Below are 144179 nucleotides of genomic sequence, written 5' to 3'. Positions count from 1 at the left end.
TGAAGCCATTAAAAATGATGATGTCAATCCATATTTATCGACAAGGAGAGATGTTCAAATATATTGCCAAGTGAGAAAAATAAAAAATAGTCTAATATAACCTTCTGTGTGTGTGTGTGTGTGTGTGTGTGTGTGTGTGTGTGTGTGTCGAGAGAGAGCAAAAGCTAGGATATTTGCCATATTACTGGCTGCTAACGTCATGAATTATTTGTTTGTTTTCTGATATTCCAATCTTTCTAAAATGAAAATCAATACTCTCTAAAAAATAAATGTGTTTTAAAGAAATGAGATGGATTTGAGCACTCGTGCTGCTGAGCCACATTCTGAGGGATGTTGTCACGGGAGACGGCCCTGGGGGGAGCCTTCCCAGGCACACAGGGTGTTCAGCCAAGGCCAATAGCGCAGAATGGGCCAAGAACAAAATGGTCTCTGCTCTTGTTGCTTAGCTCACCTTCTCTCTGCTTTGAAGCCTGGAACACACCCGCCCAAATCGCCTTTACCACCTCCCCATCCACCAGTTCTTCTTTCAGCTTCCATTTGGGGTTTTTCCACTCCTTTTGACCACTTCACCCTAACTAGTAACTGAATCAGTGCCTCCATCCTCCTTTCAAAGCTGAGCCCCACAGTCCCCATCTCTGCCTGAGCCCCATGCAGACAGAGGCAACTGGTTTACCTGCACTTCCAGTGCCCAGCCCTGTGCCTAACCTACCTGCTTCTTGGACCCAATTCAATCATGAAGTTTATAGAACGGAAAGGGATTTGGCAATCAATAACAATCGACCTCCTCGTTTCACACGTAATGGAATGAAAGGCTCAGAAAACTGAAGACTTGTTAGTGGGCAAATCATATGAGAGGCCAAAACTGACTCCAGGACAGTGATTCTCCTACCATATCACACTGACTTTGGGTAAAAGCAACAGGTCCCAAGGCCCGGGCCACAGGGTCCCTCCACAGGCCAGGTGGACACTGCGTGGTTCAGAGTCTTCAGGGAATCTGGTCCCATCACAGGTTTCTCCAACAATCTTCATTCTTCTCTCAGGCGCTTTCAAGGGGAACAAGCTTCCAGATGAGCTGCCTCCTTGGAGCCCCGCCCTGCCCTTCACCAGTCCTCCTTCCCTGGCCCACCTTATTCAGTCCCTGCCCGATGTCCTCATGCCTCTGACCACATGTCTCAGCACCCTTCCACTACCCTCCATCTCGACCTCAAACCCAAGTCAACTCCAGGGCCCAGCTTCCTATGTTCTATGGACCCTCACACATGGATTATGCCCCCAGTGTCCCTTCAGGCCTCCATGTCCCTTTTCCAAACCATGTTTAACCTGAATTCCCTCACCCAGGCCTGGTGAGCCTCAGCCTTCCTGGGGCTTCTGCATTAGCACAAACGCCAGTGCTCCAGACCCCCTTGCTAAGGGCTATTCTTGCCACAGGTGGAGAACCCCCTCTCACCTTCTGCCCTTCCCTCATTGTGGAAAGGTAAGCTGGCCGCCCCTGATCTCCCCCAGAGGAGGGCCTGCCTCACTTCCCCACAGAGCCCTAGTAGGAGCAAGGGCTCACTTTCATCCACCAAGAGATGAGCACTTTGTTCCCCCGAGAGCTCCCCAGGATGCTTAGGGGGCGACAGGCACTGTTACACGTACTCCCACTCAGACTGACCCCTGCTGCTACCTGTGGGAGAGAAAAGTGGCTGGGGTAGAACTCAAGAGCAGGACCCACAGCCAAAGGTGAGTAGATGAACAAGGACTTTGCTTTTTCCCTCTGTGCTTTCGCAGACACCAAGTTCCTGGGGGCCCTGGTGAGGTGGTAAGGGGGAGGCCCAGCTGGCAAGGCTGAGAGCCCTCTCCTCAGCTCAGGCAGAGGAGCTCCACTTAGCTCATTACACTTTTTGAAGATCTTCACATTATTTTTGAAAAATGGACACCACTGTTAAAATCAACGTTTAAAAATAACTGAACTAGGGTACTGGAGGAGAACTGAGTCTCCAGACTAAGGTAAGGATTCCACCATCATGATTGGAACATGCATTTATTCATTCATTCAACAAACACCCTGAGACACCACTATCACCTGACCCAAAGCAGAGGCAGAAACACCTGACACCTCTATAAGACGGGTGCTGAGGATTGGGAACCTGACTTGGACTCTGCTCCAGTTATCTAATGAGCCACCCCAAATACAGGGCTGAAACCAACAGCAAGCGTGTATTTGCTCAAGAGTGTGCAACGTGAGCAGGGGTCAGTGGGACAGCTGGTCTCCGCTTGCTCATGTGTCTGGCAGCTGATGCTGGCTGCTGTCTGGGATGTCAGCTGGAGCTGTCAGCTGAAACACCTAAACATGGCTGCCCAAGTGCCCGTTCCCTTCCCTGCAGTGTGGTGGCTGGGTTCATGGTGCAGGTTCCAAGAAGGAGGAAGCAGTGGCTGCCAGTCTCTTAAGGCCCAGAGCTGGATGCTGGCTCATTGCTGCTTCCCCTAAGGTCGTCACAGATTGCAAAGTCAAGGAGAGGAGATGTAGCCTCCACCTCTTGGTGTGGGGGTCATTAAAGAGGACCTGTCTTAAAAGCACCATAGCCTGCTGGATGCAAAAAAATGAAATCATCTATAGGGGAGAAAACAGTGAGGTAAACTTGGCTAACCTTCAGCCCCCTTCCAGAAAATTCAATGGTTCAAAGTGTGGGTTATGGTAATGCTGTCTCTGGACCCTTGCACTGCCCTAGGAAGTAACTTGCAACTTGTTTACACCCTCTGTTTACAGTAGCTCATCATGGATTGATGACTACTCTGCCTAGTTCCCAGAAAGCAGTCTTTATTTCTTCATCCTTTCCTGAACTGCTTTGATTTCTAAGCCCCCTCACCAAGTCAGTCAGCACCCCTGGGAGATGCCTGTGCTTTTCAATGTTCCCTGGAAGCTGCCACCCTTGCACCCCAAGCTCTTGTCACTGATGAACACCAGGCACCCCTGAACATCATCTCCTTTGCTATGTCTACTCCATCAGCAGATCTGGGCTGGGGTCTGCAGCAGTCTCTCGGTTTTTGACACACACTAAGCTTATAGGGGCCGAAAGCTTTCTCCCCTGTGACCCTCGTTCATAACAAATTCGATTCTGCTGTTATCAAGAGCATAACCTACGTTCAGGCAGCTGATAGTTAAGGACCAAAAAGTGGATCCAAAAAGAAAAGTCACAATGCACATTACAATTTTTCTCTCTCAGAGGCCCGTCAGCTAAGGGCTCCTGTTGCCAGAGGTCTGGAAGCAGCACAGAGGGTGAAATATCACCTGCACTAAGTTTCAAATATGCAACAAGACTATGAAATAATCTTGAGATATGCCAATATCCAATTTCCTTTCTCCTCCTAAACCAGTCATCCTGCTCCCTCCCAAGAAAGAGAGGGGCACATCCAAGAACAGACCTGGCTCCTGAACTGACAGGTGGTAGCACGGGGCTAGATTTATTGAGAAATATCTAATTAAGCTCCTGAGTAAACTAGTCACCAAGGTGTTTAATTGGCAGCATGTGACTATTAGGAGCTAATTAAGTTGTTCCCTCGTACTTTAATTAATGTTTGTCATTTGGCCACTGTATGGCTGGTGCAAGGGTAAAGGAAACAGAAGGGACCTGCTGGTCAGGCTCTAGACGAGTGACTAGCTGTTCTCAGCACCGGGGTGAGCTGAGCAGATGGGGCAGTGTGGGGGCTGGGCTGCTCAGTCCTCCATCCAAGCCCCAGAAGTTGCTTTGAGTACCTCAGTGAAAATTTGTTAAGGTTCTACTCTATACCAACCAGGGAGATCAAGAGGGTAGTAAAGAGAATCTGATTTAGACTAGATTCAAATCCCATCTCTGCCTCTTACTGGCCTTTCTGAAGTCATATTTATTTATTTATTTGGCACTGGGGATTGAACTCAGGGGTGCTTTACCACTGAGCTACATCCCCAGCCCTTTTTACGCTTTATTTTGAGAAAGGGTCTTGCTAAGTTGCTGAAGCTGGCCTGGGAATTTGTTATCCTCCTGCCTCAGTCTTCTGAGTGTCTGGGATTACAGGCATGTGCCACGGTGCCCAGTCTGAAATCACTTTTATTTTATTTTATTTCACTTTTTTTTCTGTAGAATGAAAACAGGTAACACTTCCTGCAGCTCTTATTTTAAAATAGAAATCAGATATGGGGGCTCCAGATGCTGAGGCAGGAGAATCGCTAGTTCAAAGCTAGCCTCAGCAATGGTGAGGCACTAAGCAACTCAGTGAGACCCTGTCTCTAAATAAAATACAAAATAGAGCTGGGGATGTGGCTCAGTGGTTGAGTGCCCCTGAGTTCAATCCCCAGTGCCCACCCACCCCATCCCATCCCCCATAAAAAAGAAAAAAAGAAAGAAATCAGATATTCTGATTCTGTATTCAAGATCCTTCAATGACTTACTATCTCAGGAAAAAAAGTAGAAATCCTCAGAGGAATAAAAAAGTACTCAAAATCTCTCTCCAGCTCTCCTTCCCTTTGCCTCTCCACCTTCTCCTGCTACTTCCTTTTCTCTCTCCTCACTCCAACCATACTGCTCCTCTTATTCCTTGGACATACCAAGCTCTCTCCAGCCTCAGGGCCTTTTACACTGGCTGTTTTCCCTGCACTTTTAATGTTTTGCTCCCCAGCTATACATATGGCTCGCACCCTCAATCTTTGCTCAAGTCATCTTCTCACAGAGGCCTCTTCCGACCTCCTAACTTCAAATGCCAGCACTTTCCCTCTCAAAAGAGATAGCAAATACACTCCTATCACTGCTTTTTCTCCTTAGCATTTATTCATACCTAAATTCAATATACTTCAACACAGCGGGTTTATTCATTGTTTTAGAATGTCTATCCCACCCCTCTATAGAAAGTAAACTCAATGATGGCAGCAAATGCTCTGTTAGTATCCAACAGCGCCTGGTCCACAGTAGGCACTTGGTAGATGTGTGTTGAATAAACAAACGGGTGTGAGATGAGACAAAAGGTGCAAAGGACCGAGTATTAGAAATCCTGGGGTGTCACAGGAACCAGACACGTACTGGAAAGACGCTCAGCAAGGCAAACTTCTGCAGAAGACTGCGCTACCCAACAAAGTCTGGCAAGCAAGTGCACGTGGGCGGCAGGGAGCCTGCGTTTATCCCTAAGGCGTGGCTACCCCTTGCTCTGATAGGAGGAGCGCGGGGTTACAGTCTACGCGATTGACTATTTTTAAAATTGGGGGCGGGCAAAGGGAAGGGCTAACCAAGTAGGGAATGGCTACATTTTAACCATATGGTTTTGTAACTTAACATGGTTCCACCTAATCACATGCTGTGAAATTCAAGTTTTAGGTTGCAGTAAGCAGGTTTTTGTCACATATTGGAAACTCAGACTTCAGGTTTGACTTTGACCGACAAGAGAACATTAACTTTCGATACCTCAGAGCCTGGTGCACACTGGGACCCGTTAATACTCATTTCCTTCTACCTCCCTTCCTCTTCTCAAGCTCTGCGATAACAACGGATCTCTCAACCTTGAAGGACTTGGACTCCACCGTGGACACACCTCACACCGTCACTTGCAGTACTAACAGCCTTCTGCTCCCAGGAAGCAGGAGCAGAGGGATGACAGACAAGAGCCTCCTTGTGGTGAGACTGAGTTGTTGCAATTAGCAACTAAGGATTTATTGCACACCTATTTTATTTTATTTTTTTAGGATGTTAAATATCTATTTTATTCATTTTTCAACACAGAATAAATCATTAACAACTGTGGTCCATGTACAGTACAATTGATCACTAAAATTTATCTCTACTTTTTAAAATTGCTTTTATTTTTTAAATACATGACAGCAGAATGCATCACAAGTTTTATTACATATAGAACACAATTTTTCATATCTCTGTATATAAAAAATGTTGACACCAATTCATGTCTTCATACATGTACTTTGAATAATGATGTCCATCACATTCCTCCATCATTGCTAACCCCCTGCCCCCTCCCTTCCCCTCCCACCCCTCTGCCCTACCTAGAGTTCTCTAATCCTCCCATGCTCCCTCTCCCTACCCGACAATGAGTCAGTCATCTTATATCAGAGAAAACATTCGCCATTTGTTTTTTTGGCCCAATTGATAGGGTTTGGAAGTTGTATACCCTGCAAAGGTCACCCTGCTGGAAGCTTCGTGTCCAGTGTAGTGGTACTGAGATGGCAGAACCTTTAAGAGGTAAGGCCCCCTGGGAGGCGATCAGGTCATAGGGGCTCCACCCTCATAAATTAATACTGGTCTCATGGAGTGGGCTGGATCTCACAAGAATGATAGTTCTCATGAGAGTGGGTTGGTATAGAGTGAGGCCACTACATAGTTAGCCCCTTCTATACACTGTTCACTTTTTCTTCTCTATATTGTGATGCCACCAAGAAATCTTTGCCAGAATGCTGGTGTCATGTTGTTAGGACCCTCCAGTCACCAGAACCATGAGCCAAATAAACCTCTTTACTTTATAAGTTACCCAGTCTCAAGTATTTTGTTACAGCAATATAAAACAGACTAAGATGCTTGATGTATTACAAATACTATGTCATGTGCTGTGGGAATCCAGACAAGAATGACACATACTGCCAGCCAATAAGGAACTTAGAATTAAGGGCCAGGAGACTTTTCTGTAAAGGTCTAGATAGTACTTTGGCTTTACCAATCACCCCGTCTCTGTCTCAACCATGCACCTTTACTATTACAGCGCTCAAGCAGCCATAAAGAGTATGCAAATGAATGTCTGTGGCTATATGCCACCAAAAGTTTATCTGTGAATTCTGAAATTAGAATTTCATATAATTTTTATATGTCATGAAACAGTCCTCTTTTGATTTTTCTCAATCATTTAAAAATGTGAAAACTGTTCTTAACCCCCAGGCCATAAAATCACAGGCAATGGGCAAATCTAACTTGTGCACCATAGTTAACTAACTCCTGGAATAGAAAAGGGGGGAGAAAAGAATAAAACTCTGCAGCTTGTAACTAAGGCTTAAGTCATGGTTCTACAAACTCAATCTCATCAATGTTCATGGAGGAGGGTGGTTAGTGAAGGAGGAGGATGGCAGGGAAGAGATCAAAGCCAAATGCTGAGACCTGGCAGGAAACAGGCAGGCTGAGTGGAGGAGGGGAGCCCCCTCCCCCAATATGGACAATGCTGCAATCACTGTAGCAATAGAAATAACAATAACTAGGACCTACTGAGTGCATGTGATGTGACAGGCTCAGCTCTGGCATTTGAATAGCATCCTCTAGTTTAATCCCCATAGCAACTCCACTGGGATGTAGTTTCACCACTCTTTTAAAATAAGACCTGTAATGGACATTATTATCCAAAGTACACGTATGAAGACATGAATTGGTGTGAACATACTTTATATACCAATAGAGATATGAAAAAATGGTGCCCTATATGTGTAATAAGTCTCGTAATGCATTCCACTGTCATGTATTTAAAAATAAAATCAATTAAAAAATAAAATAAGACCAGGGTGCGAAGGGTTACTGAATTGCCTGATATGAGCCTAGTCAGCAGCTGAGTCAGGACCAGTCTAGGTTTTCTGCCTCTGGAGCCCACCCGCCTCCTACTCTTCCTCCTCCAGGAGCCCCTTTGATCTAGATCCCCTCCCATTTCCTGTGATCAGATGCTGCATGTCCCTGGTGTGCCTGCATTCATGTAAATAACCATTTTCTAAATACACTCAATGAAAAATCAATTACATAGCAAAGTGGCTGAGGTTTGGATAAACAACCTAATTGTTCCCTCTGGGGCTGCTGGCTGAGCAATCCCAGTTGAGAGAAGAAAGAGTTAGTGTTTATGAAGAGCCCCGCCTCAGGCTCTGATGGCGCTTCCTCCTTGACCCTTATAGGTCTCAGTCCCTGCAGCCAAGCCCCCCACAGGACCACGGGGAAGCTGCCATTCTTACACCACCTGTGACTAAGTGAAAACAGCAGACCTCTCAGCCAGGCAACCTGGAGACTTTGCCCCCCAGGGGTATGTCCCCAGTGCCCTGCTGTGAACACTACTGCTTTGCTCTGATGGAGTTGCCCATAATTCCTCTGGAAAGGCCACCCCGCCTGCACCTCATACTTAAATTTTTCCAATTTCTCTTTTGAAGCAGGACATTGTCTCTAGTTAATAAGCAAAGAGGCCATTCCAATAAACCTTGTCAATCATTAACACTTCATGTGAATTTGTTTTGGGAACTTTTCAACAAGACAATTAAAATTGAACAAATGACTAGAGAAGATGTAGGTGCCGGGTTTAGGGCGCAGTCGGGGAAGGCTGAAGAACAGCGAAGTGGCCTTCAGCAAGAGAGGCCCTGAAAAGAAGCTGTGGTATTCCAAAGGCCTGAGTGTGCAAGGGCCTTATCCTCCTCCACTCTCCACCTCACTCCTTATCTGGGATCTTTTGTAGCGAGCCCAGTATGGTGGGTGGCAGGTGATGCTTGAAGAAATAAGATACAATCTCAAACCTGAGGCTCATGAATAATTACAACAGCACACATATCCTGTGGGAACATGTGAGCATTGGCCAGCTCAGGAACACAGTGTTCCACAGTCTGACAAGCTAACCATGGAAGTCATGGATTCCAGAAAGAGCCCTAAGCAGGGAGTCAAGAGACAAAGGTTCTCATCCTTATTCTGCTGTACATTTGCCGTATTTCCTTGCGTGGGTGTCTTCCCCTCTCTGGGCCTCCATTTACTCATCCATTCACTTCTTTATTCATTCAACTCTGTACCAACCCTGTGCTAAGCTTCGGTAAGGTATATAGTGAAAGCAAATACCATTCATGTTCTTATGGGTTTGCAGTCTAATGGGGGAAATGGGCATAAAAGAAATGGGTTCACAGATGATGGCCCTATGTGATGATAAAGTTGATGTAGGCCAAGAGCGTTCAACTCTAAATTTAGATCGGATCAACAGGGAAGTTTTCAAAGAAAGAGAAGAGTATTGAGGCCTTATCCCTCCCCCCCAAATTATGATTCAGGCATAAGATATTTTTATAATTTCCCCCAAGTGATTCTAATGTGTGACCAGGGTTAGAGCCACTAAACGTTAATACTCCATTAGTCTTTTATGTCCTATGAATAATCTAAGACATATGTTTAATTGTATGTGTATTTCTATGTATTTGTGTGTAGGAGAAAGATAAATACACAAGGAGATACAGAGAGACCCACTGAGGCCATTAATGCGGGGATAAACCACTGGAGACTAATAGAAAATTAATATCCAGCCACATTTCCCAAGCTTGTCCCTGAAGAATGTGCAACTCAATGTTTGCACAGAGTCTATTTTCAGACTCAACCTTCTTTTTTTTTTTTCCTTCTTCTTTGTTTATAAAGCTGATGTAATTCAGGGCAGCAAGGTGCTCAGATCTAGGTCTGCATTTCCCAGCCTCCACAGCTAGATGTGACAGGCAAGGAGGTGTCATGAGATGGGGCTCCTAAGAAATCTCCTTCGGGACTACGGACCTAGGGGAAGTGCACTTCATTCTTAGGCCCTTCATTCCTTTCTCCAGCTCCATGCCTGCTCCAAGTGTGTGTCATGAGCACATCATTATTCATCCAGAATCACAGAGAGACTCAAGGAGAGAGGTGATGATCTAAAGAGCAGAGAGGTAAAAAGAACCCAAGTCCCAAGTCATATCACCTGGACTACCTACTTCCATGTTTTCTTTCACCTGAAAAAAAAAAAATTATTTATAACCTCTTATTGTTTAAGTAACACATTGGAGGATATTTGACACGCATTCCTTTTGTTTTTTAAGAGACCCTATTAAAATAAATTGGGAACTACCACAAGCATGGTGTGGCTCTCCACCTTACCCGATAAGGTTCCTGCTACAAAGTTTCCTATATTAAAGGTTCATAACAAGGAGACTTGTGGTTTGGATATGAGGCATCCCCAAAAGCTCATGTGTAAAACAATGCGGGAATGTTCAGATGTGAGATGAGTAGGTTATGAGAGCTGTAACCTAATTGGTGGATTAATCCATTTGATGGAGTAATGATTTGAATGGATCAATGGAAGGTAACTGTAGGAAAGGAGGTCACTGGGGGCATACCCTTGAGTACCACATGATCCTTGGCTCCTGGCCTTCAAGCTCTCTGCTTCCTGACCTAAACTGAGCAGCTGTCCTCTGCCACATCTTTCTGCCATGATGTTCGGCCTTACTTCAGGCTCAGAGCAATCGAGTCAGCAGACTGTGCACTGAATCTCTGAAACCAAAACAGAATAAACTTTTTCTCCTTTAAGTTGTTCTTTTCAAGTCTTTTGGTCACAAAGAGCTCACTAAAACAAAACCTGTTCCTTTTGTCCAACTTGAAACTTCCAAGACCTGGATTCCCTGTACTCCTGTATCTTTTCATATTCCATGAAACTCATATGCTTCAATGCATGATCTGAGCATCTTTGACATAAATGTATCAACATGCACTTACTGAAACTCCAGAATACCCAACACCTGAGCAGTTCAGCCCAAAACATCGATCAAACGTTCTGCATCAAATGTGATATAACTCGAATGTGATATAACAACCAGTTAAATGTTGTCTTTTCCATTCAGTTGCTGGTACCTTGAAGGGATAAATTCACAGGTGCCCTGCTCAGAATCAACCCAAATCCAAAATGATACAGGTTGTTTCTCTTTGCCTGTCTTCTGTGCTGACCGGGTTCCATGCAGCATACTGACCTGGCTCCATGCCGAGTGCTGACCCATGTGTTCTCACTCTGACTCACCTGAAAGTCTTCCAGGGATGTGAACGAACATCAAGTCTGCCTAAGACCTGGCTCACAGAATGAAGGTCTGTTGGGAACCCATCCCTCCAGCAGATACAGGAAAGTAGAAACCACACAGCCCAGCCTCTAGTCAGGTGTGGCATTTGGGTTTGGCCACCTCAGGAAGCCCAAGGAGGTTTTTCTCACTCAAAATTCTGTTAACAGCTGCGTGTCCTTTCACACCATAAAAAAGCTTAAACTGAAAAAAAAAAAAAAATCCTATGAAAGGAACACTAAGAAATTCATGGAAAGTATAAATAACTGATAGCCTTTCCTGCTGAGAGCTGATTTTGCCCAAGCTGTTATTCTTCATCTTTTTACTTTTAACCCATCTGTGTCTTTATATATAAAGTGGAATTTTTGTTGACAATAAAATTTGATCTTGAATTTTTTTTTTTTGGAAGATTAACAGGCTTTATTGAACACAGTGCAACCCTATAAACGACACTGAACCAAAGGCATTGAAGTTCTTAAAAGAACTCTGGTCACTCCACACCCCTGAGTTTTAATGACCTAGTTTCCTCCTCTTCCTTCTTCGTTTACTCATCGTCTTATACATTTTTTTTAAAATGATCTTTGACATCCTCTGTCTTTTAATTAGTATTTTTAGATCATTCATCTTTTTTTTTTCTTTGTGGTGCTGGGTATTGAACCCAGAACCTCATATGTGCTAGGCAAGTGCTCTGCCACTGAGCTACTCTCCAGCTGCTAGACCTGACATCTTTAACGGGAATATTGATGTGACTGGGTTCATGTCTATCACATTTTAACTGCTTCCTACTTACCGTCTGTGTTCTCTGTCTCATTGTTGTTTTTTATTTGTTTGCTTGCTTGCTTGCTTTATTTTGCTTTCCCTTCTTCTTCTGCCTTCTCTGGTTTTAAATCACTTCACAGGTAGTGCAGGTACCTCCTCAAGGAGTAGTCTCAGCCTCCCCTCCCATGTCTTATAACACTGCCGTCACTCATTTCACTCATCCATATACTATAATCACCCAATAAGCTAAGGTTGGATATGTGGTATCGCCTGAAATCTCGTGTCTGAGATCATGCAAAAATGTTCAGAGGTGAAGTGATCAGATGATGAGAGGTGTAACCTCATCAGCACATTAATCCACTGATACGGATCAACTGGGTGGAATGTAGGCAGGGAGAGTGTGGCTAGAGGAAGTAGGTCCCTGGTGAGTGGCACTCTCTCTGCTTCCTGGTTACCATGTCCTGAGCAGCTTTCCTCCTCGGGGCCCTACTGCCATGATGTTTTGCCTCATTTCAGCACCACAGCTATGGAGTTGGCCAATCATGATCCAAAATAAACTTCTCCTCCTTTAAGCTGTTCTTGTCATGTCTTTTGGTCACAGTGTTGAAAAGCTGATGAGAACAAAATATATTTCTACTATTGTTACTTGGAACACTTTTCTGTTAGAGCAGCTAAGGATAAAAAGAATATAAGTTCTTGTTTTGCTTCCACTTACTCCTTCTCTGGTGCTCATCCTTTAATCTTTAACCTCTATCGTTTTCTTCCTCTCTGAACAACTCTTTTGAACATTTTTTGAAGGGGCAGTGTGCTGGCAGTGCATTCTCTCAGTTTTTGTTTTTCTGAGAAAGTCTTAATTCACTGGATGCAGAATTTAGGTTGGTGGTTCTTCTTTCAACACTTTAAAGATCTCACTCCTCTCTCTTCTTACCGCATGGTTTTGACAGGAAGTCCCCGTAATGCCTGTCTTTGTTCCTCTATAAGTAAGGTATTTTCTCTCCTCTGTCATCTTTCACACTTTTTTCTTTGTCTTTAGTTTTCTGAAATTTGAATACAGTATGCCTCCATGTCAATTTGAAGGTATTTATTATCCTGCTTGGTGTTCTCTGAGCTTTCTAGATCTGTAGCGTGGTGTCTATCGCTAATGTTAGAAAATTCTCGGCCCATTATGGCTTCAGATATTTCTTCTGTCCCTTTCTCTCTTCTCTTTCTAGTCATTACACATTACAAAAGGTTACACCTTTTGTCTCACCAGACATCCATCTCAAATTGTCGTCCTCTCACCCGCAGTCCAACGTCGTCACTTGGGAGGATGTTAACAATGATAATTATCAGGGCCCCCTCCAACCCAGACCTATTTGTTCTAGGGGTGGGACCCAACAATATGTGTTTAATGAAGCCCTCTTGGATTCTTGAGCATGAAAAGCTTGAGAACCACTGTGCTAAAGGGAGAAAACATACACTAGGACATCTGAACAGGGTGGTGCAGAAGAAAGGGACATTAAGTGCGCCTTCCAATTTGGACCTTGATTTCTGCCTGCATATCAGAGGAACTTCCTACTCAGGTCTTTCATGCCTTAAGTGTAGGTCTCAAGGAAGACCTGGGATTAACTCCAAATGAATTGCCAGTCTCCTTGCCTCTTTTCACTTTGCTCCCAGCTAGTGGTCCCCAGATCAGGCTGCATATCACCCATAAAGCTCAAGTGACTCCAGACCCACTGAAGCAGAATCTCCATGAAACCGTATTTTAACACAATTCCCCGTGTGTTCTAACAGCCAGACTCTGGCCGGGCAATATGGAACCATGGATAGAGCCCTAAAACTGGGTCTGTTGGTTGTTCTTCATGGAAGTTCAACACTTCCCTCAATTCCAAGCCAACCTGGTTGTCTTCCCCATATTTAAATAGCCTCTGCCCCACGGTCTCTCCTCCCTTCCTTCCTCCTTCCTTCAGGAGAGTCTGTGGTCTTTCATAGCCTCCTGAGAGCTGGGCCCCATGCAACACTCTTGTTTAATGCCGTCAAACCCAGTATCTACATTGGCTAAATGTCTACACTTCCTCCCAGCATGTAATTATTTCTGTTACTTTCACCCCAACCAGCCAAAAATGGACAGCCCATGAAAACATGGCCTCTCATAAGTCTCAACTGGTTACCCTAGCACCTCAGATCTCTGAAGGACCCAATCCTGTCCTAGACCTCGGTCCTCAGCTAGGGACCTTACTGTGGTCTCCAGGCTTTTACTATCTATTCAATATAAGACCACTCTCTGGCTCTGTGTCCCAGCCCAAGGCCTGGTACATGTAAGGGCCATCCTTCTCCCTCCCCCCGAGTGTTCCAAACATCAGCCTTTCAGATTCCCATCGGTTGGACACTTACCACTCTCATGGTGCCAGTGGGTTCTAGAATCTTGCTGATAGTTCTGTGCCCCTTGGACATGGCCTGGGCTCACTCATCCATTTATTTCCGTATAATAGTATGAGAGAAAAAACTCACTCTCTGGAGCCTGGCCTGTCCCTGTAGATTCCCTGGAGATGGACTCATTTCAGATCCCAAGACTTCTCCAGCTAGGGCTGGACATGGGGTAAGGCAAGTGAGGTACCTAGGAGGTGTGCCCCCTCAGAGTCAGGCAAGCTCTGGGTCAGCACCAAGAGTGAGTGTCTTCTTAAATTCTGCACCCTGGACTCTTCCACTCACCTCGCCCTAATCCCAACTGCCTCTTGCCCCAGGTTGCCATGAATATGCCAGGTCCTTATGCAAGACTAAGAGAAGGACATTACCAATTCAGAGTCAGTCACTCTGCCAATATGTATTGTGTATCCCTGGATCACAAACAGATACAGATGCATGCAGATTGAGCCCCTGCACATAAAGAACTCACAACATGGTAGGGAAGGGAAACCTATAAACAAGAAAAGATGAACCAAAGCTGATAGGTAAGTGTTGTCACCAAGGTGAACATGGAAAGCAGAAAGACTTGCTATGAAGAGAAACAGTAAGGGAGGGATCAGGAAGAAGGTAGATGTACCTGACCTAGGGAAATACGTCTACACCTAGAGAAAGAGAGGAGGTTTAGAGTAGGTGGAAAGCAGCATGAGTCAAGTTGCCGTGTGTTTTGAGACTAGCAGGTGGTCAGGCATCAGAACTAGAGACTTGGAAAGATGATGGAGATGAGGTTGGAGAGGAAGACGACTGGATCTGAGAGCTGGGAGTGCCCTGTTTAGGAGTGCCAGGCTTTGGTCTATGGTCCAGGGGGCATCGTGGAAGATTTTTGAGGCAGGGGAGAAAGGTAATTAGACTCAGTATTGCAAGTAAAGAATCAAAAGTTGGGGGCAGTGAACAAGATTGGCAATGGGGAAAGCAGTCGGGAGACTGTTGTAAGAACAGCTGGCAAGCAGTGTGTGGGTTTTCTACGTCAGATGCATGATTTGACAAGGTGACGTCAGGTGGCGAGGCTGATGTACTATGGGCTGGGAATGTGGGCAACAGCAGGGAACCAGTGTGACAGGTACCCCATTATCCCCTACACATCTGCCAAAGCAATAGCCTCTGCAGAAAGAGAACCTAAAGCCACTGGCCCAGACCTTCTATGGGTCAGCAGCCTCTAGTGTCACCTGTTGAAATTGACAAACAAGACAGGTTCCAAGGGCTTGGTCTGCATCTGGGGTACCCTCAAGCTGCTGCTGCTTTAACAAGGTTGTATTAGGCAGAAAAGCTCCTCTCTCCAGTCCAGGAAGCAAAGCCCTCATCTCTTCTATAGGTTTACGATTAAATGGCCTTCTACCAAAACCCCCGAAGAAGAATGCCCAAATAATATCCAAACACACTTCCTGCCCCATCCTTCTGTGGTTTGAGGATTTCATGAGTAGGAGATGCAAGTGCTGGTGAGTTTAGTTCTTGCAAAATTCCTTGCTGAAATAATTCCTGGGAATCTGAAATAAATGGTCCATGCATCTCCACCCACACTGAGAAACCCAGGCCTAAGCCACTGGCTTCCCTCCCCTGGACCACTGCTAGAGTTTCCTGTCTTCTTGCTTTAGGTTTGCCCTCTCTTTTCATTCCATTTTCCACAAAAAAAAACCAGAGTAAAATTTCTAAAGCACATCAATCAGATCAGGTCACATCCCTGTTTAAAAATCCTTCCCGAGGCCTTCAGGATACAGACTCTGTTAAAGGGCTCCCTGGGACCTTGCGTGAGGCAGCCCATGACCTCTCCAGTCTCAGCTCTCACCAACCCCAGTTCAGCAATTAAATATCCCTTCCAGTTCCCTAAACCCATCCTACTCTCGCCTGCCCCTGAGCTCTACGGAGACCATTCTCATCATCCAGAGCCGCGGTTGGCCGATAGAATGTGAGCCACATACACAATCTTCAGTTTTCTAGGAGCCACCAAGGAAAAAAAAGAAAAAAGCAACAGGTGAGCTTGTCATTAATGATACAACTTATAACTCAGTCTGTCCTAAAGGTTATCATTTAACATGTAATCCACATAAAAATCATTAAGGAGATAATTGGCACTCCTTCATGCTGTCTTGAAAACCTAGAGTGTATTGTACTCCTACAGTATTTCTCACTGAGGGCCTCGCCATGTTTTCATAGCGAGCCCTGTGACTAGAGGCTTCCATATCAGGCAGTGCAGGCCTGGAGCATTGTCTCTTCTGCATCCCACACACCTGTCATTATTCAGGTCCCCAAAGCAAAGGGCTCTGCCTCTCATGCTGTCTGTCAGTCTAGGTGCCTGTCCTCTGTGCTACCAGAGATTCCATACCTTGCAGGCTGCTATAACAAATCACCACAGGCTGGATGACTTCCAAACAAGAAATCTCTTTCTCACAGTTCTGGAGACTGGAAGTCCAAGCATGATTGGGTTCTGGTGAAGGCCCTCTTCCAGCTGCAGACTGCCAACTTCTCATCCTGTCCTCACATGGTGGAAGGGGCTAGGGTGTCCCACAGGCCTCTTTGATAAGGGCACTCATCTCATTCAGGGTGGCTCCACCATTGTGACCATGACCAGTCACCCTCAAAGGCCTCACTTCCTAATACACCACTGCCTTGAGGATGAGAGTCTCAACATATGAATGTTGGAAGAGGGGTTTGAGTAGGCCGGGGAAAGGTGTGTGCAAACCTTCTGCTCTAGCACTTCCTGCCAGCTCCTCTTGTAACTCCTGGGGTGAACCTCAAAAGCCTGTCTTCTTACCTGAAAGACTGTCAGCTCCTCGTAAAGCAAGGATTGAGTTCGTCTTGTTCGCTATTGAGCTCCAAAACTGAGCCCAGCAGTCAACACATATCTTTCCAACTGTGTCTGCTCAAAGAAGAAACTGGTCTCCTACTATGTCCTCACCCATCACTGGAGATGCTATGATGGCCTTTCAGGTTTCCCTTCTGCTTCCTCCACCCTTCCTCTACCATACATGTGTGTGTACACTCACACTCACCACACACTCATACATCTTCCCACTTGCAAATACTCACACCCAAACACACGTGCGCTCACACACTCCCGTTACATACACATGCCACACACTTGCAAACAGCCTCAACTTACACATTGAAATACACACACTCACATCCATACACACACACACACACACACACACAATTAGAGTCACACACACTGCAGAGATGAGTGGGAGACCCAGAAAAATATTTGTTCCAGGTCACACAGCATAACTGGGGCAGGCTAGGAACTCTATCTCAAGGTGACATTTGAGGAGCCATTTTGCCTCCTGTGGGACAAGCAGGGGGCCACAAGTGTGTCTGAGCACATTGATCATGATTTCCTTTTACTGCCACACAGTGACTGATGCAGACCTGAACATCAATTAAAGACACTCCTGGGTTTCCGTGCCATCAGGACAGGCTCGGTGGCTGGGCTTCCTCCGAGGGAAGCACCCCCAGTCCCCAGGGCAGGCAGGGCTGTGCTGACACTACAGCACTGGGCAGCCCGGGACTCCTGTGGATTTGCCAGGTCCTTATGATCCTAGGAAAGAAGGAGGCTGAACAACTCAGCAAAAAACTAGACCACTTGACACTTGCAGAGGAAAATAAGACTTTGGACCCCAGTAAGGGGAGCTCTAGATGATGTCTGGAGCAATGACCTTAAAACTGAGCCAACAATTTGCAAGGCGGTGGTGCTTGGTAGTGCTTGGTGAGTGAATGTGTGTGTGTGTGTGTGTGTTTACATGTTCATATGTGTGTGTGCACGTGTGAGTGTGTGTGTAGATGGCAGACAGAGTGAGGACCTTCTGACGCATAAGCAGATGTGGCTGATTTGATGCTCCGCAGGCACTCAGATCCCACTGTTACCTAATTTCCTGTTGCTTCCCTGGTTTCTCCTGCATCCTTTTTATCCGTCTTTCTCCAACTTTACAAAAGAAAGATGTTTCCCTCTCCGGTCTCCAGCTTTACTAAGTTTGAGCTCCAGAGTGTGAGATTCTTTTGGGCACCAACAAAAAGGACAATTATGAATATTATTTTGGAGTGGGTCTCCTAAACCATGAATTAAGACACAATAAGCCCACCTTTGAACTTCTAGTCCCTCCTGTTGTATACATTCTTTGGTAAAAGAGAGAGCCACAACTTTAGTAATGGGCCCTGGTTGAAGTGCTCTTTAATCATCTTTAATCAGATGTATCATAGCTTATGGGCAACGGGAGGGTGGGCGATTCAGGGGTCAGAACTCTTCTCTGCCTCTTCATCTTGTCAAAGAACACATTGCTTTTGACAGTTTGAGGAGAGCAAAGACGAGATGATATTGCTAGGAATCTTAATGAAGGCTAAAACTGACTTTTTGCTCCAACAAATTAAACACAAGCAATCTTTTCAACTACTATCAATATAAACCCAGGATGACAGAAAGGAAGACAGAGAAGGGAGGGAGAGAGGGAGGGAGGAGAGAAGGAAGGTCTTCTAGCAACAACCAGCATCTGTTTGTTTTAGAACCTTGATTGTTTTAAGCACAGGGACTTTCAGGGCCAACAAAAGTTTACAAGTTGTATGAAATAAAACCCAGAGATAAAACATTTTATGTGATTTCTTTTTAATGCAGTGTGCATTATTCAATAGGTAGTTAATTTCTATCTTATCAATAATATAATGAGGTATGTATTCCAATTACAATCAGTTCTGAGACTATTTATAATCTTATAAAATGTTTAAAACATGTCTCTCTCACACCTCCTATTAATCAAAAAATAAAATTAAATGCCAGCTTCTGGACCAATCCATTTCTAGTGATATATACCTTTCTCTTTCAATAAATTAGTTGGAGAGTTTATCTCAGTCTAATCAAATTAAAAGAGTGATTTCAGTGTTTTTACACAGATTATTTATTTAATGATTCCCCAAAGCCTAAATGTAGTACATACATGCATACACATTTACTAAAAAGACCCACACCTTTTATCACCTTTTAGCTTCATAAATAACTTGCAATTTTAGCTGCACATAACACTCATTTCTGACAAACCAAGTAATAAGAAATAGCATATAGATTTATTCTTATTTTCATAATTTGCTATAAAAATAGATTAATTCTATCATATCCTTTACGGTTTTTGGTCTTGACTCTTTTCAATAATCCTTTTTACAAGATTAGAAGTAATCCTTCTTCAATGGTTTTTATAGTATTCCTCAAAACATATATTGTGAAGTTTATTTGAATTAAAAATTAAAGTCAGAATTTTTCTTACCCAAAAGTCTGATTTGCAGACTGTCTTGACAAGGAAGACTAGCTTTGCTAAATAGATTATGCACAAGGCATTTGCCATAAATTGAATGAGCTAAATCTGAGCTGGAAGGTTTTAACAAAAAGATACTTAAACCATGTAATAAAATAAATGTACTTTATATTTTCAAGTTGCATTGGGAAAAGTGTATTGAAATGCATAATATTCTAATTTTCCAACACTTTCTTAATAAATTGAATGAGACAAGTTGCTGCTAAGTGGAAAAAAATAACAGATGTAATTAATAATCATGGAATAAATTTTGGAAAAGGCTTTTTGGATATTCCCAGAAATTGAAAAAGCAAAATGGTTCTAATTATGGGTGGCAAATCCCTGAGGAAATCTTTTTTTTCTTTGAACAAAATTGAAAAAGAAAGTAAGTTTCAATGATGGGTCACTGTGAGATTTAGGGCATTTGAACTCAGAGTTCAAATAATTAATGAAGTTACCATAATAAAATCCTTTCTGTTCCCATCAACTTACGCATGTAAGATTTGTCAGTGTGCACAGCTATAAAAACAAAATAAATTTTCAATAATGAAGAGAATTGATTCTATATCCTTTCTCATTCTAGCAATAAGTAATATTTATTATCTAATTGAATTCACACTAATCTCATTAAGAGATATAGTCCCTATAAATTTTTACTACTTATTTAATTTATCACTGACAAAATTTATACTATTCTGGTCATATGTATACTGATAACAATTATAATGATCACTCATTCAATAAGTATTTTTTTTTCTTTTTTATACCCAGGATTGAACTCAGGAATGCTTAACCACTGAGCTGCATCCCAGACCTTTTTAATTTTTTTATTTGTTCTAATTAGTTATACATGACAATAAATGTGTTTCTATAGATCATACATAAATAGAGTATACTTCTTAATATTTTTTTTTTTTTAATTTTGAGACAGGGTCTTGCTAAATTGCTTAGGGCCTCACTAAGTTGCTGAAGCTGGCCTTGAACTTGATGATCCTCCTGCCTCACCCTCCTGAGTTGTTGGGATTCCCACCATGTGCCATTGTGCCTGGATACTCAAGAAGTAATTTTAACATTTGGAACTTTAAGGAAATATATTATTAAAAATTCTGATTATTCCCTAACAAGAGGAATGAACCTAACTTTCCTGAACTACACATCCAACAGTGGTTAAAATGATAAATTTTATGCTGTTTTTTTTTTTTGCAACAATAAAAAAATTAACTTTGGAAAAAAATTTAATTATAAACATAATGTCATTTCAGAGATGCATATTGGTTGATCAGTAAAAGACAATCCACACTAAAAACATACTGCATAAGAATAAAATTCTGTGGGAGATAGACTAGAAAGATGGTTTAAGAAGGCTAGAGAATGAAATGAACTTTGCCAATGTGAAAGAAAAGCTGTGTTTGCAAGGTTTTTAAGCGAATGATGATGGATATCAAATCACTATGGTAGTTTAGATTCCACCCAATACATTTAATAACGAATAATGGTTTCATTTTAAAGAGTCAATATTTATAATACCCTGAAATTATATCCTTTGGAATGACTTCAACTGATGGAGAAAATCGTAGATGTTAACCTGCGGGCGTTTGAGGAGCTGCCTGCATTTGGAGGACACTTTCAGAGACTCGTGAGCAAAACAGAAGGGCACTACTTGTGAGCCTGGGGATGAGGCCACACCTGTGCTTCCAGCAGGGTCAAGATTTTCTCTCCTTATTCTTCCCACCTTGCTCCTTCTGAGCCTTTCTTTCTCCTGGAGAGAAGCAGTGATCTTGTGGAGGATCCCAAAGCAATGTGACCTACTATCCACACTAGGTATCTGGTCTTCCAAGGGAAACACAGCTGGGCCAGGTTTTCTGTTGGTTTTGGTTTTGGCTTTTTCATGCAAGGGATTGAACCCATGGGCACTTAACCACTGAGCCACATCCCCAGCCTTTTTATTTTTTGAGACAGGGTCTCACTAGGTTGCTTACAGCCTCACTAAGTTGCTGAAGCTGGCTTTGAACCTAGGATCCTGCTGCCTTAGCCTCTGGAGCCATTTGGATTACTGGTGTGGGCCACTGTGCCCTGCTGGGCCAGGTTTTTACTATACGGACTGGTTGATTGATGTAGGAAGTAGAGGAGGTGTAAGTAAACCTTTACTAATCAAACATCTGCGCTGTGTGGGATGTTTTATATACATACCATACAGGATGTTTTATGTATACATAATCTCATTTATTAATAAGAACAATCAATTTTGTTATGATGATATTGAGCATTTACTATGTACCAGATGCACTGGGGTGGGAAATTTACATGAATGATCTTAATCAAGTCTTACAGTAATCCTATGAGATAGGAATTATTATCATCCTCATTTTGCACAGGAAAAAAAAAAAAAACACATTATGCTCAAATAAATTTCCCAAGGTTAAACAACTAGAAAGTGACAAAGTCTGATTAAGACAGCATAGACCACACTTTTGACCTCCGGTTGTCATGCCCATTTAAAAAAGGAGGCTCTGAGAGTTTTAACAGGTTGCCAAGACCATGACTGCAGCAACTCAGGTCAGTTGGATTCATTCATTCTCTATTTTGTCCCAGAAAGGAATTAAGGCGCTTGCCTGACAACTCCCAGTATTCATATTTATCTAGAGCTGTCCATGGACATTATGCCTCTTGCTTCTCTGCTAATTTTATAAAGTGGGCAGAATGGATTTTATTCTATTAGTATCTCTCTGCCCTACTCTTTTTTTCATTTCTGCAAATGAGGAAACTAAAATCCCCAGAAAATTTCCTGAAACTTGGCAAGCCCCCTCCGTGTTCTCGAAGCTCTGGATCAGAGCAGTCTGACAGCTGTTGAAACCAGGCCAAGACAGCTGATGTGACACCAGGGCCCTGGGCTCCCCAGCTGGTGCAGCTGAGCAGAGTAGAAGTCCTAAGACACAATTCAGATATCACCAAAGTGTGGATTTCTAACTAATACACCCATCATGCAGGAGCCTGTATTTCCACTCTCATTCATGGTCTTGAGCAGGAGCCATGGAGCCCTGGCCCAGGGTTGGGTGGGAGAGGGATATGGCAGCAGAAGTGTGGGAGTGTGGGTCCCCCCCTCACTGCTGCTCCCCAAGCCGGGTGCTTGTTTGGATGCTTTGCAGGGTCTTCACTGGACCTTGCACAAGGGCCCGTTTTTATTAATTATGTCCCAGACGATGGGGAGGGAGAGCCATTTAAACTTAATGAGATGCATGCAAAAAGCAAACAGTGACTTGATTCAGAAGAACAAGAGCCGTGTGCTAACACTGACAGAAGAGGGCGTGCGACAGGCCACAAGTCTGCACCCTGCAGGAGATAGGTGTCCCCCTCCCTGAGCAGCTCCTCTGCAGATTGCCTGCTGGATCTTCCAAAATTCTCCCACCTACCCTATTCTACTCCACCTCAGAATGGTGCATCCCAAGGAGCAATACATGAACTCATACCAGTGCTTTTTGTTTTTGTTGGGATTAGAGGGACAGAAATAGCTTTTGTTTTCTTCTTCCCAGTTGGCTAAACATGACATCCGACCCACGGGCTTGGAAAACAACTTGACTAGCTGTGTGAGAGATTAGACAGGACAACAGCCTGGGGTATTCTCTCATGGAAGAAGGAAAGCCCAGGCTGTCTTTTCTTCTGAAATTTGTGGCAATCATCAGGAAAGAGCAGCTGTCAAACTCGCCTCCTGCCCCACTGGGACAGCAAGACGCAGCAGTCTTTACTTAATTGGTTTATTAATCTTATAATGCAATACCGGCTTCTGTTTCCTTGTGCCTCACTAGCTAACCAGTGCTGGACTTTGTAAATATGTTTAATTAAGCTCCAAAAGTCACAAGTCTTCTCTCCTCTTGGTTACACTCCCACCAGGCCAGACACCAGCTGGAACTGAAATAAACAAGTGGCTCGGCCTCCCTGTCCGTCTGCTCCCACCTGGGGTGAAGATGCCAGGGAGGACATTCTGAGGCAAGAAATGCCCTCCACCGCATCGGTGAGTGGCTGCTCTCCATAGCAGGAGGGCCGCTGTTCTGCAGAGAGACATTAATTAAGCGTTCTAGGGGGACAGAAAAGGACAGCACTCTAACTTTTGCATATGAAGTTCTTTCAGCCACCCGCACGTATCTGGGAAGGAGATCTGTCCACCCAAGGAGCAAAGCTTCTCTAGTATTCTCCAGATCTGCAGAAGAAAATACTTCCATGCTGGGGAGGTGGTAAAGGAAGCATGAAGCCAGGAAGAGAAGGTTAAAATGTAGAAACATGGGAAGAAATGCCCTTGGGCATGTTCTACAATTGAGATTTAATAGCTACATGCAGAGATGTGTGACTGTGAGTCTGAGGCAAGGACTAGTGTCTAGCACAGTGCAGGCTACATAGGAGACAAATAAGTTTGGAAACAGAGAAGGAAGGAGGGAGGGAGGGAGAGAGGAATGGTGATGAGTGAGAAGTAGTGTGGGTATATGGGCAGATAGATGATTTGTTGGGGATTTGGACCAAGGACTCCACTCACAGACCCTGTGGCTCCAGAAAACCAAGACATGGTGTTCTTTCCAAGGAAGTGTCTCTTCAGCGGGGCGGGGTGTATGGAAGTGGCCAGCACCCCAACAGAGCAGCTTTCTGCCCAGGAGGTAGGAGCTGCCTGGGAAAATAAAAAGTCTGAAACAATCACTATGAAATAAAAACAAAGCCAGAAATTGGATTTATAAAGTGGAGCATCTGATGGGTCTTCCAGTCCTGATGGGAACTGGAACTGAACAGCTGAAAAAAGGCCTCGATTCTTTATTTAAGGGGGAGTCCATCAAAGGCAGGGATAAGGTTTCAATGGGAGGAGTCTTGTTTCCGTGCTTGCTTCTTGGTGTGGCAGGGGTCTTGCAGTAAAGAGTTGATTGGCATTTGACAAGCTACACCCATCTCCAAGTGGCTGTATGGCTTCATCAGGTCACTCCTGTCTCTGGCATTATTCTAGAACATGAGCAGAGGGCTAGGCAGGGCACCACAGAAATCAGGCATTCTAGAACCAGTGAATTCCTCCTGGGAGTTCCAGACACCAAGCTTCCCTGCCTAATGGCTCCCACATGGCTTAGTTTACCCATGGCTCATAGATGGCGCCCAGCATGTGGTTGGAGCTGGTTTAGGTGAAGTCTACACTGCATGCCACCAAAATAATGCCAGCAATTATCATTTGTTTTGAAGATAAGATGCTGAACAACTCATGGCTTGGGTTGTAGAGGTTTTCTTATTTATTCATCTATTTGTTTTTACTGAATTGTGTCCACAGGGCACCCAGAATAAACCAAACTGCAAACATTAAATCTACCATCTGGACATTTCTAAACATCTGGATGTTTGGCAATGCTTTGACCCCAATTGGTTGTCTTATAGCCATGGAGTTATAGCCCAGAGCAAATGAAGGGCAGAAGAGGAAGCCTGTGGACAGGGGCATTTATAGTGATGGTACCTCCCAGAACATCCGCAAATGTCCACAGTTCAGTCTACCCTTTTGTCAGGCTATGTCCCAATTTTAAATTTGGAAAATGTGGTCATGCTAGATACAGGGGTAAAGAAAGAATAGGAGGAAGAAGGAGAGGAAGGAAGGGGGCCAAGAGATGAGGCACCTGGGAGGGGTGCATCTCTGAGCTGGGGAAAAGAGGCACCTAGAACAGGGCATGACCAGGGGCCATGGCACCTGAGGGGGTGCTTCTTCTCAGCTACCACTTCAGACCAGTTTAGCCTATTCTCACCCCAAACCCAAGATCCAGATGGAAATAGCTAGAGCACCAGGCTCCCCCAGAGATTATCTTTCACCAATTTTTTAGTGATGCTTGCTGTTGCTTTTCCAGTGGCGTGAGACAGAGAAGGAAGAGTCATCATCTCCCCATTCCATTCGACAGAGAGGACAATCAAGGCTCAGGAGGGAATACAAAGCTAACTGGCGATGAGTCGAAAGGCAGAGGTCAAGCTAAGCTCCTTGCTTCCAGGGTGGCATAGCCTGAATGGGTTATGGTTCCCTACTGCCCACAAACAGATCAAAGAAGAGCAGGCCAGGGGGCGAGATGCTTGGAAGCTGGGAAAAGATTGGCACCACTTAAACATGACCCGGAATGTACCACACTCCCCGCCATACACACACATACACACAGAGACATACACACACCTACACACATGATTGCCTTATGTCCTTAAGAGCCGTTTGATTTAAAACCCCTAAAGAGAAACACTTCCTCTCTGCAGAATCCCCCTCCCTGCCCACCTGCCTTGTGTCTCCTCTCAGCCTTTCCGGGCTTGCTGGAGTGTGGTTTTGTTTTCTGTACTGCGTGATTGATTATAGAAGAGCAAATTAGCTCCCACTGCTTTTAAGATGCATTTTCTTTCTTAAAGAGAAGATGATGTGAGCATTACTTCTCTCTGCCCCCTGCTGCCTTGGCTGTTGGCCTTCAGTTACTGAAGTTGGAGAAGGGCCCTCCTGGAAGGGAGGAGGAGCAACTGGCTCTTCCCAAGGAGCTGAGAGCAGCCCATACCTGTGTGGCCACAGCCTGGACCCACTCGGCTTCCCCAGCCTTTCCTTTCTATCCCAAGGGAATCTCTCTGGTTACTCTGGGCTATTTTCAGCCTACTCTGTACCAACACATATGAATCCAAATGCCTAAGCACAGAGTAGACTCTGTTGAATGAACGAAGAAATAAATGATGAGTGAATTATAAACTCTGAGATCTCAACTTAATGAAATAAATGTGCTCTGGGCTCCAAAGCATTTCTCTCTCTCTCTCTTTCTCTCTCCCGCTCTTATGGGTTTGCTGCAAAAGAGTACCCTGTACCAGCAGCATCAGCAGTCAGCTGGGAACAAAGCCCGAAGGTGACCTATAAACAGATGAAACTTCCAGAAGCACTGTTCTGTGGGCCTGAGTGCAGCTGAGATGGTAGACGAGATGACCGCTTGAGACCCCCAAGTGCCTTGTGTCTCTCAAAGTGATATCAGATTGAAATGGTTCTGAAAAGGCTCAGCTCAGCGTCAGTACAGACCTCTAGTCCTGGCTTAGGGAGGAGAAGATGGAATTTCCACTCTTTTCTTTCTGCTCTCACCCATCCTGCTCTTCAGCTCCTCTGGAGATCCCAGCTGACAGATCCGGTGCACAGCGTGGCTTTGCTCTAACTAATTACCAACAGTTGGCTGAAGCTACATTCGTTATTCAAAAAGGCTCATTAATCTCCTAATGCCAATGTAGTCGCGGCTGCTAATGGTGTTCTCACCTCCCCACACCCCTTTCCGGGCAGAGCATCCTGGCTCCTTCTGGCAGCACAGAGGTAGGAAATGGCCTCCTTCTCAGAGAGCTGAGCTGGAGCCTGGGGACACAGAGCCAGAGTTCTGAGCTCTGCCCCTGCCCGCAGTGGTCTTAGGAGGCTGTACCCAACCTTGGGTCACAGAGTCGTGGAATGGTCCAGGTGGATGGAAGAATGTATTCTAAGAATACTAGGAGGTGTGTAACTGAGACCCCTTGGACAAGCTGAGTGCCCTCTCAAGTCAGACACAGGAACTGGCCCCTTGGAAAACTTTGTGGTGCTCAGAGACACAGAAACGGTGCATTCTAGAACGCTCATAAGGAAGCCCTGAAGAATTACAGAGCCTGATGCCAAGCTTTGAATCCGAGATTTGGGCTTGCACTTACCCTGTGGCCCAGAGAATATGACTTAAGTGTCTGCCTTCCTCCTCTAAGCCCTGCTCCTGCGGGTTTCTCCCTCAGATGATAGTCCAACCAATGGGATCTGTTGTGTCCTCAGGCCTACTCCCCTGGCGCCCAGTAGCTGGCCCTGATAAGCCATGTGCCAGCCACACAGACCCTACACCTGATAGAAATAGAGGACAGAGAGGGGGAAGAGAGAAGAAGAAGAAGAAAGGCAGGGAAGGAAAGAGAGCTGGTCAGAGGCCCACATCTGAGCAGCAAGAATCAAAGGGATATCAAGAATAAGACAGACAGATGTCACTGCTGACAGTGGCTGCAGGCCAGGGCAGAGCTGGGGCAGGTACAGCTTAGAGCTCCATTCTCTCTTTCCTTCCAACATTTCATGATTAAAATTTTTTCAGACAGAAAAATTGCAAGAATTATACAGGGAATGTTCAGAATAGATGGGAGGTATACAGATGTCCATCTTTTTTGCTGTTTTTGTTCTTCAAGTGAACAGACCCTCTGATCCCTGTCAATTCCATCAATATTCCCAAAGCTCAGGTGGAGGGCACAATCCTCCAAAGCAGTTAGTGAAGGATTTGTTGAAACAATACTGCCCTCTGCTGACCACAGGCTCTCACGTCTCAGGGACAGCTCTGCCTAGCAAAGATAGGCCTGGATCAGATTTTTCCTGCCCAGTCCTCTGCTTTGTCCCTCCTGCCTCTACCTGCTGTCACGCTCATCCCCCTCGGTTTTGCTAGGACTCACCCAGATGCAGTCACAGTCACCAGACTGAAATCGAACTAAACTCAGACACTTAAGCAATGGGTTGGGTCAGTAAATGTTTTTGTATCTTTTTCTACAATTATTTGCTGAATATCTGCTGGTGTGAACCCAGCACCAGGGCTGAATGCAGTGCAAAGTGACATCTCCATGGTGTGGGTAACATTGCAACAGTGGTCCACCTCATACTTATAATATAGCCCTTGCTGCTCAGCCACTGAGGCTTATCTTAAAAGGGACATATCTTCTCCTCTTCCAAATTAACAAATAAATCACAATCATCCTACAGGGAACACCTAGAATGTAGCCTTTGAATAATTTCTTTAAAAACCCCGTGTTCTCCCTGATGGACAGAATCACAGCCTCTGGGACAGGAATCCCCTGTGCTTCTCCTTTGCTAGCAAAGCAATAAAACTTTTTTTTCCCTTTTTCTCAAAACTGTGACCAAGTTATTGCATTGGCATCAGGGGAAAAGACCAAGCTGTCAAGCTTCTGACATTCCCATAACAAGATGACCACTTGGAGCCTCACTTTTCTCCTTAGTGAGATAGGAATCCTCTCTTCCTGGGGCAAAGAAGGGCTCTGTGTTAGTCAGCTTTTCATCACTGTGACAAAATACCTGAGAAAAACAACTTAGAGGAGGAAAGATGATGTGGGCTCATGAGTTCAGAGGTTTCGGTCCATGGTCAGCTGGCTCTATTGCTCTGGGCCTGAGGCAAAAGGGCATGGTGGGAAACTGCTCAGCTCATGGTAACTGAGAAGCAGAGAACAAGGGCAAGGAAGGGGCCAGGAACAAAAACATGGTACCCAAGGACACGCCCCTAGCAGCCTACTTCCTCAGTCACGCCCCTACAGTTTCCACCACCTCCCAGTAGTCCATTCAGCTATCAATGGTTGAATCCACTGAAGAGGTTAGCATTCTCATGATCCAGTAACTTCCCTGAAACTCCACTTCTGAATACTGCCACATTGGAGACCAAACCTTGAATACATGAGACTTTTAGGGACATTCCAGATCAAACCATAATAGGCTATCAAGCAAAGAGTGAGAAAGTGGGCCATAAACCAGATGGTTTCACACACACCTGAGAAGAACTAAAAAGCATTCATCCTTTAAAGCAATAACTGAACATTTCCAAATAGTTTGTTGACATTAGGTAAATATCATGGGCCTTGGTATGTGTGTTGTTATATTCCCAGGTAGCAGATGATTAAATATCTCTACCATTGGGAAGGAGGACAGTAGAATGGATTTTCCCATATACAGGCTGTGGAGCAAGATCCCTATCAACCTGGAAGGCAAGGTGATGAGATCCCTTCTCACGCTTTCCTTTGCCACCTGTTTCATTCCAGATCAGTTAGAGGGGTGATTTTAAAACTTTAGCTATTGGCACCAAAACAGGCGGGTAGACCAATGGTACAGAATAGAGGACACAGAGACCAACCCACAAAATTACAACTACCTTATATTAGACAAAGGTGCTAAAAGCATGCAATGGAGAAAGGATAGCATCTTCAACAAATGGTGCTGGGAGAACTGGGAATCCATATGCAACAAAATGAAATTGAATCCCTATCTCTCACCATGCACAAAAGTTAACTCAAAATGGATCAAGGATCTAGAGATTAAACCAGAGACTCTGTGTCTAATGGAAGAAAAAGTAGGCCCTAATCTCCATCACATGAGGCTAGGCCCCAAGTTCCTTAATAAGACACCTATAGCACAGAATTAAAACCAAGAATCAACAAATGGGATGAATTCAAACTAAAAAGTTTTTTCTAAGCAAGAGAAATAATATGTGAAGTGAATAGGGAGCCTACATCCTGAGAACAAATTTTTACCCCTCACACTTCAGATAGAGCTCTAATCTCTAGGATGTACAAAGAACTCAAAAAGTTAAACATCAAAAAAACAAATAACCCAATCAACAAATGGGCCAAGGACCTGAACAGATACTTCTCAGAAGAGGATATACAATCAATCAACAAAAATCAGGAAAAAATACTCACCATTGCTAGCAATCAGAGAAATGCAAATTAAAACTACTCTAAGATACCATCTCACTCCAGTAAGAATGGCAGCCATTATGAAATCAAACAACAATTGCTGGCAAGGATACGGGGGAAAAGGTACACTCATACATTGCTGGTGGGACTGCAAATCGGTGCAGCCAATTTGGAAAGCAGTGTGGAGATTCCTTGGAAAACTGGGAATGGATCCACCATTTGACCCAGCCATTCCTCTTCTCAGACTATACTCAAAAGACCTAAAAACGGCATACTACAGGCACACAGCCACATCAATGTTTATAGCAGCACAATCCACAATAGCTAGACTGTGGCCAACCTAGATGCCCTTCAATGGATGAATGGATTAAAAAAAAAAGGTGGCATTTATACACAATGGAATATTACTCAGCACTAAAAAATAACAAGATTATGGCATTTGAAGGAAATGGATGGCAAATTAGAGTAGATTATGCTAAGTGAAGTTAGCCAATCCCAAAAAACAAACGCCAAATGTCTTCTCTGATATAAGGGAGGTGACTCAAAATGGGGTAGGGAGGAAGAGCATGAGAAGAAAATTACCTTTAGATAGGGAAGAGAGGTGGGAGGGAAAGGGAGGGAGAATGGGAACTGCATGGAAGAGGGAAGGAGACTCTCATCGTTATACAAAATACATGTATGAAGATGTGAGGGAAAAAAAAGAAGAAGTGGGTCACATTAGATTGGGTAGAGAGAAGTGATGGGAGGGGAGGGGAAGGGGAGGGGGGAATGGAAGGACAGCAGAATAAAATAGATATTATTATTGCTGTGGGTATATACGTGATTGTATGACCAATGTGATTCTGCAACCTGTACACTCAGAAAAATGAGAAATTATATCCCATCTGATTCAAATGTATGATATGTCAAGATCATTGTACTGTCATGTGTAACTAATTAAAACAAATTTTAAAAAGAGAGAGAAACCTCTTAAGAAAATGAGAGTTCCCAATTTAGAACAGAAAGAATGTCAACAACTTCACATCACAAAGTAAGTAATCCTTGAAGAAAAGGTGTAGAATACAGAGGAATGAATTCATGGAAAGTAACTGTATCTGAGAAGACATACTTCATTTTAAGCAGACATTAATAGTTTTCATTAATAAAACATTCATCCTATATGCAGTGTTAATAATTGAAATATATATTTCTCAGGTCATGCATTTTCAAATTCGTCACAGATTGTTGACTCTTCCTATAGTATACTTTTAGAATGAAGCTAATTTTTTTTCCATTTTAACCATATTTCCTCTTTTTAAAGATTTTACAACTACCTTTATGCCCCATTATGGTGTTATATATAATCCATTCTTTCTCTCAGGTTCATTTGTATATTGTTCAGCAACTTCACCAAATTTTTTATACCTAGTTCAAAAATTTTTATATTTCATAAATTATCAAAGTTTTAGTAGGTAAATAAATGCTTACAAACATATTAAATTATACAAGGAAATAAACAATGAGAAGCATGCATGATGTTTAAGAATACTTTCATACTTTATTAAAAAGCATTAAAGCTGGGCGAGGTGATACAGGCCTGTAATGCCAGTTACTTCTTCTAAGACAGAAGGATCACAAGCTTAATGCTAGCCTGGGTAACATCGTGTGAGTCCCTATTTCAAATAAAAAAGGATTAAAAAAGATGGCACATATGTAACATGAAAGGCTATAGGTATCTGATTATACTTTCAAAAAGATTAATACACACTGATGCACATTCAAAAATGCATTATAACATCTATCCACTACCTTTGTCAACATTTCTAAATCAAGCATAGTTTTTACCTATTTAGTAGAATCTACTGTGACTCTTGGATGAAGTAATGACAAATACATACTCATCTAAACTTTAAAAAGAAACATGGTAAGAGAATGCTAGGCTTTTGGGGATGCAGAAGTTGAATTATAAGTAAAACATTTAAACACATACACACACACATACACATGGGACTACAAATTACTGTGCTGATAAAGGAAGCTATAGAAGACCAATATGGTAAGTTTAGAGTTTGATACAACATAAATATATGATAACCGTTTTTAAAAAGTAGTTGGTAGTGTTAGTACTACAACTCAATATACAGTTGTAATTTTGCCACTGAAGATTTTGCTAGAGAGGAGAAACAGATGTCCTACAGCCCCTCAAAAGAATAAATGTAAGGGTCTTTGATGCTTTTCATCCAAAGACTACATCCCACTAAGAAAGAAACGGGATCCACCTCTGCCCACTTCATTCTTTCCAGGTTAAATTCTTGAGAAGATGGAGGATGACTGAGAATGTTTCTCAACCTTAGCTGCTTAGTGGAATCATGGGATGCCTGGTACCAACCTCCACAGATTCTGATAGGACTGGCTGGAAGTGTAGACTGAGGATTTTAAGTTTTCCTGTTGATTCTCATATGGCCAACATTGATAGAAAAGTGTACAGAAATCAGATAGATAGATAGATAGATAGATAGACAGATAGATAGATACATACATACATACATACTACATGCTAGATGATAGATGAGATAGTCAGGTTTTTTGTTGCTGTGACCAAAATACCTGAGAAGAACAACTTAATGGAGGAAAAGTTTATTTGGGGCTCTGGTTTCGGATGTTCAGTCCATAGTTTACTGACTCCATTGCTCTGGGCCCCAAATGAATGAGAACTTCATGGAGGAAGGGCATGGTGGAGGACAGCTGCTCAGCTCGTGGCAGCCAGGAAGCAGAGAACAAGAGTGTGTGCAAGGGTCCCAAGGACAACATATAGTCCCCAAGGGCAAGCCCCTAGTAACCTACCTCCACCAGCCACACACCATCTGCCTATATTTACCACCCAGTCTGTTCAGATTATTAACCAATGAAATAGATTAATCCACTGATGAAGCTACAACTCTCACAATCTAATATTTTCAACTCTGAACATAACTACATTGTCTGACACATGAGAAAAAAAAAAAACTTTAGCTACGTCAGAATCATGGGGAAGAGTTATGAAAATCAGATAGCTGGCTCTACCCTTAGTCTCTGATTTAAGTGGGAGGTAAAGCCTGATAATTTGCATTTCTAAAACATTCCAGTACACCAGACTAAGAACCTCAGGCTCAGCTGTCTGTAGTAACAACTCTTGCATATCACTGAATTTACACCACAAAGGTGTGTTTTTTGTTCATGCTACATATGGAATAAAAACCATTGTGGCTCTCTCTGCTCCACACAATCACTCAAGAACTCAGGCTAATAGATACCCCACCAACTTACAGTGGCAACTTCCAAAATACAGGAACTTCTCGGCTGCTGTCACCAAGGAAAAGAAGCTAAATAATTATGTTTGGGCTCTTCACTGTCTCAGTCAGAAATGATGACATAAACCACACCTACCTACTTTCCATTGAACGGGACTAGTCACACACTGCCCTCCCCATGTTCCAGGCAGGAGTCCTCCATGTTCCTAGAAGAGGTGAACTGGATTTGGTGAATAGTTAGTCAGCCAAACCACCCCAGCCAACTCTCTGCACTCTCAACAACAAGTACAGTCAGTCACACCCCAGTGGCATGGTGGTCAGTGAAGACACATGTTTAGCCTCTTAAATGTTGGTGATAGAGTAGTGATGAAGGAGCAGATGATAATGTGGTCGTGGTGGTAGAGGATAACTATTGAGTGTTAACTATGTTCCAGGAACTGTTCTAAGTGTTTTTTAACCTTCGTGACAACCTGATGTGCTAAGTGCCATTTACATTCCCATTTTTATAAAGGAAGAAACCGAGGCAAAGTGCAGTTAGGTAGCTTGCGTAGGTCATAGTGCCAGGAGGAGACAGCTGGGATTATGATCCAACTAGTCTGACACTGGAGAGAGTCCGTGTTTTTTGTTTGCTTGTTTTGGGGGGTTTTTTTCGGTGGTGGTTGGAGTACCAGACCAAACCCAGGGGCCCTTGACCACTGAGCTACATCCCCAGCCCTAGTTTGTATGTTATTCAGAGACAGGGTCTCAGTTGTTTAGCACCTTGCTGTTGCGGAGGCTGGCTTCGAACGGATGACCCTCCTGCCTCAGTCTCCGAGCTGCTGGGATTACAGGTGTGCGCCACTGCGCCCAAAAAGAGTCCGTGTTTTTAACCACTACTCTGCTCCATCCCATCCCTGTGCAGTTACTTTTGATTTTGAAGAGTCTGGGATATTGTAGTGAAAGCCCTGCTTTCTAGATGAGCTACTAATTTAAACACACAGATTCCAAATACAGACAGTTCTACAGAGAGAGCCTCGGTACACACATAGCTCTACTGATCAACAAAGGGCTGGTTCAAGCCAAATATGTTAAAATGGAATCCAGTTCCAAAATGATGCCCTCCCCTGAGGCCTACAATGTCTGGAAGGCCATTCCAGACATGCCCATGCCCCCAGAATACAATATTAGTAACTGACCAGAGATCAGGAGGATGGAACAAAACGTTCCTTGGCTTTTCTCAAATAATCACCCCCCAGAGATCATACAGGTCACCCTTAAATAGGGACGTGGGAATCTTCCTTCTCTGGCTTCCCTCCTCTCCCCGCATCCCCTCCTCTTGCTTCTATTCCACCTGGAGAGACACTGCAAGCTGTGGCATCCCCACCCCAAGACTTGAGCATGTCCTCTTCCTCTACTCTTGGGGACAGCAGTAGGTTCTTATTTGACAATCTCATAGGAAGAGACTTTCAGTCTTAGCACTAATAAAAACTCTACTCCTTTATCGTGTCTCATATAAGAATCTCAACTCACAAGAAATTGATAAAGGGGAAGACAGTAAATAAGTACAGTTGAAGGATAGAAGAGGGAAAAAATTCCCCTGGACAGAAGAGATTAGATGAATTTGTTTTTTCTTGAGTGGAATGGGTAGGATTAGCGGCAGAGCCCCTGCCTGAGCCCATGTCGGCCAGCAGAGGGCGATGATCTAGTGCTTCAAGTGCGATTGATAGCTCAGCCCTCAAGGTCATTCCTTAAGATCTCTGGGGATTGTTATCTCATCCTGAGGGATCCATTCAACCCAAAGCACAGAATACACAATGGTCCTTGTTAGTGCATCAAAGGGAGTCTGTCACTGGCCTCAAACTGTCAGATTTCTTCCCTGGGGTTTACAATCCTCTCATTTCCTGTTTTTCTTAATAAAAATTCAAAATCTTCTTGGCAATGATTTTGAAACACTTGTGTTTTCAAGGTAGTCTGAAAAAATACTGACTACTTCATTTGAACAGCAATTAAAGATACATAGCTAGTCATTCCATCTCTCTCTCTCTCTCTCTCTCTCTCTCTCTCTCTCTCACACACACACACACACACACACACACACACATTTACTCACTTATTCAACATTCACAACCAGAGATCTGACTGAGAAGAATGATTGGGATTTAATTGCGTACTCAAATAAATCATTCTGCATTGGAGGTCTGTATTGTAAAGAGCCTTCAAAAGTTTAGGATGTTCTTATCATGCCCAAAGGCAAAGTCTCATCCAGTAGTGACTAAAACAGTTTTTTGGGACCAGGTCTCCCAAAATTAAAATTATGAAATGTATCTTTCCTTTCTTGCAAGAGTTGCCTGTCAGATGGACCAGTGGTGGGAATTGTGCTTTGGAAAACAGACCATAACAACTTGCTTCTTGGCTGATTCTGACACATAAAGCAAGTAACACACACATAGTTCCTGAAGGTACCCCAAGGGCCATGACTCCAGATTGAGAACGGAAGGATGAGGATTCAGGATTTCACACTGTCAGCAAATCTATCTCTTGATAGGGCAACAAAGACAGACTTGGGATCCACAGGGACTGTCATTCCAGTCCAAGGGCAGGGGAGGTGGACTGACCCCCAGACTTCCTGTCTATATCCCTGACCAACTGAGCAAGTTTCTGACCCCAGAGTTCAACCGTAGCCATCCCTCTGGAGGTATATCAATCTGCTAGGGCTGCCATCATGAAGTGCCACAGAACGGGGAGCTGAAATGACAGAAATTTATTCTCTCACAGTTCTGGAGGTTAGAAGTCTAAGATCAAGGGGTAGGCATAGTTGATTCTCTCAGCGGTCTATGAGGGAGAACCTGTTTCAGGTTTCTCTCCTAGCTTCTGGTGGCTGCTGGCCATCTATGGTGGATAAAGTATCACCAGTATCTCTGCCATCATCGAACACCTGTGCTGTGTGATGTCTCTGTCCAAATTCCCCCTTCTCATAAGGACAGCAGTCTCAACAGACTCGGGGTCCACCCTCCTCCAGTATGACCTCATCTAAACTCAACTAACTACATCTGCACATAAGATCACATCCTGGGATCCTAACATTCTTAGGTTGGGACTGTAACTTACAAATATTGAAGGGACACCATCCAACCCATAACGGGGGTACCTGTTCTCCCCCTCCACAATCAGCCCATCTGCCAGGCCAGTTGGAGATGCCAATGTCCAGGTTATAAAGACAAAAAAAGATCACTAAATAATTAGCTCTTCAGCCTTCCAACGTATCATCATAAATTTGTCACCTTACTAGGAGTAGTAACTCACATGTCTCTGTTTCCTCCACCCCATGCCTCCAAGTCACACTGAACACGAGGCCTTCTCCAAAGCTGCCCCAAGATTCTATATAAATCCTCAGGGGCGTGTCATCTCCACTTTTCAACAAGTCTAGTCTGGTGCTATTATTGCAGCTCTACTGAGCTGGTGGTCCTTGCTTCTGGCTGCTACTCTGTCATATTTCAGGATTCTCCGCCAGCCACTCAGGTGTCACCCACTTTTCTCTTGAGCTCTAAAGTTCTTCCCTGGTGAGAGTCACTGATCCATCACATAATACCCCCAGTGCCCTCAGCCTTCTCAGCACCAGTGCTGCTGTGTGAGGCCAACCTGGGGAGGAGGTGAAGTGGGTTGAAAATGACTCTTTCCCCTTTATGGGTCATGTTAAGAGGCATCTCAGAGCAGTGCTATTTGTGCCCTCATGTTTTATAGAGTTTTCTGAAAGAAACTCGTTTTTGAGTTCAGGTCACTTTTTTCTCTCTCACCAGCAGTATCTTTCCCAGGATCAAGTTCATCGTGCCTCAGCAGGACTTCTCCCAGAAGATTCCTTGGCTCCCCTACACACTGGTTTCTGTAGAACAATTCTGGTTTACAAAGATTCGGATGGTATAACTGAATTCCATCAGTGAACATACATGAGGTCTTTCCCAGGGTCTGCTCATGTCCATGCAAGTAGACTTGATTAATTAATTGGGCATTATTACCATATAGGCATATATTATTACATGACCAGTGTAACATACATGATGTGTCCAAACGCATTCTACTGTCATGTATAACTAATTAAAACAATTTTTTTTTAAATCCACACATACACACCCAAAGTTCCAATCATGTACTAAGAACTAAAACACAAAGATAAATATAATAGAGCCTCTGCTCTTAAAGAATCTGCGGTTTAGCTGGGAAGATAGTCAAAAAGAAGGTATTTTCAATGCAGAGTCACAAATTGAATGATAGAGGCACATAAAGAGAGCAATAGGGTATCATGAGCTTCCTTTCACCCAGTCCAGAGATGATTTCTCAAGGAGCTGAAGTCTGCGATGGCTTTGAAAGGTGAAGAAATACAGGATAGATATCTTAGCAGAGGGCAAGCACCTGCATGATGAAGTACATGAAACAGAAGACAGCAGGTGAATACAGGGAGTCGAGCCAAATCCACACTGTGCTATAGAGCTTGGATTTGATCCTGAAAGCCATAGGAAGCCAAGGGGAGGTTTTAAACAAGAGCAATATGCTCAGATTTGCATTACTGATCAATTGCTCTAGTAGGACTAGTAAAGGATGAGGACTGGAGGGAGAACTAGAGGAAATGAGACCAATTCAGAGGCTCTTCCTGTAATCCAAACCATGATGGCATGGAGAAGAAGGGGGAAAATAAGGAAACATTTAGGAAGTGAAATCAGCAAAACTTGGGGATTTGTTGGATATGGAAGGGTGGGGAGTTGCAAGTGGCTCAGCCTTCCAGGCTGCATGACAGAGGAGATAGGCAGAGAGGAGAGGGGAAGAAGCCATCAGGCTGGTGTCATAGCTCCACTTTACCTGACCCTTCACACTGTCTACCCCACATTTCTCACTTTCCTCAGGTGCAGCTCAAGACTTGCTGAACTTGAGGTGGCTGTGGAACCTTTGCCTTCAAAGAATTCACATTCTATTAGAAAAGACAATTCCACGACCCATTGTCTGCAATTCCAAAATTGGAAGAGCCCTGGAAAACTAACGGAAATGTTTTAACAAAAATTTGAAGTTCATTTGGCAGCAAAATTGAACTGAATTGACTTGGGCTAGCTGTGTGACCCATCACCTCTGATCAGGGGTAAGTTCTACGTGGGTGTGGTGGCTTTCATTAGAACCATATGACAGGAAGGTGGGCATTTCCCAGCAAAAACAGGATGCGAGTGTGCACCCAGAAAAGAGGAAGGAGTGCTTGTGGATGCCACAGGAAACATCCGTTATGCTCAGGTAACCTCCATGCTATCAAGATTACCTTATTTAGCTGGATGCCAAGGTGTTCACCTATGATCCCAGCAGCTCAGGAGGCTGAAGCAGGAGGATCACCAGTTCAAAGCCAACCTCCGAAACTTAGCAAGGCCCTCAGCAACTCAATGAGACCCTGTCTCTAAATAAAATATTAAAAAGGGCTGGGGATGTGACTCAGGATCCCTGGTATAAAAAAAAAAAAAGAAATGATTGCTTTATTCTTCCCATTCTATAGATGAAGTAACCCATACTTAAATTTGTCTAATGTCACTCAAACAAGACTCAAATTTAGATTGAAAACCTCAGCTATGAGATGAGAGTTTGTAAAGGGGCACTACTAGCACCTGACCTGCCTTCATGCCCAGACTTACTGCTTCATACACTTTCACCTAACTTTCTAGTTGTTTTTGCATTGACTAAACACCACTTGTGGATGGGTTTTGCCTACCTGAGCTCTAACCTGCAACCTTGCTCTGTTCCCTGGGTGAAAAGCAGAATCTCTCCTAGGAATCTTGTCCTGATGAGAAAAATTGTGCCACACTCTCCAGTGGTGGAGAAATGCTTGCATTTAAAAATTAGAGGTATGTCCTGTAGAACACACAGGGCAGGCAATACCTGCATGGATGCATCTGTGTCTATGCTGAAAGTTTCATTTTCAAATTCTGTGCACAAAATGTCTAAAATCTTAGGATGGCATGAGGCAGGTTCTCTCAGGATTCAATCAAATGCTAGTGCTGCTCTGCTCTCTCAGAAGGCTGTCTATTTCTGCTTGCATTCCCTTTTTGGAGAAATAAGAACAAAACAGTAGTCAGGAGTCTGGCTTACTGACTTGTTGGCTGCTGGCACCCTAGTCCTCCAGTTGCAACTGAGACCACTCCAAGTCCATGTCCCAACAGCAGACTCAGCACAGTACAAATATTGGTCACCAGGACAATCTTCCATCAAGGAGCCTAGAAGCCCCTGTAGTCCTATGTTCATCCTTTCTCAGGCCCAAAGTTCAACTCTGTGCTCAGTCTCTGACTTGTTCCCACAACCAATTCTCCCTGAATCTAGTTTCCAGTCCAGATTCCTGGGTTGCAGTCCCTGCATTAGAACTCTGTGACATGCCCAATTTCACTGGGACAGGGATACTTCCTTGCTTTTATTTCTACCTCTGCCCCAGGCTTGGAGTCTTGTCTTGTTAGTCCTCACCCTGAATTCTCCCACCAAACCTCATCCTCATGCTACCTGCCAGTCTGCCTTCCTGAATCTTAGGGTACTTTTGTATAATGAGCAAATAAATTACAAGTTGTTAAATGCCAGCTATAAAGATGCCTAAGGGCTCAATATTGAGTGAACTGAATTAATAACTGAAAATTTGAAGACAATCAAAGCACAAATAAAGTATTACCCAATGCTGCAGAAAAAGTAAATGATTTTGCTGTGGAGGGTTTCAGAGGATGAAAAGTGAGCTCTTCTTGAAGCACAGCTTGTAAGCCTCCAAACAAACAAGAGAACACGCCAGCAGAGGAAACGACCCATGCAAATGCTCCTGGCACGGAAATCTCAGAATCCTACCTTCTCTTCCACTCCCCACTCCTGCGCTATGCCATCCCTCACCTCTCCTGGGAATTTTGGGTGGGGACAGTTCACTGGGCACAGCAGCAATTGCTTACCACCACCCTCTCCAGATACTGAGCTCCTCCTGGTCTCTCTGTTCTCAGCTGAATTACAGATTCTGCCCAGACTGCCCTGACCTAACTGAGAAAGGTCCACAATGACTGGTCATGTTGTCTTGCAGAGGCTGGCACTCCCAGAGCTTCCTGGGGCTGGGAAAGGGACAGATTCAGCCTCTAATTCTGTCCTTTGCTTCTCTCCTGGAATCTGCTTTCACAAGCCCTAGTTCAGCAGGAAACAAAAAAAAAAAAAAGAAACCTCTTTTTCCTCTCCTCTCCCACACCTCCTCTTGCAGGCCTGTCGCCCAAACATTGGGCTGACTTTAATCGCCTGATTTAGGGTCCTCGAGGCCCGGAGATCAATCAATAATTTTCCAGTGCTGCCAAACGCTCTGCCTTGCCACCTCTGCAAGAAATGACTCTTTGTCTCTTTGCAATCATTTAGACTGATTGCTTTCCCCCAAGGTTTTGGAAAACCTGTACAGAGCATTCTTTCTGCTTCCTCCCACCTGTTGGGGGTGGGGAAGGGAGAAACTCTGAAAGCTGAGATCAAAACAATCTATGAGAAGGAGCGGTATGCCAGCTTGCTCCTTGTCCCCATGTTGGGGACTTGTGGAGAGAAAATGCAAGGACTAGCCTTGGATCCAGAGTGCCTATTGTGCCGGGTTTCCATGCACCGCACAGAGCTGAGCCAGGCCATTGTTCTCAGCCCACAGACCTTGCCTGGCGGTGGCACTGTGCCTGCAGCTCTCCCTCCACAGGGCTCTTTCAATCCATCTCTGAAGGTCAGATTTGGACCATCCACTGAGAACGCGCAGACAAGAGATCGGGTGTCTAAATCAAACCATTGTTTCCTTCTTTGGGAGTCGATTATTTCTGCTGATTTCTACTTATCATCAGCTCTATTATTTAAATGTTCCATCTCAGGAACAATGGCCAAGGGGAGCATTTAGGTGGTGATGCTGCAGTCTCCTTGCCTCAGAACCTGCCACCTCCTGCATGGGCTGAAAGGGGAAAATAGGAAGGAGGACCGGGAACAGGAGAGGTCCGCCTCCCTAAAGGAAGTATCAAGGGACAAGACAAAGTGTTCCATTATTGCTACTTTTCCCCAAGGCCACCTGGAGGCAGAGGTGTCTGGCTCCAAGCCCTAGACCTTCCAGTTATTGCAGAGTCCTGATTGTCACCTTCCAGGCCCATTCTTAAGGAAAGGTTTTTGTTTCACTGGCCTCCCGCTTAGGAGCTCAGGATTATTTCTCTTCTTGGAAAAGACAGGTGTTCCAAGAGGGGAGAGTACCTGCCACCTCTACGTCATAGGATCATAAGCTGGGACTTCCCTATACATGGGGGTTGTCCATCTTGGACATCTGGCATGTGCAGACCTGACTCATGTGCACCCATGCTCACCCTCCATGCAGACATGCCTTCCCTGCCCCAGTGTGCTGCCCTTACCCAGATCCCTGAGCAACTTTAATCACTGTACTGTCTTAAATTTGATTCTTACCCTTGTCCTCTTCTTGAGATTTATCATTTTCCAAAGAATTTCATGTACATTATCTCATTTAATTCTTTGGGCTCTCTTGTTGAGAAAATATCATTTCTTTATATCCATTTTATACCTGAAAAAGTGAGGCTCAGAAATGTCAAGAAACTTGCCTGGGATCGTATACTAGTAATAAAACACGCCAAAACCAATGCCAAGTCAACTTCTCATATTTGATTCAATCACTTCACTCAATGATTCTCAAAAAGATGCACACATATTAGCATTCTGGGCTATTTCCAGAAAAGGCATTCCTAAAAGTCAACTATTCACTTAGTAGAATGTTCCAGAATGCTTATTCCATGCCTGCTCTGTGCTGCTCTGTGCTGGGTACCGTGGGGGGACAGAGAGGACCATCAGGAAGTCCCTGTGGTCCCACTGAGTCCTTTTTCTTGGACTGGGAAGGGACTCAGTAATCATCCCTGGGAAATTTCCAGAAGGCAGGCATCCTGGGGGTGACTGATCTAAGATTTCCCTCTGAGGGAGGAAGAAGAGCCAGGTGGGATAAGGGGGGAAAGTGACATTGCCATGCTTGTATGCTATCCATGATAGACACCTGGCACACATTTGTTGGTTCTTAAAATCTTAAAGAAAAGGAGCAGTAGCCACCAGCCATATTGGAAAGATGGAGAACACTGAGGCAAGGCAGAAGTGTTGGTCAGAAACAGACAGACCAAGAAAACAACCTGTTCTTCCCATCAGCTAGAGGACACAGGCACGGCGCGGCTGGCACTAGACAGGATGCTGTCACTAGAGGGCAGTGGCAGCTCACTCTTAGAAGTGAGGGAGCCCTGACAGCAAGTCTCCCCAGAGAGGCCAGAGTAGTCCTGCGGCTCAATGGCTCTGCCCAAGGGCAGGGGGCTCCTGGAGGTAGATGGACACTTGCTTTCAGAAGGGGACAAAAGCAACCTAACTTTGATATTTTCATACATATCCTTCTGTTTTCTTTGACCCTGTTGAGTAGACTGAGATTTTTAGCCCAGTTGACAGATGAGAAAAGGAAAATCCTTGAGGTTTAGACTCATCCCAGGTTGCCCAGCTAATAAGGGACCAGGGGTGGGAGAGATAACAAGTCCCTTGAGCCCCAGTCCCAGGTTGAATTCAGGACTGTTTGCAACCTGGATGACGGGGCTAAATTCCTTAGTGGAATTCTCACTATTCTAATTTTTCCTTTGTAGGTCATTTGCTCATTCCCTGGAGCATTATGAAGAAACAGAAAAGGGAGAATAAAAACAAATTGCTCAATCGGATACTCTGTAAGCAGCCATGATAAAATGTGAATGAGGCAAGTGATATTCATTGCCCTAGACTCCCTCCCACTGGTTTTTCAAGGTCACGCATTGGTGACCTTGGAGAGTCCTTGCTAATTCCTTTAGCTGTGGATACAGAAGTGCATGCAGATAACGATGGATACAAAGAAGAAAGGTCTCACAACCTCTGCTGGGAACCAGAAGCAGATCCACACATAGGAACTGGCTAGATCGTCACCAAAAATCAGGAGCTCGAAGTAGTAGGCTTCCTTCTGCCCCCACCTCTTCTGAACACAGCATGTGTCAGGCTGGGTTATTTGGGAATAGGACAATGGTGAGAGATTCTTTTAGCAAATAGACCCACTGCAAACATAGAAGGTGAGGGTCAAGTGAATATCTACTTACCTTGGAGACATTCCACCTCCCAGATACCACCATCCCTGCCCTGCCTCCCCCAAGGCAGAGCTGAATACAGCTGAATGTTTGATGAAACTTGGCAGAGGCTGAGGAGGAGGATGGAAAATTCTAGGGAAACACACATGGGGAGAGGAGGCCATGGGACAGAGGAGAAGAGAAAAGTGCGTGTCGACGGGGCTGACAATTTCCTGCTAAGACACAGCCAGAAACCCTGCACATTCACTCAACACCCAGTGCTCTGCAGATTCTAAGAAATTGAAAGATGCAACATGGTCTAGAAGGAATGGGTTGCTTTGTATGTTCTTGTGAATTCTGTGTCCGTTAGGGCAGCCCACGGTAAGCCCATGTACTCCTTAAACCCTGAGCCCCACCCTGCTTTTGTGACTCATCGTATCAAACATAGGACACACCAGAAAACCTACATTCTTCAGTTTTGTTCAGTTCTTGCAACCTCTGCTGAGGACCAGAAGCATCACCTGTCAATCAAACGGCTTGTTAAGCTCAGAACCACCAGTTGTTCTGGGTGAGGGGAGGATGCTCCTAACACACACTGGTGCCTCCTTTGGACCATGCCTTTCTCTTCTTCTCTCCTATTACCACCTTACTTCATCCCCACATCCCCTCAGATTGTAGGGATCTAAAAAAGCCTCCCTATTGACTTTCCAGTCTCAAATTTCTCCTACCACAGGCATACTGCCATTGATTTGAGTTCCTTGCTAACAGGGCTACACTGACTCTCTGCTTCCTTTCCAGCCAAATCCAAAGCCCTCATCCAGACTTCTGTCTCCCCACCCATTCAGCCTTATCTCCCATAAGATTGCAAGGCTGCTGTCTCATTTCCAGTTCAGGTTTTGTGGAGTCCAACCTCTGTATTTTTCCCAATCTCAACCCACCCACCACTGACACCTCCCAAATCTCATCCTACTCATCCCTAAGCTTCAGATTAACTTTTATCTTTTTATATAATCATTCCTGATGTCTCCAGTCCATGGTAATCTCCCCAGGTCCCTATTTCTGTGTACAACATGAGTCACTAGTACCTTATTTCATTATTGATTAATCTCCAATTATTTTCCATGTTTTAGTCATCACTTCTCCCCTGGGCCCAGAGTTGGTGTTTAATAAATATTTGGTGAAATTTCTGATTGGGGGAAATGTGGGAAAAAAGGCCATCAAATTAATCTGAATTAGCCAAAGCCTGCAAACACAACTGTGCATGTGTATAACTGTGTTTAAATGTGTGCATCCGTGTCCATGTGCTTTCTTTAATTCTTAAAGCTCTCTTCCACATCCTGGAGAAACATTACTGAATGCCACTTCATTTCTCCAGTCACCTGTGCCAATACTTGAGCAAGGAATGCTGGGCCCCCACCCTGACCTCTCATGATTGGCATGTGGCCCAGCCAGTGTTTGCAGGGAGACCTAGCTTCTGACCCCAGAATAAAGAGGCAATGCTTTTCCATCTGGCACCAGATATCTTCTGAACCTAGAAGATGGTCTGTGTCTCATCATGACCTATAGTATACTGGTGGATTGGAGAGAAAGGGAAGGAAGAAGAAGGTTCTGATGAGCTGGTGTTAGCAGGCTGTTCCTTGCCTGATTCAGCTTTTACAAAGTCCAGAACTCACTGATTCATGCACTTGAACAGTAGAATTTTATGAATGTAGGGTTTCATATCACCAGTGCCTAGTACCCAGTCAGCACTTTATGTATATTGTAAGGAATGATTGTATGCGTATGTGTGCTGGAGAGACTTCAGAGAGGCAGAATTGAGCTCCCATGGAGATAAACTTTCTAACATGAGTTGATGCCCATGGCGTTACTTGCTGTCTCAGGCTGTGATTAACTCCTCTGCTCCAGGATTTCAAACAGGAGGAGGCTAATGACTAGTCGGGGATACTCTACCCAGAGAATCTAAGTAGTAAGTGGGATGTTAAACAATAGTAATAATATGTTATGGTTCTCATTATCAATATGAATGAGTTAGCATTTATCAAGTACTTATTATGTGCACCACTCACTAGCAAATCATATTTTACTTAACTTTTAATGACTCTTCAAGGGGTTTCCACCTCTGAGGGATGATGAACCTATAAGGTCCAGTTACCTAGCTTTATCAAGCTAGGCACTGTAGAAAGATTAGAGATAGAGAAAAAGGGGACAGAAATCAAGCCAAAATTCCTGCCCTTAACGAACTCTGAACTCAAGAAGAGAAATAGAAGTAGACACAAACTAGATTTCAAGGCAGAAAAAGATGTAGAACTGAGGAGAGTCATAGACAAAGAATTTGGGTTAGAGCCCAGAGAAAGAAGTGATTAGTTCTGTGGTGATGGGGAAATCCTGGCTTCCTGGAAGAAGAGGTGTTTCTTGGTGATTTTTGATTCTAACATGTCCAAGGGCAGAGATACAGGAAAGGGCAGTTGATAACAGTAAATCAGGATAGCAAAGGCCCAGAGCTCTGTAGCTGGTGTCTCATATACTCTGGCTGAGTGTCAGACGGGTAGAAGGAGAGACACTGGGGAGAGGGGTCGTTTTTGTGCCAGAACCTGGGATGCCTTTTATGATTGGCTAAGGAGCTTCAATATTATTCTCTAGGTAATTTTTAAGGTAGAAGCAACATGTTTCATTGAGGTAATTCTACCAGAATCAAGGTTGGATTAGAAAGTATCTAGTTGGTTTGGGCTACCATAATACCATAAACCAGGAAGCTGAATAAACCACAGAAGTAGTGGTTTATTAAGTTTCTCACGGTTCTGGAAGCTGAGAAGTCCAAGTTCAAAGCACTAGCAGATTCAATGCCTAATGAAGTCCCACTTACATGGTAGAAGTGGCAAGGCAGCTCCCAGGGCCCCTTTTATAAAGGCATTAATCCCTTTTATGATGGGCCCATCCTCATGATTTAATCACCTCCCATCGGTCCCATTCCCAATATACCTTGATGGTTATATTTCAACACATGAATTTGAGGAGGACCCAAATGTTCCACCATAGCAGAGAGATAATCATAGCTATCACTTATTGAGTGCTTACCATGTGCCAGTGAAGGCTGTAAATAACTTGTATCCTGTCTCACTTCAGCCTACTAGTATATGAAATAAGTTCAGTAATGCCCCATTTTTCAGATGAGAACACTGAGGCAAAGAGAATTTAAGTCACTTATCCAGAGCTCTACATCTAGTCCATGGAAGACCCAGGAGTCCAACCTAGAATTTTTCTTCAGAACCAGTTTTAACTCTCCTACTGCAGCACCACACCCAGTACCCAGTGAGAGCCTTGCCTATCACAGTGAAATACCATTGAGAGATGGAATTATAAAAGGCAGTATCGTCTCTCTCTACCCCATCTACTGTAATTCATTTCTCTCCTTGTTTTTTTCCCCATTCCCCTCACAACCTCTTATATGTAATTTTGTATAACATTGAGGGTCTCGGAGGGGAGGGGAGGGGGGATAGTAGAGGATAGGAAAGGAAGCAGAATACAACAGTTACTAATATGGCATTATGTAAAAATATGGATGTGTAACCAATGTGATTCTGCAATCTGTATTTGGGGTAAAAATGGGAGTTCATAACCCACTTGAATCTAATGTATGAAATATGATATGTCAAGAGCTTTGTAATGTTTTGAACAACCAATAAAAAATAAATAATAAATAAAATAAAAGGCAGTATCTCCCCACTGCCTTGTATGTAAGAAATGGAGAAATATTCTCATCTCCTTGCATTCACATGAAGAAATACAGAAAGATATATAAGAAGCTGGTATAAGTGTCAAGGTCAAGGACAAGGGCCAGATGTGGAATGGGATGGGGTGCTACACCTCAATGTATGCCTTTAATATAGTTCTTGTTGTTGACTCATGTGAACGTGTCATTTATCCAAAAAAACAGATGATATAAAATAGAAGGCATAATTTAAAAGTTAATTCAAAGGAACAGATAAAAGAGCATAGAGTTGATAGGATTTGGAAGATAATCAAGGAGACAATGCAGACAAAAAAAAATCAACAGGATATCAGATTTTAGCACTAGAGGAGATGGGGACCCATTGGCTTTGCTGGGAGGACCCCAGAAAAAGAGTGGGTCGGAAGGTGGCTACAACACCTTCAAGCTTATTTATTTATAAAAGTGGACAATTGGAAGTTGGGGTTAAGGATGAATACCCAGATGGGGTGTTGATTTCCGAATTTCCCATGAAGTTGGTTACAAGCCTGTGAGTGGGGAACATGAAGAGGAGATTAAAGAGAAAGCACATGTATGATTGCATGAGTGGTGCAATCATACATGAGTGTGTACATGTATCATTGCATGAGTGTGTACAACCAGAGAATTGAAATGTTGCACTCCATTAATATACGATGAATTGAAATGCATTCTGTTGTCTTGTACAACTAAGTAGAACAAATAATAATAATAAGAGGAAAAAAAAGAAGGAGAAATCAAGAGAGCACAAGACAGAAGTTTAAGGAACCTAACTGAAGAGGCAGCTGTAGGGAAGCTTACATAGAGACTGTGAAGTCCTGATCAAGGGGCAGGACGGAAAGACGAGGACAAGGGAAAAGGGGGAGCAGAGAACCCCCAGAGGAGAGGACTTGTCTCCTGGGTCCAGTGGGTCAGGACTGAGGACAGGATGGTAGAGTTGGGATCAGAATGTGCTGCTGGAAGAAAGAAGAGATGTTAGGTGAAACCACCCCATGTAGGAGCTTCCAATGGGACGCCCAAGGGCTCCCTTCCCCATCCTGTAAGAGGCAAGTCGACACTGAGCCGTCGTCAGTCTCCACGTGTCAGCCAATGTGTAAGCTAGTGAAGGGGTGGAGAGGGTGTTTAGATAACATACTCCAGCAACTGAGTGGTTAAAGGGGGGAACTGAGGCATACAGACCTAGAAAGCATCTCTGACTTGCTGTTATCTTCCCATTCAGGCCAGCAAAAAGCTATAACTTGATGCTTTATTGGTTTTTTTTTTTAGTCTTCCTTTCTCTCTTTCTATGACACGCATCAATGCAAACACAATTACACACACACCAAACGCATGCACACACACACACACACACACACGCACGCACACGTGCGCACACCTCGGGCATAAAAGGGCTCATTCCAGCAAACCTTTTTCTGATACAGCTCACTGGGAGGGAGGGAAAGCAGAGCAGAGGAAAGAGAAGGGGAGATGCAAGCCACCCTAGCTACTTTTACTCCCCTTTAAGGCTGCCTGGTTACGGTCCTGGGAAAGAAAACCCCTGCATTCCTCCCCTTTAATTGGGTTTATTGTTAAAGCACTGGAGCAGCTAATCCTCACAGACCTGTAGGAGCAGGAGTGGGAGCGCCTAGAGCACCGACCGTTCTTCCGTGTCCTGGGTAAGATGAACCTGCTTCTTTTCTTGCTTTGGGGGGTTTCCTCGCCCAGTGGGAGGCACGCAGTGCCTGGAGAGTGGGTTTGAAGAGCCACTTCTGTGAGCGACTTGGGCATTCATTTGAGCCCCAGTCCCAGTCTTCCCTGACTCTTGCGGTCTCAAGGGTAAGTTGTAGCTGCTGTGGAAAGCAAGTGTGAATGGGGGTCTCCGAGTGGGACTTCCCTGGGGAGCCATCTGACCATACTCCTGGGCTGGCTTCATGGGAAGCATTTATACTTCTGGGCAGGGAAAGGGGAGCAAAATATCTGTCCATGCCATCTGCAGAGTGTCAGGACCTCCAGCCCCCTGCACCCCCTCCCCCGAGCTCCCCCTTCATCTCTTAACCTCTCTGACCCCAACTGTCATATGGGAAAATGTCCGCCCCGCCCACCTCTCTGGGGTTTGGGGAGGGTAAGGAGAATCAGTGGGTATAAAGGGGATTTGTAAACAGTCCATGGCTCTGCAAACCCCAGGGAAGAGGATCAGGCTCAGGCCTCCGGACCCTCCATGCACAGGCTTCAGGCTCCCGGTCCCCTGCTGCTGCCTTAAGATGCAGAACCTGGGCATGCTGTGGCTGTCAGTCACAAGATAGCTCCTTCACCTTCCCCAGGGGCATGTCCACCTCCCTGGAGCCTTTAAACTTCCCTAGTTTAGTTCTCCTGTAAAGCTGTTAAAAGGAGGTCTGGATTCACCACCGCCACCCCCATCCACACCGTGGCCCCTTCTCTCCACGTAACTTTGACGCACAAACATTAACCCTGAGGTTTCCGGAGGTGGCTGCCAGGACTGGCGCTGGTCTGGCTGCGGTGTGCGCCTGGCCAGTCTCTTGCTCTGGAACCAGATACACTGATCATGAGGAAAATCTCTGGGAAGGGTCAAGAGAGTCAAGCAGGTTTCGACTTGGGTAAGGAGATGATCTTTTCCAGATCAGAAGCCAGAGACAGACCCTGGCGTCTGTCTTTCCTACTGAGACCTGAGCTTAACCAGGGCCAAAGATGAGACTCACATCTGAAACAGGCCACAACACAAACTGCTTAGTAATACCTGATATGGGGACCATACTTCACAGTTTATGATATGCTTTTAATTTATCCTCTTAAGGACAATCCCTCAGAGGGGTCATGGGGTACGTATTGTAACCCCGTTGGTATAGATGAGACCACTGAGGCTCAAAGGGGTTAAATGGTTTGCCTGGGGTTGCAAAGCTGTAGACTGGTGGTACTTATTTGATGGTGGTAGCACTGCTTTGAACCCAGATCTTCTGGTAAATTCAGTGACCTTTCCATGTTGCTACAGATAGCTATGAGTGGGTGGGGGGTTCAAGAATACTCTTTAGAAAGATGGGGCAAAACTTTGGGGAAAGCCTGAGGTCAGAGTCAGAAAAGATTTAAGCTGCTGCCAGAGGAGGCTCCAATAATAGAGACGGTTCCTCCAGCCTCAATATGAGAAAGCTGAGCGCCCGGGAACTCAGCCTTCTCAGACCACCTAAGCCAGCCGCGTGTTGGGGAGAGGGCGGGTGGATCATTCAGGTGTTGGATGGTTGCCCGACAGCATCACAAAGAGGAAGGTGGAGATGAGTGACATTCCCACAAAGAGGAAACAGGAAAGAGTCAACAGGTTACAAGGTATAGTGACAAGAGAACTGGTGTAGGAGTTTGAGGGACTGGAACTCCCAGTCCAGCTCTGTCACTAACTGTCTGTTGGATTTGGGGCATTTCTTTCTGAACATTTCTATTCATTGATGGCTCGACTATGACAAGGTGTTATAGTAGCAGTGAGGCATTAAACAAGATTCTGCTTGGAAAGTGCCTAGCACAGTGCCCCACCCAGTGCTCCCTCCATAGCCATGATTACTACAAGGCCTGGGAGCGATACTGGTTGGAAGGGAAAAACACCCCCCTCTAAAAGCAGAATGCCTCCCTCGCTCCCTCTCCCCCATACACAAACGCACACCCGGCCAGAAATAAATTGCCACACGGAGTGCTTGCGAGTGACGGCGCCCAGCCACAGACTGCCAGAGCCAGCAGAGTGAATGAGCTGCAGCATGAATGAGAGGGGGAGCGGCTGAGTCTGCAAACAGGCTGCGTGCCTGGTGCTACAACCGCAGGCGCGCCGCCATGGTCAATGGCAAGGGGGAGGGGTGGAGCGGCTGCCAGCAAGAAAGGGAGCCAGTGGGGGTCAAGGAACTGCACCGCCTGTGAATGAATGTCCCCCGGTGGAAGGCTGATAGCTCAGAGCTTTGTCCTTCCTTCTGCAGTTCCCTCTCAGTACGGATCCTTGCTCACCCTTTCTGGGAGACACCGTGGAGAACCTGGCTGGGACATTTAGCAAGGTTGCGCCCCACGCCTGTACCAAGGAGGCACTTCTTGCGTGAGAGTCAGGCTTACCAGCAGCACGTGTGACATACAGTTGGCATTACCCTTAACTCCTCAGAAAGCTGCCTCAATGGAGATCAGCACATGGCCCTCGGAGAAACCCAACCTAGGCATGGTTTCCTCCCATTTGTGGAGCAGATGAAGTAGTTGGCTTGCATTATGGCCATGATGTAGGAAAATCCAACGCGAGACTCTCAATAAGATGAGGTGCTCACATTATAAGAGGCAAGTGGAACGAGGGCTAGCTGAGGGAAGAGATGCTCACTGCCATGCTCACTCCTATTTAAATTGTTTGTTTTCCTGACTCTTTTCCCAGTGGTTGGTGTTTAATTTATATTCCTATAATGTGGGCCCACGGCAAGGCACTTGGAGGTTACAAAATGTTTTCATGCCCATTGATCATTAGACCTCAAAAGGAATGCAGAGAAATAGAGCAGGGAGATCATCATTCCCATCAGCAGAGGCCCAATGTGATTAGGAGCATGTTAAGAATAAGTAGGAAAAGTTTTGCTCTCTCCATAGACTTCTATGTTTTGACCTCTCAATCACCAACTGAAACTCTAAAGAATGGGCTTCATTCCCTTTATGAGAAGCACATTATAAATCTTAAGCAATGCATGAATTCTGGCTTATTACTGCAGAGGGAACGATTTGGTTTTGGTTGCACCTAAAATAAACTGCCGTCAGCAATTGAAAGAGTTTCTTGCTCAATTATTCTGTGAGCAGAAACTGGCATGGGGCTCTGGTTTTGGAATGCAGGGTTAGCACGAGGTCTGGGAGGGTGAAGGAAATGGTCTGTGGACTTCCTCTCCAGGCAGAAGTGTCTGCTGGAGACTTCCCCAGGAACCTCTGGGGAACAGAGCCTGAGCTCTGGATAGCTGACATGGCCCTGGGTTGCAACCCATGAGCTGTAAACAAGTTCTGAAGGCTGGATGGGCCCAGCCATGTGTGTGGGGCACTGAAGAGGGCACTGACGGATGGCAGTGGGCTGCTAGAAATTTCATATATTCCTCCAAAAGATGAACAACCACAAAGCATTAGTGATGGTCTCATTTGCATTTTCCAGAGTAGGCTCTAAGGAATCCCAGCTCTCCTTTCTGAAAACAGGTGTTTTACCATCACTAAATTTAGGAAATTCCACGTTAAACAGCCTTAAGTAGGTGTCTTTAGTAGAACTCAGAACTTTTTTTTATATTTGTTTTTTTTTTTTGGTTTTTTTTTTTAGTTTTCAGTTGGACACAAAAATCTTTATTTTATTTTTATGTAGTGCCGAAAATCGAACCCAGTGCCCCGCGCATGCCAGGCGAGCGCACTACCACTTGAACCACATCTCCAGCCCTCAGAACTTTTAATAAGCTAACGTGGATCATGAATTTCTAAGAAGGGAGACCATAGGACAGTGAATCTGCCTTCCTCACAGCCTTCCAGGACTAATATTCTAAAAATCAAACTTCAGGGAACCCTAATTTAGTTCACTCTCCTTTTTTTGACTAAAGAAAAAGATAAAACTCAGAGATGTATAATGATCCGCTTGGGGCTACACAGTTTTGCTCGATGCTGAACCAAGACTGTGCCAAAGCTTGGCTTTTTCCTAGTGTGCCTCTCAACTCAAAGAATGCTCCAAAGTCTAATGTGGACCAGAGTTCAGGAAATCATGGATCCAAGGCAAGAAAAATTCCCAGCATTAATCTTTTACCCCTTTATAATCTGGTGTAGTATATATTTTTATGACTTTGTGTGCCCCAGTCAGGAGGTAGAGAGCATTTTCTTATTAAAGATGATCCTACTGATAACCTTCCTCCCAAAGCCCACAGACCCTATGGAGTCTTGCTCCCTAGAAATGAAAAACCCAGGAAGCAAGGAGTATAAAGCAGTCTTCGGGTGCACAGATTCTTCTGAAAGGAGTATAAGCCCGGCAAGCTCTGAAAGCCAATGAGACTTGCTCACTATGCCCCATAGTGATTCACACCGCTTTGTTTAGAAGTCCTAAGCAAGAGCACTGGGAAAAAGCACGGCAGCTCTCCCCCTGGGTGGAACTGAGCCATGATCTGTGGGTTTAGGACTGCTGAGGTGCTGCTCCAACTTTCTCTCTGTGCCTATGCCCATCTCTTCGGCTTGTCCATGCCCAGTCTAGGAGCACTATGATTGTTCTTTTGTTGCATATGCATTGCAATGGATTGGAAAGAATGCCTTTGGATTACGATGTGATGCCCCTAGGACTCTGGGATATCATAACAAAAGGTTAAAGCTATTTCTTTAAGACACATCTCAGAGCAGAGTCCTAAATGGTTGCGATCCAAGTAGGAAATTTAGTAGGGAGGCTACAGCAGTAAGAGGGGGCAGAAGTAAGAGTCCAGAGAGAGGGTCCAGGCAGCATGGGGTCATGAGGTGATCTGACACTTCTGGGTTATGTGGTGGCAATCAGGAGACCACTGCAGACACATCTCATCTACCTGACAGTTCTATCTGGGACCATTGCTGCTCTGGGGACCAAATGGAGCCAGGGAAGGAGAAGAGAGTGAAGGCCACCTGCCTCCTGGGCTCATGGCCCAAGCATCTCTCACCAGCTCTTCATCAACAGCTGCCACCAAGGACCAGACAGCCTGCCCCAGAAGCAGAGTAAGGGCTGCACTCAGAGGAGGTATCCACCCTAAGTCTGCACTGCCAGTCCTTCAGGAAGAACATTCTTTCTGTAGTCTCCTCCCCAGCTGCAAAATGCTCCCCAAGAGGTCAGGAAGACCAGGTCTTTGATTGAGCACTAACTAGGAGCGAGGCACTGTGCTAAGCCAGAGGAAGACAAGAAAATAGACCGTCTTCATCCACGTGGAGTTACTTTCTAGTGAGGATGCTGACCTCAAACAGGGGAATTTCAGATGGTCACGTGTATTACAGAAGAAAGGATCAGCTTGTCTGGGAGGGCCTGGGTAGAACAGTCAGCAGGGCCTCTTCAAGTGTCTCAGCAAAGTTCTGCTCACCAAAAAGTGGACACCCCAGGCCTTAGGTACTCCGTCTGTGAAGTGACGATGATGGCAAGAAGCCAAGACAATTATGCCTTCTATGACTCTTCTGCCCTCTGCTGCTGCTGGGTAACAGGCAAAGTCTCACAGTAGGGGTGGGGAGAGAGAGAAAGGGAGGGTTTGCCACTCTCTGTAGCAGAATACAGATCTTCTTGCTAGTTTCCTCCCTAGAGCAATATAAAGAATGTATTTGCAGTCTCCACCCCCACCGCCCTTCCATGTCATCTTAAGCCTAAAACCCTTCCCTGACCAACTCTGCAGGGCCATCTTCCTCATTCACTCATTCGGGCACAGTAATAGACACTGGGGATTCAGAATTGAGATGCACATGGTCTCTGTCTTTTAAGCAGACTGCTTGTGGTTTCCTTGCTTATTTATACCCCTGTATCTTAGGTTTGGTCTTTGCAACGTGATTGTAAGTACTTTTAAAGTCAGGCTCATAGCACCAGAATGTCTGCATTTAGTCCAGGTGTATACACTAGGTATTCCATGAATGCTTGCTGAACCAAGGAGTATTACTCCTACAGCTCAAAGATCTTCCTATGAATTAGATCATTTTCTTTGTCCAGAGCCATTTCTTCAGAGCCTTCAGGAGGCTCTTCCTCTGTTGAGGACTGAGAGCCTGAACCAGCCAGGAACACCAAGTCCATGGTATCTCCTGAGCCGTGGATGTGAAACCAGCCCTAAGCCTCAGAGAAGTCTGCAGCGGCTGCCCCTGCGCTCTGAAACCCAGTGGAAGTTGTTACCGGAAATAGAGTGAGAGGCGGGAGTGCTTTGGAAGCAAATGAGAGCAATATTGGAGCTTCGTGCTTCTCAAAATTTTTTTTTCTTTTCCTCTGAAAGGGCCTAGATTACAGAAGTCAAGAGATGAGGGGGGAGGGCTTTAGCAGAAAGAAGCAGGATGCAGCCAGGGAACGTGCGCCACCCCTTTCCATCATTAGACCTGTACCAGGTGGGGGTCCTGGAGGAGGTTTCTCTGAGGCTATGGAGGGGTGGGAACAAAGAGCCACTGGGAGACGGAGGGGGAGGTTAGATGTGGGTCCCTGTGTTTTCCACATGGCTCCGATGATGAAACGAAATTGTTAGGATTCAGTGTATGGGAGGAGGGGTGGGCGGGAAAGATGTTTTCCGTGGCCTCGGCTAAGAATACTATGTTTTTAAAGCTATTTCAGAGCCATGGGAAAGAAGGAACAGTGAGTACAGATCTGCTAATGAGGTGGTGGAGCCTCCTGAAGAGCAGGCAGTCGTTCCACCGGGTTCCAGAAGGGGGCGTGATGGGCACAGCCAGGGGCCCAGGAGCTAGACCAGGCTCTTGGTCGCCCCTCACCTGGGAAAGGAGTAGCCCCAGTTCTGTTGATCTATGCAGAGGGAGAGACAGAGGTCTGCCCCTTTAAACATCCCATCCAATACTTCACCCAAATCCCCTGCATTCTTCAGGACTTCCCAGCTGCAGTGTGTCTGCCCAATAAGAAGCTTCCCCTGGAGGCTAGGTCAGCTAAGCAAGATCCTAATACCTGAAAAGAGTGATATGCTAGAGCAGACAAGTTCAAGTTGAAACCTTCCTATTCCCCCATTTTTACTGCCTGGTGGGGTGGGAATTCGTGCATTCTAAATGCCAAGCAGCCTGATAAGCAGAAGCAGCTGGATTTGGAGCTCAGCATCTGCAGAATATCTGGCTAAGATATCCCCCTATCCTGAACAGTTCTTCCTGCTCAGAGCAATCTCTGCCTGTCAGACTCCAGGAGGTCAAGAACTAATGGAGGGAGGAGTCAAAATCAGGTTGACCTCCAAACCTGTGCTCTTCACCTGATGCTCAGCTGTGACAGCACAATCTCTCTTTTTATTCTGAGGTTATCAGAAGACCTTGGAGATTCTGCATTTTTAAAAGTGGGGATGGAAGGCATTGTGTGAGAGGGGCAGTCATTAGACATATTTTCCTACTTCCCTGTCAAGTTCAAGGAGTATGGGTGGAGAGGGCTTTGATAGAAATATATCACTCATCATCCCCCAGTTATCCAGAAACCCTGCCATCCAATTTCCCCTTGGGAACACATATGCATGAGTTTGCTTGTTCATTGCCTGTCTCCTTTGACTGGCAGATCCAGAAGGGCAGGGCCATCATCTAAGTTGTCCATTGTTACGTATCCAGCAGTGGGCACATGATAGGTGCTAAATAACTATGTGTGGTCTGCTGAATGAATATGTAATCCAGAACTCTGGCAAAGTTAGGATACAACTCAATACAGATTTTAATGAATAACTGTTTACCCAGCACTGTGCTGGATGTTGTAGGAACTTCAGAGAAAATATAATCTTGTTTATTTAAGCTATAACAGGTAGAAGAGAGGAGGAGGAGGAAGAGTTGGGGGGGCGGTGGCAGAGCTGTGAAGTTAGAAAGGAGTCAGGCTGGCTCTGTAGTCTGAGTAAACATCTTGGTGATCATTTTGGTAACACAGGAAACGCCTCACTCATCTCAGATCCCTGGAGGTGGGTTTCCCTGTGTTATTCTATATCCGTGCACACTGTTGCCCTCAATTAACGCACAGGTTACAAAGTAGGGTTCCACTACAGGACTCTAGACTCCTCCATCATGTAGCAAGCATGATGCTCATGTAGCAGGTGTTCAATAAGTTCGTTGTAGCGGTTTTTAAAAACCAGTGGGGAGAATACTCTTATTTTTGTCAATGATCCGTGTTTTGCTCTCAACCCTTCCTTCTGGCCATTACATAAATGATGTATTTTAGATTCTTTTGCAACCTGTTCCCATCTTATTTGAGAAATGAGATGATCAGAATATTTTCCCCTCTCCCTCCCTCCAACAAAGCATCCCCAGAAGCTTCAACTCTGGAGGCGATGGGTCGAAAGGAAGAAGATGACTGCAGTTCCTGGAAGAAACAGACCACCAACATCCGGAAAACCTTCATCTTCATGGAAGTGCTTGGGTCGTAAGTCCTGGGGAGTGGAAAGCCCCTGGAGGGCTTGGGGAGATGCTGGGGGTAGTTGTTCTGGTAGCAGCAATGGTTGAACTGGACTGACGCTTCTGTGACTCTAAGGTGCCTAGGGGGATTTTTGTGGCCTGGGGGTGGGTGAGTGGCGTGAGGGAAAGGTTTGTTTTAAGACCTGGGATGACTTAGTGCACTGGAGTCCTCAGGGATCACCAGCCCCTTTCCCTCAGGTTCTACATCCCTCTGAGCTACACCCAGTGGCCCCCATCATACTTCCAGATCTCCTTCTCTCCTTGGCAAAAGAGGAATTGGGGAGCACTTCTGGAGATTCAGTGATCCTAGAACTTTCCTGGGAGTCCTCATTTCCCCCATCAGTGATCAAGCCAATCTCACTGCACGATTTGGATAAATGAGAAGGGGCTTCTGAGACTAGCCCCCACCTCCTCTCTTCTCTGTGTATCAGTGCTTGGGCTTTGCCACTGTCCAAACTCCTACCAGCCCACAGGCGCCTGTGCTTGCCCCTTGACAATGATCATGGAGCTGGCAGTCTCCAGACAGCTTCTCTGGAGCTGACTCTCCACTTGGTCGTGGAGGGGAAAGTATTCTCTCCCCCAGGAGGGCTGCAGTCTCTGACGCAGGCGGGCAGCAGCTCGGGGCCTTGGGCCCCCACCTCTTCAGAGGCCCAGCTGGTCAGCTAATTAGCCAGGGCTAATTGTGCCTGGGCAGGGAGGAGTGTTTATGGGGCAAGCTTTCCCTTTAGTCAGTCCTGGCTGAGTGTGCTGCACTCTGCCCTGGCTAGGAGACAGCAGATGAGGACGATGCCCTCGCTCTTGCTGCAGAGAGGAGTCAGGCATAGCCAAAAAGAACCCTCTGGGTCTTCCTGGCACAGATTGCCAGGTTCTGCCACACTGCTGAGAATCTCAGCAGTGGTGCTGGTCATCAGAGTGCCGGCCTTCCATCAGGGGCCCTTGCCAAGACACAGCTAGAGGGGAGGGGGTTTTGGCAGGAGAGCGGGACAAGGCTCATGAGTGAATCAGAAATGATTTGTTAAGCATCCCCAGATGGAGGGAAACGGGGAGAAGGAAGGCCAGGTTGAGGGGAGTTTATCCACGTCTGCTATAAACTTGTGCTGTGGGACTGTCAGAAGACAGATGCATGCCCCCGTGGGAGCTCAATGAGTTCTACTGTAGCTAAATAGCTAAACCTCGAGGGACACTGGGGTCATCTGAGAGCTTATCACTCCAGCTTTTAACTGTGAATATGTTTAAACAGAAAGAAAAGGTGAAGTGAACATCAATATACCCACCACCTAAATCCAACAGTTGTTGACATTTCCTTATACAAGTGGATCCACTGTATTCTCTGGTTCCACGTGTGCAGATCCAAGCAACAGCGGATCCAAAAAAAAAAAAAAAAAAAATTAGAAAATAACTCTCATCTGTACCGAAAAAATCTGTTCAGATTTTTTTCCCATTATTATTCCCTAAACAATATATTATAACAACAATTTACACAGAATTTACATTGCATTAGATATTATAAGTAATCTGGAGATTATTTAAAGTATACAGGAGGGTACGCATAAGCTTCAGGCAAAAACTGCAACATTGTATAGAAAGGACTTGAGCATTCACAGATTTGGTATCCTAAAGGGTCCTGGAACCAGTGCTCCATGGATGCTCAGGGATGCATTTGTTTTATACACATACTTATTTCTCTGAACCATTTATAAACAAGTTACAAATACCATGACATGTCACCTCTTCTGAGTCTTCTCTGTCTATATTGCCTAGAACAAGGCCCTGCCTGTTTTACCTTCTGACACAGGCAACCTTGACTGCTCAAAACTAGTTCTCTGCTCCCCACCTTGGCAGTGGCAGGGTAAATCCTCCTCCTGTACCTCACCCCACCTCAATAGAACCACCTGCAGGACTAAAGCAGCCTGAGACAGAACAACAGTAACACCCTCTCAAATTGCCATAATACCACAAAACTCCAGGTGATCCCACATGCAGATGGTGCCATGTGGATGGTACCCTCAGGTTTGGGCATACTGAAGGCCCTTATTTAATGCCATTCCCCAGCAAGCCCCAGCTCTGAAATCGGGGGACCATCCATGTGTGATTCCAGAGGTTCGGGTTGATAGATAGGACTTTGAAGGTGGATTCTAGTATGTCACAGCTGGAAGAAATCTTTGAGGCCGAGTAGCTCAATTGTCATTTTATAGATTAGGAAAGTGGATTCTAAGATGAGAACACATAACTAATCCTTTCCTGACCCCAATTTTCCCTCCATGCACTAAACCACCCATTCCTTCAGCAAGTATTTATTGAGCATTTTCTATACACAACCAACCGTGGGGCCTGGTGCCATCCTCATTCACCTTCCGTTATACCCTGCCTCAGACTTCACAGATGGTGCCATTCCTCACCTCCATGGTCCCTCCACCCCTCAGCCAATGCTAGAAGGGAATCAGGCAAGCTACACCTCCAGCCCCTCCACACTTTCTCTCATGCTTCCTCTCCACTACCACCTGAAACACTTCCAACTCTTCCCCACTCACCCACTAGGTTCATTTATCCCTTAAAACTGAGCTCAGATTATTCTTAAATCAGAGGTGATATATTATGTGCTCCTTGGCTATCCAATGGGTCATTTTGAACAAATTAAGACAAAGGTGCCCCTTCCCCAGCACTCCTTCTGTCTTCTGGGAGAAAAATATTGTAATAATTATCCTGTGAGCATATATACGGGCTACAAGGTGAATAGCACCTGTTGAAATTGTGCACAACCTGCCCAACCACTGCCCACAGGATACCATGTTAAGTATAGGTTTTCTGTGGTCTCATAATATGTCATCCTTATGTGCATGTGTCTCTTTCTCATACTAGATTCTCACTCACAAAGCTTCCATCAGTTAGAGGAGCATTCACTAAACGCCTGATAGCCTTTTTTTCAAACTGAATGCAAATTGCTTACTTGTCTGTGCTCCTTGCTGGTCTACAGACCCCATAAGAATGGGAATCTCCGTTTTTTATCTCCAGTATTTAAGATTCAGTAGGTGCTCAATAAATCTTGGCTGAAGGGATAAGCAAATGAATGAATGCACAAGCAAGTCCTGAAGCTCAGATGAGCTCTGTGCAGCAAAGGAGCAGGAACCAGACACAGGAAGTGCCACGTATTTTTCCAATGCAGGTTTTCAAAGTCCTTGCAAAAGCCTGACTGTGGCTGAGCCTTCATTCCAGGATTCCCAGATGGCAGGGGAGACGGTGGCTCAGCTCTTCCCTCATTTACATTCCATTCCTCTTGCATAGTTAGGTATTCTCCATGATTTTATTCAAATTAAGAATAATTATAGTATCCAACACATATGGAGTTTGGGTTTTGGTTTGGGGTACTGGGGATTACACCCAGTAGCACTGTGCCACTGAGTTACACCACCCACCCCCAGCCCTTTTTATTTTTTGAGATAGGGTCTCCCATCATTGCCCAGTTTGTCCTCAAACTTGAGATCCTCCTGACTCAGCCTCTCAAGTCACTGGGGTTACAAGCTGCACCACCATGCCTGGCTAATACATATGGCTTTAATAGATGTCAGAAATGCTGCTAACCACCTTATATATTTAACTTATTTAATCTTCTATACAACCAACCTTACAGATCAGGGTCTAACAATGTTTCCACTTTTCAGATGAGGAAACTAAATATAGAAGTTAAGTATTAAGCTGCCCCCAAACCTGAGATTCTAACATGGACAATCAGGCTCCAGTATCCACCCTCAGGTTAGCTACTGTTCTTCTTCATGGTGCTGGGGATCGAACCTAGGGCCTCCTGTGTGCTAAGCAAGCACCATACCAAGGAGCCACATCCCTCGCCCTTTACCTGCTATTCCGATGGCCGGGTCTCTAGAAGATCCCCTGCAAATGAAGAAGCCTGCAATTTGGAATCCTACTATGTTTTCCCTTTAGGTTCCATCTACTGTTTTCAGGGTCTGCCCCAGAAGCTGCAGGACTCTGTCTTTAGTCTTTGCAGAACCCACTGAGTGAATGAGAAGGTGCTCAGTCGTCTGGTTCTCAGAGATTATTACCATCTAAAATGGATACATTGGTCTTCCCCGCCCCACTGTGTCTGAGTATTTCCTCTAGTGCTGCCACCACTGCCACTCCAACGGGCCACACTGCACCTTCTTGCAAGAGAATGGCCCCGGCAGTGGCCTCTCTTTCATGGACTTGCTTAGTGGAGAAATCGCCACAGCTGAGGGAGAGTCTCTGGAAGTCATCCCCCAGTTATGGAAACAGGAAAAGCCCCTGCCTACACCCTGAATGGGGTCTTTTCCTTCCCACATGACCCACGAAGGAAAAGGTAGCCTGGCATGTCAGGTAGTCCTGCCATCCATGCAGCTGGCCCAGGCCCACCGTGACAATGGAGACTCGTTTTCAGTCGTACCATCACATACCCTCCAGAATGTTCTCTAGACATTCAGAACTAAGTTTTATCTCTTGGCCTCTTCCCCTTCCAGAGGAGCATTTTCAGAAGTTTTCCTGGTGAAGCAACGGTTGACTGGGAAGCTCTTTGCCCTGAAGTGCATCAAGAAGTCACCGGCCTTCCGGGACAGCAGCTTGGAGAATGAGATTGCTGTGTTGAAAAAGTGAGTGACTCTTATGGCTGGTTGGGTGGTGCAACTGTGGGATCACAATGTGCTCTTCATTAATTGCTTTGAGGAAAAACTGGGCTATATTGCCACACTCAAAGACACTGCTCCCTTTGAGACCATGGGTCAGTTTGGTCAATGAGATAAATTTAGTCAGAGCTGCCCTGGCTGATTTTTTTTTTTTTTTTTCCAGAAAATTGACTAGCAAACCCACTGTTGGCAGAGTTGGTGTTTGCATGTAGGCCAGAGAGTAATTAGCCCAAAGGAACAAAAGTCAATTGATAGCCAGCACCAAGAAGAATCAATAATTAAGGAGACAGCATGAGACTTGGAAATTAGCTTCAGTTTGATCAAAAACAAATGCAGGTTCAGCACCCCAACTGTCACATAACCATTGGTGACGCTAACAAATCATCAAGTGTTTACAATAAAACTCTTACAACAAACCCTTGTGAAACCCCTACTATGAACAATATGTTACTGAATGATCAAGGGGTTACAGAAGACATAAAGGAGGAAATCAAAAAATTCTTAGAGATAAATGAAAATACAGACACAACTTATCGGAATCTATGGGACACAAAGCAGTTTTAAGAGGGAAATTCATCGCCTGGAGGTCATTAGGCAAATCCACTCACCAATACACATATATTTAAATATAAATTTGATGAAAAAATATTAGTGTTCATGAAAAACTGAAATTCAATGTAACTATTATACTAATAATTCTTGTTTAAAAAAAAAAACCCTACAGATGAAGGTGTATTTTAAGTTAACATTTAATCAAAATTGTGTTTTCTGAAAAATATTAAAGTACATATTAAAATACAAAAAAAAAAAAAAAAAAAACCCTACTATGTATCAAAAGTGTATTAGGCACATGGGATTGGGACAAAAAAGAGGAGACAGACAAAATTCCTTAATCTCAGGAACTCACATTTTCCAAGTGGAGACAGAGGTGCCCATAACAAACTCTAACCCCATCCAAAGGGAGGCGCACTAACAGAAGGTGGGGCGTGGAGGACATAGGATTCGTTCTACCTACCTGGCTTTCACGAATGTGGGTTATTAGGCACATGTTCAAGGAAGGAAATTAATGGATGAGTAAAATTTTATAAGGGCAAGAGGGGAGGTCCAGAAAGGAAGTCCAGGCTGAGAGCAGCACAAACATCAGCGTAAAATCATAGGAGTTCATGGGCTACTAGGGAAAACTGAGCATTAGAAGTCCCTAAATTTGAAATGAGTAACATCCAGGAAAAGGAGATGAAACTGAGATGTGAAATGGGACCTAATTGCAAAGGATTTTCCTTTGATGCCATGATAAAGAACATCAGCTTTATTCTGTTGGCAGAGAGAAGTCCCAAAAGGATTTTAAAGAGTCACATAATCAGAGAAGTATTTGGGAGCCATCCTTCAGAAGCATGGTGGAGGATGAGTTGGAGGAGACCAACCAGAGGGTGGGAGACCAATGACAAGACTTTCACAACAGTCTAGGCATAGAGTGAGAAAAAACAAAGGTTGTGGCAGGACCTCGTGGTAACAAGAAAACTGGAGGCAAGAGACAGTTCAGAAAGAGAAGTGATTGGGTTTGCAATTGACCGGTGAGAAAAGCATGAATGATGATCTGAGATTGGACAAATGTCACTAAGTAGAGATGAACATCATTGCTTGAAAGTAAAGAAAAGGGAGAGACTTAGAGGAGATGGAAAGAAATTGGTTGGAGCATATTGATTGAAGGTATGTATTCACCGATCCCTATATAAAGGTGTCTAATAGAACTACAAGTAGCATTCCATGGACTGTGGCTTCATCAAGAGCAAAGATTATGGTGTGCTTTCTTATCATTGCACTGTATCCACAATATAAATACTATTTGTTCAGCAAGTGAGTAATCAGTAAAGTAATGGTAGCACCATGGGTTTATGAATATAGCTGAACCCATCAAGCGATCAGTGCAACAGGTCTGTGTTTTTAACAATAGCTTAAATCAAAGGGATATGATTGGTTATGTATTTGCTCTTCTCCAGGCACTATAGTTAGCATTTTTGATGCATTATCTCTTTTAGTCCCACTATTGTCCTATGAGAGAAATATATTTGTCAGACAAGAAAAATGAGGCTTAGAAGATTCGAGAAAGCTAGTTAATGTTACCCAATTAGTTAGCGCCTGATTCGGATCTGAACTCAGGCCCAGCAGGCCCAGGTTCTAAGGACTTAGTCCCTGTGCTGCACAGCCATGAGTAAAGCTTGCTGAAGATGTTCCTCCTCCTGGGCATGCCCAGAATTGCCGCCTGGAAAGCCAAGCCCCTCAGCTAACATGATTAATCCACTTGACTCAGTCTCTGAGTAATCACAGACAAAGGTCACCCAGGGCAGGGTTTCCCAGAACGACTGATACTTCAGATCATTCTGAGCTATGTTGGGGACTGTCCCAAGCATGTCAGATGTCCAGCAGCATTTCTGCCTCCACCTTCTAGGTGCCAGTAGCACATCCCATGCTGATTATCAAAAACGTCTTTATTGTCAAATGTCCCCTGAGGGGTAAAATATCCCATGGTTGAGAATTACTGATCTAAGGGACATCACACAGAAAATAAGCATCTTCCTTGTTTTTCACAACATCCTGGAATAATAAATTTTCAACAACTTCCCATGGTTACCCAAGAGGGAATTCAGCTCACCTACACCTCTCCTGCTGTTATACTTTCTCCATGCAGTGTTTCTGAAAGAGAGATGGATATCCATTTTGTAGAATAACCTGGCATTGGGAACCCTTTAGTCTTCCTCAATTCTTGGGCACCCCTTAGTCCTCCATTGTTGTTCTCCTCCTTCTCCTCTTCCTCCTCCTCCTTCTTCTTTTTCTCCTCCCCCTCCTCCTTCTTTTCCTTCCCCTCCTCCTTCTCCTCCTCCTTCCTCTCCTTCTCCTTCTTCTTCTTCTCCTCTTCCTCCTCCTCCTCCACCTTCTCCTTCTCCTTCTCCTTCCTTTGAAGTTGATGATCAAACCCAGAGCCTCACATCCTAGTAAAATCTCAGCACATACTCTACCATTCAGCTACATCCTGAACCCTTTCTAGGCTCTTTAAACTTTGTCTTTTGTTAAAGTTTAAAAAAAATCCTGAAGTAACTGAAACATTTGTTCCCTGAAAGCACAACAATCAATTATTCATTCAATCAATGTGGATCAAACACCACCCTGGGAATTTTTTCTCTGGGATTACTTTATGACAGCCGACTTATTACAAAGGCTCCCCCAGGAACCCGTCTTTCTAAACACTGCCATAAAGAGTGTCTAGTAGACTCTCTGGAGCTAGGGCTGCATTCTTTGTCCAGACCACCTGAACCACATACCTTTGACCATGACGCTTACTTTTTCCCAGGATCAAGCATGAGAACATCGTGACCCTGGAGGACATCTACGAGAGCAGCACTCACTACTACCTGGTCATGCAGCTGTAAGTGAAAGGTGACCCCTCTCCTCCACAGAGGCCTGTTGGAGCCTGGGAGGCCCAGAGGAGATTGGTCAGTGGTGAGAGCATGGCAACTAAAAAACAAAAGCAGAATTAGTCCAAGAGCTTCTGAGTTGCCAAGACATCTTTTGGAGTCAGTACACCCCTGGTCATAGGAGTGCTGTGTGAGCTGAGGAATAACTCTAGGGCAGAACAGGCTTCCCTGTCATCACAATATTTCCTACAAGTGGGGAAAGAGCTGTCTGTGCTCTTTTGCCTTCCTATCCCTCCCAGGGACGTTCTGGGACTTCCCCACAATGCAGCAACTGAAGGGGTAATGCCAGGTACAGCATGGGCCACCAGAACCCTTCTCTGGCACCATGACTGGAGTCCATTTTGACAAGTCTTTTTCAATCAACTGGATAGCAAATGTATTAACAACATTTCAGGGTAAAGTTACTATAGAAGTAGAAGGCACAGGGTAGATAGATTTCAATTCAATATAAAGAAAGACTTTCTCAAAAGAGATCCACTCAGAGTTAAAACTGTAATGTGTGCATCCATCTGTAGGACAGAAATAGAATGTCATTAGAAAGGTCTCTGTTGCTGTCATATCCACATAGAGTTCTGCCTGATGCTGACTGCATGTGGGTTGGTTAGTGCTCCCAACAGCACAGCCTTGGGTTCAAAGACACCTCTATGGTGTCTAAAAGGCACACACAGAACTCCCATAGACACACGCCACTCTGCAAATTCAGTATGGCTGGGCACCATGGGTTTTGACTGATGAGCCAACTCCTCAGAAACTTCAGTGCACTAATTTAATTAACTATTGGCCCACTGAAGCCCAGGAAAGAGAAGAAGCAGGCAGTCAAGGGATGGAGGTGGGAAGGGCCCAAATGACAATAACCAGTGAGCAGGGACCACGTGGCACCTTCAGGAGGCCAATTCAACAAGATTAGCACAAAGGTATTCTACAGGCTAACAGGAGACAAGGAGGCGGGCAGGTTTAGGTGTCACTTGGGAGCCACCAAGCCTCCTAAGGGCACCACTCCAGGACCCAGGCCATTCATAGTCAGGTGTTCATAGCTGTATTCAAAGAACATCTTTCTTGGGAGCCTCCAGTTCCTATCACAGAGCCCAGAGCCCAGAGACAGAAACAAGGAGAGCAAAATGGTATGGGTTTGACTGGATACATTCTATTCCTCCATTGCTACATGGTGCTGTCAGCTGTGCAGAGGCACAACTAATGTCATGGAACAGTGGAAATGGGGGCCAGGATGGTGAGAGCATCAGAAACCCCAGATTATGTTCAAAATAGTTCAGGGATGTTCATCCTAGAGAAGAGGAGGTCTCAGGAGAGCATTTCACCAGCTCCACATACTTGAAACGATTCTTGTAAAAAAGATGTTTTGCTTGTTCTGTGTGGTCCAAATGGGTGGAATCCGGGTCTTCTGGAAAGAATTAAAGGTCATCAGGTTTCAACATAATACATGGAAATATTAAGAAACCAAACACTTTGTCATCAGAGGTAGTGAGTTCTCTGACACTTACGTGTTCCTGTGTAGACTAAAAAACTTTCAGACAAAAATGGTATCAATGGTATTCAAGAGATGGGAGGTTGGACTTGCTGTTAAGCCCCCTGTATCCTGAGACACGATGCCATTTGAGTCTCGAAACACTTCTAGGGCCCCACCTATGATGCCAGCTTTGGGTAGTCCATTTTCCTAAAATGAGAAATGAAATCCTGATAAAAGCAGAGTTGTCTCATTTTTCAAACTTTTTCTTTCCTATTTTGCCCAATTTCTGTGTCGCTTCTCATTCATAATGGCTTCCTGTGTCCCAGGCCAGGAAGGAAAACAGATAAGGAATGTGTGCACAGTAAGGGATTATTGGCTTCTTTTGCAACCCCAAACAGGGACATTTGCATTATAAAGGGAGCTCCCAGAGAGAAACTTGGCTCAGAGAAAGGATTCCCTAGTTACATCACACCAGGCACCTAAGGAGTTGTTCAGAGACTGGATTGGGCCTCCCCTCCCCTTCTAATCACAGTTCCTGGGCACCTTCCTGGTTGTGTCTCAGCTATATCTCTCTTGGCCACAAAGCAAACACACTGGCATCCCACTGACCTGCATTAAGAACTGGGTTCCTGTTCTTGCCCTTTGCCCACAGTGTTTCTGGAGGGGAGCTTTTTGACCGGATCCTGGAGCGAGGCGTCTACACAGAGAAGGATGCCAGTCTGGTGATCCAGCAGGTCTTGTCAGCAGTGAAATACCTCCATGAGAATGGCATCGTCCACAGAGACTTAAAGGTGCCAAGGCCTAAGCACCCAGTGGGAAACAGGGAAGGACCCTTTCAGAAGACACCCGAATTGTGAGAAGTGGAGGTGCTGTCAAAAAAAAAAAAAATAGGATTGGACCAATTGGACTCCCAAGGCCTCTTCTGCCCTCAGATTCCTTAAACAAGTCTTGGGTGGCTAAACAATGATTGTTAGTTTGCACCTCAGGTTTTTCCTGAACCTTGGACTGTGCCTTACCCTATTTAAGGAATCAAAATATTCCACACATTTCTTGAATCCAGTCACAGTGAAATAAAGAGCAACAAATACTTTTTGAGGGTCTACCTGGCACCAGGTATCATGGTAGACTTTGGTGAGGTCAGAGGAATTAACCAAAGGTTGGTTTCCTCAAAAATAAGATGGCCGTGGGGGTAGTTGGGAGGGAAGGGAGAAGGGTTACAAGGCTAAGCAAAGTCAGGACCATAAGGAAAACACAGAGTTCTGGGGTACGGAAGTGAGGGCACAGGTTAAAGGAAGGAAGGGGGAATGGGAGAAGATGAGCTTCGCCTCAGAGACAGGAGCCCAGGGCTGAGCTTCCTAAGAAATTATATTAAAGAGAAAGAAAGAGAGATGTGCTTCAAGGGACTGTGTCCTATACCACACATTTCCTTCTCCTGCAGCCTGAAAACCTGCTGTACCTCACCCCTGAAGAGAATTCGAAGATCATGATCACAGACTTTGGTCTGTCCAAGATGGAACAGAGTGGTGTCATGTCCACGGCCTGTGGGACCCCAGGCTACGTGGGTGAGTCTGGAGGCAGGAAGGAAGTTGACCAGTTGACTATATTCAGCCACAGGATGTAAGTCACAGAGAGGGGTGAATGTGAGGAGGCAGGGTTCCCCTTTGGAGTTACCCAGGTAGAGCATTCACTTCCGAGATTCAGGACCAGCCAATCCATCTATCTCCAGAACTACCCCTACTTCTTTCAAATCTGACATTTTTAAAGACAGTCTACCCCTAAGCCCTCTCCAGCCCTCAAGCTATACTTTGACTGTCACCCCTGCAGACAGGTCTTTCCAGTAGGACCAAAACCAGAAACAAGATCACAAACCCAAAGATCAGTAGAGAGCTGAGGGGTTGAGCACTAGCCCCGATCCTTCTCACACTCTAGCGGAAACCTCACCCTCCAACTGTGAGGGGAGCCTGGAAGCATGAGATGTCGAGTTTGGGCCTAAAGAACCTACCTATGGGCCCCTTAAATTTACACCCGAGGAAGCACTCTGGGGAACTGGCATAGGTGGGGCATCCTATCCAAGCAGACCTTTGGGCTTCCAGGGATCCTGAAAAGATAAGAGCAGGCAGGGGGCCTGGTGAAAGCATTTCTGGGATCTCTCGGAGAGGAAGCTGAGACCGAATATCCTCTCCTGCCCATTTCCTCTTAGGCAATCATCATCTGTTTGCAATTAGAAAATGAGGAGCAGAGTGGGAACCTACTCTCTCCCAAAAAGGGAGGTCAATTACTCCAAAAGATATTGAGTTCCAGTGGGTACAAAGCAGAGGTATCTAGGATAAATACAGAAGGCAGCTCTCTACTGCCCCAGGCTCCCAGTCAAAGGATAGAGCTTGTCTTCATGGCAGGCAAAGCCCCTGCTCTCAGAAGGTACTCAGATGGGAAAGTTACTGTCTGCTCTCTTGGAGCCTCCTAACTAATGAGGAGACTGTCTCTGATTTCCAGGGGAAAGTGGAAACTCTCTCCCAGCACCTACCTGGGGCTCTCCCAGTGTGAAGGGAAAGATGCAACCTTTGCCTTGGGGATCCCTTATCTGGCTGGGAAGACAATGGTCCTACTTTTAGAGAGTACTCAATATATGATAGGGGAGGACTAGCTCCAGAGATCCCTAGTCTGATGGAGGAGTCATAGAGCCTGTCACATGGGAATTCCCAGTCCAATGGAGAAGGCACAGTCTCTCTTCATAGGAGGATTTAGTCTTCCTAGGATTTAGTCTTCCTCTGCTCTTGGGGAATTTTCAGTCTCACAGAAACAATACCATCCCCTGAGCTATCCTTGTTCCCTTCTCTAAGCTTCTTCCTGACCTCCAGCCCCCACTCCACAGCCCTCTTCTCTCGCCCCCCAGCCCTGACTCTGACATTGGTTTGCTGCAGCTCCGGAAGTGCTGGCCCAGAAACCCTACAGCAAGGCTGTGGATTGCTGGTCCATTGGCGTCATCACCTACATACTGTGAGTAGAAGCTGGCATTGGCTCAGACCTTAGGAAATCTTGAAGCCTGCCCACCCCTCTCTTCCCCTCCCCATCTCAGTTCCTCCTCCAAAGCAAGTGCGTGTGCGAATGCACACATATGCATGCTTACTCATGCACACAACTCCAAAGATTGCTGGTCCTAATCTCCAGTACATTATGAAGCAGAGCTCAGCACGCACCCACTGCTCAACCACCTGGTGCTCCCTCCTCCTGCACCCACCTCCATTTGTTGCATATAAATATGCCAAGTCCCATTCTGGAACCAGCAAGAGGTCAAGCCAGACTGGGAGCCCAGGTGGACCCAGTACCCCTGCATCTCAGTTTTCTCCCTTACCTAGTCTCCCAGGGCAAAACCATAGACTGAGTAAAGCTGGTCAGGGCCTCTGCTTTTTGCTCCTCTCCTACATTCTAGGGCTCTCCCTTTCCTGACCTGTTCACCTCCTCTTCCCCACATCTATCCTTGCCTGTAACAGGCTTTGCTCTTAAGAAAAATAATCCGCTATTAGACATTTACCCCTTAGTGTGGATTCGGTTCTCTGTTTCCTCAGTATATGTTGAATAATTATTCTGGTGCTTTCGTTTATACAGCAAAGACTCACTCTCTACTCTAAGTCAATCTCTGGGCTAAGTGCTAAAGAATAGAGCAACGAACAAAGCAGCCTAAAAAAATCCCTCATGAAAATCACATTCAGGAGGACATTCCACATGCCTTCTCCAAGATATTTTGTACAGGGCCTCCAAGAGTCGGAGGAAGTACCAGGAGAGGTAGTAAGGGTTGGGGGACATAATGTACAAAGACCAGGGATGCCAGGTCAGGCCTGGGCTCCTGCACATAGTCTTTATGGGACCTGTGTCATTGCTGAATTAGAGGTAGATCCATGTCCTGTCATAGTGCTGGTTTAAGACCCTTATGCCCTCCACCCTCGTGAGTACAGTGCAAACTAGGGCAGGAGAGAGACTGACCCAGGGAGGATGGGGTGTACCTCAGTAGTGTACCTCCTTCCTGTCCCGCTGCAGGCTGTGTGGGTACCCTCCTTTTTATGAAGAAACAGAGTCGAAGCTTTTTGAGAAGATCAAAGAAGGCTACTATGAGTTCGAGTCTCCATTCTGGGATGACATTTCTGAGTCAGGTAAGGCCATAGGGTGTGAAGGACAAGATAACAGGCTCAAGGCAGAGGCTGCCAAGAGAAAAGATCTTAACGAAGGATGACAGTCCTAGTTCTTCCAAGTCCCCCGGGATCTAACAAAACAGGCTGCCAGGGAAAGTAGAGAAATCTTCATCTGGTTCAAAGGCCAGATAAACTATTTAAGGTTTATGCTCTTATTTTCTTACAGGTGGAAACAGTGTGTCTGATGAGAGGGGCGGGAAAGAGGGGGAACTTTAGATGAGAGGCTGGAAGGGCAGAGTCAGGCAGAGAGAAGAGTTTCAGGCCAGATGTGGCAAAACCAAGCACTTAGATACCAGGACAGGGCACGCGATGTCTATTCATATGAGAAGGTGATCATACACGCTTGTTGTGTCTGTGAAGTGGAGATCAGAAATGGAATGAGCCAGCACTCACGTGTGTGCCCATGTGCTAGTGCTGGCCCATATATCTGTGCAAATGCATGCACACATGGAGTGCAGGCACCCTGGTGCCTCATGACTAGCAAGGTTTCTGCAGTGCTGTGTGGGTGACGCAGCCCAGAGCCTCTCTTCTTGGGAGGTTTATAGTGGGTTGTTATGAGGTGGTTTGGATTTTTTTTTTCTTTTCCTCTTTTAAGACTCTTAAAATTGCCTCTTTGGAAGATTAGCTAAAGATGCATTCACTGCCACCCACCAGCCCGGAAGTGAATTTACATCAGTCATGAAATCTGGTCCTTAGCTGTCGTGTGTCTGATTGCTCCCCTTAGCCAAGGATTTTATTTGCCACTTGCTGGAGAAGGACCCAAATGAGCGGTACACCTGCGAGAAGGCCTTGAGGCACCCCTGGTGAGTGAGAAACAGCGTGAACCCTCAATTCTCATCCTGTGGTTCCCAAAGACACCTGACTCATCCACATGGTGGTTTCTTGGAACTGGTTTGCCCTGAGCCCCTGACGGTAGAGACATCCAGGAGCACATAACTGTCCAGGTGGAGATGCAAATAGCATTTAATCAAGCAGGTTCTGACCTGGGAGTGGCAGCTGGGTTATCCAGGCAATTCTGGAAGCAGACACAGCAGGCGCTGTCATTCAGCAGCCCTGGGTGTCCTGGTGGCTCCCAGGTGGTGCAGTGCTCAGTACTAGTTGCTCAAAAGAAAACCCTCTCATGTTCTGTTTTTTTTTAAGAGAGAGAGAGAGAAAAAAATTTAATATTTATTTTTCAGTTTTCAGTGGACACAACATTTTTATTTTTATTTTATGTGGTGCTGAGGATTGAACCCAGCACCCCGCGCATGCCAGGCAAGCATGTTACCTCTTGAGCCACATCCCCAGCCCCCACTCTCATGTTCTTAAGAGCATCATTTGACTCTAAGATCAAATCTGTTCCATGTGAAGAAATTTTTTCCCAAGCTACTTGAAGTAGCTTCCCATTTCCTGCCATAGTGAGCTTAAATTTCTTGGTATTTCTAAATTTTCCCTAATCTGACCCTTTATCTCCATGTTCATTTCTCAAGATTTCTAACACACCACCTTCTGTTCCAGATAGACCTAAAGTTATACTTCTCTTCCTGTCCTCTCTACCCTCTCGTCCAAGCTCTTTCCTAACTATTTTTTGGATCATACCACCTCTGAGAATGTCCTGCCTGCTGCCCTCTGTGTTGCATGTTTGAAAGTCGGATCCCTTCCCAGAAGTCTGTGACTCCTACAATCCATGCAGACCTACTCATTCCCCTTTATTAATTATGCACCTTACTGTCACCTTCTCTGGTCCATGGCATGAAACACCACCACACCCCTGGATTGTGGGCTCTTAGGGATTGGGGTTCATTTCTCTCACTTCTCTGGGTCCTTTAGTAATTGTCCTAGTACTGTGCACATGGCAAGTGTCTGTGGAATACAAGTGAGTAAGAGACTAAGGGGAGGGGAAAGGGCATCATGTATCAGATGGCCTCACTGAGGATGGCTTCAGGAGGAGCTAGTTGCAAGCAAGGTTTGGAACTAAAGCATAGTAATGTCACAAGTGCCCAGTGATGCAGGGGTCAATAAATATTTCCTGTAAAGCCTTTGCTGGCCATACTGTCTTTGTGACAACTACTCGATTACTGGGCCCTGCTGGTCTGGCACAAAAACACCTAAATGAATAACCATGGCTGCATTCCAGTGGGACCAGACTAGACAACACAGACAATGGGTAGATTTAGCCCATAGGCCATAGTTTGCCAACCCTGCTCTAAAAATATTTAGTTTTACCAAAGAATAAGCCCATTATGACCTGCCCAATGGGAGCAGAAAAGCCCTGGTTCCAGCCCTTTCCTATTGTGAATCAGCCTTCTCCTGGGGCATTCTACTCAGCTTGAACCTGGACCTACCTTCACAGCCCCCTGCCCACCCCTTGACTGAGTGTCCACAGCTACCCAGTAGCCAGGGACCCCTCCTGCATCCACAGGATCAATGGAAACACAGCCCTCCACCGGGACATCTACCCATCTGTCAGCCTCCAGATCCAGAAGAACTTTGCCAAGAGCAAGTGGAGGGTGAGCTGTCCTCTGCAGGGGGTGTGCAAGCTGCTGGGGAGGGGGGAGCAGGGGAGGTGCTGGAGGCTGGGCTAGGTGGGGGCTAGTGGAAGAGCCTACCTCAGGGCATCCCTTCAGACAATAGAGAGCCCCCGATCCCCCTAAATGATAAGTGGGCACATTGGCTTCAAGAGGCCACAGGGAAAGGAAACACTCTTGAGCCCCTTGGGGCTCTAAGGATGCTGTGTCTCCTTAGCAAGCCTTCAACGCAGCCGCCGTGGTGCACCACATGCGGAAGCTCCATATGAACCTGCACAGCCCTGGCACCCGCCCCGAGGTTGAGAACCGGCCACCCGCCATGCAAGCCTCAGAAGTCTCTAGACCTGGCTCCCCTGAGATTACCATCACAGAAGCACCAGCCCTGGACCAGAGCATCCCACTCCCCACACTGACCCAGATGCCCTGCCAGCATGGACCTCAGTCTGTGGTCCCCGGTGGCAGGTCCCTCAACTGTCTGGTCAATGGCTCCCTCCGCATCAGCAGCAGCCTTGTGCCCATGCACCAGGGGCCTCTAGCCACTGGGCCCTGTGGCTGCTGCTCCAGCTGCCTGAGCATTGGGAACAAGGGAAAGTCTTCCTACTGCTCGGAGCCCACACTCCTCAAAAAGGCCAACAAAAAACAGTAGGTATTTTCAGCCAACAACAGAGCCCTAGCTGTGCTCAACCAGGTCTGAAAGAACCCCAGCAAAAGGACTGAAAGAAATTAATAACAAGGCCTCTTCTCTGCTCAAAGGCAGCTCTGAGAGTGGGAAGAGCCTGGTTGGGGGGAAGGGGCTGCTTCTAAGCCTGTCCCTACCACTCACTCACTGTGAGGCCTTTGACAACTAGTGAGTGTCTCCCTTTCTAGCTTGCTGAGCTGCAAAATGGGTTGTTTGAAGCGTATTGACCTGCTCAGCCTGCCCCACAGAGACACTGTAAATGTCGTGGGGTGAAGCAACAGAGATTATAAAAGCTCACAGAAAACTGGGTGTATGTGGGGGTGTGCATTAGATTCCCTGAGTTTCTAGGACCTCCATGTTTGGGGAGGAAAGGTGTAGGAACGCGGGTTGTCTTGTCTTCTCTACAGGAGCTTGAACTTTGTGGAGCTCATGAAGGGAGAGCTGGGCGGATGCCATGGCACAGAGAACATCCCCCATCCCCACACCCCGGCTCTTCCTTCTTCCTCCCTCAAATAATTCAAGGCCTCTGCTGTCTCCTTTCCAGGAACTTCAAATCAGAGGTCATGGTGCCAGTTAAAGCCGGTGGCAGTTCCCACTGCCGGGCAGGGCAGACTGGGGTCTGTCTCATTATGTGATCCCTGGAGTCCAGGCCTGTGTTACATAGTTTTCAGGTGAGGCCTAGAAGCTGGGAAACCCGGATGTGGGGCTCAGGAAGGGCTTCTATTCCAGAGGGAAAGCCCCACCCCAGGGTTTAAATGATGGTTCTGAGGGGACAGGGACAGCAGCCCCACCTGCACTCTGAACACCTTTCCTTTGCAGGGAACATGTCCAACTCTTCTCTGCCCGTCCAAACCTGGCATCTACCCTGCAGAGGGCAGAAGGCCAACAAGTGGTGCAGGGCCTGGCAGGAGGGGGCTCTGATCTGGAACAGCAACCTGCCGCCACCTGGGGCAGACTCTCACAGGGGCCCCAGAGGAAGTCCCAAGACCTGAGGAGGCTCCTTGAAGCTGTGGGCAGGAGGATCGGCATCTGCCGGCTTCCAGGTCTCCCTGACCTGTCTGCTCTCTGCCCCTTCATACACCCTACGTGCCGTGGCTCTGTGCAGTGTGCGTAGATAGTGCTCGCCTAGGTCTGTACTGTTTGTCGTGAAAAGCTTAGTGGACTGGCCAGGCTGTGCCACCTTCTCCAAGCAAAGCCATATGAAGCCTCTACTCAGACTCCCCATTCTGCACACACTCCTGCCTCGGACTGGGTTCATTGTCATAACTGCCTGCCCTTCTGCATGAACACCAGGCAGCTCCCAGTGGGGGGCCTCAAAGCTCTAATCCTTAACTCCAGGATTAGCTCCCCACTGCACTGAGACCCACCAGCCCACTCCCAGAACATTTCAGACCCTCCCCTGGCCCCCGCCTCAATCTCCATCTACCCTTCAGAGTGGACTAGAAAGAAATCCATGACTAGGGGCTGCAAGGACCCATCACCCTGGCCACACATCCCTAATTAAGTACACTGGAAGCTGACTATTTTCATTTCAGCTAGGAGTTCCAATCCTGCCTCCCTGGAAGTCCGGTGCATCGTTCTTGTCCTTGCATAGTTTTCTCGCCCCACCTCCTCCAGCTTCATGCTCCTTGTTGTGCTCAATAAAATGGACATATTTTTCTCTACAAAGCTTCATTTTATCCTTTCAAAGGCAGAAGCAGCTCAGGGATCTCAGCCTGTCTGGAGTGGAAGGTACCTGGACAGTGCAGGTCAGGTCGGAAGGAGCAATCAGGGCTGGTGTGTATCAGGAGCCGGCAGTGTGCCGGGCACCTAGTAACAAACATGAGCTACCCCATTCACAACAACAGGAGCAGGTTCTGCAGAGCCTTGCTCCAGTGTCCATTCTCTTAATGGCTGTATTAGAAGAACATGAGTTTGAGGCCCAGCTATGCCCTCCTCTGCCATTTCTGTGAACTTGGGTGAGTTCCTTGCCTTTGTGCCTTGGTTTTCTCATTTGTCTGATGGGAATAACAGTGCCACCTACATCATGAGATAATGCAAATGTGTCCAACACAGTGTTCAATAAATAAATAAAATGATTAATAATGATCAAGAAGTTAATGTAGATAAGATGCCTAGCACTGTACCTGGGCTATGGTTAGCACACAAATAATCATGCCATTCCATATTTGCACATGTGCACATGGGTGCATGTGTGCACACGCATGCACACACACACACACACACACACACAAACATATAGGGCATATACTCTTTGATATCTCTTTGAGATCCCTAGAGACATAGATCCTAGTGTAAGTCCTACCTCTTGAGAGCTGTGTGAATCTGGCCATATTACTTCCCGTTCCGAGTTTCTATTTCCACATCTATAACTAGAAGCTGGATTGCTTTCAAAGGTGGGAACTGTTCCTCTGGCCTCCCAAGGTTGAGGTCTATCCGGTCCTGAAGCAGAAGGGCCCAGTCTCCCTAGGTACAGGTGATGAGCAAGCTAGACTGAGCAAGTAGGGCAGCTCAACGGTCTTGAGCTCATAGGGACTCCAGTGAGAGTCAGAAATAAATGACAAAAGTTTATTGAATGGGAAAACAGACCATTTCCCTCCCTGAGCTTCTAGTTCCTTTCCAAAGATTTTTATTGGACTTTTCACTTGCACATCTTTTTTCATTACATTTTTTTATTGGTCCAGGATTCAGTCACAACAGAGGACAAGGACACGTGGCTCTCTCCACTTGAGAGTTTCCAGGCATGATGACAGACCCACCTATACCACCTCTATCCACAAATGTAGCTGTCCCATCAGCGCAGGCTCTTCCTGGTGGCATCCAAGTCTCCTGGAGTCAGAAAACATTCCACCCGATCTGCCCCCTCCCCAGAAGCAAAGGGAGCTGGAGATCATTTGCAGGTGGCATAATAGAGCACACGCCCATTGATGTGGTCGCGAATCTGCTCCACACGCTTCTCCAGTCCTGTCAGGTCTGCTGAGCGCAGCATGATGGCCTGGCTCCCCTGCAGCAGCTCCGACTCCATGTCTGAGGCAGATGGAACAGTGTGGGGAGGAGGAGTGGATGGTGAGATACCCAAAGACTCCCATCCCTTCTCCTTCCCCCGCCGCCTGGAGGCAGCATGGGCAGGAGAACCAACTCGGCAGAGGCTGGCCTCCAGGTGGCGGTTACTGAAGCCTCTCCCCTCTCTCTAGTCCTGGAGACCCCCAATTCTGATTATCCCCTAACCTCTCACCCCTCTTGTCTTCTCTAGGCTCTCTCAGGTGTACCAGACTGATGGGGGCAGGGATACTGATACCAAGATTAGCAGCCCAATGCTGTTGGACCCGGACAGGGGCCATCCTACCAGTAACACTTAAGTAGACATCTTGACACTTGCCCACTCTCCCCCACCAAAATGCTACCCCAGATTAATCTAGTTCTCCCCACTCCACCCCCATCCTGGTCCCTTCTGATTATATGTGAAGGCTTGAAGAACACTGAAAAATGACCCAGACTGGCCTGTGTCCCCTAGGCAGGAGTCCCCTGTACCACATTCCCCTAGCCTATATTTCACCAAGAATAGGGAGGGAGCACAACTAACTTACAAGGCTCCAACTTTAGGCAGCTCTGATTATTTGCTAATTCCTCTTCTCAGACAACAAAAATCTAACCACTTCTTGCTTCCACCCAATTGTCCCAGGTCTGTCTCCTGGGTATGTAGGAATATATCTGCTCTGCTCCCACATGGAAGTCCCACACATTTCTGAGGCTTCGTTTTCTCCAGGTTAAAGGTCTTCATTCCTCATCTGATACAATTGCTGGGTCCCTCCCTCTCTCCCAACCCAGCCACTCTCTTCCTGGTGTGTGCAGGTTTTTCAAAATCCCTCATGAAGATATAGCAGCCATCAACTTGAACAGAGCATAAGAGAGTGTCAGTCAGTGAGCATCCACATGGGCCTACAGGTTGATCAAATCTTGAAATACATCCATAGTGGTGGTTATATCACTGCTGTTCCATTTCAGGGCCCCACTTCCAGAGGCCTCCTTCATGCATAATCCTCGCCATTATCTTCCAATTAAAATAAGTTCTTTCAAGTGGGTAAATGTCCATCCCAATGCTATGACCTGAGACTATTCTAGTTGGTGGGTATGGGCTGCACCAGCTGCTAAGTAGTTTGAATATCACCCCTAAGCTTTTACTGATCCCCCTTACTTTGGCTGCTTTGTGTTTATTAGCTCTCAGGAGTAGCAAGACATTGCTGTTTCAAAACAAGCCTGCAGTTACTCAGAACTCTTGGGTCTTTCTCAGGTGAGTAACAATTTGTGACATGAGCCACTGAGAAGCCAGGTCTCTCCTGAGCTGTACTTGTGGTCTAGGCCCACAAAGGCCAGAGGGAAGGTTTATCCTTACTTAATTTCATCCTGTTGGTTTCAGCACATCTTTTTCATCTTTTGCAATTGCCTGGTGTATTAACTCTCTGTCATACACAGATTTGACAAACTAACTCTTTATCTTCATACAGAGCATTGATGGGCAAGGCTAGGAGAAGCACTGACCCAGGCTCTGGTTCCTTCCTCTGGTTCCTTGCCCTTTATGGGTGGGTGGTCACAGCCTCCCATTTCTTCATTATGAACCCACCAATCCAACCTTCTCTATGGTGTCCACTTAGCTACCCACTGAGGATTTTGCCAAAATTCAGAGAAACGATGCAGCATGCACTGAACATACCAGCCCAGTGATGCCACCCACCATCACAACTTAGAGAATGAGTGGCTTCTAGATTCCTTATTCCTCTTTCTGAGGAAAGCTCAGAACCCTTTTAAAAGCTATTATCATGGTGTCTCTGCCATATTCAGATCCCCTGGATTTTTCCCTGTTACATGCAGGGCCAAGTCTACCCTCTTCATCTGGGTTGGAGGCCAGCCACGTGGAGCCGTGCTATGTCTCTCCCACAGGTCCTGGTCAGCCTCCTCTCCTGTTGGCCGATTCCTGTCCCATCCTCAAGACATGCCTTGTTCCTTCTCACCCTCTTCTCACCTTCACTGAACATTTCTCTCAGAAGTAATTGGTCTCCTTGAGCTCATTAGCCATGTCCCTTTCACAGGCCACCTCAGGCTATTAAATACAGTTTGGGGCACCGTTCACATGGTAGGGAAAATGGCCTCATCTGGAGTGCAAGCTTCTTCGGGGCAGGCCAAGTCAATGTGAGCACTTCTGATTCCCCACAGCCCTGTCACACATGCTAGCCCTGACTGGCCTCACTCCCTTAGCACTGCTGCTCCAGCCAGAGTGGACCTCAGCAGCCCTGGGAGGGGGTCAGCCTTCAGGGATCCCCAGCAGTCCATGCCCCTCACCTTGCATCCTGTCCATCATCTCCATGGTCTCCTCAAATAGTTCCTCTGCCTCTGTCTTGACAGTCAGGATCCGACTGCCCTGCTCACCCAGCATGGGACTCCGACTCAAACGGTCCTTCAACCCAGCATACTTTTGCTTTATTCTCTCAAAGTCCTGAAAAAAGTAGAACCACCTCAGTATCACCATCATCAAAGGGCTATAGCTAAAGCATTGAAATCATCCGAATCAACACACAGTGATGAGGTGCCTCCTACTATCCCCCATGCACATATTTCACCTATTAAAACCACTGTGCCCAGATTATGTCTTAAAACTCTGCATTCCCCTCCCTCCATCTCTCACTCCTGTCACACACCCCCCATCTCACTTTAAGCATAATGCCAAACACATAATCATAGGTTCATATTAAGGTGCCATTTAAAAGCAACTTGGTCACATCCCAGGATTGCACATGCCAACATTCCCAACCTTGGGAGAAGCTCTTCAATCTTCTCTGATAGGGATGGAGCCCAGATCATTGGTCTAAGCTGAGTGCCCAGGCCAGGGATTAAGGAGACAAGCTCCAGATAACACAGTAAGAAACCTGCTTTATAGATGAGCTTTGGGCAGGGGTGAGTGACCGCCTCATCTGTAGACAGCTCCAGATGTCTCAATGGACTGGATCATCTTCAGCATCCCCAAATCAGTTACACAGAGGCAGTAGAGGCTAAATTTGAGTTAATCCTAAAGCCCTTCACTGGCTATGTTTTGTTGGGTAACTTGCCCTCTCTATACCTCCTGGGCACTCAGTGCCCGCTGGCTGGCACCCTCTGCAAGCTTCTGGGCCTGGGCTGCCTGTGCCCTCTGCTGCCGGGCCTGGCGGTGGAGCTCCTCCATCCGTGCTTGGAAGTCACCCAGCTGCTCCCTCATGCCCATCACCAGCCTTTCTGCTGGTCCCAGGACCTGCTGAACCTTTGTGGAAAAAAGGGAGAAAATCTAGAAGTTTGTTGTAACTCTTACAGGCATCCCACAGTCTGCTTCTGCCATCTTTTCTCCCACTTTGTACAGACAGGGAAAAGTCTGTTCAACCAGGATATCCCAATGGTTCTCCCTAAGCCCCTGCCTGTCCATGATATCAGGCCTCCTCCTTCTCCAACTCAGCCAACCACACCCCTGCCTTAGGGTCCACCCCTGCCTTTTCTGCATCCTGGCCAAGAGCTCAAAACCAGACTTGAGGCTTATAAACCAGCCTTCTCAAGACCTCCAGCTTGGTCAACAAGGTCACTTTCTAGCATCTTGTATACCTTATGCCTAAATCTGTCTATTCGTTCTGAAATGGAGGAGAAGAATCTATAAGGCCTCACCTCAGCGACCCTGTCCTGGATAAGTTTAAGGGAGCGGCTGGTGCCTTGCATAGTGTCCTGGGCCTCCTGCAATGCCACCGTGCCCTGCCGCAGGTTCCCAACCACATCCTCTACCTGGCCTTCCACTGCGTGAGCTCGGCTCCTAAGGAACAGGAAGGAAGAGCAGAAAGAAGGAGTGAACAGTGAATGATAAATGTGTAGTTTAACTCACGCACCAGCCTGAGAAAACACCCTTTCCAGCTGAGACAAAGAGCAGGGACAATACTAGCTCCATAGCTCTTCCCTCCTGGGACCCCACCAAGAAGGGATAGTGAGTGTGTGTTATACCCAAGAAATCCCCTTGACCGTTTCTTTTATGGAAGACAGGGTCCAGTAAGTGAAGAGAAACCTGGATTTTTCATGTCACTTAACTATCCCCACCACAGTAGGCAGCGCCTCCTGTGTCCTGGACCTCTGTTCCTCTCTTCCAGAAACAGGGTTGGGGGACAAAACATTAGCCCAATCCTGGGTAGGGAGAAACTCAGGGCCCAAGGCCATACCTGGCCTGCTCAGCCTCAGTCTGGAGCCTGCGGGCTCGAGTAATGTCCTGCTTGGTCTGAGACAGCACCAGGTCCACGTTGGGGAGCCTGGCTGCGATAGCCTGGATCTCGTTCATCTTCCGCAGGACTGTGGCCGAGTCCGTGGGCAGCCACAGAGCCAGCACAGCCTCGCTGACCTCCTGGATGGTGGCTGCATCCATATCAGGGTCTGGAAGACAGTCATCCATCAGCCATCCATCCACTCACCTCCCCAAGGATCAGCAGCCTCTTAAACAGCAACATAGACAATGCCTCTGTGGCCCTTCTGATGTGGCCCCCCAGAGAAATACTGCCCACTCTCAAGCAAACTCAGGCGCCCATTCTCTAGGAATTTCCGAGATGCTGTAGGATGATTGTCCTGTGTTCTGTGCTGTGGGGAGGAGGCGTGTCAGCACAGCTGTGGCAACTAAGTGTCTGGTACCACAGGAAGTTGCGGGCTGGGAGGAGGAGGAGGAGGTGCGCCCGACAGCTGGTACTGAGCAATGTCTGCTGCAATCAGCCCCAAACTGAGGGGAGCAGTCAGGGACGGAGCTGCTTCCTTGGCCATGAGACTGCTTCCCAACCCCCCTCCCAAAGAAGTGCTCAAAGGCAAATAAGGATTAGCACTCTTTGCTGGAATGTCACCTTCTCAGAAGCCAGTCGTGGACCTCCATCCACACTAGAGCCAGACTTCTCATCCTCTTTTTCTGCCTTATCTTCCTCTCCAGTGCTTACCACCCATGTGCAAATGCTGAACTCATTTACCTGGTTTTTGTCTCTCCCGGACACAAAAAGATAAGCTCCATGAGAACAGGGACTGGCTTTTGCCCACAGCTCTTTCCCAGACCCTGGCACAGTGCCTGCACTTGGAGGTCCTTGATGTTTGTGGGGTAGATGAATGACTTCCAGATCTAGGCTTCCCATTATCCATTCAAGCAACCTCACAACCTCACAACAAGTCACGTGACTTCTCTGTGCTCAGTTTCCTAATCTCGGAAATAGGACTATTGGTCCACATTCTGAAGTTGTGACGTGACAATTAGCAAGAGTTTTTAACCAACTCTGAGTCAGAGAGTGAGGTCAGAAGTACAGAGATGACATCTTCCTATTAGCTTTTACAGATTTTACCTGAATGGAAGTGTCCAGGAGGCCCCACCTACCAAAAGGTTTGGCCTGGGCCTGAACTCCTCTGTGGCCCTGGGCCCAGCCTTGCTCCATGCCTGCCAGGTTTCCTCACCACTGGCTACACGAGTCTCTTCCCCAGGTCCCTCTCACGCCAGGTGGAAGGACATTCCTGGAAGGTGGAAGCTAGTCCTATTCACTGCCATGTCCCTAGGGCCAGCCTGCAGCAGCTTGACATAGGAGCTCAATGCATAACTGCAGTTGGGTTTAACTGGATTTATTCCATTGCAAGCTGCACAAGGACCCTGCCCATATTGATATCAACCTCTCCTCTAACCCACAGTCCTCTCCAAATCAGGCTTAATCTTCATCCTCCCAGCAAAGCCTCCCTTGCTGAACATAGCCCCTCCCAGCTCTGGTGCTTCATGTATTCTGCAAAATTTCACCCAGGCTGCAGCTGCACCACACTCAGTTCCTGGCCTTCTGAGGCTTGGAGTGGGCCCTAGTCAATATTTCCTGCTCTGCACAACAGCACATGAGGAGTTGAGACTGCAAATCAAATTAGCCTTAGTCCCTGCCTTTATGGAGCTTGGGATCTAGTGGGAGAGACATGTTGATAAATAAGGAAGCAAAACCAATGAGGGTAGAGGTGCCAGGTTGGCCACTGGAGATGTGCCTCACCCAGGCTAGAGGACCAGGGAGGCTTTCTGGAGACTGGAGTTCTTTCCTGAGAGAACTCTTAGAGGATGAGCAGGAATTATCCAGGTAAGGGGAGATAAGGGAAGGTAGACAATCCAGAGAGAGGGAAAACATTAGCAAAAGCAAAAGTGAGTGTGTATGTACATCCCAAAATGCAACAATGTAGATGTGCACAACTGAGTGAGAACAATGGGCTTGAATCCTACCCACACCACCTCCAAGATGGATGTTCCTAGACAGATTGCATAACCTCTCTGTGCCTAGATTCATTATATGCAAAATAAAGTAATAATAGTATTTAGCTCATGTAGCTAGAATTAAATAATATAATCGATGCAAAGCCCTTAGAACAGTACCTGGTACTTAGGAATGAACTCTACCTTTAATTTTTTCAATTACATTTGAAGAACTAGTGAAGAAAAATGATGTCACCTCCCTCCTCCATAGACCTGCCACTCTCCCTCCCATGCTGTGACCCTGTATACCAATAACAGCTAGCACCTGCCTCCTGCAAGAGTTCTCTGAAGCTAGAACCCACCACTTTGATAACTGTGAGAATTTTCCTTCTCTCTGCCTCTGGACCCATTGTAGGACTTGACCTGAGACACAGCATAACTGAGAGGACAAAAAGAGACTGGTTGTTCCCTGCCTGCTTATGCCAGCCTGGGGATTCCAGCTCCATCTCACCTCCTGGCCTGGGTCCTGGCCGTTAATTCAAGATGAGTGGCCTCTTAGCCTACATAAGGGCAAGACTCCCTTATGTGTGAGTCTGAGCCCCAAACCTTGGCCTGCCCCTTCATGCTTCTTTGCTGGTACCATCTCCCTGCATCCCTAGTAACATTTCCCCCCAGTGGGCCTTATGGTTTCAAGCAAGTCATAGTCATGCCTCTCTCTCACCTGCCATCTGTACTCAGGAGAGAGCTGTGGCCTATTGGGGGCAAAAACACTGCAATAGTAGCAAGAAGAGCCACTGTCATTACACCAAACCCTCAGCTCATATTAACTGGGCTCCCAGCCAGCAAATTTCCTGGCAGAGACCAGAAATCTAATAATATCAACTCACATTCCAGAGGCACCTTTAATTTTTCAAAGCACATTTTACATCAGTTATTTGATCCTCAGAATAAATTTGTGAAATACTACCATTCCCATTTGCAAGCGAAAGATGGGGCAAAGAGAAAAAGCAACATTTCCAAAGTCACACAAGTCTCCTGAGTCCTGTCCAAGGATCTTTCCATTGCACAGCCCTGTCCCACTCTCCAGGACAGCAGGGAAGAGACCACGTTCATCAGTTTGGGTGCATTCTGTGTCTAGCCTTATGGTAGTTGTGGTGATACAGCCATAGACCAGATAGCCAACCATCCCTGCCCTTTTATAGTCTGCAGTCTTCTAGTGGGGAGACACATGACATATTTACAGACAAATGAACTTCATAAGCAGAGCCTAAATAGCAGGGTGAAGGTATGGGGAATGGGGAGCAGGGGGCTGACCACAGGCAGGGTGGTCAGGGAAGGCTCCTCTGCAGAGATGATGCTGAAACTGAGACCTGGAGGATGAGAAGCAGCCACCTTGGAAAGAGCATCCCAGGAAGGCAAAGAGAAAAGGGTATCCAGTGAATGAAGGAAGGAGAAGCGCAAGGTCACATCCAGGAGATGGACAAGAGCCAGAACTTGTGAGCCAAGAGAGGAGCTGGGAGTTTATCAAGGAACAAGGTGAAGACTTTGAAGGATTCAAAGCAAGAGTGGGAAGCCATCTGACATATTTTTCAAAGGTGTCTGAGACCATGCTATTGGGAATGGATCACACACAGGGAGCAGGCAGAGAAGTCATTGGAGAGGCCAGATGAGTGACAGGGTCCTGGGCCAGGGTGCTGGAGGCCATGGAGGCAGGGAGGGAGACCGGGGATTGTTGAATGAGAATGGGAATGAGGGAGAGGCAGGAGCTGGACACCAGCTGAGGAGAGACTGAAGCCAGCTCACCTGTGAGGAAGTCCCGGACCTGCTGGATGAGGAACCGTGTGCGTCCAATGTCTTCCTCCATCTGGGAGTGACTGGTGCTCACCTGGGTCTTTAGGCGCTGAGCATCTGATTGGACCTGCGAGGCAGCTTCCTCAGCTGCCTTAATCTGTTGACACACCATGTGTTAGAAGGGGCCAGGACTCCATGGATCCTCTCAGCAGTCCCCAAGGATTCCATGGATCATCCTCGACCTTAGGACCTACTTACAAAGCATCTGTAACCAACCAAGTTTGGCCCCCAGAAGACACAATTTGGATGTTTGGTTTAAAAAAAAAAAAAACTCAAAAAAATTGATTCTAACTCTATGTCATGTTTGCTGTGGAACCTTAACACAATCACCTAATATTTCTGGGCTTTAGTCTCTGACTTTAAAATGGGAACTCTGGCCCTAAAGCAACTTAGTGAGACCATGTCTCTAAACAAAATATAAAAAAGGGCTGGGGATGCGACTTAGTGGTTAAGTGCCCCTGGGTTCAATCCCCAGTACCAAAAAAAAAAAAAAAAAAAGGAAAAGGAAAAAGAAAGTTCTGGATTGCCTGCAGAGTTCCGTCCTCTCTGCCCCCTCCTACCTGTGCCCACCTCCCTCCTGCTGCACCTACCATCTGCCTGGTCTGCTGGAGCTGGGAGTTGAAACCGCGGAGCTGCTCAGCCACCTGCCCCGCCATCCGGAAGGCCCCTCCAGCCCTGGGGCGGGCACCCCTGCAGTGGGAGCCACAGATAGTGCCATTATCCTGGGGACACAGTTCACCAGGACACGCTCCTGGGGTGCAAGCCGTCTGCCTGGAGCCGCCACAGAGCTGTGGAGAGATGGGGGTGTCAAAGAGGCTTCTCAATGACCACCCCCACCCCACACCAGGAAACAAACAGTCAGACATCCCCATGACAACCGGCATCAGAAACGTGTTTCCTTGGCAACGCCTGAATACCAGTGAGGGGCATGAGGGTCAGGATGGGTGAGCAGGTTCTCACTGGGGCAGGTTTGCCCTAATGGGAAATGTGGGGATGTGGCAGTAGTCCCTGTGTGATAAGCTAGAGTGGAGGTTCCAAGAAGAGGGACTCCCATTCCCTAAGTCACCTTATTGATGGCAGGTGTCAGATCAGGCAAGGAGGCCATCTCCAGCTTCAGGGATACCAGATCGGGGCTACCATCACCTTCACCTCTTCCCACCAGCCTGTCCAGCCCCTCTGCTCGTTTGCGGTCCTCCCTGAGCCGGTGCAGCAAGCTGGAGCTGTCCGAGATCTGCCGAGCAGCCTGCGATGACCGCTCATAGGCTGTGGTCAGCATCCGGAAGGCTCCTGTGGAACAAGGGGAAGGGAGAGAGCTGTCCATGGCACAGGAGGCCTGGAGAGATGAGGAGGAGCAGATGGGGAGAGGCGGATTATCTGGGTCTCTCTCTTCTTACCTGAAAGATCAACATTGCTTATTTTTTCAAACTGTTCCCTCTTGTTCTGATACATAACAAGGAGGTGATTGAAGCTTCTGTCCAGACTGTCCAAGTCTTCTGGGAGGGACAACATCTCCTCCAGCAGGGGAAGATCCAACTGCAGGTCCTGGAGAGTCCGCCTAGGATGGGAGAAGAGTATGGGCTAAAATGTAGGAGGGGGTTTGGCTTGCCAGAATCAACCTCCTCTTGGTAAAGCCGCCACTGAGTCAGGAGAAACAGGCTGCACAGGGCAGTTGTCTTCAGCAAAGCAACAGAAGGGAGAATCCACCAGCTGAAGATAATTCTTGTGGGCAGAGGCTGGGGCAGGGACACAGCCTTGCTCCATCCCTCTGCAGGTGGACTGTTAAATGCTCTCCTTCCTTGACTTCTCTGGCCTTCGTATTCTCCATTCTCCTCCCCCTCCCACAGTTCTCTGCCTGTGCTACCCTGTCCCTCTCCTCCTGGTCTCTTACTGTCTGACTTGAGCTATGGCTCCCAAACTACTCCTCTGGGGCACACACCACTCCACTCAGCTGCAAACCCATCACCTTCTGGCTGGACATGCCCACGTGAAGGGGGCTCATGATGCACCCCCAGGCTCACAGCCATGAGGCTCTCAGGGTCCTCTCTCCCCATGCCCTCTGCTGTCCACCCATCTCAACTCCCTCCCACAAGTGTCACCTCCTCCACCTCAGGCTTTGCTCGGCCATAGAACACCATTCCACCCTCCACACCTGCATTCCCAGCCTTCTGAACCCCTATGGATATACTACACAATTTAGAAACTTAGGTCAGGTGGCACCTCCCCTGTAAAGCCTGCCACATTCACCCGTTAGGGTAGCTTTAGCTTCTTATCACATGTCCACATTACTATTCTTCACTGTTGGCACATCAACCAGCTGCACAAGAGCCTCTGGGGAGTGAAGACCATGTCCTGTGAACTGTAATGTCCCTCACACCTTGTGTAATGCCTGGATCACACCAGGGGTTTTTAAATCTGTGGAGTGAATGAACAAATGATTTCCAACATTTGTTCTAGCTCCTCTGCTCAGGCCCCTGAAGAAGCTCAGCACCTCCATGAGTAAAAGAGGCTCAGCCTTCAATCCTCTTGGGCTACCTTTTCCCTGCTGCCTGGACATCTCTGTGTACCACCAGTCCACTGGTGCTCAGGAAATATAAACTAATTATAGAATCTTCCAGAACCAAATCTCACTGAGAAGTCACCTCTGCTGGTGGGAGGGGGGCGTGGGTGGGATGGCTTCCATTCCAAAAGCAAGTTGGGATCTATATTTAGCACCCCTGCCTCTAGGATGCCCTCCACCAGGGTGACTAATCCAGAGCTGACTCTCTCCTACAGGCAGCGCCAAGCACTTGAAAGAGTCCTGGGCTTGGGCTCCCTGCCTGTGCTCTGAGTCTAGCCCTGCCCCTCAATGGCCACGTGGCTATGACATCATTTATCAATGCCTGTCTCCTCACCTGTAAAACAGAAGTAATAACAGCCACCACTCTATCCTCACAGGACTGTCACAGTAGTTGAGAGTGGGTGCATGTGAAAATGTTTGTAAACTATAAAGGGCTGTAAAAAGGTAAGGAAAGACCAGTGTGTCCCTTATGTGAACCTATGTGGCATAATTCTCCAAGTGCTGTGCAGGGACAGTGATACCTGATAGAGAAGACGGCATTGGCCACCTGGGCCACATCCTGCTCTGTGACCAAGGCACTGCCCAAAATTGCTTGGATCTGCTCAATCTTGGCCTTGGCATCCTGCACCCTGGAGGCCAAGCCACGGTCTTCCAGGCCTGGCCCCGGTCGCAGGCCAGCAGTGGCATTGCGGAGACTGTGGAGGCGCCGAGCCTGCTCCTTGAGGTCTGAGTCATAGGTCTGGAAGCAGGGGTGGCAGGCCACGCACACGGGGTAGCGGTCACAGTAACCTCGCTGGCACTGGTCACAGCGACGCCCGGTTAAGCCAGGGCGGCAGAGACAGCGGCCTGAGGCCTTGTCGCAGCCCAGATTCTCTGTTCCTCGGAAGTCACAGTCACAGGCTAGGGCCAGGAGAAAAGACAATCAGAGAATGGGGTCAGGGAGAGAAAGGCGTTGGGGGAGAGAGCCCTACAGAGGAGGTGTGACCTGAGGGGACCGCCTGTGTGACTTAGAATAACAGTCCACAGTGGCTAGAAAAAAGGCAAAACTTACTCAAAAGCCCCCAGATGCCACGTACTGTTCCTTAGAACAGAAATACAGGCTGGGTGTGCCCCCCCCCCCCCGTACTTCTCACTTTTATAGATGAGGCAGCTCAGGCACAGGAGCTAACAAGCCTCCTCCCTCCAATGAGGAAACTGAGTGCAGAGGGGAGTGGCTCACTCAGTCACCAGGGAGGCAGAACTGAGGCCAGCACTGGGTCTGGACACTCTTGTCCTGGGCTCTTGTCACTACATCAAGCAGACTCTGGGAGTGACACCCTTCCCCCCTCAGGGCAGAGAGAAGAAGCAACCTGCCCTCCCTGCTCCTCCTTCTCCAAATGCCTGTTCTAAGGGAGGTGGGAGCAAGACAACCCTCCTGAGGTGTGGACGTGGGGGCGGCCTCTGGTTAGCCTCACTCAAGGGCCAGGAGGACAAGCAGTGGCAGGAGTGTGGCACTCACCGGGCTGCCCAGGCTCACGCCACACCTATCAATGCAGGATGTCCAACCACCTCACAGACCTGGGTGACCCCACCACAAGCTTGTCTCACCATGCAGTTAGCTCCCACCTCGGCATCCTGTGGCCACATCTCCATAGGTCCGGTCTGGACACTGGCGGATGAGTGCGGCAGCACTGCACTTGAGGCCACTAAACCCTTCCCGACAGGGGCACTGCCCTGTGAACTGAGAGGGGAAAGAACCATCAGGGGCCTTACCTTACAGGATCTGCCTGGCCCTGGTATCAGGGATCATGTCCCAGCCCCCTGCTCCACAGATAGTAACAAGGGCTCACCAGCTGTCTACAGAGAGGATGCGCCCACCCCACCCCCCATTGCAAAAAAAAAAAAAAAAAAAGGATCCCCCCTCACCCAGAGACAAGCACAAAAATCAAAGCCCAAAGTTGCTCTGCAAAAGGTGTGGCAAATATGGCTTTGCCCAAGGCTGAGAGCCACAGAGGGAGGGACATCTGGTGGCCTCCCCCAAGAGGAACAGGGATAGAAGCATCCCAGCCTGACTTTCAAAACTCCCACAAGGGGAGCATGAAGTTAAGACAGAGATGCTGGTGGGCAGACCACCCCCCCTCCTGCTGAGGAGCCCCTGGGGCCATCCCACCTCATACCTGGTTGCACTGGGGGCTGAGGGAGTTGTGCGGGTCACAGGCACATGGCTCGCAGCCCCGGCCACTGGCCAGTTTCCAGTGGTAGGGAGCGCACTGGTCACATTTGGGACCCACCACGTTGGGCAGACACAGGCAGCGCCCACTCTCCTCATCACAGGGCATGTCCCGCTGGGACCCCAGGATGCTGCAGTCACAACCTGCAGGAGGGCGGGCTGAGCTCAAGCAGACACCACGAAAAAAATTCAGCCCCAGAAGACACACATGCAAGGAGGAGGCCAGCCAGGAAAAAGCACTGGGCAGGGCGGTCCCCTGTGGATAACATGGCTGACTCACAACCACTGTGCCTTCCCAGCCACCTGGCAGCTTGGCGGCCGGCAGGCCCACCCTTCTCTGGCTGACTCAGTTCTACCTTCCAACCCAGGGCCTGTGCTGCCACCTGCTGGTGGCTAGTAGCACAACACTTGTGCTGGGAAAGAAGGAATCTGACCTACCAGCCCATCTCCACTGTCTGCCCTTGAGTGGGATTTCCTCTGAAGACAGCAGTGCAAGATTTGGACTGGGGGCCCATGCAGCCCACCCCACACCACACTAGGCCAGGTCCCCTACTCACGGTGGCAGCCCTGTGGGTTGGTGTAGGTGAGTCCTGTGAAGCCTGGCTTGCAAAGGTCACATCGCTCTCCCTGCACATGTTCTTTGCACACACATTGCCCGGTTACTGGGTCACAGGGAGCCCCTGGCACTGCCCCATCCGGATCACACTCACAAGCTGAGAGACAAAAGCAGCCGTGGCAATAATAAAAAAGAAATTTTGAGAGCTCAAAGCAGATTCTAGGAGCCACACTGCCTGGTTCAAATCTTTGTTCCACCATCGGTTATTTGTTAATCCACCTTACAACCTCAATCAAGTACTTTATACCCCTCTGCACCTCTGTTTCTTCATCTGTATAATGGGAAAATAATACATCCCTCCTAGCTTCTTATGAGTAATAAAAGTGTAAATATCAATTAGGTAGAAAGACAGTTGAGGATGTTAAACACTATACCAGTATTTTAGTTTTCATGATTTACCAAACAACTACTATGTACCAAGCAATCAACCAGGCACTCTCCCATGTTGTCTCATAATGCTCATGATAACCCTGAAATGTGAGGATTCTAATCCCCACTGTACTGATGAGGAAGCTGAGGCTCTGGGATGCTAAAGAACTTACTAAAGGTCACATTGTCACTTTGCAAGTGAACGCTGGACACAAGAGTCAAACTCAAGTATGTCTCAGTCTTTCCATAAACAAATAATATCAACAGGAAGTGACCCAGCTTTCCCCTACCAGACTCCTTGGCCTCTATTATGCCTTTCAAAACAAAATACTCCTTCATTGCCAAAGTCTTGGCTGATTAAAACCGCCTCCACCCACCTGCCTCAGTCTAGTTTGCTCTCTCCTGTGTGCAGTTTGAGCCCTTGTGGGCATGTTAGCCGTCTCTGACTGTTCCAGCCCCTTACATTCATGCGTTCATTCAACAAGCATTCCTTGAGCATTGATTATTTGTTAGTCAATTGTGTTAGGACCAGAGAAAATAAGACATGATCTTGGAAGAGTTATCGATATTGAGTAAATAGAAAAACAAGTATCAAACCACATTGCCACATGGTAAAGGCAACACCATGGGCAAAGAGATTTAATTCCTCTTTTGTGTGTATGATTTATTCACCAGACCACAGGAGCCATAGCTTACGTTTATTTTTTTCTCTTCTATACCCAAAGTAAGGCTATGTACTGATTGGCTCATTGATTGATGGTCCACTGAAGTTAAATGATTTGTTTAATAGTACTCAGCTAAGTTAAAAGAACCACCACAAGTCCTGATTTATGACCAAGTCTTTGTGCTCCCCAGTGGCCTTTATATCCCCAGGGACATGTGTCCTGTTGTAACTAGAGAAAGTGGGGAATAATAGATGAATGACACTCTGGGTCCCTGGGGCCCCTACTCACGAATACAGGTCTCTTGAATAGGAGCGCCTGGTCGCCGGTTCCGGAAATAGTGCAGCTGACACCGCTCACAGTTCTTGCCCTCAGTGTGGTCCCGGCAATTGTCACACACACCTCCATGTGCCCCTTGGCTGGCCGCAAATACAGATGGGTCGAAGTGACATGTCTCTGAATGCCCATTGCAATCACATCCTGAAAAAAAAGGGATCCCAAAATTGATATCTGACCAGCACCATTGCCATCCACCAAGCATGAGCCAAAGCAGCTCCTTAGAATCTCTAGCAACTCTACAAGACCATCAGGGCAGGGAAGTGGGGAGATGAGGTCAAGGAGCCTTGTGTAATACACTTAGGGATACACAACCAGGAAGAAAGCTAAGTAAATAAGGACTCAGGCCTCCTGATTCCCAAGTGTATGGTGGGCAGGGGTGAAGTCAAGAACAGTGGCCTTGCTGGAGCAAAGAGAGAGCCCTTTGAATGGCCTATCCTCGGCCCTCTCACCATGAATCTCCTGCAGGGTCACTGCCTTCCTGGGGCTGTGTGAGCAAAGACTCTGACTCCAAGGGACCATTTGATGTAGAAAAACTGACAATAGGGAACCAGATATGTTTGACCCAGGATAAAGCAACTGGAGGGGCCAGAGGAAGAAGGCTCTGGGGACACTGTGAGAGCCATGTGTCATCAGCAGAAACCAAGCCCTGGCCCCTCCAGGGCTGGCTGAAAACAAGGCAGAGGCAGTGGAAGATCCCACCCAATCCTCTCTCCACCCCCACAGAGCCAGGACAGCTTAAATTGCAAGACTACAATTTGGTTTAGATTTCAAAAATAAAAAAACAGATTCTCGCTCTGTCCCAGGAGAGGTCAGTGAGTGGCAGCAGGGTCAGCAACCAACTCAGTCATTACACAGAAGAGGGGTGACCCCAGGTCCTTACTTTGACATTCATGGGGGTTTTGGGTCTCTGCAGGTCTCCAGGGCCGGTTGTTATAGAAGGGGGCACAGCGTTCACAGTTGGGGCCAGCAGTGTTGTGCTGGCAGACACAGACATCATGGACCTGGGAGAGGCAGCCGTGGGTCATCAAGAATAATTAACAAAGGAGAGCCCCAGGGATGGAGCTGCCCTCTCCTGTGAGACCCTCCAGCCCACCACTCATGGCTTGCCCAGACCTCAGCCTCTCAGGATGCTCTTCCTGAATGCCCCAGCCCTTGCCCAGCTCCTGTGACAGTTACAGTGTCCTTCCTACTGTTGTTCTGTGTGAGAGCACACACATGTGAATGTACCCTCCCTGTTCCTCTAGCAAGGATTTCTACAAGCTCATTCCTTTCCCTTGGACACCCCAGGATGCCCAGTCCAAGGCTGCACCTAGAAGGTGATCAGACACCCTTGTGGGTAAACTGGGATTCTAGAAGCTGGTGGGCTCTCTGGATATTTATATTCCAGCAATTCATGACTAAGTTGTTTGGCTAATGGGACTCTTACGATAAATCATTACTAGGCTCATTAAGGTATAAAAATAGAATAGCTGTTGTGTGTTAATTGCCTCTCAAATTAAACCCAACACCCTCAGCTTGGCATTGGAGGACCCGTACCACGTTTGCTCCATTCTCATCCCCTGCCGACAGCACAGCAAGCTGAGCTTTGAATCACTCCCTGTACCCTGCCTGCTTGCCCCCATCTCTTGGCCATTTCTGATGTTTTTCCTTCCGTCTGGAATTCTCTTCTTCTGTATTCCCCAGCAAATCCCACCCAGTAACTCCAGCTAGAATGGCACCTCCTTCCTAAGACCTCCCTGGTCCCTCAAGTTCCATAAATTGCAACCCTGGCTGCACTTCACAATTACCCGGGGAGTGTTTTGGGAAACACCAATGCCCAGACTCAGTTCAGCTCGAATCTTGGGGGACAGGCCCAGGCATCTGTGCCTTTTAAAAGCAGTGATCTCCTCTCACCCCACTTCAGTTCCTTTCATTTGTCTTATGGGCCTTAATGGATCACCTGTCCGTCCCCTGAGCTGGCCCCTGCCAGACTCCTCTGCAACTTGGGGCTGCAGTTGGTCCAAGAATAAAGAACAAAGCAACTATGCCATGCCATTTGCACCTCCCCACCTTGGGCTGATTTGCATATTTCTTCATGTCCCTCTACTACCAGGACAAACATTGTGCCCCCATATGTTGACAGAAAAACCAATGCCCCAGAAAAGGGCTTCTTTAGCCAAGGCTCTCTCTCCTCCACTCCTGGGCCTAGTTTCACAGTATAATGCCCTGGGGAGCTTGTTAAACTGGGGCTTCTATACCCAGCCCTGCTGAACCCAGTTTGCTAGCCTGGGATACACTTCCCATCCATACTAATATTATTCAATCAACTGCCCTGTTTCTCACACTGGATAGCCTTTAGCCTGGTGGCACCCTGCAACCTCCTGGACCTTTAAATCAAATAATAAAATAGAATACCTGATGGTGGAGGTCCATGCAAGTTTTTCCTAGGTACCCAATAAAATGATAATTTACAATATTTTCATACTTACATTTTTAGATAATAATGTTGTAAATGGCAATTTACGCATTTTAAATACAGTTCATAGCCCGGGTAAGAAGCTTTGCCTTAAGCTCCCCCTGGGCAGCCACATATACACTTACAAGTCACGAAAAATTAAAACCATCTCAAGCTATAAAGCAGGTCTGCATAAATACTATAAAAGTCTAATTTCATAAATGACTGTCCTTTAAAATAATTTTTATTATTACTGAAATATGAAATACCCAAGTCTTATGTTGCGTGTCCTCTCTGTGTCACAGGAGCCCCAAGAACTTAGTCTGCCCGGTCCTTTCCCCCAGCTCTCCCCACCCTGGGCTGTCACCTGCACAGCTGAGGAGGGACTTTCAGGGGCTGCAGGCTTGGGTGCACAGTGGTCAGCGTGGCCGTGACAGAAACAGCTCCCCTGCAGGCGCAGCTGGGACACTGCAAAGTAGGCGCTGGGGGGATAGAAACCCCTCTGGGGCATTGGGGCCAGCCTGGTGAAGTTGACTCTCAAGTTTGTGATGTCTCCCAACTCTGAGAGGGGCAGCGACAAGGAGGGGGAGGTTGGGGAAGGTAAAACCAAGAAAGGAAGTTAGAGGCAAATAGTCTCCTAGGCCAGGATAGATAAAGAAAAGTATTTTGATAGCCCCATCCTTCTGTCCTGCCTTCACATTATCCAAGGGACCACCCTCCCCAGCCCCCCACCTTCTCACAGCATCCTGCACACAATAACCCTAAGAGGCAAGCCAGGCAAGAATTATGTCAGAAAAAATAGGAAAGAACAGGAAATTTCCATGACCTTGGTTCCAACTTGTTTCATTCCCCACTAAAAGTCCCACTAGCAGGAAGAGCAGCCAGACTGACCTTGAATTTTTTGACTTTGAGTTGCTGGAATCCCAGACGCTAAATCCATAAGGTTAAGTTGAACCTATACAGAGGGGAGAAAGGGAAGAACCAAAGCATAACAGCGTGCCCCAGCTCGGAGCCCTTCCTTTCCATTCTGTGCTCCATCCTTCTTGTAATCAGAGGTTCTTCTTTTGTGGAACATGAGAGAGACCACCTCATGAGCTCGCCACCTGCTCTGGATGAGCAAGATAACTGCTGGGCATTAAGTGAGTGTGTGTGTGTGTGTGTGTGTGTGCACACGCATGCACGTGAGCACGTTTGTACAAATTCTCCTCTCCAGTTAAAAATAAAGGTATCTCAAGAATTTCCTGATTTTCTTGGGCCAAAAATTATTGTGATATACATGATCTATGCATGAGGTTTCAACAGATTCTAATTTTCCAATGTCATATGATGAATAAAGGGGTCCAGAACCCAAGACTACTTGAACTTAGTAACCATGGCACTCTAGACAATCCTAATTTCAATTTTTTTATTATTTATAATCAAAACCACTCAGTGGACGTGACTTCCTTACATATCCCAGGAATTTTTTAAGCCAACCCTCCACAAATCAGGAAAAAGTCCTGGCTCTGATCTGGGGTCTGGGAAGCATGGGGAACCTAGACTTGGATAAGGATATAAACGAGGAGGAGCTGTCCCGCCCGAAGGAAGCAGCTAGGCAAGCAGTAGGCAGGGACCACTCGGCATCGGTTCACCTGGGTGCAGCTCTTGGGAGTCACCCCATCCCAGCCAGGGACAGGAGAAGAGAAACCAGCCTCCTCCACCAGGGAATAGGGAATTCAGTTACATAAGAGTTTGGCCAACATTTAGGAGGATTTGGAGAGAAGCATTCTGGGTGTTTATAGAATCGAGTTCTCATTCCCAGTTTAGGATTTAAATTCACATAATCTAGAACTCTTTATACCTGAATTTCCCTCCAAGGACTAGGACTGGACCAAATGGATGATTTCAAACAAAAAAAAATTTCATTTTTGTGTTGAATCCTGCCAAAGTGAAGATAAATTTTTGTAATTTTCTCCTCTGCATATAGGGATGTGCCAATGAGCAGCCTGGGAAGAGGCTGTGGAAGAGGGCCTCAAGCTGCTTCTGAAATATCCCCATCAATGCTCACAGGGCATCATTACTGGGGAAACTGGCCACCAGTGTTATCGCTTCTTCTCAAGACTCCTTGTGACTTTGTGAACTAGGGGGCTTTGGGTACTGCTGTGCTTACTTTTTCAGGGGTCTCTCTACATACCTTTCCCCCATTTAGGTGTCCATTAGGTCTCTGGGGCAAGGGCTGGCACCGGGCATCTTGCCAACTCTGGGGCTGGCCCTGGCGGACCCGGGGGAAGGCAGAGGTACAGTCCGCAGCCAGGTACTGGTACACCCGCCAGGTCTTGCCAAAGTCTGAGGAGCGCTCAATCAGCATGCCTGCTGGCAGAGGCCCCTGGAAAGACACAAACAGGAGGACCCTGAGAAACAAAGGAAAGGGGGGCTCTGGTGGTGTGCCCATGAAACATAATCACAGAAACAGTTTCCTCCAATGAGGGTGATAAAAAGAGGCCCAGTAGGAACAGGTAGACTCAGGGACATCCCCACCCACTCCTCCTGGCAAACCATAGACCACAGAAGTTTGTGCTCAGGGAAACAGTGGAAAGAAACAGAGACAAAATCTGTATTCCAGAAGGTGTGATCCCTCCTAGATCAGTCACCCCACTTCCCCCACCAGGCTTCCATGCCAGAAAATTCTCCCACACCTGCACTTCCCACGGCAACCATTTTTATCCCTATAAACCTGGGTTCTGTCTTTCTTCTCCCCTGCACCCGCCCCCTCCTCATCTCTGATCTGGTCATCTATGGCCATAGTCCAGGCTATGGTCATACTGACCCTGAATTATTGCCCACAGCGTGGAACTCATGTCCAGCCTCTGTCCTGGACCTCCAACCACTCCCCCCACTTCGCCAGAGAGATCTTCCTGTATAGTTTATTTATTTGATCATGACACTCCACTATCAATCTGCATGGGTCTAAAGATAAAATGCAAGCTCTAGGCATGATATACATATGTCCCTGTCCCTCTCCTTGGTGATTACCTCCATTCTGGGTGGCTTCCCAGCTTGTGCCACTTCTTATACTGAAAGTTCATAAAGCTCCAAAACAGAACCTAAATCAGGTCCACCTCTCCAACTTCAGTGCCACGTCCTATCACCCCACCACCACCACCACCACTTAGCCTTCCCCACAGTCTCCATCTTATATCCTCTCATCCATTCTCTCCGACCTCTTAACTCGGTCACACCTGCCCCATACAGAAAGAGCTCTCTCTTTGAAAACATACACATGGACTGTGTTATTCCTTAGCTAAAAATCCTCCAACCCACTCTTTTTAAAATCCGATCTTCTGACTGTGAGAGAAGAGGCCCTGGGTTCCTGGGCCCTGATTGCCTCCTCACCTTCCTCAGACACCTCCATCTCCACAAGAGTTTAACCACACCAACCTCACTCCCCCAACACCTTGGTGCCAGTCCTCCTGTTCTCTTTGTGCTCAAAATGGTCCTCCCCCCAGGGCATCCCCTCTCATCTTCTGTTCTCAGCTTAAATGTCACTTCCTCCAGGAGGTGCATTCTTCTGCCCACACCATGCTCATCCCACCCCACCCCACTATTATTTCCTATCCCAGCATCTCATCTCCTTCAGAAAACCCACCACAATTTCCAATGAATTATTTTTCAGTTTCCTACTTTTTATTTTCTCACTTTAGACCAGGATTTCTCAGCCTCTGCACTGTTAATATTTTGAGTTGGATAACCCTTAGTTCCAGGGGCTGCCCTGTGCATTGTAGGATGGTTAGCAACATCCCTGACCTCTACCCAGAAGATGTCAATACTGTACCCACAGTTGGGACAACCAAACATGTCTCCAGAAATTGCCACATATCCCCTAGGGAAATGTAGACAGCCAAATCACCCTTGGTTCAGAAACAGCACACTAGATCGTAGGCCAATTGGCCCATCTCGCTCACAGCTGTATCCCCAGCATTAAGCACACAGTAGGTGCTTAGTATACATTTTCTGGATGAATGTATCTTTAGTCTGCTGCCCCCTACACATTTACATCTGTAAATTCACCACTCATCAGTGTACAGCCCTCTTACCTCCATAAATGCTTTTTAGCCACCAAACCCAGAAGGGATTCACTGGCCCCCTCCCCAATTGTATACCTTCCTGTCTCCCCTCCTGGCCTTGGTGCTTGCTATTCTCTTGGCCTGGAATGAACATTGCCTTTGCCCTGGTTATTACTGATCTATGAAGTTTAATCTTCCCATGAATGCATTCTCTGAAAACCCCACTACCACCCCATACCAAGGCAGACCTAGCTGGATACCCCCTCCCATGCTCGCCAAGGCCTATTCTTACCAATGTCTCAGCACCCATTACACTGTCACTACTAGGTCTCGGTCTTCCCTGCATATTGTAAAAGCAGCTTGAAGAGTGTTGATTTAGCTTTACTTATCTTTCTATCCCTAACATCTGACCTCAAACCCAACATGTAATCAGTGTCCAATACGTATGTGACAAGAACTGACAAATAAATGAATGGGTAAAGCATAATAAAGCAATGAGACCATTTAAGAGTGTCCATCCAAGTGACAGTTGCCCTTCAAAATTGTCACCTTTCGAGACTGGGCATCCATTCAAACAGTGCTGTCCTTTCTCAAAATACTCTTGACCTTTACGTAAGGCATGGCTCTTAGAGCCAACTTTCCCAGTCATGTAAGAAATTAGGTCCTATTACTTTTTAACTCCAAGCACTTTTTTAACTCTTGAAAATCATATTGCTTTTCCTGATCATCTAATCTTATTAACCAAACTTGATCCTTTCGTATTTAACAATTTCTGTAGAAATAATGAAATCAAAGCTTCTGTGGACAGAAAAAAAATGACCTGTCACAAATGAATGAATGTACTCCCACTGGGCACAGTGGCACACACCTGTAATCCCAGTGACATGGGAGGCTGAGGCAGGAGGATTGTAAATTTGAGGCCAATCTCAGTAACTTAGTGAGGCCCTAAGCAACTTAGTAAGACCCATCTCAAAAAAAAAAAAATGTTTCTAAAGGAAGGGCTGGGGACACAGCTCAGTGGTAAAGCAAAGAGAGAAAGAGAGAGACAGAAAGGAAGAAAGCAAGGAAAGAGGGAAGAAGGGAGGGAGGGGATGGGAAGAATGAAGGAAATGTCCTTTCTAAAAGGATTATCTCAGAAATTAGTCCAAGAATCTGAAAATAATTTGAAAAGTAATAGCACAGGAGGAGTGGAAGGCCCATCAAGAGAGCCGTCCTAAAGGGACATCTTTCATATGCATAGTTCTTCGCTATTAGCTAAATTTAAAGTCATCTGCAAAGTTATTAAACAGAGTATACCAGAATACACAGTGGATAATAAGCAATCAGGCCCAGCAGAATCAGTACTTGGCAGAGTTGAGTTAATCAGATGGGTTAAGGATAGGGGATACAGAGAGGAAGAGAATAGATAATCTTGACATAAACAAAACAGGGAGCCTAGCAACACAACTCCTTTCAAGAGCCAAACCTCTGTTGCTACCTTGATATAAGCTCATGGTAAATGTCTCCAGGCCTGGGGAGGGGGCCACAGAGCATTTGGTGCTATCACTCCCAGCCTGGGAAGACAAGAACACTGCTCCTCCGTGGCCTAAGCCCACATAGCGCAGGACCGCCTCTCTTATCCATCACCGTTTCCAGAAAGCACACCTTAAAATCCATTGTGATGTCATGAAGCTGCAGTCTCCTGTCCAAATCCAGCTGCAGAGAGACAGGGCTCACATCTGAAGGGAAAAATGGTAAAAGCATTAGGTCAGAGACTTTCCGCCTTCCCAGGCCTGCATAAGGTCCTGGTCTAGACTAGCTCTAGGAAGTGCAAAACACTCCAACCTTGATTCTCTGGTTTACCTCTGGGAGAGGAGATTACCAGTACATTTGTACTTGGGTGATCTATTCAAGATCCTGTCTGATTTTGGCCAAATTTCCTCCCCGCCATCACCTGATGCTTCTCACAGCATAGTGGGTTTCAACTTGTCTGTCCACACTGATTCTGAAGCTCAATTCTTTCCGTGCACCACCCATTGAAACTACATAGAGTGAAATAAAGGCAGTTCTCTCTCCTCAGAACCTTTCCTTAACATCCCAAAAGATTTTTGCCTCTAACACCCAACAGATCTCAAATATACATATAGAAGGTTCTGCTTGTCAACCTCCCATGCCTCACTGCCATAAGAAATACCTAGAAACCCAAAGGGTTCCTGAGCACCTCCATCCAGCCCCAGCCTGTGGAGCTTCCCCCCCGCAAGTTTGAGCCCCTATAGGTGGGAGATCCTCACCGTTCTGGGACTGCCACCAGCGCATGGGGCCAGAGGAAGAGACCACATTCTCCACTCGGTGACTATTGTAGTTGTGAGGCAGCCTGGAGTCACACTTGCAGCATTTCAGTCGCCACTGTTGGGGAGGGAGATGGCAGAGGCTCAGGGTCGGGGAGTCCCCATCAAATTAGCCCTTGTGTCCTGAGATCCCAACATATCATGCCCTCTGTGGGAATCCTACCTCCAGGGATCCATTGGTTTCATTAATACACCTGGAAAGGTGAATTTCTTAAAAACAGGGCTATTGGACATCTTTTAATTCCTCCTGTCCCTACTAACATACAATTGAATAGTAAACAGATGTTGTAGCTATAAAGGGATATAAAGTGGTGGGAAAAAAAATAACCTTGAAACACAACATTGTCTTGAAGAGAAACTTGAGAAGAGTGCCAAAGGCTACAAGAAGGAGGAGAGGTTTGCATCAATTTAGCGTGGAGTATGCGTCAGATGCAAGCTGGAAAGTTTTATATCTGACCTCCTTTACCCTGAAAGCCTGGCTGGCAAACGCTGGGATGTTGAGGATCAGGAAGAGGGTACACCAAAAGAAAATAAAGAAATTTGGGTTTTCAGGTCTAGCTTTGTTAACCCACTTCTTACACTGATTTTCTTTATAAATTGAGTGTGGTTTGGACTAGAATCATTCATTCATCCAACAAATACTGATGGAGTAGGTACCCTATGTCAGGCACAACTGTGGGCTCTGGAGTTAAAATAGTGAACAAAACAAAGGCCCTGCCCTCAGGGGAATGATGTTAAGTGAGCTCCAAGGCCTTCCAGCACAGACACCTGGGATTGTAGGGTCTCCCCAGATTTCATGTTCCCTATCCATAAGAGAGAAGCCCGCCTCACTGAGGAAGTCCCAAGGAAACCTCACCTTCCCTGGACTGTGCCTATCTCTTCAAGAACCCCATGGGCTTCATGGAAGGCAAAGATCACCAAGAAAAATATATGAGCAGGGAGGCCACATGTACCTTGCTCTTTGAGTTTGTGCCTAGGCACACACATGCACGTGCACATACACACAACACAGATTACAAAACAACTTTGTCCCCGCTCCCCCATGCTATACATACAAAATTGCTTTTCTCTGAGTAAGCATGATCCCAAGCCCTGTGCTCAACTTCAAGAGCACAGTCCAGAGGACGACAAATTCTTCCTTCTACAAAGCAAAAGTAAGTCTTAGATAGAACCTCCCTACCCTGCTGGTCCTTCTGGGTAGGGACAACTGGACCTCCACATACCCCAAGCCTCTGCTTTTCCCTAAACCTCCTTTCATCACAATCGAGAAGGGGCTCTGGTGGCCATCTCGGCAGCCTGCTGGTTCCTCAGACTCCACCACACTCATAAAAGGCCATACACAGACGAGGCTGATGTCTTAGAACTGAATGGATTCACCTGACAGCTCAGTTCCAAAGAGATTGAGTGAGTGTGCCGTGCCTGTGCCTTGACATGTAGGAACTCCTTGTTCAGCACTCATATCCCCCTCCACTGCCAACAAAGGTGGGACCCAGAGAATACAATGGGGGAGCCACAGGCCCTGCCCTGGGCCTCGGCTTCCCACTCCACTTCCCAGCTCTCACATCCAATCTGCACGAGAGCTGTCACCCTTCCTGATGCTTGGGGGCATCCTCATCATAATCAAAATCCACCTTATTAAACACTATCCTTTGGGAGTTTAATGCTCAAATAATACCAGCGCATGTGCCCTATATAAACAGCACCCACTACCCACCTGTCCCTTCCCATCCCTGTCACTGTCCCTTCCCTTGCCCTGCTACATTATTCTTCATTGTACATATCTCCACTTGATTTTTGTGCATTAATCATCTGGTTTTTTGTTTGTTTGTTTATAGTTTGTTAACTCCATGAGGTCAGGAGCTTGCTTTCCTTCCCTTCTGTGGTCCCGCTGCTTAGAAATGCATCTAGCACATAGCAGACCCTCACTAAATACTTGTTGAATGAATGAATGAATTGTAAATGCCCAATAAATACCAACTATTTTCATTAACATTATTGATAGACATTTCCTTCCCTCACCCAGAGTTTAAAAGGAGGGGTGGGGCGTAAGGAGAAAATCTAATGTCAATATTAAATGATGGGCCTGTACTTCCAGCTACTCTGGAGGTTGAGGCAGGAGAATTGCTTAAGCCCAGGAGTTCAGAATAAGCCTGGGCAACATAGTGAGACCTCATAGCAAAAATATATAAATAAACAAAGAAGTGATGGAGTGACTACTATGTACCAAGAACTATAATAGGTAATTTCAATACAATTTCCCATTTAAATTTCATGATAACTTTTATGTGATAAGTACTGCTCATCCCATTTTATTTATGAGAAGGCTGAGGCTCAAAGAGGCAATATGACTTTCCTATGGACTCATCACCAGTGTCAGCACCAAAGAGTCCCTAACCACCTGTCTCACCCCCACTTTTTCCCCCCTCCTATTTCCATAGGAAACCATCTGAACAGCAGACCCTGTGAGAGGCACAGTAAAGGGTGACCATCTCTATCTTGCCCAGTGAACTCCAAGAAGGGTTTGTGCCGACCCTGAAGCCAATCGTGGGAGTTGCCCAAGGCAAAGAGTCTTTGAGAAGAATCGGCTTCTTCAACTCAGTTACCACTAAGACTGGAGATGAGTCCCTGCGGAATACCTGGGCCTTGACCATAGTCCATTCTGAGCCAGATAAGGCTCTTGCTGGAGTCTGACTCCCCTCCAGAACCCTATTTTGGTCCCTGGCAATGAGCATGCCCTTCTCCACACTCTGCCCAGCCCCTCAGGGGCAAACTTTTCCACTCCCCATCCTCTGTCTGCACTCAGCACATGTCCTGAGGAGAGACAAGGGCCAGCTGCCTTCCGGCCAGGCGCCTGTCACCAGAGCTCCCCACTCCCAGCTCTGCTGGGAGCTGATCCCAGCCTGCCCTTGGCCAGAAGAGTGCCAGAAACAAGGCTCTTTCTTTCCCTGGGCCATGGGACAAAGAGCTAGAGACTGTGGAAATGCCCTTGATACTCCCAAATGACAGAATATTATGTAATTATTAAAGACAGTTTAGTGGGTGCAATTGCCAGTAACACAAAAAGAAATTTTTTAAAAGTTGAAATAAAAAGTTTAATTACATGAAGGAGTGACTACATTCCTTTTTATGGGAAAAAAAAAATGTTGGACATAAACTTGTACAAACATCACCTCAAACATATTTTTAAACATTTAGAAAATGTCTGGAAGGAAATATACCCATATATTAGATGATATCATATGAAATTGCTGATATTCACCCATTTTGACTTACAAACATAACAACTAGATAGTTCAACCTAATATCTGGGTAATAGGATTCTAGGTCACATTTTTCCTTTTCTGTTATCTTTTAATATGTTTAAACATTTATACCTTGAATATATATTAACTTTTATACTCAAAAAAAAACCCAGACAGCATTAGAAAACAAAATAGAGTTAAAAATGTGAGTGTGTTCAGCACAGACTTATTCCCCTGCCTCCTCCCTTGGTCTCCCCAGGGGGTAGCCGGGTCTCTCCATGCCTTCTTCACCCTCCTTCCACGTGTGCAGGCACTGATGGAGGGATCAGATGGCCTCATGGGCTTAAAAACTATGTGCTGCTTATCATAGTAACATGGCTAAGGAGGGATTTAGTTCAATCCTTGGAGGCAGGCTAAGCCAACAGGCTTGAGACAGGTATTTTAAGTAGCTCAGCTTGTCAACTAGCTGGTGGGATGAAGGCCTGAAATAGAGCAGCTTGTGGCAGAAGCCTGTATGAAGACAAGCTGCATATTTCTTGTTTCCCCTGGGCCTCAGTGTCCCTGTCTATTTTATTCTTGTGAGCTCATGTGTAGCACGGACATGTACACACACATATATATATGCATGTAGGTGAGTCTCAGCATGAGGCTCTTCCTCTCGTGGGTGCTATATGCCTCCGTCTCCCTCAGAGATGGAAGCTCTCAGCTGCAGCTGCCTCCCGCTCTGGGGTCATCTGGCCAGCATCCTCCTGGCTGTGCCAGCTCAGAGATGCAGCATTATTATCAATTCAGCGTGTCAGGCCTCCAGCCAGTTTGGCTTCTGCTTGCTCTCCAGCTGGAAATGCTGGGCCTTCTCCCTTCTCTTAGAGCTTTCTAGAAGCTCAGCAGTCTGGGCGGAAGACAACCCTCCCAGAGAGTTGGAGGAGGGCAGAGGAGTAAGCAAGAGCCAGCAGGGGCCTAAATCTCAGTGGAGAGGGTGGAAAGAAAGGCAAATGCAAATGAAAAGCTCTGTGCCTTTGCAGAACACAGAGCTAATTCTGGGGGGAAAAATAGGAGAACGGGCTTGGGTTATACCCAGCACAGCTCTCTCTCAAGAGTGAGCCAGGGGACCGCCTGTGTCCATCTAAGAAGCTACAGTCAGGGTCATGGCCACCATCCAAGGCCAAAAGAAGGAAGCCAAGACCAAAACAAAATAAGACAAAACAAAACAAAACAAAAACCAGCTGCCTTCAAGAAAAGGCATTTCCTCCACACCAGCTTCCTCATTGGTAAAATGCAGGGGTTGATGAGATAATGAAGTTCCATCGTGCTCCAACATGCTATTGGAATTCTCCTCTACTCCAGCTTATCAGCCCAGAAGTCAAAAGCACTCCCAGCAAGTATACAAAGGAAGCAGGAGAAAAATAAGACATTGGCCAGATGCTCAGAGAAAAGGATGGTGGGAGAGGGATCCTTGAAGGTCTTTAGTCAGCAAAGTATCTGTTAGATTCCTTGAGCTGCAGCATTTCTATGTGAAAGGAAATTGCCGGGCAAGGTCAAAAGTCAGGGCCTGCGGCAGGTGCTGGCTGTTTTGAGCCATTTTCAACTTCAGTTTTTTCCTTATCATGAATTGAAATTTTGATCAGAGCCTTAACTTAGTGCAGCCCTATCTCCATCCTAACTAAATTTAGAAAGGTCAGTTCTGAAGCTGATTATAGAGATGATGCATACTATACACCCCAAAATTACACTGCACCAGTCTCTCTCATGAGCAGTGTGTGTGTGTGTGTGTGTGTACATATATATGTATATGTGTGTGTGTGTGTGTGTGTGTGTGTGTGTGTGTATATATATATATGCACACACATATATATGATTTTACTTTATCTTTCCAAAATCAATTACATTTTACAAATAGTGGGTATTCCCCTTTTACAGGTTAGGAAAGTGAACTTTAGATAAGAAGTATGTCCAAACCCATAAAATTAGGAAGGGATGCAACAGAGATTCTTGTCCTAGGTTGTCTGACTTAAACCTAACCTATGCTATTCTGATTTAAGGAATACAGAGATAAGCTGGCAACTACTAGAATTTGCAGACTAGAATGGATTTGCAGGGTACTTCCTTCCCAACTGTAGCACAGACCTATCTAGAAACAGAGATGTCCCCCTCGTCCTGAGTGTAGAGAGCTGGCATGTGTGTCTGGGACCTCTACAGATTCCATGACTGACAATGGGATTCTATAGCTCCAGGGACACGGGCAGAGGGCAGAAGGCTGTCAAGGAAATAAGGTAGGCCTGGCATATGTTGCCCAGAGGCTTCCAGAGTGCTGAACCCTAGGGTCAGTGGGGCAAGAGGCCAGGCCAGCAAAGTTGTAAAGCCATCCTAGTTATGTGTCTAAGTCTTCTATTACACCTTCCCCCCTCTATTCTCTCCCTTTTTCTCCACAAGCCCCTCTTCCTCACTCATAACAGCCAGGACCCTCAGGTCTCATATTTTACCCATGTTTGGCGTCTCTGTGCCAGCAACCCCCTACGTTGCCCCTTTTTATTTTCTTTTATCGAAACTTAACTGTCCCTTGGTCTTACTCTCTTGAGACTCTGCAGAAGTCACAGTTAAGTTTCCATAAACCCTTGCTGAGGTCTGAATGGTTGATCATAGGTTGATGTTTTGCCTTTCCTAGGGGTGACTGCATTTAAAACAAGAATCTCAACAATGTTCCATCCAAAACAGAGACACCCCAAAAGTAGGAGTTTTGGGATTTTTAGACCTTAGGCCTCTGGGAAACAGAAAAACCGATATTTTGGTCACACAGGCTCAAAGCCCTCTTAGGCAAAGGATGGTGATGATTGTACACATAGGAACACATCCTCAGCCTACACAGTAGCTTTACTGAAGGTCAAGAAAACAGACAATTGCCAGACCCAAACGGGCAGTGGCTGTTGATGTGTGCACATGTGGGTATGGGTATGCTTGTGTGTGTGTTGGGAAAGAGGGAATCTCCAACTGGCTGTGGTTCCCCAGTTTCTTTCCAAGAGATAAAAATGACAGCTGTTTGGTTTATACATTTAATTAACCTGAGGAATGTGCTGTGTAAGACTGTTATTTAGGCAACTGGATAACTAAGTTTTCCCCCAGAAAGGGAGAGATGTGGAGGATAAATAGAACAGTAAAGGGAGCAAACACAAGGTTAGAGACATTATTGGGAGCAGAACCCAGAGCTGGAAGCTTCCAGATAAAACTCCCTGGTTCTAGAGGGTGGGTATCAGCCCATAGATGACCAGTGGATATGGCTCAGCCTTTGCAGCCTGGCCCTGAGAAAGACTGAGGACCCACAGGGTCACACACGTCACTCAGTTATCTCAGAAGCAGACAGTCACTAATACAGAGCAAAAGGCTGACTAACTCAACTCCTTCATTTCATAAAACAGGAAATGGAAAAGGAGTCATGACCTTCACAAGGTCTCCAACTTATTCTAAGGGTCAAACCAGGACCAGAACTAGAGAGTCTTCACCCCCAATCTGGGGTGATGTCACTGACCACAGTGACTGCATTTGAATTCTTCAGCAGCCCACTGTGGATCAGATTGGCAGCAGTCACCTTGGGAGGCCGAAAGCAGACCAACCCCAGGATGAGGTGATTTCAGCGAGGTACGTGAGCATGCATCCTGATCAAGAAAGAAATGCTCAGGAGGGGGATCTGCAGATGGGCATTCTCTGCATGCAGACACAGCCTCTGGAGGCAGGGACGGGGACGAGACAGGACAGAACAGTCAGCTTCTGCCAGGCACCTCGCATCCACTGTGCACATTCCTTTACACAATACTCAGAGCAACCCTTAAAGTGGGTGCTGTCAATTGCTCCTATTTACCAAATGAAGCTCTGGGACAGCATAGAAATTAATGAGGGAAAGGAGGTAACACAGTCACTTGACTCTGCCTTGAGACTAAAGAAATAATGGTGGTGGTGGTGAGTTTACCCAGAAATTATCTTGGAGCTAGGAGAGAGCAAACAAGGGGATGGGCTGGAACTGCAGCCTCAGGCCTTTTTGAAAAAGAGCAGCCTAGGCCCAAGCCCAGACATTTAATAGGTCATCAAGGCGGGCTGCCGCCCAGAAGGCCAAAGTTGGGGAAGTGGGAAGGAGGTGCCATAGGGCAAACCTGGCCAAGTCCAATATCCATTGCAAGGGTTGCAACATGAATCCAAAACCCAAAGAGCAAGCCCTTGAGACCAGTATGATGTAACCACTGAGGCAGAATCAGACAGGAGAGGTAGCATGCAAACAGGCTAAGATGGGTCCACAAAAACGGAGCTGCTTCTCAGAGATCAGGAGATAGGAGAGACAATATTGAAATTGGGAGTCCCTGCTACTCCTGTAACTCCCACCCCACCATCTACCTCTGTTAGTCAGTGGGATTGGAAGTAGGAGGTGCAGTAAGACAGAAATGTCCAAAAGTCATGAACCCCCACTGCACTTGAATTCATGCCACATCAGTAGCAGGCAGTGTGTGCCCAGTGACTTTGTACTAGGCTCAGGGCTCGCCACATCACTCCTTCATGGAGATAGAACAGAGGCACTAATCAGAAGCCTTAACTTAAGGATGGTGTGTACATGGGAGTGGGAGCTGGTAGAAAGGAGAGGTCAAAGGGTGAAGGGGTACTTAGTTGAACAGCTCTGTATCATCCACCTGTGACTATCCAGAACATGCCCCTGTGCCTTCTCAACACCTGTGTGTTTCCACCAGAAGTGTGGAGTCCCAACACATACTGAAAACTTTCAATAGCTCATATGAATAACAAGAGCCACCCATGGGGTGTCATGACAATTAGCTTACATGAAACTCTTAGTAGGATGCCTAGTGTATATAATGTGTGCTTCATAAATGAGAGTTGCTGCTAGTATCACTTAAGAACAAAAGAAACTTAAAGGCTGGAACTGAAACTCAACACAGTTGAAATCTGAATTCTTAAATTTTTTCACACAGTCACCACTGCCGGGAGTCATCAGTATATGTATCCATCGTTGGAAACTATGGCCTCCGAGAAGCTTAGGCATGTAAAGCAAAGGAAAAAGAAATGAAAAAAGTCAGAGAGGAAGAGGGCAGGGAAGAGGTGCTGGTGGTCAGTAGTTGGCTCATTCCCAAAGAATGTGGGAGCAAAAGAGGGACCATCTTGTCCAACACTCACTCATGAAAGAGAAGAATAAGACTAAGGGTAATTTGGCAGATAAGTCACACCACAAGTTAATGGCAGACCTGGAATTACACACCTCCTTCAAGATGCTCCCATCCCCTGATCTTTTCCAAAGGCTATCTGGATTTATTTCCCTTATAGAAAAAGAGTTAATGCTTCTCAGCTTTCATATCAGGAAAATAGCTGAGATTTATCCATCCCCAGGGTTGCAAAAGTCTAGACTTCTCTTTTGTAAGCACTGTGTTTTGCTCTCAGGGGCTGCTTACAAACATGGAATGCAGCTGGATCCCTGGGGCATTTGGGAGAAGGAGAGGGCAGACCATGGAGAAGCCAAAAGCCCAAGCCTAGCAGGGGAGAGGCTGTCCAGACAGGGCTGAAAGCAAGGGCACGTCCCAATATGGGGGCTTCTGATATATTCTTGCTTCCCCTTCCAGAAGGCAAGTCAGTCTGATGAAGAAAACAGCAAGGGGTATCCCTGGAATTTTCAGACATGGGCTCAAAGGCACATGACTGGGCAGTGGGGAATATAGGAAGGGGGCAGCTAAAATCACTCTGTTGCCTAGAAAGCTCAATAATTCCAGGTCCCCCGATGCTTGTGGAGTCATCTGGGTCCACAGGGAGTACTTGCCTTACCAAACCTGTCAAATGGGCTTTCCCACATCCAAGTGGGTGAGACACAGAAACCACAGCCATCTCTGCTCAGCACCTCTGAAGTTATTACTCAGTACTATTAAAAATAGCCAAGAGAACATTAGAGACTAAAAGACCAATGAAGCCATATCAGATACCACCTTCCCGAGTCCTAAGGACAAGGGCACCTGGAAAGAGGAAACCATAGATAACCTGAGTCTCCTTCATAGCAATCAATCAATCTCACTTTCTCTTCCTCTCTCTCCCTTTCCCTGAAAGGCTGCAAAGATTCAGGGCAAACCATGTTTTAACCACTTCTTTCAGGACTATGTTTATTTGGTTGGTTGGTTTGGGTTTTGGTACCAGGGATTAAACCCAAGAGCACTAAGCCACATCCCCAGCCCTTTTAATTTTTTTTAAATTTGAGACAGAGTCTCGCCAGCTTGCTTACAGTCTCACTAAATTGCTGAGGCTGGCTTTGAACCTACAATCCTCCAGCCCCAGCCTCCCAAGCCTCTAGGATTACAGGCATGCACCACCATGCCCACCCAGGCTTATGTTTTGAGGGCAGCAAAATGACTAATAAAGCAACTTGAAGATAAGAAAACACTGAGTAATTAATTTCAACTTTGCGAAGAACGATCCCACCTTGTTGAAGGGAAAAGTTCCTACAAAAGAGATTCAGATGTACCATGGAAGAAAAAGCACAACAGTTCTTTTAAAAAGCCAATTACCTAACAGGCAATGTTAATCAACATAGCTCCCAGAACTGAGCTCCTGGATTTGTTCAGTTTCTTTTCCAATTTATCAGTTATCTGACTGTCACTGATAACCTCATGTCACTTCTCTTATCTCACTGATTTATTTTTAACAAGTTTGAGTATTTTCCAGTGGACCACTAACAGATAAGTAAGTTGGCCCTTACACAAAACAGTAGCAAAAAACGCAAAAGATAGATTCTAGCCTCCAGTCATATATTCTCCTTCTAGCTCTGCCCCACCCACACTCCAACACTGGTCAAAAAAGTGGTGGTGATAGAGGGACCATGCTCAACTCGGTCACACTGTGGCCAGAACACCAGTCAGTGCACGTCCCAGCCCCCATGTTCCACCAGTCTTATCTTTGACCACCAAAGATGGCACCCGAGATTCTGCATACCTAAGAGATCAATATTTGTCCATTCGCCTATCCCCAAAGGTTGAAATTTATCCTTTGCCAATGCCCATGCTCAAGGGCTGAGAAAAAAACCTTCCCAGCTTTATCCAACGAAAGAGGGGAAAGGGACATTTGGCTAATTCTGAGTATATTCTCTCTTGCCCAACTAACATGTAAATTCCTTAAAAGCAGGGATCGAGCCTTAAGTTTCTTATGTTTCTCTGCTCTTCACAGTCACACACTCTAAGTACTCAGTGAACAAATGGCAGGCTCACCCCAACTTTCTCCAGTTCAAGAGGCCATAGAAGTAGGTCCTACCTCTCCATACTGTGTGCAGTAGGTCTCAGGCTTGGTCAGTCCACAGGTAGATGAAGCTCGGAGAAATCGGGTCCTTCCAATGAGCAAGTCCCCAACAGGTGGGTAGCAGGCCCCACGGGAGCAGGCTTGTTGGGCACGCAGGAAGCCAGGCAAGGCTGAAATCACAGGGGTGTGCTAGAGGGGCGGCCCAGAGAGAGGAGGGTTTAACTGGCCACATATCCCTCAGGAGAGTTGATATTTGCAGAACTGAACCCTCTGTCTCACTCCTGTCCCACTCCCTGCTGGTGGTAATGATTATAGTCCCAATAAAAAATAAAAAAAAAGAAATCTGATTTTATATCCTATAATCCCAAGTTTGAAAAGGAGAAGAGGAGAAACACTGTCAGCCTAAACCCACCCAACCTTTAAATGCTGTGTCTACAGGAGATTTTAGAATCAAGTTAGAGACACAACCGCCACCAGAACATGGTACAAAGCTCTTTTTGCCTCACGCATGTCCTGTCAACAGCCTACAGGAGGGGACTGCTAAGCCATCTGTGGAAGATGGAGAGAGGCGGCATTCTTTCTACTCCTTTATCTGCAAAACTGACCCAGCCACTTTTTTCAGGTATTCAGTTACGATTCACTAGAAAATCAAAAGTTCTAGTCCCAGTGGCACTAGAACCTGCTTGAAAGTGAGAGGGTAGCAAATAAATGGTGCCAAGTGCTCAGGAAATCACACACCACCCTCAGATAAGAATATAAGACATTTGGGAGCTTTTCAAGAGAGGCTGAGAATCTTCTTCCTCAAAGGCCCTACAGAGTACGGAAACTCTCACAGATGTCCCCATTAGACTTTGGTAAACTCTCTTCTACCTGTGATGGTCACCTCTCTGCTATAGGACGAGACATGGGACAGGGACACTTACCAAAACACAGGAAAAGGAACAGCTTCATCATCAGCCAGTGGGGTGATCCTCAGAGAGAACCTCACCTTTGGGCAGAGCGAAGCAGACTCTGTAAGATAATACAACCTCCTTAGGGGACATGAGCCCCTTTCTTTTTAGGCTTTTGGGCTCATGTTTTTTTCAGAAGTTGTTACTTAGGGTCCTGGCCAACAGCAAGAAGCAAGCACATTTGTAACCAAAAATCTTGGAAAATGTCAGAGTCCTAGAGCCCCTTCCCTGTTGTATGACTCACAGGGTACCCTGGGAAAATCCCATTCCTCCCAGACTTCCTGTGAGATGGTTAGGAAGGAGGATCAACCCTGCTCACTCCGCTGGGCCATAAAGAGGACGTGGGGAGTAGAAAGGAACAGAAAGAGAGCTGTAGGGAGACTCCAGGCCTTTCTCCTTCCTCCAGGGAGAAGACTGATCTTCCTCAGGGCCTGGACCAGCAGTCTCAAGCTACAGTCCAGCCTACAGTCCAACAGGCAAAGAGGGCAAGTGGCTGAGAGCCTGGGAGCAAGCCCTCTCCCACCATCGGCATCACCAAGAGCCACAGTGAGGCTGAGGCTGTGGTGAGCACAATTCTAGACTAAGCAAATAAGTGGGAGGCAATGGGAGAGAGGTGGGGCCTGGCTGTTTTTTAAAGAGTGATAGAGGATTTAATCTAAACTGAAAGCAAACCAAAATATCTCATTTATGAGCAGAGAATCTGAAGGCAGCTGGAAATAAAGATTATGAAGCCTCAAGTGGGGGGTCCCAGAGGTGCGCCCGCCCCGTGGAGGCATGCTCCATCCTTCCTCCTGCAGTGTCTTCCCTATGCCTTGGATTGGACCTAGCTCTACTCCAATGACAGCCACACACTCCATTAGCTGGCACAGAGGGATGGGGGACTGGCATGGGTAATCTGGGGGCATTTCTGGCAACTTTAAACTTTTAAATCCCACTGCTTTAAAATCATTTTTTTCCATCAAAGGGAGATAAGTAGAGGAAAGGGACCAGGGGGAGGAAGAAGTAGAGGGAGGGGGGAAGTATTAGGGAATGATATTGGTCAAATTATATTGTTATGTTGTGTGCATGTATGAATATGTAACAAAAATCCCATCACTACCTACACCTATAATGTGCCAATAATAAATTTTTTAAAAAAAAAAAAAGTGGAAAGAGAAAAATAATAATTCCTTCCAATAGCCAGCATGCAGCTTAAGGTCCCAAGATTGTCAGTGACCTAAGAGAGAGACCTACCTCCTGATTTTCGTCCAGTGCTCTCTCTGCAGTCCCACCCCAGAGCTGGAAATCCCCCAGGAATGAAGCACTCTGGGCTGGGCCAGCCCACCCTTCCAGCTTCTCTTTTGTGTTCAGTTCCAGACCTGAACAGGCTTTCTTCTAAGTCACTGAGGTGCTTATCAGAGGTAGAAAAGCAGAGCAAACAGCAGCAGACATCTTAACCAAGCGTTTGGAGGTGCACTCACTCAGGTGAACTCCCAGAGGGAGGAAGGAATCAGGCTCTGCTACCAGCTCCAGGCACCCAGAGACAGCCCTGCTCCCCACCCGCCCCCTCAGGGCAGGTGAAGGCAGGTAACATACCTCTCCTGGTGATACTGTTCCCTCGCCAGATCGCCTCTCTAAGAGCTCCCCTCAAATGTGGGGGTCTCCTCTCTTGGCTTCAAAGTTTTAAACAACAGCCTCACCTCTGGAGACTCCCTGGCTGGGCGTAGTCCCACTGCAGGGCGGGGCTCAGGAATCTGGTAGCAGTCACGCCCATCTGTCGTCACTGCACCTCCACCCTCAGACGAGACTGGGCAAGTGGGCCATCCTGAGGCTCTGAAGCAAGCTCTGCAGTGCCCACTGACCTATGGGTGCCTTGAGGGTGGGAGGGGGTCCTGCAAACAGAAAGCACCAGGCACATATTAGTGATCATTACAAACCTGGACCCCTGGAGTGGGCAAAGGCTCTCAATTTGGTACCAGGCACTTACTTGGCATCTTTCCAAGGCCAGCAGTGGTCAGCTTCCTCTTATTTCCTGGACCACCCTAGACAAGAAGACTAAGCAGAGGACACAAAGAGCAGAGCTTGTATACAAAATGTTAAAGCCTGGACGTATGGTTGGGCTGGCAGGTGAGAAGACCCAAATATCCATACCCCTCACAAGGGGAAAATGTGGAAAATCCCAGCTTCTTGGGGAACTTTGGAGGATCCTTAAAAGGATCAGGAAATGGTCAGAGCTCAACTCTCCAGGGAAGTTTAAGAGGGATGAACAGAAGAACTCCAAGCCTCGCCTCTAGCTACCTCCACAGAGTTGGCAGGGAGCCCTATGACAGGTAACTACCTGTGAGTCACTGCCTGGGCTGCAGGTAGGGCTGGTCTGCTAGCCCCTCCCTCCTGGGCAGGAATGCCAGCCCTGAGGGCCAGAAAACAGACTTGACCACAAGTGGTGGAAGGAAAAGCTGAGGCAGAGCTGGACTAGAAAAGTCAAAGCAGACTTCCCCTGGCCCTCTGCCAGACCAGAGAACACGGCTCCCTTTGTGGGACTTAGGCGGGCTCCTAGCTGAGGGTTCCTAGGCAAAGAACCACTGTAAATGGCAGAGACAGGTCCAGGAGGACAGGCTGGTCTCATTGGACACTCTTTCCCCACCCTGCTGGGTCAGAGGGCTTTTATGGAGACCTGGAAGGTCATTCAGTCCCCATCTTGACCCTGGAGCACTTACCCTGGCATCCTTTTGGAACATTATTGCCTAAAGTTGCACTTTAAAGGAGACTCTTTCCCATTCTAGCATTTCAGTGTCTTCTAAGCAGAAAGTTGTCTACCACCACAGGGGTTATGCCCAAGCAATTGGTTGGAGAACACTTAGGGACAAATGTAGGATTCTGTGGATTAAATTAGGTACATCTAACTCCCACATTCTAATTTAGCACAGGTTCAGGTGGGTGGGAGAATACTGTAAACAGCAAGCGGGCAGTAAGCTGTTTAGATGCATAGCTGGCGTGCCAATAAATGTTAGTGTCTTGCCCACTGTAAGAATTCCAGTGAAATCTGTCTTAACTCAGCAAGTAGAAGTCAGAACAAGAAACCTGACTTCAGCAGCCCTGCAGAACACAGAGACCCCTATCAAGTCCACTGCAGAGAAGGGTCACTTTGAAGTCTCTGTATTTTGAGCCCTCCCACATAGTGATATCTCTCTCTCTCTCTCAATCTCTCTCTCTCTCTCTCTCTCTCTCTCTCTCTCTCTCTCTCTCTCTCTCTCCATTCCCTCAACTCTCTGAACATAAAACTTCAGGGGACTTTCATTCTCTGCCCATCACCAAAGGATATGACAAAGAACTCAGTAATAATTAACTCAGCAGAAGACAGCAGGTGTTGTAATCCCAGCTCCTAGACCAGAGGAAAGCAGGCAGGGCAGACATGTGGGGGACCTCACCATGAGTAGCTGGAGCTCTTTAAATCCCCACTCCTCCCCCTTTCTGAGGCTAGAAGCTCAGGTAAATAAGCATTTGGTGTCTCAGACTTCACAAGCTGGGACAGGTCCCTGAGATTGGCTTCACAGAATGGAAACGCCAATTGCTCTGCTAGGGCCCCCCACGCACTCCCCAGCAAAGCTCAGGAAGCTGTTTTTGCAGACTGCCAAGAGTAGCCCTCCTCTTCAAAGACACTGATCATTCCCAAATCAGGACCCAAAGCTCCCAGAATTCTGGGGCACCCAACGCAGGCTTCGGAATGTCAAAGCCTAATGTGTTCAGAGATGAGTAACCTAAAATAGAGCCTTAGGCTCAGCTGGGGTCTGACCAGGGCTAAAGAGGAGATGGGGACGTGACCCAAGCACCTCATCCTCCCTCTGAACACCCCTTTCTTCTCGCCCTGCCAGCCACTTTCCTACTACAAAGGACTCTTCTCCCCTGGAGCCTTGTTGGTTCATTAGAACTTTTACTTGGGAAAGCGGCTGGTGAAATCAGTCTTGACTCCTGTTTTTCACACATCCACACCAATCTACCGGTAAATGCCATTAGCTTCTCCCTCCAAAAGTAACCAGAATCTAATTCCATCTTCTTGCATGGGCCTCTCTGCCCTGGACTTCTGCAACTGCAGACCTGGTCTCCTCTGCACAGGTCTATTGTCAAAGCCCAACACAGCAGGTCACTTCACTCCCCTTCTGGGAACCCTGTATGAGCTCCACATCTTACTCAGGACCAGCCTCTCATTACCTCTCTACCTCTGCTACTTCCCCTCCCTGCCTTCACCCCAGCCACAAAGATTCCTCCCTGTGCCTCCAGATGCCCCAGGTCTGCCTCTGTCTTAGGGTATTTGCCTCAGCTGCTCCTGACACTTGAAATGCTCCCCACCTGCATATCTTCAAAGCTAACTCACCATTTTGAAGTCTTTGTTCAAATTCTAATTATTCAATGAGGCTTACTCTGGCTACCTTATTTAAAATTACAACCAACTTTCCTGCTTCATATCTGTTCAACATTCCTAACACACCCAAACCCACCTACTTTACATTTTTTGGTGGGTTTTTGTTTTCTTCTTTTTTCTTTCTTTCTTTTTCATTTTTGGCAATACTAACCATCATCTAACCATCATAAAATAGTTTACCTATTTATCATGCTTATCTTCTGTCTTCCCCAGTAGAATGTTAAGTCCAGGAAGGTAAAGGTGGTTGTGTATTTTGTTCACTACTCTCTTCCAAGCGCCTGGCATATGGTAGGTGCTCACTATTTGTGCAATAAAAATATTCTCACTGAAGTATGAATAATTGATATAATTTAATGAGTCTCTCATGCTTTTTTTTTTTTTTTTTTTGCACATTTGAAGGGGGCATTCCAGGCTTTTGGTCACCAGAATGGATTATTAATTGCTGAAATTCATGCCTCATTCAGCTGATGCTTTGAGGTCTTTCTCTGAGGCACCTATCCCAGATGACAAAAATGTCAATATAGGCAGTACCTTCCTTTGCCTGCTTAGCAGTCACTCCTGACAATGACTTTGCTAGAACATGGGGGTGGCATTAGAAGCTACTGTCTCCATTATCCATCTGTCAGGTTCAAACAGTGTAAGTTGCCAGGAAAAGCAGCCAAGATCTGATCACTGAGCAATCAAGGGATACGGAGCAAGGGAAGACGAAGAAAGGAAGAGAATAAAAGAGGGGGAGCGAGCCTGCTCCAGGCTGCTGCACTCAGGTGTTGGAGGAAGGGGCACCAGGTGACTAATGCTCAAGCACCACCTGAATACAGTGAGTCATGACTGAGTCCTTGTCTGGGGAACAGGGTGGACCCCAGCAATGGTCCTGGGGATTAACCATGTGACTAAAGCTGCCGTGGTCCTACACTCCAGCTATCCAGACAGTTGGTCACCTTCTCTGTGTCTCTCCCCAGAACCCGAGAGAGAAAGTGGGCCTGGAATGTGCCAGAGGCATGAAAGGGAGCCAGCTTCAGGCAGGGACCAAACACACAGGACAGGAGGCTGAGGCCACCTGAGATGGGATGACTCTGTTCCACACCTTCCCCTCTCCCTAACCCTTGCCTACTCAACCAGGACATTTGCCTAGCCAGCAGACATGCAAACTAGCTCAGGCCTGAGATCTTAGAGAAACCAGGCAGTCGGCCTGACAACCACAGCTGACAATTACTGAGGGCCCTCAGTGTGACTGGTACAACTCTAAGTCCTCTCATTCAATGCCTGCCACAACCCTGTGGGGGCAGATACCTCGGTGCCCTAACTTTGCAGATGAATGAAACCAGGTCCGTTTTCAATCATTCCCAGCTAGTAACTGGTGACTTGAACCAAGACCAGTTTGCTCCAACATTCATATTCTTGATGGTTACATAGGGCTGCAGTTGTGCCACATCACCTAAAGTCCCATCTGCATCCTCTCTAGTCCATCAGACTCTGGACTATATGTCTCCCAAATCTCATCAAGACCCAACGTCTCAAAATTCCTTCTTTTGCTCTTGTTCCAACCCTTGGAGCACTGCTATTGACTGGGGCTTCAGAGGTGGTACTGATGCTATAGAAACATCCAGAACAGACACTATTCTTTTCCAAGTGCCTGGCATATAGTAAATGCTCAGGGACCTTCCTGTAGGTCTTCCATATTCACAGCTTCTCTTGTGTGGGCACAGATGGGAAAGGTACCATCTCAGGGCTCTGGCATATACCAACTCGGCTCTCTCCTTCACCAACAGAATTGCTCCAAGGGAGGGCAAGAGTCAACAAGGAGGGGTGGGAAGACAAAGAAGTTGACTGGGCAAACATGGCAGTGAGATGACAGATTATGAAGCAAAGGGCATGATGAGATAACACAACTTCCCCTCACCAAAAGATGGGGATTCCCTGCCCTGGGGTCAGGCTCCTGGGCCACTTTGGGGCCTCCACTCCTGTTCTGCCTCTCAAAGCACATCCCCAGATGTCTCACACTTCCTGAGAAGTACAGCCCAGTGCTGCCTGCAGCTTTCTGGAGCCCTAGGCTGACCATAGCTGGCTGGCTCCCAGAGAAGAAGGTAAATGAGAGAGTCTCCTGCCACTCCCTCCAACCCCTCCCTGATTCTCACCTTCCTCCAGACAAGCTGGCTCTTCGCCACGCTCCTTCCTCCACTCTCCACCCCCTTTACCTCTGTTCAGCCATTGACCTCTGGGTACTGGGTTCTCAGGGTCTAACTCCAGGCTCTGTGACCTTTGGACGCAGATTTGCCATGTGGAGCTGACCGTGTGGCAGTGGCCCAGCCTCACCAAGAAGAAAGATATGTACAACCGTCTGAAAGAGCAACATGTAGCCACTCTGGCAGGTCAGAGCATCTGGGAACAGAGGACCTAGGCATGCTTGAGAGTAAAGGAGGTGTCTGCATCTTGACACCCTCTCCCCAGGCTACGGAGGAGCTGCAACATGAGATTTTAACATTCTAAATATGACCACGAAAAGGCCACTAGAGAGACAGAACAAATGTCTCAATGTTCAAATTGGCATTTGAGGGCTGAGTGTGGAGAAATAAGCACTTGTGGTTAGAGGGGAAGAGAGTATGGGTGTGTCTAGGGACCTGTCTGGAAGCAACACCATCTAAAGCCTTTTAATCATTACTTCCCACAGAACCTGTGGCCACACAGGGCTCTATGTATGGACTTGACCTAGCTCCAACTCTGCTACTTAATATATAGAATTATAGAAGTGTAAACTTGGGAAAGCTTGAGGCTGGAGATATAGCTCAGCAGTACAGCATGTACTTAGCTGGCACAAGGTCCTGGGTTCAATTCCCAGTACAAAAATTAAAAAAAAAAAAATTAAACACACCTTGGGCAAGTCACTCCCTGGACCTCAGTTTTGTCATTTCTTAAAAAAAAAAAAAAAAGAAAAAAAGAAAAAAAAGGGGGGGGGCGGTGGTTAAATTCTACTAGTTCTCATCTAGGCTGCCCCTCAGAATTATTCAGAGCACTGAAAATATCACATACCAAGGTCAGGCCAGGTCTCACCCAGAACGTTCATTAACTTACAGATGCGCAGGGACATTCATACATTTTAACGTTCTCTGGGAATTCTAAGCTGCAGTCAGGGAAATATTGAGGACATCTTCAGCTCTAGGATGCTCTGCTTGAATAGCTTAGGATGATAGTGAAAAGCCTAGATTTTATAGTTAAAGAAATGAGGGTTCAAGTCCCAGTTCTGCACTCACCAGCGGGGTGACTTTGGACACTGCAGCTAACATCCAGAAGCCCCATTCTGTCAAAGGGAATCATGACAAAGCTCCCCATGGATCCTGTGAAGATTAAGAGAAACGATGCATACACAATTCTCAGCAAAGTGCCTGGCTAGGTTCCTGCTCTACAAAAGGTATCTGTTTCCAAGTGCACCAAGGCCCAGGTATTGAGTGCTATGGTTGATGATCTTTAGATTTACTAACAAAGTAAATAGTACTCCCATCCAGATGTTTCATAACTCACCTGCCAGGCAATCAGCTGACTCAGGCTGTTCCCTTTGTCCTCCAGGGGAGTCCCAGGCCCCAAAGTGGGAATCTGTGCAGTTCCTCCACATTCCTTCGAGGCTGCAAACTCCCAGGCAGCCATAATCTGGGGAGAGAAGCCCTCAAGAGGGCCTGCTTCCTAGGCATTGGGCTGTTTCTGTTCTTCCTGGACAGGAAAGGAGAAAAGGTGATGGTGGGAGGGAATATTTACAAACACAGAGTACAGAGGGTGGAGAGTAAAGGAACAAGTGTAAATGTGACAGGCGTTTTATTTTATGGCCTTCAAGTAAAACCAGAGTCCACCACCTGATGAAGACTGAAGTCAAAGCTAGTCTGGATGGTACTTTGCAGCCGAGCTCACCTCTGCATTCACAGATCAAAGTCTTGTTGATTTCCCATCAGACAAGGATAATGAATCCTCACCCAATCTAATTCTTTCAGAATCCAGAACCAGCCCTCTTCTGATCTAAAATATTGATACAGACATATTTATAACTTTGGGAAGTATTGTTAGCTAAAAGTGGGGGAAGAAAACAAATCTGAAGAAAATCTTCTTAACCCTCAAAGAAAAAAAGTATAAGAGAAAATACCCCAAATGTTAATATTTTCTACCTCTTTATGTTTCTATGTATATTGTCATCTTTCATGATGATCGCATTTTAGTAAAAATAAAATCAGTAAAAATAAAGATAACAGGTTTGGGATAAGGAGAGTGACTTGTGTCCAGGACAAGTCACCTTTGAGGATCTGCTCCCTGCTTCACCCTGAACCCTCCATCCTCTAAACCCACAGACTGCCTGAGAGCTTGCTCTGTACACTTTCAAAATATATTTATGTACACTTGTACGTAGATTTCATAAGGTATGGTTTCCCTTCTTAAGAAGCATTGCTTCCAGGGGCTGTGAGATGTGTTACGTCAGAAGAGCACTTGACATGGTTCCTCAATAAACCTACCCACTAAGTATGTGAGGATGGAAAGAAAAAAGATAGGAAGGGAGGGCGGGCTGACATGTGATAAGAAACCAGGAGCATCTTGTCTTCCTGCTTCATAACTAACTGCTTGTATGGATTAGGGTAGACCACAAAGAAACAGTCAATTCTCATTTATCTAATCAGGGAGAGGAAAAAAAGAGAGGATAACTAAAATTACTGCCCTCATCCAAAGTTGTTTCTCCCATACATTTCTGCCTGGATAATGCCAGCTGATGCTGATTTTTCCTGTTGTTCACTGAGAAATTTGTATACCCAGAAGCTGACCTTGTTTAAGCGTAAATATGCACGTAAGTTCATGACTATGATGTTACATCTCTATCTTGTGTATGCACACCGTCTCCAACAAGACTACACAAGCTCCCTATACTCAGGATTGCCACATAAAACACAGGAATCCCAGTCAAATTTGAATCTCACATAAACAAAGAATACTTCAGTGACATAAATAGTCTCTTTTAGGAAGGCTGGGCATATGAGACATACTTATACTAAATTATTATTCACTATTTACCTGAAATTCAAAGTTTACTGGGCTTCCTGTCTTTATTTTTCTAAATCTGACAACCTCACCTGTAGTGGGTAGTTCATCTAGTCCCATAACTTTCAGATTTTTCCTGGTCATTTTCTTCTAGAACATTCCCCATCTGTCAATAATATTCCTAAAATATGATGTTTCAACATGAATATAGGTGTCCTAGTTTCCAGATACCTTGACATTGTGGTGGACTGGGCTCTTTGCCAAAGGACTCTCCAGGTATAGGATCAAGAGCTGAGCAGCCAGTACAGACATGAGCCTATCCCTCCATCATCTGGAGATTGCATGTGTGCTTCCTGGGCATTACAGGTTGTATTTATTCCTTTGTTTAAGTACCACTCCAGAAAGCTATGTGCTTTGCTGAGAGAATACAAGAGAAAAAAAAAAAACATTTTTCCAACTCTTGCTGTGTATCAGGCTCCATTCTAAGCAAGACATATGCCGTATCTCATTTGAGCATTGCTGAAGTCCTTTAGGAAGGCTGGGCGTTAGGTGAATGCCTATAGTCCCAGCTACTGGAAAGTTGAGACAAGAGGATCACTTGACACCTGGAGTTCAAGGACAACCTGGGCCACATAACCAGATTCCATTAAAAAAAAAAAAAATAGACTCATTAAGGGTGAAATTCTTATCTTCTTTTTACAGCTTCAGTATTATTAGCAGCTTTTACAAAGTCACAGAGCTAACATTTCAAGCTATAATATGTTGCAGTAATAAATTAACTATAACATCTCAGCAGAGCATCTAAATACTATAAAAGTTTATTGTTACTTACAGGAAGTAATATGAAAGACAATGGTGGGAAGAGGAACCCTGTATTTCACATAGTTACTTAGGAGAGAGGACATGAAGGAACTCCCCCCACTGATTCTGTACTTCAGTCCCAAAATGACACTCATTTGGCCTTACACCCCATCAGCCAGAACTTTTCACAGAGCTCCTAAGTAATCTTCTACGTGCCCAGAAGAGGAAAACAAAGCAGAACTTGGTGAACACATAGCATTATCTATCACAACTAACATATTGTGAAACCAGAATTCAAAGGCAGATCTTTAGCTTCCAAAGTCTCTTTCCACCAGAACATTTGGCCTCTCAAGATTGAGGCAATCTATTTTCCTGAAAGAAAATGTCATATGGGATAATTTGCAGAATATGACGCCTCAAGGAAACTGGTAGGAAAAGTGGCTGTGATGAATGTCTTAGATTTGCTAAACCTAGATCATAACATTCTCCTTCCAAGAAAACATTAAAAACATAGACAATGAGAGTCTGCAAATTATAACCAGCAGACAGCTGAGATGTGTTTGCCTCTCCAGTCTCTAAGAGAAAAATCATGGGGGGGAAGGGCTAAATTATCAAAGCAAAGATTCTGGTATGACTGGTTTGAGCAGGACTCTCCTCCTTTTAACTCTGAAAGTTCCACATCCCAGGAAACCCTTCAGTCCCCAGGAAAATTGGAACAGCTGGTCACTGCGGTTGTACGTCAATATTTTACTCCCAGAGAGCTTTTGAAGGTATTAACTCAGATGGTTCAGTAAACTCTGCGTGAAGATGTGCAACTACCTGAGAAAGTAAAGTTGGCTCTGAGTTCAAGAACAACCTGGATGGAAACAGCCCAGGGGAATAAAATTCTCCCACAAGAAAGGGCTCAGAAGGTTCTAGAAGAATGTCGGCTCACCTGAGCAAGCACTCCTGTCTGTGGCATAAAGAAGGAAAACAGCATGCCAACCCCACTGCTGTAGCCTGCTGGTCGGAAGGCTTGTCCCAGACAAGTCATGCCACCAAATATAGTGAGCTTGTAGATACTCTAATACCCATGTCTTTTTCAAGTCGAATACTGTTGAAACGGATTGCCCCATCCTGAATTGTTAGAATGTGTGAGCACACACATCACAGACACACAGGTGACTTTGCACTTTTTCCTGCTGTGTTTCATCTTGTGAGTTTAGGCTTTTGCTCCACTTGCAACGAGCTGGGTTTGCTATGGACTGACCCGCTCACACTCTCCATCATCTCCAGGTTAAAAATCCATAGTTCTCAGTCAGATACTCAGGGTCCAGCCAAAAAGTTTCCTTTCAGGTCCTAACACACAATCCCCTTCACACACGAGCTTTAATCCTGCCATCTTGTCCTCTGGCCACACATTCATCCAACTCTGCCTCTCTACACTGTCCTCTTCACCTCCTGTGAGCTTGGCAAAATCTTAACCCAACACTTGGATTCAATTCCTAAAACAGTAGTGGCTTCCCTGGTAATATCTGTAAATTCTTCCCAACTTTGGGCAGCAGACATTATCTATACAATCTAATCAGCAATCAGTTCTATTCTGTTTTGTAAATCCCTTTCATAAATATCTCTAATTTGTTTCCTTTGTTTACTCAATTTTTAAATATTTTGTGATTTGTCCCCAAACATGGAATATAAACTCCTCAAGATCAAAGATAACCCTTTGGCACCTAGCTTAATGCTTATAGTACTACTCAAAAAAAAATAGATATTGACTTACTAGTTGGTATTCTTGGGGCAAATATTGTTTGATGAACATGATGTCATGCATATTTCTCCCTACCTTCCTCTCAAGACTCCCTCTCCTATCCAGGAAAACAATTCCCATCCCTAAGAATTGGAATCAAAAGTTCTGAATAAGCCTATGTGACCTAAAGTTCAAAGCCAACTTCTTCTACCCACTATCACTATGCTTAGAGGCGGGAAGATCAGAACCCAAACTGATGCTCATTTGGTATTTAGATTTCTGGGTCGACCGTGGACTAGTCATTAGGATTTGGAACCTTGAGACATGATGAAAGAAGAACATGTGGGTCTGGTGGAGAGGAAGGCAAGACTGAGGGTCTTAAGGTGCAAGACACCCCTAAACAAGTTTTAAGGAGTCTATATCTCTCCCAAAGAATCAGAGAACATGTGAAGCAAGTCTATCAATTACTGCCAATAATGTGGCTCCTGGGAGTTTCAAGCCCATCCCAAACCTTGGCCAGTGAGCACCATACCTAGTACAATATACTAAGAAACTTCTCCCCACAGCCAAATATGAATATTTTTGTAAGTCTATTGCCTGGGGGTCAACAGTGTCCCAGAAACTAACAGGGAAATGTCCCAGAAACTAACAGGGAAGCGTCACTAATCTAGAGCCCATCTATGTGTCCAGTCTGCTGTTTTTCTGGTCTTTCCATCTGGATCTTTGATGATACCTGTTATCCTTCCAGTTGTTCTGGGGCCTAAATATAGGGTCTGAATCCTCCCAGAAAATCAGACTGCATGTTGATACCTTTCTACTTTCTGGTTTTGTCTGATCTTCTTCCTCGGTTCCTGAAATTTTCTTCGAGTTCATCACCTCAGCAGACCTTTCTGACTTCTAACCTAGAAACATAAAACATCCAGAACCATCAACAAATATTTATTGAGCATCCACCCAATGTAAGGCACCTGGTAATACAGTAGTAAACAAGTCAGACATGATTGCTATCCAGAAGAAGACCACTGTCACATGGGACAAGGTTTATTAATTTTTCAACCACCATTAATTCAACTTTTTTAGCCATCTAAGAGTCACTTTTTCCCCTACTCTCCCAATAACAAGACTTCTGAGAATTCTAGGGTTAGATGCTCACATAAAAATTCATTCTAGCTGCTGCCGCCCTCCAACACTTCTAGCTTTTTTTATAATCACTTCTCCAAGCTGGCCTCAATTTCTGTAGCCTAGTTTGGCCCCCAAAGCAAAGGACAAACACATGTCCTTTCCTCCATTTTCTAAAGAACAAAATGCACAGCTGTTGTGATTAAGAAACTTGTCTGAAAATGTGAAGGCAACACAGGGAAATTATAATATATACATTTCAATAGTAATGGTATACACATATATATAAATGTGAATGTGTGTATATACATATATATGCTTTTACTGCCCCCGGAATCCATCCAAAATCATACATAGCACATTTCTTTGCTATCTGCCCTCCTGGGTGCCTTGAGTCTTGGCTTGCTGAAGCCAGGGACTCCCTCCTCCAATGGAAATGTACCTACCCGTCTGTAAAACTTCTCCCTTCCCAACCTATGGAAACCCCCTCTTACAGGGTAACAGTCTAAGCTGACCTGTCTACCTTGAGCTGACTCTGCTCACTACTTTTTGTTATACATCAGCCTGCATTCATTCATTTGTTCACTCATTCTGAAAATACTTATTGAGCACCGGTTTTCTACAAGACATCCTATGTACTACTAGGTCGGGATACAGCATCTAACAAAATAGAGAATTGCATTCAGAAGGACACAAATCATAAACAAATAGACTAAAAGCTAAATCTGACAATTACAGAATTCAATGCTATGAAATGTTTTTTAAAAACAGGGGGATTTATATTTAGGGGGTCTCAGGAAGGTGAGGATGCCTCTTTAAGAGGAATAAAGAGGGGTCTCTGAGGAGGTTATCTTGGGATGAGCCTGAAAGCCTTAGGGGTGAATTTTCCAAGGCTGGCTAAACACATACTAAAGGTAGCAGCAAAGTAGGGGTTCCAAAATTCCTTTTTAAATTTTGTCTTTTTTAATATTTCAAAAAAGACAAGAAGTAGATACCTTCAGAAAAACTAGAATGCTGGAGGTCCCCCATACACTTATTTTAAAGCTCAATATTGTTTTCTCTTGTATTTATATATCAGGGAGGAAGACTTGAACTTTTCAGGGATTAGGATCTCTAAACTCACACCCAAGGCCCAGATGATACCGGAAAGGATTGTTCCAAGCAGAGGAAGAACAAGCACAAGGTCCTGTGGCAGAAAAGAGCTTGGCCAGGGCTGGGGATATAGCTCAGTGGTAGAGCGCTTGCCTAGCATGTGCAATTGGCCTCTTCAAGGAGTAAGAAGAAGGGGTGAGAAAAGCCTGATCAAGGTAACGGGTTGAAACAAGGGTGGGAGGGGCAGGCAGGGACAGATCACACAGAGGAGATGATTCTCAACCCTAGTTATATATGAGAATTCCTTGGAATTTTTTTAAGAAATTTATGATCCATAAGCTGTACTCCAGGAAATCTAACTGATCTGGAAAGTAATTGGGGAATAGGTATTTTTTTAAGTTCCTTCAATGATTTTAACTTGCAACCTGAGAGAAGACCCACTGACATGGGGCCTTGTGATCAACTAGAGAGACAGAGAATTGAATGGGGAAGAACCTGGACCTTAGAATAAGACAGTCCGTTTAAATCCCATCTCTGCTGCTGCTGACTAGCTGTCTGATCCCAGGCACTTTGCTTAATCCTTTTGTTCCTCAGTTTCCCCATCTGAAAAACGCAGAAAATAATAATCCACCTCATAGACTTGCTTGTAGGATTGATGTTAACACATACTCAGATCTTAGAAAGCACATAAGTAAGGATGCAGTGACCTTTAGCTCCAACCATCCTATGTGATCGACAACAGAAGCTTGGCCTAGGCCATAGGCAGTGGAGATGCAGAGAACTGAATAGAATCAAATCATCCATTTGCAAGTAGAACTGACAAGACCTGCTGAAAAACTGAATGATGGAGTTGTAAGAAAGAGGGACTAAACGGTGGTTTTCAAAAACAGAAAGGAGACCAATAGAATACAGGAAGGTGACTGGGGGAGGGAGAAGGAGAAGGAAAAGGGAAGTACTGGTGAATGAAATTGACCAAATTGTGTTGTGTGTATGTATGAATATGTAACAACAAATCCCACTAATATGTACAATTATAATGCATCAATAAAAGAATTTATAAAAAAGAAATCCTCATAGAAAAAAGTAACACATGCTAATAATGAGGGAGGAAGCACGTGTCTGTAAAATGTTAATTTTTCTACATCCAGTATCTTTTGACACATATACCATAGATTGCATAGAATATATAAATATAAAATTGGGGCCACATTGTACAGCTTTGTACTCTGCTCTTCTAAGTTTAAGTGTTCATTAGAAAAATTTGTTAATTAAAAAAACACAATGTGTCAAAATGCATTATGTTGTCATATATAACTAATTAGAACAAATTAAAAAATAAAGTAGAAAAAAAAATTTAAAAAAATTTTAAATAACAAAAGATGATGTTGACTATAGGTCAGATCTTAAATCCATATGCTAAAAAGTTTGATCACCTGCCAAGCTACTATGGCACTACTGAGAGGTAGTGGCATCTTTAGGGGGTGGGTACTAGTGGAAAGAAGTTAGGTCATCAGTGGCATGCCCTTGAAGGAGATATTGGGACCCTGTCTATAAGTCATCCACTTCAACCTGAGACAAACTGGTAGCTGTGTACTAAATACTTCAATGAACCATGCATTGCGCTAGACCTAAAAACACTGTTCCAAACAAGACAGAGACAGTTCCTGACTCCATGGAGCCTTCAGATCTGCAATGGAGACAGACAACAGAGTTAGGAAATAGAAAGTGAGGCAGCGTGGGAACAAGCAGAAAGGAGAGCTGGCTTCATCCAGGTAAGAGAGGTCTCCCTGAGGGTGAGAGGACAGTGACATTTGGATAATAAGTAAGAGGTCACCAGGTGAAGGCAGATGGGGAAGGTACTCTAAATGCAGAGAACAACATGAGAAAGGATCTGAAGTTTCGAACAGAACAGTGCGGCTCCATCTAGAGAGTGAGGATTGAGGGAAAAATAGATAAGGTTAAGATCTTGGGTGGCCTTATGAAGCATGCTAAGAATCAGGCATTATCCCAAGGGCAATGTAGAGATCCACTGAAGGGTCTGAAGGAAACCAGGGATATATAACATTCATACTCTATTCCTTTATATTTACACTGGATTAAAGTGGAGTAGATTGGACTGGAGTGAAGTGGTCCAGACCCTAGGCAGAGACCAGCTGTGAGACCACACCAAGAGTCTAGGAGATGATGGGGTTTAAATTCAGAGGTAGCAGAGGGGATAGAAAGCAGATATAATCAAGAGACATTTGAGAGGAAGAATGACAAGTCTTGGTGATTTTTTTACAGATGAGAGGCGACAGGAAAATAAAGGAGGGCTCCCGGCTGAGCTGCTAGGATGATTTTTTTAGACGAAGAAACTTGGTGGTAGAAATATTGAATTTGTCTTTGGACATGGTGAGCTTGATAATTGTAGGACACTGGTGTCAAAATGTAGACTAAGTAAAGGGATATACAGATCTAGAGCTCAGATTTGGATGTTATTTATGTAGAGGCAGAAATGGAAGTCCTGCTAGTAAACTAAATCACCTAAAGAAGACAAAGGAAAAGTAAGAAAGAGATTCTGAGGTGTGTCTAGAATAGATCTGGAGGAAAACTAGAAGAATATGGTGTCATGGAAGTGAAGGAGAACGTGTTTCTAGAAGAAAAGAGTGGCCAACTGTTCCTAAGAATGACATACGTAGGCAATCATTTACATAACTGTTCATTATCTGGCTCCTGCCTGCTACTTCCTCCTCATTTCCTGGCATTTCCAAAAACCCATTCTTCATGCTGTGACACCAATCTTGCTTAACTTTTCTTGGACTAAGCAATGCTTTTTCACATACTTCCCCTTTTCATATGCAATCCTCTTGTTCAAATTCCCCCAGCTTGAGCACCCCTCCCTCCCAGAGTCACCTGGTAAACACGGACCAGTCTTTAACTTCCTAAGCTGCTCACAGATCATCACACTTAGAAATCTTCTTTGATCACCTCCTCCCCAAATTGAATATACATTCATCTCTTCGTTCACCAGTCATATATGTCTGTTTTTGTGCTTATTCTGGTATATGTAATAATTTGTTATATGTGTGTCCTCTACTTGACAATAAGTTTCTGTAGGTCAGTAGCAGTTTGTATTCTGCTTTCTATAACTATGCTTAAATATAGCATGATATACATGGATGGCTTCAACAAATATTTCTGGACCTTCCTGGAAGCTTCCTAAGTGTTACCTAGGAAGTGTGAATGTCCCAGCTGAGATAAAGAATCATGGAAACTGCATACATGTAGCAGGAAATGAAGACAATTGAATAATGATAGCCATTTATTGGTTGCTATATTTATATATTTATTTCTATTTTTATTTATTTGTTATATGTGTATTACATATTGTATAATATATATTATGTATTTATTTACATTTATATTTATTTATTGGTGTCTTGTGCAAGACACCATTCAACAATTTAACGTGGTCTCTCTCACTCCTTCATCACCATACCCTATTTAACAGGGGTTATCATCACTCTCACTTTATAGATGAGGAAGTAGAGAACAAAAAAGTTATATCACTCGTCAAAGGTCAGATCCTAGCAAGTGGAGAAGTCAGGACTTAAATGAACACAAGTCTGCTTGACTCCAGAGCCCTGTATTCTTAAGTCCAACTGACATTTAAGCTTGAGGGAAGTTCCTGGTGCTGATTCAGACTTGTGAAGCATGCTATTGTGATTCAGACGTGGTTTGTGGGCAGCAGTGTGCAGGTGATCCCAACCACACTATCCATGGCAGTGCTGGGGTCCCAGAACAGCCTGCCTATTCCAGCAGCTTGGTGGCTCTTATTGACCAAAAGCCACGAGGTCAAATGCTAATTGTCTATGAAGGGTCTGTTTCTCAGTGATTTGTCCCAGGGCAGTTTGGAAGGGGAGCCCAGAGTGAGCCAATGACTGCAATGCCAGACACTAAATTATGAGTGGAAGTGAAAGGTGAGGAGGACAAAGTTGAGGAAATTGAGCCAAGTTGCCAGGTCTTGAGCAATTTCAATCCCAGGGCTCTGAGCCAAGGACAGGCCACTCTGCCTAAAATAAATCTCCCAAGAGAATCCTAACTGGTCATTTTGCAATATATATCCTAGTACCAACTTTTTAGGTCAATGTAACTGCTTGGACCCCTGTTATACATTAGCACCATGAGGGATTTTATCTTCCGCTGAGATGAGGCAAGCCACTAGAAACAATGAGCCAGCTGTAAAACTCAGTATGCATTTCAGTGCCAACCTGGGCAGGAGCAACCGCAAAGCCGGCTGAAATTCAAAGAAAGGAGAGGTCAAGGTGTGCTCGCGTAGCTAATGGATTCTCAGAGCATATGAACTTGAACATGGTCTCAGGAAAGGCAGAAAGACAAAAGAGAGAGGGCAGCATTTTAGGTAGTGTGAAGAAGAAGAGAGTGAGCACAAGTGAGCACGGAGAATTGCTGAGCATTGTCCTCAGCAGAAACAAGAATGAATTATTTCTTGGTCAGAGAAGAAACTCTTCTGCGGAACAAAGGGTTATTATGGGAGAAGAATGGGGGCTAAAGCTAAATGGGTAGGGAAGATCAGCCAAAGAGATCTTCGAAAATATTAGGTCATGCAAATTTTACATCTAGAATCCAGAAGCTTGTCTTCTTGAGTATCCACTGACTGCAGTGAATATAACATAGTCCCTCCTCTATCATGCTTCCCAGTCCACTGCAGAGCCCATCCACCAATCCTACTGTTATCTGTGAAGAACCTACTATGTGCCAAGGATTATACTAGGTACTGGGGACACCATGAAGAGCAAAACAAAGTTCCAGCCCTCGTGAAATTTATCCTCCATTGGACGTGAGAGGCAATATAAAAACCACTCCCATCGCTCTATCAACATCAAGTCAGGTAGCAAGTGCTGTAAAGATAAACACAGCAGAACACTGAACAGAGACTGGTGGAATGGAGTAGTCAGAGGCCTCACCAAAAAATGGACACAACATTTCAAGCCCAGGGAACCAATAAAATGGAGTTGACACTGTTTTTTTTTGCCTGTCTCCAGAATGACCCTCTGCCTCCAGCCTCCTGGAATTCCAGGGGTGACGAGTGACTTAGTGCAGGCAGCAACCATCCATCAACAAAATAACAATGTTAATAATTGAGGTTCATACACAATAAACTACTTAAAAGACCTCTATCCCCTGTCTCTTCAATATCCAAGGCACAGTATTAGGGACAGCTCTTCCTCTTTGGCACTTACCCCTTAGACCACATGTTGCCTCTTTGTGATTTTCTTCCTCTACAGATGGCTGTGGGTGTTTTAATGTGTAGGAGAAAGAATTTGAAAAGCAAAATAAATAAATTTTAAACTGGTCCTTCCAGCATTCCTAGAAAGGGCAAGAATTAAATGTTGATAACAGTTTAAGTATGTCCGCTACAGTTTCATATGTTGATTTTGAATCCCTATTGTGAGTTATCAGGGGTGTTAATCTGAATAGGGTATCTAAAGGTGGGGCTTTGGGTGATTAAGATTAGATAAAGGCTGGGGTTGTGACTTAGTGGTAGAGCACTTGCCTAATGTGTCTGAGGCACTGGGTTCGAATCTTGGCACCACATATAAATAAATAAATAAATAAAATAAAGGTCCATGGGCAACTAAAAAAAATTTTTTTTTTTAAATTACATAAAGTCATTAGAGTATAGCCCCCATGATTCAATCCTGGTGGCTTTTACGATTAGGGAGAGAGACCAGAAGAGACACACGTTCACACACATGCTCCCTGCCTCTTGTCATGCAATGTCCTATATCTAATGAGGACTCCACCAGGAAGAAGGTCATCACCACATGTGGCTCCTTGATGTTTGTAAATTCACAACCATGAGCCCAAATCAACCTCCTATCTTTAAAATTTACCCAGTCTGTGGTATCAACAGAAAAATGGACTAATACAGGTAATTCTCTGCTCAGAACTGACTCAGTTTTAACACTGAAAATAGTACATCTCAGAAAATCCCTCAACCCTGAGCACATGACTGGCCACCCTCAGGCTTGGTCTGACCTTCATAGCTATAATATGTGCCTATGTGTGATGCAACGCATGTTTTACTTCTCTAAAAGTGACGTCAGCAGGGTCAAGACACCTTTTTGGTTCCCAAGCCTTACCTAACCTTCCACACCCCACCATCCCATCTTTCCTTGCTGAGAGAGAGGAGGGATGCTCAAAATTCCTAGGCATGAATTGTCCCTGATTCCCTGACCTTCTACTCCCAAGACCTTCTACTGATCCTCAATTACCACCTAAACCAGCAACACCAAATCTCCCTGTGACCTTAATCCACAGCATTGCTGCACCTTCTGCCCAGCAAGGTAGGATGGTGGGGGTGGAGATCAGGGGGTCAAAGTCAGACAAAGAGAAAAAGAAGCAAGCTCATGGGAGCTGGTGCTGTGCTCTAACACAGCAGATCACGCTAAAGGGGAACCCCCAAGAAGTGACAGCCTGCTGACCATGTAAGAGGTATGCTTCTTCCAGTTACAGAAACCCAGGAAATGCTTTCTGCCCCATTTCGGAGTTTTGGGCCGGAAGCTGGCCTGACTCACCTTCAGAATGAAAACCAGGGGAGGGCCTTCAAATCAAGGTCACATCATACACTCTTCCAGGAGCCACCATGCTTGGAACACTCCCAAATCATTTCTGCCAGTTATTAGAGAATGCTACGAAGTTATAAGGAAGATTCAAAGAAAAATGCCAAGACTTGGCTTGATTCCTGTTTCAGAATTTTCCTGCTGGTCTAGGTTAAACGAACAATAGTCAGGGGACAGAGTCCTAAAGGGATAATCCCCGTTTGACCCCTGGTCACTTTGACTGCATGTGTACAGATTAAAATGCAAATCTTAAATTAGCTATTTAGGTAACCTTGACTCACAAATCCTCACCTGAATTACTAATAGCCAAAGCAAAAGAGAGTTGTTATGATTTCCTTTTTTGACTGAATTATCTGGGGAATACTTCAGACCCACCCAAGTAAGGCAGCCCCTTCCACTGCAGCGGAGCTCAGTGAGGCTCAGCCAGACAGACTGGACTGTGAAGGCTGTTGCAAGATTGCATCAGTGACCTTTGCAATTTTCTGGCCCATGCCTTTCCCCACTCCTCCCCCTATCTTCTCCCTGTCCCTGTTTAAAGCCCTTTGGCCTGTTCTCTTCTCCTTTCCCCCCACTTTGAGAATTATCTGGTATATCAATAACCAAAGCTAAATTAGAACCCAACCTGCCCCCCCACCAGGCAGCTGATTATGTTTAATCCTAGTCAAATTAACCCATTAAGTTCCAAGTTTTCAATTCTGGGAATATTTCAATGAAATTGACATGGGTGTATTAAAATAAGTTGAAAATCATGATCTAGAGCTTAAATGTTCTTTATTATCATTAAGAATGAAACTAAATTATCCTATAAATAAAACTCTGGGACAATATGGTATCTTTTATTTATATAAGCCATGCTATAAATAGGGAAAATATGATATCTGGGATGCAGGGACAAAATTTGAATCCTATAGTCTCAAGCTTCCATGAGTGGATACTGGTTTCTTACCCAATCTGTCTACTTCACCCCCTCCTGCCCTATACTGCTTCTATGACACAGCTGACCTGGCACAGTTAACTTGTACCCCCAGATCCAGGGAAGTGGTAGAGAATCATTGAATGAAATAATTTCATTCTAAAGGAGCAGACAAATTTTTACTAGCAGCCCCCTTCCATGCCATTCCTCCCCTAATGAAGTTATCATTTTTCAAATGAGAGGGAGGACAACTTGGATTTAATGGCTGTTCCATAGAAACACCCTACAGGTAAAGGGACTTATCCCCACCCCACTACCTACCCCTACCTCTGCGCATAAAAGGCACCTCAATGATTAGTGTTCTGTTAAGTGGCTCTAGCAATGCAGGCACCTTTGAACCAATCAGGCAGCGAGGCTGTGCACCTATCAACGCCACTATAAAGTGTCATGTCAGAAATGTATGCTGACACCTCCCTAGGTCCTTCCAGCTGCCCCAACTGGGATTTGGCTTGCAGACCTGCCCTCCCGCCCTGACCGCTGCAGCAGCCCTGTCCAGGGTCTCCCAGCTCACACAGTCAGGTCGTGCGCAGCTCGTGGCCACCTCCCGCCAGGTTTCTGCGGGGTTCCACCCCCTCCCCCTCTTCCTCCCCTTCTTCCTCCCCCTCCTTTCTCTGGCTTGTGCAGCGCTGGCCCGGGCCAGCAAACCAGGAGGCGGGTCTTCGGCAAAAGATATAAGCGGCCCAGAGACGCTGACTAGGTGCCAGCTGCGGAGACTCCTTCTGGAAGAGCTGCAGCCGCGGAGAAGGAAAGCGCCAAGGCCAGCCCGACAGACAGACGCGCTGACCGCCGCTGCGCCGCCGCCCCAGCTCGCGCTGCCTGCTGCTCGCGCTGCGCCACCAAGGTAAAGCCCGCCTGGGCATGCAGACCCGGTCAAGGGCTGGGCGCACTGTCCCGGGGAGGTCTTGCCCAAGAGAGCCAAGGGAGGGGTGCCCAGGAAGCTGGAGCCACCTTGGGGGACTAAAGGTTCCACGTTTTCTTCTCCACTCCTCCTGCAGGTGACCCACTCGCTAGAGCCCGGACCCGAAATGGAAACGGTTCAGGAGCTGATTCCTCTGGCTAAGGAGATGATGTCTCAGAAGCCCAAGGGGAAGCTTGTCAAGCTGTACGTGCTGGGCAGCGTGCTGGCCCTCTTCGGCGTGGTGCTGGGCTTGATGGAGACAGTGTGCAGCCCCTTCACAGCCGCTAGCCGTCTGCGGGACGAGGAGGCAATGGTGGCTGAGCTGCGGGGCGCTCAGGAGCGACAGGCCCAAGGCAGGCAAGCCCTGCTGGAGAAAGGCAAGCAGCCTGAGGAAGCCCTGCTCCGTTGCCGGGCCCACTCCCACCGGCAGCATGCCTCCTAAGAACTCCAGATCAGCAGAAGGGGATGGGGGGACAGACAGAAAGACAGAGACAGACAGACAGATCCTGACTCAAATGGGAGACAAAAAGAGCCACGTGCCCTTTGAGAGAAGTCACTGACACCTAGAACTGACCTGCCACGTGGATCCACCAAAAGGAGCTTGGGATTGAGTTTTGCTGCTATGCAGCACTGTGTTGTGATAATATATCCAAAACTGTGTATCTGTAAGCTATCTGAGAATCTATCGTTTTGCACTAGGGAAGAAGGAGAAATGCTTTTTGTACTATTATTATTTTTATTATTATTATAATGAACACCATTTTGCATTTTGAAATAAAAACGTTTTATACTGTATCTCATAATTTAATTCCTGAAAGATGGGGTGACCTGGAATGGGCAGCATGGAGGGTGGACAAGCTGGTGACAGGTCTCCCCTGAGTACTGTACACTGAACAGCTTTGGACACTTGCTTCATGGGGTCTCTGATATTGCTATTATACATATATATTGAGGACTCATGTTTGCTTCCTATTACAGATAGAAAGCAAAATTTTTATAAGTCCCACCGGAAGTATTTTAAGATCAGAAAATAAGTCAATTTCTGACCTATAAAAAGCTAATGGAGATAACTGATAAAATCCAGGGCAAAACCCAAAAACAAACATGTTTATTCCTTACACCTGTGTGCTGGGGGTTCCTTATCATAGCTGCTGATACCTCTTTCTTCCTAACTGTATTTTCATGAAAAGAGAGAATAGAAGAGAAGAGAAAGAGAAGGTGGGAGTTTGGGAGAAAGAAGGAAACTAACTACTTGGTAGCATAAGAGGCAAGCTCCTAAGAACACCTGATCAGATGAGGAGTCTTGCTTTACCCAGCCTTCCTCCCCAGGAACTTAAATTCTGGAACTTAAGTTCTAGGTTAGAAAGAAAATAATGATTGTCACAGACCTGAGTCCTCTTCCTCCAGGGACAAGTTTGCTCTGTGACAAGAACTAACTCAGAAGCTCTGTAGGACTAAGCAAAGAGTTAACCACAGGCTTGGGCACAGCTTGATGCTCCCCTTCTGGACTGTTAATATTGCCTACTCTAACTGGGGACAGATGCTTGACTACTGCTATTAATGGCCATGTATTTTTGCCAAACCTGATTCAGCAACCCCCAAACCATCCTTGTACACATATAGACACTGCATTTTATTTATTTCTGCTAGCTCAAATTCCACCCAACATTCCTGGACTTGATCAAATACTAGCTCTCCCTAATATCTATTCTTATCACCCCAAAGGAAAGAGTAGTAGGAATGTGTTGAGATTAATCAAGAAAAAAAAAACATATTTGTAGTTTAAGAGGAAAATTAATGTCAGTGACACTACAGTTCTTCCTGTTTACTATATGGGATATTTGACCTCATATTGAGGCAGAGCTTAATCTTAAATGTCCAGAATCTTCCTAGGAATTCATCCAATCTAATCCTTTCATTCCAAAATACCTCTTCTATGTTCATACTCCTCTGCCCATTCAATCACCACCTTGTCCAGCTTTCAATAACTCAAACCATCTCCTACTTCTCTCTAGCATGTTCACCCTAAACCAACCCATTGCCAGACTGTCTTCTCTCAATACCTTTCATCTTGCTGCTCTTTGGCTTAGAAACATCAGACTAATCTCCCCTGCCAGGTTTCAGTGCTCAATGATCTGCTCCCACCTCCCCACTCCACTGATTTCTCAAACTACCCAGCAGGATACTCTGGTATCTGGTATCCTGCTCCCTTTTGGTCTTTGGCATTCCATCCACATTACTCTTCCTACTTCAATGTACCCTCACCCACAGTCTCTGCGTCTTCTGAAACCACATACCTCAAATTCTCCAAGAGGTAGAATTTTAAATAAATCTGCCCACTGTCAAACTATATATCAAATTATGTGCTCTGATTTTTGGTATAGATGGTAATTAATGCCTGTATTAGGGAGCTTGCCTATATATTAAAATATAGATGCCTAAATATAGAGAATATATATATATATATATATATATATATATATATATACACACACACACACACATACACATATATATACTTACTTAGAAGTTAATGCCCCAAGTTTCCTCACTTTCTTTTTTTTAATATTTAATTGATTTTATTTTTAAATACATGACAGTGAAAAGCATTATAATTCTTATTACACATATAGAGCACAATTTTTCATATCTCTGTTTGTATATAAAGTATGTTCATATCAATTCATGTTTTCATACGTGTACTTTGGATAATAATGTCCATCACATTCTACCATCGTTCTAACCCCCTGCCCACTCCCTTCCCTTCCCACACAGACTCTGCCCTATCTAGAGGTTCTCTATTCCTCCCATGCTCCCCCTCCCTACCTCATTATGGGTCAGTCACCTTATATTAGAGAAAACATTTGGCATGTTTCCTCACTTTCAAATTACCCAACGCAATTATGTCTGAACTATGAAATTTTCTCTATCCTCACTGATCTTTTCATTGCTCTGAATTCTTACAGGTAATACAGTCCGGATTTCCTACTGGATCACTCAGTAGGGGGCTATTTTTTCCCCAGTTGTTTTGGGGGTTTTGTAATATCTTTCATGGCCCCAAGGTCAAGGACCATGTCTCTTTCAGTGTTCATAGAAATCGCCAAGTCCTAGGCAAATAGTAGTTCCTTAACAAATAGTTGGTTGTTTAATCAATTCATTTGTAAAGTTATAGCAGTGGTGTACACAGAAGAAAAGCAACTTTGTCCTCACAGTTCACATTTGACAATGTCTAGAGACAGGTCTGGTTGTCTGGTGGCAGGAGGGACAACACTGCTGTCATCTAGTGGGTAGAAACCAGGGATGCTATTAAACATCTTATAATGCATGAGACAGCCACCTATAGCAAATAATTCTCCAATTCAAATGTCAACATGGCTAAGGTTGAGAAATGCTCAATTAGAGGTAAGTAAGAAAAAAGGTTTTGCCTAATATTTTCAGAATCAAGGTTTTGATGTAGTCTCATAAGATAATGTCTGGTTGCAATCAAATTCATAAGTAGTTGCACCAATCATCCTTGGTCCTATTCTATTTGGCAATATTATCAACAAGTAGGAACGGTGACAGAAGGTGTACTTAACAGTTCTGTTGGTGACACAGAGCTGGGATAGCAGAGTCTGGATTCAAAATAACAAGCTGGAACCATGCATGTATGTAAACCAATTGATACTGAATAGGGAGAAGATACGGTATAGAATTTAGGTCCAAGAAAGTCAATTGCATGACCACTGAATTAGGAAGGCTTATTTTAGCAGCAGATCATATGAAAAAGACCTAGAAATTTTCAGTGTTTACAAGCTCATTAAAGCCAACAGGAGCTTGTAATTGGACTAATACAACAAATGAATTCCTTCTTAGTAGAAGTAGAATGTCCAGAAAAAAAAGGATAGTTGGTGACTTTGTTATATGTTGCAATCAGTAAGGTTGGAAAACAAAGAAGTTAAATCAATCCCCCTGGATTTGCTTGGGTTTGACTCCTGGCTCCCCTATTTGCTAAAACCTTGGAAATGTTACTTAAACTCTGCCTTAAGTTATAGTCTTTCCTACCTACAGAAGGTAACTTCTTCAAAGGATAATTTTGCTGATTAAATGAGATACTAAATGTCAATTCTTAGAACAGTACCTAACAGATAGTAGACTTTCAGTCAATGATATCGTTATTACCAAAATATTATATTTTAAGATTATTTGTTGATTAAGCTCATCTAACTAATGCTTTTGCATAAAATACCTTACATTGTGGTTGAAGTTCTCAACTCTGGTCAAGTGAAACACCTATTAGTTATCTTGTCCTTTACAAAACACCACAAAACTCTGACCTACTCATATAAATAAATATATAATCATGCTGTGCATGGTGGTGCACACCTGGAATCCCAGCAACTTGGAAGGCTGAGGCAGAAGGATCAAAAGTTCAAGGCCAACCTCAGAAATTTAGCAAGGCCCTAAGCAACTTAGCCAGACCTTAATGTGACTCAGAGGGTAAGCATACCTGGGTTTAATCCCCAGTACCAAAACAAAAAAAATAAAAATAAAAATAAGGGGGGCTGGGGATTGGCTCAAGCGGTAGCATGCTTGCCTGGCATGCGTGCGGCCCAGGTTCGATCCTCAGCACCACGTACAAACAAAGATGTTGTGTCCGCCAAGTACTTAAAAAAAAAAAAAATAAATGTTAAAAAATTCTCTCTCTCTCTCCCTCTCTCTCTCACTCTTTCTTTAAAAAAAAATAAATAAAAATAAAAATAAGGAAATACATAATATTGTACTACATCAGATACTATCTCACTCTGTACACTAATGAAAACAAATAGTAGGTATCAATTTTGAGAATATTAAATAGTTCTTATATTCTTAGGAAAAGTTTGATTGTTCTTCACTCATAGTAATCAAAACCAGTTTAAAACCATTTGACTTAATCAATAACAACCCACTTGTTAACAATCTTTTACAAGCCAAAGGATTGGCCATCACTTATGAATGCTAACCAATCAGGAATGAACTCATCCCATTAATGCCAACGAATCAACAAATAGGCATGCTTTTGCAGATGTTGTCAGTCCATTTACATCTAGGAAAGCACACCAATCCCTGATCTTCATGCTCTCCCAAAACCCTATCTTGTATAAGATCAGCAGTCTGCCCTATTCAGAAAGATTGAGCAGCAAACTCACCTTACTATAATCAGTTATAAATTCACCTTTTACATTTTAACTCAGGCACTAAGTGGTGATCTCATCATTCTTTAACAGTTCTGTAGGGGTTACTGTGATTGTTTTAAAGACCTCTGCTTGGCAGTATTCCAGGGGACCCTTGGACCAACAATATTGATCGGATGTCTTCTGCACAAATTCTCTTTCTCTTCAGATCTATTCTCAGGTAAGTTACATCTCAACAATAATCTGAACCCTGACAAGTCTCATTTATGTCGTTATTGCTTTGTGATTTGTAGCCAAGAAAATATTCTAGATCATTTGCTTCTATTTTTGTTAAAAAATTAGAAATTTTTAGCTTATGGGTATACTTTCTGGTAAACAATTATACCTAGACATTAGGTATAAAGTCTCGTTTACTGAGTAATTATTCACAGGTCTTTGTATAAGATCACTTAACATACCGTGTGGGAAGTATATCGTTAGCTAGTTCAGGCATGATTCTTTGTTAATTTATGGGCATTCTCAGATGCAGATGCATTTAATAGATCTTTGCATATGTTCATTAAACCTCTTGTTTTGGAGGCATACCATCTGATTGATATTTCTACTACTAAACTGATAATTCCTCTGCTGCTCACTTTGCTTTTCCTTTGTATCATAAAGTCTTTTTTTTTTTTTTTTTTTTTTGGTACTGGGGATTGAACTCAAGGGTGTTTACCACTCAGCCACATCCCCAGCCTTTTTATATATTTTATTTAGAGATAGGGTCTCAATGAGTTGCTTAGGTCCTCGCTAAATTGCTAAGGCTGGCTTTGAACTCGTGATTCTCCTCCCTCAGCCTTCTGAGCCACTGGGAAAACAAGCATGCGCCACAAAGCCCAGCTATCATAAAGTCTTATTTTGTGTGTTTTGGTTTTTTTCTTATTTCTTCCATATGAATAGTGGAGTATTTTATAGGAAATGGATGTAAATATAGACCCAATAAGTAGCTAATCAAACACAAACTGGTCCTCAGGGGTAACCATCAGAGATACAAAAGACTAGTGCCTGATTCAGGAAAAGGCAATTGGCCAACAGCTGTAGATCTCCTAAAAAGCTTTCATGAGAGCATTCTCCATCTTGTGGATGTGTGAAAGATTACCTTTTGCCTATATTCCAGGGTCAAAGATTGGAAGTATTTGGCCTTATTCTACATTTTGCTTAGAAAGGGAACCCAAGATACCAATCATAGGCACACAGTCTATTCAGTGGCCTCTCTTGTTCTTGGTTTCTTCAATGTCAGAACTATAGCCTACTCCCAAAGAACTGCTTCTTACAGAAAACTGCACTGTGGTCCTAACTCTTGCACTTACTTCAGTAAAGGGCAAAAATTTGGAGTCAAAATAGCAATGGCCATTGTATAGAATTTTTGTCATACCAAAATCAATAAATTAATAAATTTCAGAGTCATCTCAGAGTTGTTAGGAAACAAAACTCATCCCCAGCCCTTTTTATTTTTCAATTTTGAGACAGGCTCTTGCTAACTTGCTGAGATTGACTTTGAACTTTCAATCCTTGTGCTTCAGCCTTCCAAGTCACTGGGATCATAGGCATGTGCCACCAGTCCCAGCCACAGTTCAGGATTTTATTAGATATAGTTATGTGCTGTATAATGACATTTCAGTCAATAGTGGACCACATATACAATGGTGGTTCCATAAGATTATAATGTAGCTGAAAAATTCCTATTGCTTAGGGATGTCCTACTGTCATATCATTATAAAGAAACACCTTGTGTGTTTGTAGTGATGCTAGTGTAAACAAACCTGCTGCCCTTCCAGTCATATAAGAATAGAGCACATACAATTATAGTCAGTACACAATACTATACTTTCTACAATCACTTATTTTTAAAAGTTGACTATAAAATAGCATGCTATTTTACACCAGCAGTAGCCTCATACATCTCGTTTACCACGGTATCAGGATGGTGTTTGACCTAGACCCCAGGTCTGTGCAAGAACTCTCTCTGATATTCACACAATGATAAAATCGCCTAACGATGCATAGCTCAGAATGTATCGCAGTAGCTAAGTGACACAAAACTGAATTATTGTTCTGAATTACAGATCCGTATCAACTGGTTCCATTGTTGGTCCCTCCACTACAGAAAAAAAAAAAAAAAGTTTTATAGTCAATTTTTTTAAAATAAGTGATCGTAGGAAGTATAGTATTGTGTACTGACTATAATTGTATGTGTTATATTCTTATATGACTGGAAGGGCAGCAGGTTTGTTTACACTAGCATCACTACAAACGTGTAAGGTGTTTCTTTATAATGGTATGACGGTAGGACATCCCGAAGCAGCAATAAGGAAGAACAGAATTTAGGTGAGGGGTGTAGCTCAGTGGTAGGCACATGTTTAGCATATACAAAGCCTTGGGTTCAATCCTCCCCCGCCCCCCACACACACACACAAAAGAAAAACTTGGGAGATAGGAAAGGAGGAAATGAAACAAAGAGTGAATTTAATAACTCAGTCATAAGCCAGTTTCAATGGCGTATGCCTGTAGTCCCCGCTACAGGCAGGGATGCTGAGGCAGGAAGATCCCTTGGGTTCAGGAGTTTGAGACTAGCCTGGGCAACATAGTAGACCCTGCCTCAAACAAAGAAACAAAAAGCCCAGTTGTATAAAATAAAGAACAAATGAGCATTAAAAGCAATTTAGAAGAAAGAAAGATCTTTCTTCTAAAGAAATACTATGATTTCATTTGGCTTTTTCCCTCCTAAATTCATGTTGAAACTTGATTGTTGTTATGATGATGGAAAGAGGCAATTAAGCCATTAAAAAGGATTAATGAAATTCTCTCAGAACAGGATTACTTACCACCAGAGTGGGTTGTTATAGCAGGGCTGACCCTCCTGGTTTGCCTTTTTCATGCCTGCCTGCTTGTGACTTCCACTTTCTGCTGTGAGTTGAAGAAGCACCCAGCCCTCACCAGAAGCCAAGAAGATGCCAGAATTATGCTCTTGGACTTTGCAGCCTCCATAACCATGAGCTGAGTAAGCTCTTTTTTTTCTTTTTTCCTTATGAATTACTCAGTCTCAGGGATTCTGGTAGAGCAACAGAAAATGAACCAAGACAAATACATTAGACAAAGATTAATAATAATAAACTACATAAAAGTGAAAAGAGACTTCAGAAAACTTTCAGAGAGTATTCCAAAAGAGGTCCAGCTTCTGAAGTAAAGGAAATCTTATCTTTTTTCCCCTCTGTTTTTCTTTAATTGGCCCAAACATGAATTAATGAGAAAAAAATTAACTGAAATGTGAACCTGGCAGCACAGAAAATATCCATCATGTAGTTAGACATCTTCAGAGAGTTTTAGAAAGTAACCAAGCTAGAAATTAATAGAATTTATGGTTCTCTAGAAAAAAAAATAACTGAAATGAAAACAAGACCAAAAAGTTTCCTATCCTCTAAGAATTACTGATAGGAATATTTACTTGTAGCTACTGCAAGCCGAAGAGTCCTTTAAAGACCCAGTATCCCATGTTGGCTAAAAAACAAAAGATCACCTTCCAAAATCTGCCTGATGGTGCTTCTCCTAAGGAGACATAAACATCCAACTAGACTACAATTGTTTTCTAGTCCTTCCTCTAAAGTCATAACCCTGAATCTCAGAGGTCCCAGTGTATAACCATGTTGATTAAATTCTCCATCAGGGCACAACTCTGTCTACTACGGCTTACTACTTTATCCCTAGCACAGTGCCTGGAACAGAATAGGTACTCATGAAACATTTGTTGAATAAGTGAATAAATATATGGACAAAGAAAGTGAATTTTATATATACACACACACGTATGTATGTATGTATGTATGTTACATGCATCATAATTGCATGATATATATCATATATTCATATATGATATCATATGTAACATCATATATGTATTATGTATCTGTATGTGTGTGTGTGTGTATGTATATACATATATATATATGTTAGTTCATTTCTTAATCCAGAAGAATTTAAACCTCCAAATTAAAATGTGCTCTTCCATCATTAATTGATGTGGATCAGGGTGGGATTACTGTTCCTACTTACAGAGTATCTACCCCTTATGGGTTCCATTGCAGACGCCTGTCCCCCCTCTGTCATCCACTCCATTCTGCTGCTGCTGTGATCATCATAATTGAAAGCCTCTTAGGCGATTCCCTAAGGAGTTTATAGTTGAGAGGTATTTGAACATAGAAGCCTCGTAGAATACACCAGATTGCTAGAGTCTCTCCTTGTAGAGAAGGAAAAACTGCCCAAATCCAGTTCTTGTTCAGTGATTTCCTCTAAGGCAAAGCCAGGAATCTGAGAGTGAGCACCTGCTAAGGGTGGGACATGGGCTCTGTCTAACGGTGCTTCCCCACATTTAGAGCTAACAATAGTAATGGGTAAGTCTCCAGGGCAACCAGGACC

The 144179-nt window shown here is 45.5% G+C and overlaps 3 protein-coding genes across 7 annotated transcripts; 2 read left to right on the top strand and 1 right to left on the bottom strand.

Moving 5' to 3' along the window:
• The first annotated feature begins 48448 nt into the window (after positions 1–48448).
• On the top strand, positions 48449–74474 carry Camk1g (calcium/calmodulin dependent protein kinase IG). The gene is made up of 12 exons (XM_076831602.1): positions 48449–48478; positions 56730–56850; positions 61370–61498; positions 64878–64952; positions 67119–67257; positions 67905–68028; positions 69388–69463; positions 70502–70614; positions 71378–71456; positions 73055–73142; positions 73378–73802; positions 74384–74474. Exons 2-12 carry the CDS (start codon positions 56759–56761, stop codon positions 74472–74474), a joined length of 1431 nt encoding a protein of 476 aa, XP_076687717.1. The 5' UTR covers positions 48449–48478; positions 56730–56758.
• Positions 74475–76380: 1906 nt separating this feature from the next.
• On the bottom strand, positions 76381–119951 carry Lamb3 (laminin subunit beta 3). Of its 5 annotated transcripts, none has more exons than XM_076873009.1 (26): positions 119849–119951; positions 119581–119664; positions 113900–113967; positions 113167–113804; positions 111907–111994; positions 110999–111153; positions 100425–100539; positions 99799–99872; positions 96285–96476; positions 95003–95066; positions 94479–94672; positions 92558–92678; positions 91630–91818; positions 90249–90404; positions 89639–89835; positions 89088–89202; positions 88004–88382; positions 86320–86480; positions 85992–86212; positions 85516–85713; positions 84878–85022; positions 81060–81267; positions 80521–80662; positions 79952–80128; positions 79177–79330; positions 76381–76866 (listed from the first exon to the last, which is right to left on the bottom strand). In XM_076873009.1, the coding sequence occupies exons 5-26, from the start codon at positions 111935–111937 to the stop codon at positions 76730–76732; spliced, it is 3525 nt and encodes a 1174-aa protein (XP_076729124.1). In that variant the 5' UTR covers positions 111938–111994; positions 113167–113804; positions 113900–113967; positions 119581–119664; positions 119849–119951; the 3' UTR covers positions 76381–76729. The 5 variants fall into 5 exon arrangements, with proteins under 5 accessions (XP_076729124.1, XP_076729125.1, XP_076729126.1 ...); XM_076873010.1 differs by having other exon boundaries at positions 113509–113804; XM_076873011.1 differs by having other exon boundaries at positions 113613–113804.
• Positions 119952–134360: 14409 nt separating this feature from the next.
• On the top strand, positions 134361–135369 carry G0s2 (G0/G1 switch 2). The gene is made up of 2 exons (XM_076831448.1): positions 134361–134517; positions 134672–135369. Exon 2 carries the CDS (start codon positions 134702–134704, stop codon positions 135014–135016), a length of 315 nt encoding a protein of 104 aa, XP_076687563.1. The 5' UTR covers positions 134361–134517; positions 134672–134701; the 3' UTR covers positions 135017–135369.
• The last annotated feature ends 8810 nt before the right edge of the window (positions 135370–144179 follow it).

This window comes from Callospermophilus lateralis, chromosome 13, assembly GCF_048772815.1.
Source record: "Callospermophilus lateralis isolate mCalLat2 chromosome 13, mCalLat2.hap1, whole genome shotgun sequence".
NCBI lineage: Eukaryota > Metazoa > Chordata > Mammalia > Rodentia > Sciuridae > Callospermophilus > Callospermophilus lateralis.
This window is presented reverse-complemented; position numbering and strand designations above follow the sequence as displayed.

Coding starts and splice junctions, on each gene's coding strand:
- Camk1g (XM_076831602.1), top strand. CDS start 56,759: ATGGGTCGAAAGGAAGAAGATGACTGCAGTTCCTGGAAGAAACAGACC. Junction 70,615..71,377: donor GGATGACATTTCTGAGTCAG/GTAAGGCCATAG, acceptor TGCTCCCCTTAG/CCAAGGATTTTATTTGCCAC. Junction 73,803..74,383: donor AAAAAGGCCAACAAAAAACA/GTAGGTATTTTC, acceptor TCTCCTTTCCAG/GAACTTCAAATCAGAGGTCA.
- Lamb3 (XM_076873009.1), bottom strand. CDS start 111,937: ATGATGAAGCTGTTCCTTTTCCTGTGTTTTG. Junction 89,836..90,248: donor CAACCCACAGGGCTGCCACC/GTGAGTAGGGGA, acceptor GCCCTCCTGCAG/GTTGTGACTGCAGCATCCTG. Junction 76,867..79,176: donor GATGATGGACAGGATGCAAG/GTGAGGGGCATG, acceptor CATCTGCCTCAG/ACATGGAGTCGGAGCTGCTG.
- G0s2 (XM_076831448.1), top strand. CDS start 134,702: ATGGAAACGGTTCAGGAGCTGATTCCTCTGGCTAAGGAGATGATGTCT.